This window comes from Dipodomys merriami, unplaced genomic scaffold, assembly GCF_024711535.1.
Source record: "Dipodomys merriami isolate MVZ:Mamm:240054 unplaced genomic scaffold, mDipMer1.0.p SCAF_3, whole genome shotgun sequence".
In the NCBI taxonomy this organism is placed as follows: Eukaryota; Metazoa; Chordata; class Mammalia; order Rodentia; family Heteromyidae; genus Dipodomys; species Dipodomys merriami.
In genome coordinates, this window is record NW_027204492.1 from 106081890 (window position 1) to 106226068 (window position 144179).

The 144179-nt window shown below is 41.2% G+C and overlaps 2 protein-coding genes and 1 non-coding gene across 4 annotated transcripts; 2 read left to right on the plus strand and 1 right to left on the minus strand.

The window, feature by feature from the left end:
- Positions 1-1173: 1173 nt before the first annotated feature.
- Positions 1174-1275, plus strand: LOC138840544 (U6 spliceosomal RNA). The gene has a single exon (XR_011376112.1). It is a non-coding gene; the product is annotated as a U6 spliceosomal RNA (small nuclear RNA).
- A 22786-nt stretch (positions 1276-24061) lies between these two features.
- Eif2s3 (eukaryotic translation initiation factor 2 subunit gamma) lies at positions 24062-44422 on the minus strand. Its single transcript, XM_070040703.1, has 12 exons — positions 44318-44422; positions 43715-43778; positions 41531-41658; positions 41315-41436; positions 40139-40233; positions 38436-38594; positions 37248-37382; positions 35935-36029; positions 35095-35239; positions 31310-31479; positions 28075-28247; positions 24062-26513 (listed from the first exon to the last, which is right to left on the minus strand). The coding sequence occupies exons 1-12, from the start codon at positions 44384-44386 to the stop codon at positions 26450-26452; spliced, it is 1419 nt and encodes a 472-aa protein (XP_069896804.1). The 5' UTR covers positions 44387-44422; the 3' UTR covers positions 24062-26449.
- A 12834-nt stretch (positions 44423-57256) lies between these two features.
- On the plus strand, positions 57257-114854 carry Klhl15 (kelch like family member 15). 2 transcript variants are annotated; one of them, XM_070040704.1, is made up of 5 exons: positions 57257-57423; positions 57512-57708; positions 88548-89259; positions 109658-110749; positions 111676-114854. In XM_070040704.1, the coding sequence occupies exons 3-5, from the start codon at positions 88555-88557 to the stop codon at positions 111730-111732; spliced, it is 1854 nt and encodes a 617-aa protein (XP_069896805.1). In that variant the 5' UTR covers positions 57257-57423; positions 57512-57708; positions 88548-88554; the 3' UTR covers positions 111733-114854. The 2 variants fall into 2 exon arrangements, with proteins under 2 accessions (XP_069896805.1, XP_069896807.1); XM_070040706.1 differs by having other exon boundaries at positions 109658-114854.
- Positions 114855-144179: the final 29325 nt, after the last annotated feature.

Consider the following 144179-nt stretch of genomic DNA (forward strand, 5'->3'; position numbering starts at 1 on the left):
GTCTTAATATCTAAAAAAAAAAGCTTGTCAACCTGATTGGAAAGTGAATAATAATTATGTGTTGAGCTCCATACTTAGGAGATAGCCTTTCTCAAATCTATGTCTCTGTTTCATGAGTGCTCACAAACAAAGCAAGCCTCATGATCAACAAGCCTCCAAGGCCTGCAGGGCCATGCTCAAGGGCCCAGGTGTACATGCTGTGGAGCCATGCACGACTGTACCCCAGGCTAGGAAGAGTGGCCTCAAGAAATTCAAATCATCTTTTTTAGCAAGCCTCCTCTTTGTCCCCAAAGGAGATATCACCTCATCTCTCACGGAAGCTCCTTGCAATGTAGCCCTGAGAACTATCCCAGGTAAACAGCAGTCAGAGCCTTGCATTCTTAGCATACCCCAATAGAACAAGCAGGGGACAAACACTTCTGGCCTTGGGACATTGTATCTCTCAACCATATTATTATGCCTTCAGAGAAAATCAGACATGTCTCCTTCCACATAAAGTAGACTTGAAACATTGCCTAAAGTTTTGCCCCTAGGAATATCTCTGTCTTCATCATTGCCTTTCAGAGGTTTAGAATGCTTTTTCAGATGGTATCAGGGAAACAGTGTGCAAAACAGGCCCTGACCCTTTTCTCTATTAAACAGTCAGTCATAAGGGAATTCTTCAGAAGGCCTTACACCTGGGTTAAAGGAGAAGGAAACCAATAGGGAACAACAGCAATGGAAACAGAAGCATCTCTTCATACATTTTCTCTTATACCCTCTGACCACATCGGATCCAAATCTACTCGTGGCATGGTTGACATCCAACCTAACTCCTCATGATCTTAGCACGTGGCCTAACTCCCCCTTCTTCTGTTGTCCTGATCTCCTGCCCATGCTTTGCACTGAGGAAACCATCCCAGAAGTGGAAGAGTAAGAAAATGTGTTGATACAGTTCCTTCCTGGCACAGCGCAGGGAAAGAAGGGTAGCGTGAGTGTGGAGAGGACCAATGAAAGATATCCCATACAACCCATAAATGGCATTGATGTCATTGGTGTGGTTTTCTAGACCATTAAGCCATTCTTGGAAAAGTTCCAAACAAAACATACACTCCTTTAAATTTACATAGTAGTTCCATTCCTGGAAAATTCCATGTCTATTAAAACCATACAAAAATACTTTTGAGTTAAGCTTGCTTCAGCAGCAATATACTAAAATTGGAATTATACAAAGAAGATAAGTGTGCGTTCTTCCCAAGAAGGACATTCAAATTTTCAAAAGCGTTTCACAGTTTTGAAAATAAGTTTTGAGCCAGGTGTTAGTGGCTCATGCCTATAATCCTAACTACTCAGGAGGCTGAGATCTGAGGATCACTGTTTGAAGCCAGCCCAAGTCTGAGACTCTTATCCCCAATTAATTACTCCCCCCCATAGAAAAAGCCTAAAGTACAGCTGTGGCTCTAATGGTAGAAGGCTTGTCTTGAGTAAAAAAAGCTCAGGGACAGCACCCAGGCCCTGAGTTCAAGCCCCAGAACCGGCACACTCACAAAAAAAGTTTTATAAAAAGGAAAACAAAAAAAGACTTTGAGTTTACATGTAAAACAAAGTTAAGTTTAAGCTCAGATAATTACTAATTGATTCTTCATACACACGAATATCTGGAAGATATTTGAAAAATTATTTAAGATGTGGTAAAAGTCTTCCTTACAGGAATGTCATTTGTTACTGGGTGCTGGTAGCTCACACTTCCGATCCTAGCTACTCAGGAGGCTGAAATCTGAGGCTCAGAGTTTGAAGCCAGCCCAGGAGACTTTTCTGCCCATCTTGAGGACTGACGTCAGGGCCTGGACTCTGTCCCTGAGCTTCTCTGTGCTCAAGGCTAGCATTCTACCACTTGAGCCACAGCACCACTTCTGGCTTTTGCTGTTTATGTGGTACTGAGGAATCGAACTCAGGGCTTCATGCATGCTAGGTAAGCACTCTACCACTAAGCCACATCTGCAGCCCCCAGCCCAGGAGATTCAACTCCAATTAACCAGCAATAAGAAAGCTAGAACTGGCTCAAGGGGTAGGGGGAGAAAGGGAAGACTGGGAGGCTCTGAGTTCAAGCCCCAGTACCACCTTCCTCCACCCCCACAAAGAATGTCTCATGTATAGAAGGACACACAACATTCTTGGTTCCTGTCTACTAAATGCTATGAGATCCACTAGAATGACTAAAATGTCCATGTTTGCCAGGCATACCCCTGGGGAGGTCCTGCCCCAGTGACACTCATTCACCTGATGTAAAGCATTCAAACTGTCAGAATTTGAGTATGCTACTTCATCTACTTAGTGTCTGGGACCATACCAAAAGGAAGAATCAACTTCTCCATTTCTCTGACCTTATCCAACTAAGTCTACAGACATCTCTGGCTAAAACCTTGCTACCATTTCTGGCACTGTGTAATTGTGAACTGAAAAATTTCTGATTTCCTATAAAGCAAAAGTAAGAAAATGGATGTGATACTTCACAATGAACTAGACAAAAGTTAATTAAACACCCACATTTCATGACACTGGAAATTAAATTAAGCTATAATGTTTTTCTATCATTAACTTTTACATTTTAGGTAATTCATGTGCGTTAGATAAAATGAGGAAATGTAAATGCAAAACTAAGGAGCACATTTTGTGGAGCCAAGGGACATGGCTCAAGTAATAGAATGCCTATCTAGCAAGTATAAGGCCTGAGTTCAAATCCCAGTACTGCCAAAAACAATATTTGTGGTAGAGAGAATAATGTTTGCCCCTAATGATGACTACAGTTTAATTTTTGGAACTTTTTGGGTAACAATAGGGATTTTGCAAACTGGACATCATGGTATATGCCTATAATAGCAGCAATCATAAGTCTGAGGCAGGAGAATCACAAGTTTTAGGTCAACCTGGGCAGCTTGGGTACCTAGTAAGACTCCTATATCAAAAAGAAAATGACAAAAAAAGGTATTGAGTGGGGATTCTGAGATCAGATTATCCTGGCTTATCCCGATTCCCTGAATACAATCACAAGAATCCTTACAAGAAGGAAACAAGCAGAAGAGTTAGAAGGCAGAAATGATGTGATAGAAACAGCAAAGAGAGTGATGCAGCCATCAGCCAAAGACTGCTGGCCACCTCTACAAGCTCCAAGAGTCAAGCAATGGACTTTCCTCTGGTGCCTTCTGAGATAGCCCCTTGATTTTAGCCCCAAAAGATTCATTTCAGACTTCTGACTTCCAGAACTCTAAGATAATCAGTTTATATGATTTATTACAGCAGTAACAGGGAACTAATACACATTCCCACAATCTAGAGTTTTACCATTATTAGCGTCTAATTACCTGTACTTCCAAATCTCCTCCTACACTATTGCGTGTACATGTAATTTTTCAAAAACAGATAACAATGTATGTACTATCTTTTTTTTGTCAGTTGTGGGGCTTGAACTCTGGTCCTGGGTGCTGTCCCTCAGTTCTTCAGCTCAAGGCGAGCACTCTAACGCTTGAGCCACAGCACCACTTCTGGTTTTCTGGTGGTTAATTGGAGATGAGTCTCATAGCTGGGTGCCGGTGGCTCACGCCTGTCATCCTAGCTACTCAGGAGGCTGAGATCTGAGGACCGCAGCTCAAAGCCAGCCCAGGGAGGAAAGTCCATGAGACTGTACAAAGTTCATTATGGCATTTCCATAAATGCATATGATATGCTTTGATCATTTTCACCTCTTCAATTACCTTCTCTTATATCCCCATGCCATCCCTCCTTTCCTCTTCCACATTCCTAAAAATCCCCCTTTCACATGAGAGAAGATACTTGTAATCACAGTTATCAGGGGGCTGTATAGACCGAAGGACTAAGGAATGTGAAAAAAAACCCTGAAAATAACCAGTCTGTTTCCTTTGTGTTGTCCCTTCTTCATCCTCTTAAAAGGAGAATGTTATTTTCATTCTCATTGGTCTCTTAGAGGTTTGCTCATTTCAGTAAACTATCTCTTCAAAAGCACTTCATCCAGCTGTGCTCCAGTGCCTAATACTAGCTACTGAGGAGGCTGAGATCTGAGGATTATGTTTCAAAGCCAGCCCAAGCAAGGAAGTCCATGAGACTTTTATCTCCAACTGAACACCAAAAAGCTGGAAGTAGAACTTTGGCTCAAGTGGTAGAGGACTAGTCTTGAGCACAAAAGCTCAGGGACAGTGCCTAGGACCAGCACAAAAAAGCACTTCATCCATGGGCAGTTTCTACTCAGGCTCCAAGGACCAAATAAAAGTGTTTTGTTAAAAAAAGATATCAATAGGCTATAACCACAAAAATGAGAATTATGTGGACTGTGGTTAGAACCTATATTTTAAATTTTCTGAATCCCTGTTATTTTGTGTATGAAAAAAAGAGATTAATCTGGTCTTTGAAATCACGAGAAACTGGAGAGCTACAATCTAGGTTTCATAATGCAGTGAGACTCTGGACAAAAATCAACCTCAGTCAAAAAGAAATAGTAGGAAGATATTCTTTTTTATTCAAGTGCTGTGGTTTGAACTCAGGGCCTGGGCACTGTCCCTGAGCTTCTTTTGCTCAGGGCTAGCACTCTACCACTTGAGCCACAATGCCACTTCCAGCTTTTTTGTGTGCATGTGGTACTGAGGAATCAAAATCAGGGTTTCATGCATGCTAGGCAAGCACTCTACCACTAAGCTACATTCCCAGCCCCTAGGAGGATTCTCTTAAGGGAGTAACACAAAGGCACAATGCCTATATACCTGTGATAATATAAAGTAATATTTATGCAAATGAACTCCAAGAAATAGAAATTAGTTTTTTTTAACTTTTTTGTTGTTTTTCTTTTCTTGTTATCTTGTTTGTCCGTTAATCTGTCTTCAGGAGGTAACCGGCACCACAGAAATGGAGGGAGAAGAGTAAACAAATGCAGCAGTAGCACTCAGTAGATGTTACTATGTTGAAAATGAACTATACAACTCATGGGTGGGAAAGGGAGAGAAAAATTGAGAGAGAGCAAGGGAAGGGGTGACATTCTTCAAAAGGAAATGTATGGGGCTGAGAATGTGGCTTTGTGGTAGAGTGCTTGCCTACCATGCATGAAGCCCTGGGTTCAAGTCCTCAGTACCACATACACAGAAAAAGCTGGAAGTGGCGCTGTGGCTCACTTGGTAGAGTGCTAGTCTTGAGCAAAAGAGGTTCAGGGATAGTGCCCAGGCCCTGAGTTCAAGCCGCAGGTCTGGCAAAAAATAAAAGAAATGTAGTCATTACCTGACTTATGAAATGGTAACCCTTCTGTGCATGGCCTTTACAAAAACAATAAAGAAATTCAAGTTAAAAAAGAAAAAGATAGTAATTGAGCTCTGAGGTGAAATCTCTGTACTCGGGAGGCAGTGGTAGGAAGATCAGGAGTTCCAGGCTAGTTTGGGCTACATAGCCAGAGCCTGACTCAAAAATAAATAAATAAATTTGAAAAGACATAGTTCATTGTCTGGAAAAGAAAGACAGAGATAGAAAGAAAGAGAGCAGACAGACAGAATTCTCTCAAAAGTTTTACGGGTTCACCAAGCATGATGTTTTCAGGGAGTGTTTCAAAAGTTTTCGGGTACTATTTGTGACCCAGTGGAGTGAAACTGGAAAACATTAACGATAAGGAGAATTTTCAAAAGCAAAAGAGAAGAAAAGTCCCTGTGGCTCATGCCTGTAATCCTAGCTATTAAGGAGGCTAAGATCTGAGTATTTCACTTGAAAGCCAGAACAGATAGGGAATTCCATGGGATTATCTTCAATTAACTGCCAAAACCTAGAAGTGGAGCTGTGGCTCAAGTGATAGAGTGCCAGCTTTTTTTTTTTTTTTTTGGGGGGGGTCTGGTCGTGGGGCCTGAACTCTGGGCCTGGGCACTGTCCCTCAGCTCTTCAGCTCAAGGCTAGTGCTCTACCACTTGAGCCACAGCGCCACTTCTGGCTTTTTTCATTTTGCTTATGTGGTGCTGAAGAATCGAACCCAGGGCCTCAGGCATGCAAGGCAAGCGCTCCACCACTGAGCCACCTTCCCAGCCCCTAGAGTTCCAGCTTTGAGTGAAAAAAGCTAAGGGACAGAGCTCAGGCCCTGAGTTCAACTGTTAATACCCACAAAACAAAAACAAAAATCCACAATAGACGAAAAGCATTACCACTATGAAATGCAAACTAAATTTCTACCAACTAATTGCTGATAGAAATTCAAGCTGATTGCTTGAAGGCAGTCAAGTATTATTTAATATAATTTTATTGCTATTACTAAGAATTTTTTTTTTTTTTTTTTTTTTTTTTTTTTTTTTTTTTTGTCGGCCGTGGGGCTTGAACTCTGGGCCTGGGCGCTGTCCCTCAGCTCTTCAGCTCAAGGCGAGCGCTCTACCACTTGAGCTATAGCGCCACTTCCGGTTTTCTGGTGGTTTATTGGAGATAGGAGTCTCACGGTCTCTCCTGCCCGGGCTGGCTTTGAACCACGATCCTCAGATCTCAGCCTCCTGAGTAGCTAGGATTACAGGCGTGAGCCACCAGCGCCCGGCACTAAGAATTTTTTTGCAGAGGGATTACCATTTCAAAAGTCAGGTAATGAGTACATTTCTTTTTGTGGGGGACAATATCACCCCCTTCCTTCACTTATCCCCAGGCTCTCCTTAGCAGTGGAGTATTTTTTTCTATTTATTGTCGTTTTAGAGGTGCTATGCAGTGGAGCTACAGTTGTATACATTGGGTAGTAAGTACATTTCCTTTCCCACAGTGTCATCTGCTCCCTCATTCTCTCCATTCCCTCCCTCCCATCTCCACCCACAAGTAGCCTAGTTTGCTTTCACCAATGTCCAGTGCGCTCCTTGCTGCACTTTTTTACCCTTTTTCCTCGGATTCCATGCCCTCCGCCCACCCTCCCTCAGATGTGCATGTGAGGACTCTGCATATAAGGTAAAGAATACAGTCATCAGAAAAAAAAATAAGAAAAAAATCCCTTTGCTTTCATATCTTTGGAGTTTGTTTCAGTATGTATATTTTATATACATATGAAGAGGCACTTGGGTAGTAAGCCTTCGTGATTCTCTCCTAAGACTATTCTCTTTTAGTCTCACTGTACATGAAGAGCTAGAATCCTCTGTAATTTGTCATATTACATTACGTTTTAGGTCTAACTTCGCATATCAGGGAGAACACGGGCTGGTTGTCTCGCTGATCTTGGCTTACCTCACTTAATATGATTTGTTCTACTTCCATTCATTTCCCCTGGCACTGGAATATTTTTCAGGGGAAAAGAAGAAAGTACTATCAATCCAGGATTTTACTCCTAGCAAAATAGAAACATTTATAGGCCAACAAAAAGTAGAGTTTACCACTCACAGACCCACCAAAAGAAATATTAGAGTCATACAGATTTCTGGCACCAGCCATCATGGAGTAAGTCCACTTTAGTCTATCTTTCTCCTACTTGTAACAACTAAAGTCTCTAGAGGAGGATGAAGAAAAAGCAATAGATGAGGTTAATCTGACTAAATTATAATATGTGCATGTGTGAAGTAGCAGGGTAAAACCCCTTTGTGTAATAAATATACAGAAAAAAATGAAAGAAAAGAATGACAAAAAAACTAAACATGTTCTGTTTTGGGCAGCATGGTGGGGAGAAGGAAGCAAATTACTAGCAAGAGGGTAGAAGGCAACGGAGAGAGTGAGACGAATTTGATCAAAATACTTTATGAGCATGAATGAAAGTAGAACAATGAAACATTAAAATTGTTTTAAGCCAGGCATCAGTGGCTCATGCCTGTAATCCTAGCTAGTCAGGAGGCTGATATTTGAGGATCAGGGTTCAAAACCAGCCTGGGAAGAAAAGATTCTGTGAGACTTTTATCTTCAACTAACTACTCATGAAACTGGAAGTGGCGTTGTGACTCAAAGTGCGAAAGCGCTAGCCTTGAGCAAATTAGCTCAGAGACAGCGCCTAGGCTCCTAGTTCAAGCCTCACAACCAACCAACAAAAAAGACGAAAGAAAGAAAGAAAGAAAGAAAGAAAGAAAGAAAGAAAGAAAGAAAGAAAGAAAGAAAGAAAGAAAGAAAGAAAGAGAAAAGAAATCGTTTTAAGGAGAAGGAAGGAATGAGGGAGAGCAATCGAGAGATGTATTTGGTTGAGGTGCATTATATATACTTGTGGAAATGTCACGATGAAACCTACTTTATACAACTGATATATGCTAAGAAACAAAAAGAACATCTTTGGAAAGACAACTTCCCAGGACTCTGAGAAGCAAGCAAACAGCACATGCATTGGGAAAGGAAGTGAAAACTTGAAGAAGTGACTCATGCAGGAGTGGATTCCCTGCATTTCCCTCGCTAGAAGTCTCCAGCAAAGCTGCTGTAGGCAGTACAGGGAGAACATAGAGGAATCCCATCTTTCTGGGCCTCTGAAATCCGAGTGAGGAGAGAATAACAAAAGACAGACCTAGACACAAATCCTGGGCTCATCCCTAAGCTGAACATGCCTGGGTCAAACTCAGAGCAACACAGCAAAGAGTTCTGAGGACTAAATCATGAGATAACACAGCACTTAAACTGACCCCTGAGACTAACAAAGCACTGTAAAGCTTTTGAAAAATGAAGTGACATGGAACAGCTTTACGCAAAAGGTAGGGTAGAATATACAGTGACAGCCAAACCAGACTGACTGCCTGCCTGTTAAAGAAAATCCCATTCCCCAGAATTTCAGTAGGACCAGCCTCTTACAACACAATAGTCAAAATGTCCAGTGGAGGACTGGGAATGTGGCTTAGTGGTAAAATGTTTGCCTAGTGTGCACAATGCCCTGAGTTCAATTTCTTGTTACAACATAAACAATAAACAAATAAATAACAATAATCGGAAGACAACTTAAAAAAACAAAAGTAGGGTTCTTACTCTAAAAGTGTCTAGTACAGTCAGGTTCTGGTGGTTCATGCCTATAATGCTAGCTACACAAGGAGGCTGAGATTTGAAGACTTTGCTTTGAAGCCAGCCTGGGTAGAAAAGTCTGTGAGTCTCTTCTCTCCAATTAACCAGCAAACCTCTGGAGGTGAAGCTGTGGATTAAGTGGTAGAGCACCAGCTTTGGATGAAAAAGCCAAGAGAGAGCTTAAAACACTAATTTCAAGCCCCAATCCTAGAACACACACACACACACACACACACACACACACACACACACACACACACACACACACACACACACTGCCTAGGATACAAGTCAAAATTACTTGGCATGCAAAACAACAACAACAATCAAAACAAGAAAATGTGGGGCTGGGAAGGTGGCTCAGTGGTAGAGCGCTTGCCTTGCATGCCTGAGGCCCTGGGTTTGATTCCTCAGCACCACATAAGCACAAAGAAAAAAGCCGGAAGTGGTGCTGTGGCTCAAGTGGTAGAGCGCTAGCCTTGATCTGAAGAGCTGAGGGACAGCGCCCAGGCCCAGAGTTCAGGCCCCACGACCAGACCCAAAAAAAAAAAACAACAAAAAAAAAACCCCAAGAAAATGTTACTAAGAGAATCCATAAAGAACTATTACCAACTCAATAATAAAAAGAAAATGTTATGTAAAAAAACAATAGGGGGACTGGGAAATATGGCTTAGTGGTAGAGTGCTTGCCTAGCATGCATGAAGCCCTGGGTTCAATTCCTCTACTGAGAAATAAACACATAAACAAAAAAAGCTGGAAGTGGCACTGTGGCTCAAGTGGTAGAGCGCTAGCCTTGAGCACAGAGAGGCTCAGGGATAGCACCCCTGAGTTCAAGCCCCAGGACAGGGAAAGAAAAAAATAGCAACAATAGGGCTAGAGTCCAGGCATAGGAAATCCACCTATCAAGTACAAGGCTCTAAATTCAAACCTCAGGACTTCCAAATAAAAAAAAAAACAAACAAACAAACAAAAAAGGCTGGACACTGGTGGCTCACACCTGTAATCCTAGCTATTCAGGAGGCTGAAATGTGGGATCATAGTTCAAAGCCAGCCTGGGCAGGAAAGTCAGTGAGACTCTTATCTCCAAGAAAACTGGGAGTGGGAAGGGAAAAAATAAATCGTGTAAATAGGGATACAGGTGGACCCATTGCAACAATGAGATGTACAAGACGTTATGTCGAAAACGAACTTTACAACTTTGGTGGCGGGGGGGTGGGGAGGAGGATTGGGGGGACAGGGGGGATGATGGGAAGGAATGGGAAGGGGAAAACAAAGGATGAGGCCACAATGCTTGATAAGAAATGTACTCATTATCTTGCCCATGTAATTGTAACCCCTCTGATTAGTATTTTCACAATAAAAAGAAAAAGAAAACTGTGAGTGGCGCTGTGGCTCAAGTGGTAGAGAGCTTGCCTTGAGCTGAAGAGCTCAGGGACAGCACCCAGGCCCAGAGTTCAAGCCCCATTACCAAAAAATAAATAAACAAAAAAGAACAAAGGATCTAAATACACTGCAGCTATATTTCACTTTTTTTTTTTGAGTCCAGTCGTGGGGCCTGAACTCTGGGCCTGGGCACTGTCCCTCAGCTCTTCAGCTCAAGGCTAGCGCTCTACCACTTGAGCCACAGCACCACTTCCGGCTTTTTTTCATTCTGCTTATGTGGTGCTGAGGAATCGAACCCAGGGTCTCATGCATGCAAGGCAAGCGCTCTACCACTGAGCCACCTTCCTAGCCCCTGCAGCTATATTTCTCTAATAAATATACAAACAGCCATTGACACATGAAACATGTTCAACATTAGTATTTGCCATTAAGGGATTGCAAATATAAATGACAATAACATGACATTTAATACATAGTAGGCTGTTAACTCAAAAATCAGGAAGGAAGGAAGGAAAAAGGAGCGAGATAGAACAAGAGAGAAAGAAAGGAACTCTCATTTATTGTGGGTGAAAATTTGAAATGATCTAGCCACTTTGGAAGACAGTTTGGCAATTCCTGACAAAATTAAACAGACTCTTACCATACGATCCAGCAATCACGCTCCCTATTTACTCAAAAGAATCGAAAACTTATGTCCACATATAAACTTCCACATGAGTGTTTATAGCAGTGTTCTTCATAATTGGCAAAATGTGGAATCAACCAAGATGTCCTAAGATTGGTGAATGGATAAATAAACAGTGATACATTTGTCCACTGGATTGTTAGTGATAAAAAGAAAGAAGCTAGGGAGCCAGAAAAAAAAATCTAAAAAGACATGAAGTAACTTTAAATGTACATTGCAAACTAAAAGCTACCAACCTGAAAAAGCTACAGACTGCTAGATTCCAACTATATGACATTCTGGAAAAGATAAAATGATCAAGACAGTAAAATCCCAAACACAATGGTTGTCAGGGACTTGAAGAGGATGGATGAGTGGCTAGAATGCAGTAGGTTTGTATATGCCAGTACAGGAGCTTGAACTCAGGGCCTGGGTACTGTCCCTAAGCTTTTTACTCAAGGCTGACAGTCTACCGCTTTGGGCCACAGCTCCACTTTCAGGTTTTGGTGGCTAATTGGAGATAAGTGTCTCATGGACTTTCCTGCCTGGTTTGGCTTTGAACCATGATCCGCAGATGTCAGCCTCCTGACTAGCTAGGATTACAAATGTGAGACACTGGTGCCCAGCTACACCAGGGATTTTTAGGATAGTGAATCTATTCTACATGATAGTATGCTGGTGGATACATAGCCTTATATTCTTGTCAAAAGCCCTGGAATAGCCAGGTACCAGTGTACCTGTAATCCAAGCTACTCAGGAGGCTAAGATCTGAGAACCATGATTCAAAGCCAGCCCAGGCAGGAAAGCCTATGAGAAACTTTTCTCCAATTAACCACCAAAAAGCTAGAAGTCGAACTGTGGCTCAAGAGTGCTACTCTTGAGCAAAAACCTCAAGCTCTAGGACTGGTATACACACACACACACAACACACACACACACAACACATGTGCACACGCGCACACATGCTATGCAATATACATCAGGAAGACTGAATGCTAATGTAAGTGATGGACTTCAAAGAGAAAATCTTGCTGAATAGTAAAGAACAGAAAGTGAAAAGAAGCCAGAGACTTGTGTTAGAGGGACTGGGGAAAAATGGAGGCCCTCGCACACGGGTGGTGGGAATGCTAACCAGAGCAGCTGCTCTGGAACAGTCTGGCAGTCCTTCAAGTGGCTAAATATAGAATAACCGCACAACCCAGCAATTCTACTCTTAGCAATATACTGAAGAGAAATGAAAATGTGTATTGACACCAAAACACTTGTTCACAAATGTTCAGAGGAGCAGATTCATAATAGTGAAGAAGATGGAAACCACCCAACATGGAAGGATGAATGAATGAACAAAATGTGATAGAGCCATACAAGGGAATACTATTTGGCTGTAAGAAAGAATACACTCTAAAACACGGATGAATGTTGAAATCATTATGCTTGAGTGGTAAAAGAAGCCACTCAAGAAGAATCACATAGCAAATATATATATATATATATATATGTATACATACATACATATATACTTTTAAATAGATGAAAACCTAGAATATGGATATGGAAATATATAGAGACAGAAAGTAGACTAGTTAGTGACTAGTTGTACTAAATTTTACTGTGCTGATGGTTGCACGACTGGATGAATATAATAAAAAATGAATTGAATTGTATACTGTTTTGATTTGTGAGACAGGGTCTCACTATGTAGGCCAGGCTGAACTGGAACTTTCTGTCCTCCTGTCCCAGCATCCTGAGTACTGGGATTACAAGCATGAGCCCCAGGGGCCTGGCTACATTTTTTTTCTGCTGTGGGTACTTAGTGCTTGAACTTGGCCTGGGTCCTATCCTTGAGCTTTTCCACTCAAGGCTGGTGCTCTACCACTTGAGCCACAGCTTCACTTTCAGGTTTTTGCTAGTTAATTGGAAATAAGAGTCTCTCAACTTTTCCACTTGGGCTGCCTTGGAATTCTGATCCTCTAGGTCTCAACTTCCTAAGTAGCTAGGATCAAAGGCGTGAACCACTAGCACCTGGTCCTAGTTATTTTTGGTCAGTCACGGGGTTTGAACCCAGGGCTTGAGTGCTTCCCCTGAACTTTTCTGTCCAAGACTAGCAATTTATCACTTTGAGCCTCAGTTCCACTTCTGGTTTTCTGGTGGTTAAGTGGAGATAAGAGTCTCATGGACTTTCCTGCCTGGGTTGGCTTTGAACCACAATCCTCAGATCTCAGCCTCCTGAGTAGCTAGGTTTACAGGCATGAGCCACCAGTGTCTGGCTATGGCTACGTTTTTTTTTTTTTTTTTTGGGGGGGGGTCCGGTCGTGGGCCTGAACTCTGAGCCTGGGCACTGTCCCTCAGCTCTTCAGCTCAAGGCTAGCGCTCTACCACTTGAGCCACAATGCCACTTCTGGCTTTTTTTTCTGCTTATGTGGTGCTGAGGAATGGAACCTAGGGCCTCATGCATGCAAGGCAAGCGCTCTACCACTGAGCCACCTTCCCAGCCCCAATGGCTACATTTTTAATGTAGTATGTTAACCATTTTTACTTACTAATAAACATGTAAAATTTCTAAATAAAATAAAAACAAATTTGTGTTTTAAAAAGTCACGTGATATGAAAAATTAGACTCTTTTTACAAATGTATTATGGAAGATTCAGCATTAAAAATCTACTAATATTTATAGATTGATGGAAAAACATAAATATCTAGTGAAATACATAAGAGACTACAAACATTTACTCACTATTTAAAACAAAAGAAACTGTAATGGAATTCTAAACACCGAGCTGGAATTCTGGTGGCTCACACCTATAAGCCCAGATACTCAGAAGGCTGAGAACTGAGGGTTGAGGTTCAAAGTCAGCTCAGACAGAAAAATCTGTGAGAATCCACCTTCAATTAATTAGCAAAATGCTGGACTGGAGGTGTGGCTTAAGTGGTAGAATGCCAGCCTCAAGGAAGAGCAAGGCCCTTAGTTCTAGCTCTAATAGCAGTAGCATCAGAGAGAGAAAGAGAGAGAGAGAAGAGAGAGAGAGAAAGAGAGAGAGAGAGGAGAGAGAGAGAGAAACAGACACACAGATACACAGAGATAAACACTAGAAGAAAATAAAAGGAACAAAAGAATCAGGAATATACAGGGGGTGTTACCACATACACCTCCAAAACCTTACTTTTGTGGTGCTGAGGATCAAACCTAGGGTCTCACAAATACTGAGCAACCCTCACAGAGCTACACCTCCAGCAGAAAATGATTTTTATCTGTGGGCCAGGGCCTCAGGCTCTCCCTCCTTCCTTCCCTTCTTCTCTCCCTCTCTCTCTTTCTCTCCCTCTCCCCTCTCTCTTTCTCTTTCTCTTTCTTTCTTTTGCCAGGCCTGGGGTTTGAACTCAGGGCCTGAGTACTGCCCTTGAGGATTTTTGCTCAAGGCTAGCACTGGACCATTTGAACCACAGCAACACTTCCAGCTTTTTGGTGGTTAAGTGGAAGATAATATCATGAATACTGGGCACTGGTAGCTCACATCTGTAATCCTAGCTACTCAGGAGGCTAAGATTTGAGTATTGCAATTCAAAGCCAGCCCATGCAGGAAAGCTCTGAGACTCTTATCTCTAGTTAATCACTGAAAAAGTCAGAAGTGGTGGTGTAGCTCAAGTGGTAGAGCACTAGCCTTGAGCAAAAGGAGCTTAGGGACAGAACCCAGGCCTAGAATTCAAGTCCCAGGACTAGCAGGAAAAAAAAATAATCTCACAAACTTTCCTTCCTGAGCTGGATTTGAATCATGATCCTCAGATCTCAGCCTCTTGAATAGCTAGGATTACAGATGTGAGCCACTGACACCCAGCTTCAGAAATGGAATTCATTACCTTGAAATTCCCTTATAAAATGATGCCTCTACTTTGGAAAATAGTTTGGCACTTTCCCAAAAAGTTAAAACATATAATTACTCTGACCTGACCATTCTACTTCTAGGTATAGACCTAAAAGAATTGAACGCAGGTGTTCAAACAAAAATGTGTACATAAATGTTCATTGCACCACTATTCTCAATAGTCAAAATGTGGCAACAACCCAACTGTCCATCAACAACTGAATAGATAAACAAAATATGGCATATTATTCAGTTACAAAAAGGAATGAAGAACTGACACATGATGCGACATGAGTGAACTTTGAAAACATTTTGCTAAGTGAAAGAAAGCAGACACATAAGACCACATAGTATATGACTCCATTTATAGGAATTATCCAGGGTTGGCAAATCCATATAAACAGAAAGTATGTTAGTTGTTGCCAGAGACTGGGAGGAATGGGAATAAGGATTAACTGCTTAATGGATATAGGGTTTCATTTTGAAGTGTTGAAAATGTTCTGGAATCAGATAGCAGTAATGCTTGCACAACATCAGGAAAGGACTCAGGGTCAAATGTACACTTTTAAATGGCTAAAATGGGAAATCTATGCTATGTGTATTTTACAACAATTTTAATCATATTCAACAATCAACTGAGGTTAGTTCCACAGATGTAAATGTGGTTCAATAGTTAAAATTGTTGTCATCTACCATATTAATAATCTAAAGAAGAAAAATCATAAAATCATGTCAGTCGATGTAGAAAAAACACTTTAAACATTCAACTCTCCTCTCTTTCTTTCTTTCTTTCTTTCTTTCTTTCTTTCTTTCTTTCTTTCTTTCTTTCTTTCTTTCTTTTTCTTTTTCTTTTTTTGGTCACTTATGGTGCCTAGTGTCCCTGAGCTCTTTTGCTCAAGACTAGTAGTGCTCTACTACTCTGAGCCACAGCTCCATTTCTAGTGTTTAGGTGATTAATTGGAGACAAGAGTCTCACAGAGGCTTCTGCTCAGCTTCAACCCTCATTTCTGATAAAAATTCTCAGAGACACAAGGCACCAGTGGCTCATGCCTGTAATCTTAACTATTCAGGAAGCTGAGATCTGAGGGTATCAGTTCAAAGCAAGCTCAGGGAGAAAACTCTCAAGAGACATTTTCTTAAATTGGGGATTAACAAAACTGGGGTTTCTTTTCTTTCTTTCTTTTTTTTTTCTGGGAGACTTTTATCTCCAGTTAGGTACCAAAAAGTGGGAAGTGGCAGACCACTAGCTGGCCTTGAGCAAAAAAGCTCATGGAGGGCTGGGAATGTGGCTTGATGGTAGAGTGTTTGCCTAGCACGCATGAAGCCCTGGGTTCAATTCCTCAGTACCACATAAACAGAATAGGGTGGAAGTGGTGCTGTGGTTCAAGTGGTAGAATGCTAGCCTTGAGGAAAAGAAGCTCAGGGACCGTGCCCAAGCCCTGAGTTCAAGCCCCAATATTGGCACACAAAAAATGGAAACAAAGGCTGGGAATGTGGCTTAGTGGTAGAGTGTTTGCCTAGCACGCATGAAGCCCTGGGTTCAATTCCTCAGTACCACATAAGCAGAAAAAGCTGGAAGTGGCGCTGTGGTTCAAATGGTAGAGTGCTAGCCATGAGCAAAAGCAGCTCAGGGACAGTGCCCAGGCCCTGAGCTCAAGCCCTGGATTGGCAACAACAACAACAACAAAAAAGAAAACAAAACCAAAAAAACAACCCAACACCTTACAAGTAACATTACACTTATTTGTGAAAGACCAAAGGCTTTGTCCCTTTGAACAGGAACAAAGCAAAGATGTCCTCTTTTATCTCCTTATTCAACAGAATACTGGATGTTCTAGCCTGTGCAGCAAAGCAAAAAGAAAAAGAAGAACTTTAAAAAAAAAAAGAACTTAATTGACTGGAAAGAAGTAATACTCTATTTGCTGGTGGTTTCTATGTAGGAAATCTGTTAACTGGCCCCCTTTCCTGCAGCAGCCATGGCTCTATGCTAGCCCATGGCCTTTGGGGCCTCAATCAGGGCCATAAAGTGACCAAGGACATGAGTTAACCCAAGCCAGATGCTGCAGGCATCTCAGCAAGCACATACAAGGTTGCTGAGGGACGGCCCCATGGCCCCATGAAGCAAGCAGCCCACCACAGACATGCTAAAGGTGTCCAAGGACAAGTTCATCAAGCAGAGGGTGGGAGTGCACGTCCACCAAAGAGGAAGCCAGAGGAGTTGAGCAGTATGTTGGCTGCCACGAGGAAGAGGCTGCCGGCCAAGAACTGAGCACGTCCTTCAGTGAAAAATAAACCTCTACATTCAAAAAGACAGGGAGGGAGGGAGGGAGGGAGGGGGATAAGAGAGGGAGGGAGGAAAAGAAGGGAGAGAGAGTTAGGGGGAGAGATGGAAGAAAGGGGAGACAGGGAGGAAGAAAAAAGAAGAGAACAGAATAAAGAGATTTGTAACTGAATTTTGACAACCAGTGAGTTCAATAAGGCCATAGGATACAAAGTAAACATACAATAGCAATCATACAGCTGGCAAAGTGGTTTATGCCTATAACCCCAGCCCTTGGAGACTTAAGAGTTTTGTGATTTTGTGTGTGTGTGTGTGTGTGTGTGTGTGTGTGTGTGTGTAAAAAGAGTTTTGTGTGTGTGTGTGTGTGTGTGTGTGTGTGTGTGTGTGTGTGTGTGTGTGTGTGTGTGTGTGTGTGTGTGTGTGTGCGCCAGTCCTGAGGCTTGAACCCAAGTCCTGGGGACTGTCCCTGAATTTTTGTGCTCAATGTTAGCACTCTAGCCACTGTGCCACTTCTGGTGTTTGTGTGTGTGTGTGTGTGTGTGTGCTTAATTGAAGATAAGAGTCTCAAAGCCTTCGAATTGCAATCCTCAGATCTCAGCCTCCTGAGATCTGAGCCACCAGCGCCCAACCTGTGATTTTTTTTGTCAGTCCTGGGGCTTGGGTACTGTTTCTGAGCTTTTGCTTAAGGCTAACACTCTACCACTTGAACTACAGCTGAAGTTCCAGCTTTTATAATAGTTTATTGGAGAAAAGAGTCTCACAGTCTTACATGCTCTGGCTGGCTTCAAACTGTGATCCTCAGTCTGAGACTCTTGTGTAGGCTTAAAGGTGTGACCCTCCAAGTAGGAAAGTTTTGTGAATTTGAGACTAGACTGAGCTCCAAGGTGAGACCATGATTTAAAACACAAATAGGGACAATGAACACATGAATGTTCAAATTCAAATACAGAGTCACAATTTCACAGAAAAAAATACTTAGATATCAATCTGGCAAAAAAAAAACCATTTATAGGAGCTAGATGTTGAAAACAGCGATTAAAAATCAAAGCTATCCATAAACTAATAATATTTTGTATGTTCTTAGATAATGGGCAGAAAACCTGGAAACAGTTTCTAGACTTTGGCCCACCAGTTTGTCTGGTTTGGCTCGCCTCCTGAGAGCTGATTCACTCAAAACCTCCCACTGCTCTATGCCTTCAGGGCAATTCTACAGAGCAGACTACCAAGCACTTAGTTGGAGAGTGGGACAAGGGACAAGCTTCTGTGATTGTCCACAGCATTGGAGGTGGGATAGGGATTAACTACTATTTGATTTTTTTGTCAGTCATGGGGCTTGAACTCTGGGCTTGGATGCTGTCCCTGAGTTCTTCAATTCAAGGCTAGCACTCTACCACTTGAGCCACAGTGCCACTTCTGGCTTTCTGATGGTTAATTGGAGACAAGAGTCTCATGGACTTTGCTGCCCAGGCTGGCTTTGAACCACAATTCTCAGATTACAGCCTCCTAAGTATCTAGGAGTACAGGTGTGAGCCACTGGCACCGGGCTGGCATCTATTTTTTTTTTTACCATGATCTTTTCATTTCCTTTCTTTCTTCCTTCTTCTCTTAATTTCTTTCTTTTTTCTTTTTTCTTTTTTTTGGTCAGTCTTGGGGCTTGAACTCAGGGCTTGGGCGCTGTCACTGAACTCTTTTGTTCAAGGATAGCGCTCTACCACTTTGAGCCACAGTGCAACTTCCGGTTTTTTGGTGGTCAATTGGAGTTAAGAGTCTTATGAACTTTCCTGCCTGGGCTAGTTTTGAACTGTGACCCTCAGATCTCAGCCTCCTGAGTAGCTAGGATGACAGGCATGAGACGCCAGTGCCCAGCTTAATTTCTTAATTAAGAAGTCTATTAATTTCTTTCTGACATTCTTAATTTCTTTCTTTTCTTTTTTTTTGGTGCCAGTCTGGGGCCTGAACTTAGGACCTGGGCACTGTCCTTGAGTTTTTTGGTTATTTTTAAAGGTCTAAATAAATGGAGGGATGTTCTATGCTTATATATTGAATGAACCAACATAGATGTCATTTCTCTCCAAACTAACATTTAAGTTTAATATGATTCCTACTACTGGATGGGATTTTTTTTTTTATCAATACAAGCTTGTTCTAAAATCTTTGAGCTAAGTGCTGGTAGCTCACACCTGTAATCCTAGCTACTCAGGAGGTTTGAAATGTGAGGGCTGTGGTTTGAAGCCAGCTCACAAAGAAAAGTCAGAGTTTTTTTTTCCTGGTTCATCATGAGACTTGAACTCTGGGCCTGGGTGCTGTCCCTGAGCTCTTCAGCTCAATAATCTGAGTGCTCTACCACATGAGCCACAGTGCCACTTCCAGTTTTTTGGTGGTTAATTGGAGATAAGCATTTCATGGACTTTCCTGCCGGGGCTGGCTTTGAACTGTGACCCTCAGATCTCAGCCTCCTGAGTAGCTAGGATTACAGGCATGAGCCACCAGTGCCCGGCTGTGAGACTCTTATCTCCAGATAACCACCAAAATGGAAAAATAAAGCTGAAAGTAAAGCTGTGGTTCAAGTGGTAGAGCACTACCCTTAAGCAAGGACCCAGGCCCTGAATTCAAGCACTAGGATTGGCACAAAAAGCAAAGCAAAACAAAACAAAGCCCAACAAACATGTAACTATCACACAACCCCTAGGCATTTATTCTGAAGAAAGGAAAACTTAAATTCATACCAAGACCTGTGGGCTAGGGACATATCTAAGTGACAGAATGTGTTCTTTGTATGCATGAGGCCCTGAGTTCAATCCCCTGAGCCCCCTCCTCTCCCCAAACAACAACAGCAACAACAACAACAAACCAAACACAAAAGACCTGTTCATGAAGGTTTATAGCAGCTTTAGTTGTAACAGCAGTAACTGGAAAACAACTCGATATTCCCCAATGGGTGAAAATTAAACAGGTACCTACACATACATACCATGAAATACATCCTATAATAAAAAGGAGTGAACTATTGAACATGTATCAATTCAGATAATCTTCAAATTATACTAAGTGAAAAAAGCCAATTTCCAGAAGCATACACTGCCATTTCTACAACATTCTTGAAATAATAAAATTACTGAAATGGAGATGACATTCGTGGTTACCAAGGGTTCAGGATGGAGACAAGGAGAGTTGGGGTAAGAAAAGCAAATGTAGCTGCTAGAAGGTAAATGACGAAGGTAAATGCTGGAAAAGTCCAGTATTTTTACAGTATCGTGGTTATCATGTGCTAGTATAGTTTTATAAGATGTTACCATCGGGGGGCACTGTGAATTCACAATTATGTCATAGCACAAAGTTTAAGCTGGACAAGGTGGTTCACATCTGTAATCCTATCTATGAGGAAGGTGGGAAGGATTGTAGTTTGAGGCAGCCTGGGCAAAAAAGTTAGTGAAACCTTATCTTAAAGAACAAGCCAGGGCTGGGAATGTGGCTTAGTGAGTGGTAAAGTGCTCTCCTAGCATGCATGAAGCCCTGAGTTCGATTCCTTAATACCACATATACAGAAAAAGTGAGAAGTGGCACTGTGGCTCAAGTGGTAGAGTGAGTCGTAGCCTTGAGCAAAAACGAAGCTCAAGTGCAGAGCCCAGGCCCTGAGTTCAACCCCAGGAATGGCAAACAAACAAACAAAACCCGAGCCAGACATGAGTGCTCATGCCTATAATCCCAGCTATGTAAGAGGCAGGGGATGGAAGACTGCCAACTTGGCTGGTGTGGGCTCAAGCGAGAGATTGTGTCTGAAAAGCAATTAAAGCAAAAAGGATGGAGGTATGGCTCCAGTGGTACAGTGTTTGCTTAGCAGGCACTAGGTTCTGAGTTTAAATTCCAATATAAAAGTAAGAAGGGAGGCTGGGAATGTGGCTTAGTGGTGCTTGCCTAGCATGCATGAAGCCCTGGGTTCAATTCCTCAGTACCACATAAACAGCAAAAGCCAGAGGTGGTGCTGTGGTTCAAGTGGTAGAGTGCTAGCTTTGGGCAAAAGAAGCTCAGGGTGGGGGGGGGTGGAGATGAGAAGGGATGGGAAAGGGGAAACAAAGGAGGAGGCAACGATGCTTGATAAGAAATGTACTCATTACCTTGCTCATGTGATTGTAACCCCTCTGTACGGTATTTTCACAATAAAAAAAAATCAGGGGCTGGGAAGGTGGCTCAGTGGTAGAGCGCTTGCCTTGCATGCATGAGGCCCTGGGTTTGATTCCTCAGCACCACATAAGCAAAAAAGCCGGAAGTGGCGCTGTGGCTCAAGTGGTAGAGCGCTAGCCTTGAGCTGAAGAGCCGAGGGACAGCGCCCAGGCCCGGAGTTCAGGCTCCATGAGCGGAAAACAAAACAAAACAAAAATTGGTTTGTTTCATTTTGGAGTCGAAAAAGTTCTTCATATATTCTCCACGAGTCTTGTACTAGGTGGCATTTATCCTGGGAACCAAGGCTGATGTGACACTCAACAATTGCTGACAGCTACGATGTAGCTCATTGGTAGCTTACTCAGCATGCAAAAGGCCCAGAGTTCAATACTTGCTAGTGAAAGGTAAAACCTTTATTATATAAATATTGTTATTGTTTTTTATGTGGTTGTAGTTTGTCTCAATAATCTATCCCTAAATCAATTACACTTATATTGTGGGGTATATGTTTTGTGTTGTGGCAATACTGGAATCTGAACTTGGGGCCTTAGGTTTGTTGGTTCCTACTTTAGTCATTACCCCTCTCCCCTCAGCCCCTCACCATTTTGGGCTTTGGAGACAGGCTATCACTATGTATGCTGGCCTCAAACTACTGATCATTCTGCCTCTGTCTCTTGAATGCTGAGATTACAGGTGTGAGCTACCATGCCCAGTTTCACTTTTACAAAATGTTAAAAATTTCTACACCCAGTGGCTGTGGGATACTTGTGTTTCAAAGATTATTATTTTTTGTTTTTTGCTAGTCCTGGGGCTTGAACTGTGGGCCTGGTCACTGTCCCTGAGTTGTTTTTTATTTTTTTTAAGAATAATCTACTTTTTATTTATTGTTGTTGTTTTGTTGGACATGGGGCTTGAACTCTGGGCCTGGGCGCTGTCCCTCAGCTCTTCAGCTCAAGGCTAGCGCTCTACCTCTTGAGCCACAGCGTCACTTCTGGCTTTTTCTGTGTATTTGCTACTGAAGAATGAAACCCAGGGCTGCATGCATGCGAGGCAAGCACTCTACCACGGAGCCACCTTCCCAGCCCTCAATGAATAATCTGTTTCCTGGTGATACTGGTTTGAACCTGTGGTTTCCTGCTCACACAGGCACTCCACTGCCAAGCAACATTTTTCTTTTCTTTTTTTTTAAATTTTTGTCGGTCGTGGGGCTTGAACTCTGGGCCTGGGCGCTGTCCCTCGGCTCTTCAGCTCAAGGCGAGCGCTCTACCACTTGAGCTACAGCGCCACTTCTGGTTTTCTGGTGGTTTATTGGAGATAGGAGTCTCACGGTCTTTCCTGCCCGGGCTGGCTTTGAACCGCGATCCTCAGATCTCAGCCTCCTGAGTAGCTAGGATTACAGGCGTGAGCCACCAGCGCCCGGCAACATTTTTCTTTTGCACTGGTTATGTTTGAAATAGTGTCACTTCTGGCTCACACCAGTGATTCTCATTTTTACTCCCACTGTAGCCAGGATAACAGGTGAGCATCACCATGTCTAGCTTCTTCCATTGAGATGGAATCTCTTTTCTGCACTGGCAGCCTGGAACCATGATTCTTCCAGTACCAGCCGTCCACATAGCTAGGATAACTGGTGCATATGACACTCAGTCATTGGTTAAGATGGGATCACATTTGTATGGTTAGGGTAGCCTTGGCCCACAGTCCTCCTGATCTCAACCTCCCAAATAGCTAAGATTACAGATGTGCACCACCAGTGACTGTTTTCGTGTGTGTGTGTGTGTGTGTGTGTGTCATTGTAGGCAAGGTCAAGGGCAGGGTGTAACACTGAGCTGCACTCCACACCATTTCACTGTAAATGGTTTTGACAATTATTTGCTTAGGACACACAAGTTCAGTTTCCCTCTACATTTACCTGGGCTATTTTTAATTTTTGGTCAGTTATGAGACTTGAACTTGGGTTAGATGCTGTATCTAAGCTTTTTCATTCAAGGCTAATGCTCTACCACTTTGACCAGAGGTCTACTTCCAGTTTTCTGGTGGTTAATAGATGAGTCTGATGGACCTTTCTGCCCAGGATGGCTTTGAACCTCAATCCTCAGATCATAGCCTCCCAAGTAGCTATGATTATAGGTGTGAGCCACAGGCATTCAGCTCTCTCTCTCTGTCATGGGGCCTGAACGCTGTCCCTCAGCTCTTCAGCTCAAGGGTAGCACTTCACCACTTCCAGCAATCAAACCCAGGGCCTCATGCATGTGAGGCAAGCACTCTACCACTGAGCCAAATTCCCAGCCCTGCAATGTACCTTTATCAGTGGCTGAAATTCATGTGGATGTATGACATTAATTATAAGATATTTCTGATTTGGCTGACAAAAAATTAGCTGCAATAAGCTAAGTCACTATTTTGAGTTGTATCCCAGAATTCTGGGTTAAAGGTACTTATAAAACACAAGGGGAGCTGTGGCTCAAATGGTAGAACACTAGCCTTGACCTGAAGAGCTGAGGGACAGTGTCCAGGCCCAGAGTTCAAGCCTCACAACAGACCAAAAAAAAAAAAAAAGGGTATTAAGCCGGGCGCTGGTGGCTCACGCCTGTAATCCTAGCTACTCAGGAGGCTGAGACCTGAGGATCGCAGTTCAAAGCCAGCCTGGGCAGGAGAGACCATGAGCCTCCTATCTCCAATAAACCACCAGAAAACCAGAAGTGGCGCTGTAGCTCAAGTGGTAGAGCGCTAAAAAAAACAAAAAAAAAAAAGGGACATTTCAGATATAATGTTTGATTTAGAATTTCATTTTATTTAAATGTGTTCTTCATGCTACAATGCAACCCTTTAAAATCAATCAAATACATAACATTAAAATGCTTTCTCAAAACTTATCAATTTAAATGACAACCCACAACCACAGCTTCTAAACTTCAAAAAGGCGGCTTCAATATCCAGAAGAACACCTTATCCTAACTGGAATGAAATCCTGTCTCAATGCAAATTTAAGAAAAGAAAACAAAATATTATCAGAATACCAAAATTTATTCGGATACTATTATTTAATATGTCTACTTCTTAACTCTAAACTTGTTCCCAAGCACTGGGAAGGTTGGTTTCTCTGATACCTGGGTTAAAACTCAGGGCCACCTGATTACTTGGCTGGTACTCTACCACTTGATCTATGCTTCCATCTTGGCTTTTTGCTGGTTATTTGGGAGATGAGTCTCAAAGACTTCCCTGTCCAGACTGGCTTTGAACCTCAATTTTCTAGACCTCAGACTCCTGAGTATCTAGGATTACAGGTATGAGCAACCTGTGCCCAGGCAAGATTAGTTTAAAAACAAAATATAGCATCTAAGCCAGGGGTTAGGTGGCTCAAGCCTGTAATCCTAACTACTCAGGAGGCTGAGATCTGAAGATCATGGTTTGAAGCCAGCCCAGGCAGGAAAGTTCCCATGAGACTCTTGTCTCCAATTAACCACTCAAAACTGAAGTGGCATTGTGGTTCAAGTGGTAGAGGGCCAGCCTTGAGCAAAAGGAAGCTCAGGGACAGAGTCCAGGCCCTGAGTTCAAGCCTCACAACTGACCAAAAAAAAAAAAATTAGCATCTAGGCCCTGCCCCAAGTCAATTAGATCAGAATTTCTAGGGATTATTTTGGGGGAAGCCCTGGTCCTGGAGCTTGAACTCAGGGCCTGGGCAGTGTCCCTGAGCCTCTCTGTGCTCAAGGCTAGCACTCTACCACTTGAGCCACAGTGCCACGCCTGGCCTTTTCTGTTTATGTGGTACTGAGGAATCGAACCCAGGGCTTAGAGCATGCTAGACAAGCACTCTACCACTAAGCCACATTCTCAATCCTTGGGATTTTTTTTTTTTAAACCTTCCTCAGCAATTCTGTCAACTAAAGTTGAGAATCAGAACTCCCACAAAATCTTTTATTTTTTTGGTTCTGGTACTAGGGCTTGAACTCTGGGTTTGGGTGCTGCCCTCGAGCTTTAAACACAAAATCATTTCATAAAGCAAAGACATAAATAAAAAGTATAAAAAAGAACAACCCAGGAAAAGTAGAGGGAGGGACACAGAGGTTAAAAAAATCAGACTCATTATCTGTTTTCAAATAATTTCTACCTCTTGCTAGGCCCCCAAAATACTATTAGAATCTATGTCATGATCAATGAAACAGCTAAGAAAAACAGGCCAAGGTGTAGCTCAGTGATAGCATATGTGCATAGCACAGGGGGGCCCTGAGCTCAATTCCCAGCTCCCCAAAAACAAAATAGAAAATATAGCCTAAAAGGCTCTCTTACTAGTTATCTAGTATCACTTAGGGCATTTGGATATTTCTATCATTGAGGGCCATACAAAATGATCAATTCAGGTACAGGGCCTCTGGCAGCCATCACAAAGCATACAAAAAGCTCATGTACGTGTCCCATCCCCTACCAAATGAATTCATGATTGCAAGGGTTTTGTATGGCCTGCTGTTCCTCACCTCTGCATATACTATTTGCCAACAGAGGAAGACTGTCAGATTACAGGTAACCAAGGAAGGAATAACCTCATGGCAATGGAAGAAGTTGTTCAGAACTTCTGGCTCTGATTTCCTCCATTTCGTTCTAGGAAGAGTTAAGGGAGAACGTTTGTCTATGGAGTTAGGTACTCAAACTCTAATGGTCAATTTCAATTGACCCTACTCATTTTCTTTTCACTTAAAATTTCAAAGAAAAAGCAATATAAAATAATGGGCCAAAGGGAAGCTGGTCTTTGAGAATTTATCTTCCAGCTTTTACTGGTACAACAGTCCTTCAGCCTGGAGCTACTCAAGAAGCATGAAAAAGAAAGAAAAATTGTTTAGCTCAGACAAATTCATTGGTATATGAGCTACAATGAAGGCTGGTGGCAAAATTTTTTTAAACCTGCATTGATCTAGATACTTGGGAATGTTCTGCTAAAATGTAGTTTCAATCCAGCAATAGGAGATTTTGACATTTGTTGTATACCCCATATTGTTAGTACTAGAGATTAAATTTTTGATGCCAAAAGATGAGAAAAACCTTACAGTTACCTACAAAGGTAATGAGCTGTGAAATTAATTCCCTAGTATTGCTTTGAAAATATACCCTACATTGTTAAGACAAATTTCAACTCTGTTCAAATGACGTAGTTAGTTGGGATTCTTCAGTCATCATCCACAGTTGGCTTGATTGTCACTCCTCTTCTTATCTGACCCCAACCAATTAAACTGCAGAATGAAAATAAAAGACATCATGAGTTTCACATCTAGTTCATTAGTATCAAAATATAATCACGTGACGTAATTGGTTTTACCTGCCCATGTATTTGTTTTAGTTTTTGCCTGTACAATCTTGAGATTTGAACTAAGGGTCTAGAAACTGTCCCTGAGCAATTTTTTGGCTTAAAGCTAGTGCTCTATTACTTGAGCCACAGCTCCAATTCTGGCTTTTTGGTGGTTAATCAGAGGTAAGAGGTTCACAGGCTTGTCTGTGAAGACAGGTTTCAAATTGTGATCCTCGGATCTCAGCCTCCTAAAGAGCTAGGCCTTGCCCTTTTTTTCCCCCATCTGTCATGGGACTTGAACTCTGGGCCTGGGCACTGTCCCTCAGCTTTTCAGCTCAAGGCTAGCGCCACTTGAGCCACGGTGCCACTTCCGGTTTTCTGATGGTTTATTAGAGATAAGAGTCTCCAATAAACTTCCTGCCTCAGATTTCAGCCTCCTGAGTAGCTAGGATTACAGGTGTGAGCCACCAGCGCCTGGCTATTGCCCATCTTCTAAGTTCAAATGTTCCCTAAGTCTGCTCCTCCAGAGAGAAAGCTCACAGTAATTCTTACCACGAACATACGTGCCTTCATTCTAACAAAATATACCTACCCCTCAGATCCACTAAAGTCTTGCTAGTCAACCTAAGAACTATGCCCCAAACACACACCACTTCAACTAAATTTTGTTTAAAGCTCATTCTCTATCATTTCTTCCCTGAGAAATGCATTCCTCTTACTCACAACACCTCAACAGATTGCAATGCATTAGCCTGACCTCAGCGGTTAAAGGAAAAAGAACTAGAGGAACACATCATGTATCAGCTGCACCTATCAGCTGATTACGGAAGAGCTCATTCAAAACATTCCTAAAACACTTTCATAGTGACTAAGTTCTTCTGTGACAAAGGATGAGGCAAACTAGAAGCCTTTTGCACCATATATTAAGTATGAAATGACAGTGGTATAGATATGTTACAAGGAATAGAAAGGAATGGGAAGACTCTGTAAATAACAGGAAACATGAGTGAGGACCCAAATATATGTATTTCGTAGTTTTAGTCATTTATAGGGAACTAGAAGCAACATCACCCTACAGCAATGAGCATGAATGCTAATCACAGTTTGAACTCAGGGCCTTGTACTTGCTTGGCTTACATGCTCACAAACAGGTATACCACTGAAGCCACACCTGGCTCATTATTTTCACAAAATCTCACAAACTTTTCTGTCTGGGCTGGCTTCAAACTAAGATCCTCTGGATCTTAGCCTCTTGAGTACCTAGGATTACAGGCATAAGCCACTAATACTCAGACAATTAATTAGTTTTTTCATAGATTGTGAGAAGCCAACTGCAGTACTTGGGACTATAAATCAAGGCTGCTTAAATGTAGTTTTCAATAAGATCCAGACAGTAAAAACAATACAGACTTTTGTGTTCAAGCAAGAGTATGTACACCTGAATGTATACCAAGAACTTAAGGAAACTGACTCTACTAAACAGTGGCAAAGCCTAATCAACTTACCGCCAGTGTTTCTCAACTCTTCGACTAAGGGCAATTTTTTCTCCTACTTCTGTGCACACAGGATTAGTCAAAACGATTTTACCCAGATCAGCCTTGACAGCACTAACTCTCCCTCCTGTCGACAGGGATCCTATGTTGACCATAAGCACTTCATTCTTCGACAGCTTTTGTACCTAGGGAGAGAAATTGGGCGAAAACACCCCAAAATCAAGACCATTTACAGTAAAAGTAGCAAACAGAATGTTGATTTGGGGCCCAGTGACTTCATACAAAATCTGCCTTGAAGAAATAAATTAAGTAACCACTGTATGAAACCACTCTTAAAAAATTTTAAGTTAGCTGGGCGCCAGTGGCTCACACCTGTAATCCTAGCTACTCAAAAGGCTGAGATCTGAGGATCATGGTTCAAGCCAGCCCAGCCCAGCCCAGGCAGGAAAGTTCATGAGACTCTTATCTCCAATAAACTACCAGAAAACTGGAAGTGGCGCTGTGGCTCAAGTGGTATAGCACTCGCCTTAAGCTGAAGAACTCAGGGTCAGCACCCAGGCCCAGAGTTCAAGTCCCACGACCCACCAAAACAAACAAACAAAAAAAGCTTCAAGTTAAACACTAGTTGAGTATTCTTTATTGGGAATGCTTAGAAATGTAAACATTCCAAGTATCTCAGGATTTTATAATACTTATGTATATATATATATATATATATATGTGGTGTCTTGGGGGATAAACACTGAAGTCACTTAAGTTTTGCTTTATGAACAGTCTTGTTATGCAGCATAGGTTGGCCTGGAACTGCTAAATCTCCTGCCTCTTGATATTATAATAGTGAGCAACTACGCCGTGTGTGTGTGTGTGTGTGTGTGTGTGTGTGTGTGTGTGTGTGTGTGTGTGTGTGTGTGTGTGTGTGTGTGTGTGTGTGTGTGTGTGTGTGTGTGTGTGTGTGTGTGTGTGTGTGTGTGTGTGTGTGTGTGTGTGTGTGTGTGTGTGTGTGTGTGTGTGTGTGTGTGTGTGTCCGTCCTGAGTTGCTCAAGGCTAGTATTCTACCATTGGAGTCACAGCTTCATTTACAACTTTTTAAAAAAATTTAATGTAAAGATAATGTACACTTAGATAAGGTAATGAGTACATTTCTTTTTGAACAGTGTTACCCCCTTCCTTCATTTTCTCCTACTTCCTCCCCCCCACCCAACTCTCCTTTCTGGCTTTTTAAAAGTAGCTTATTGAAGAGAAGTCTTACAACTTTCCTGTTCAGGCTGACTTCCAACCATAATCCTCAAATCTCAGCCTTCTGAGTAACTAGGATTATAAGCATGAGCGACCCGAGCCTGGTTGACTTATGTTTTATGTACACCTTATAGCAATAACCTGAAGCAATTTTACAATTTTCCACATTTAGTGCAGTTGCATTTGTCTATGACTCATCATGTCAGTAAAAAAAAACAAAAAACCTTTAGATTGTAAAGCATTTAGATTTTAGATTTTTAAGTTATAGATCTTCAGCCTACAGTAGAAATAAGGTACAAAATTTCCTTTGTGTATGTATGGGTAGAAAAATAGGAAATGGCTTTATGAGGGTCAGTAAGGTGATTTTGGAGGTCCAATTCTATACTTGTACCTAAACCAGTTACTAGAATTCTCTGAGTCTCTATTTAATTGGCTGGCGCCATCTGTACAAGGAACAGTAAGTAAATTATTAGCCAAATGCCCCAAATCAGTTCACCGTTTTAATGGTTTCATTATTTGGTAAGTCAGATGAGACAAAAATAGTCAAGTTGGTATAAAAAGAATTCTAGGAGCTGGGAAGGTGGGTCAGTGGTAGAGTGTCTGCCTCACATGTACGAGGCTCTGGGTTCTATTCCTCAGTACCACAAAAGCAGAAAAAGCCAGAAATAGCACTGTAGCTCAAATGGTAGAGTGTTAGCCTTGAGCTGAAGAGCTGAGGGACAGCGCCCAGGCCCAGAGTTCAAACCCCATGATCAAAGGAAAAAAAAAACAAGAATTCTAAAACGCATGACAAGCCAGTTGCCAGTAGCTCACGCTAGCTACTATGGAGGCTGAGATCTGAGGGTTGCAGTTCAGAGCCAGTTCTGGCAACAAAGTAAGTGAGACTCTTATTTCCAATTAGCCCCCAGAAAATCACAAGTAAAGCAGTGGTTCAAAGTGGTAAAGCACTGTTTGATATGTGTGTGGAAAAGAGTCAACATTATTTTTTTGGTTATTTCTCATGAAAATTACTTTTTCATGTTATTTCACTTATACTACATGAGTTTTTAACCAAGAGACTCAAAAGGTTCAATGTTTAACAAAGAGATAATTCTATAATTCTTTTATAACTTGTGTCTCCTAATTTATTTTTGAACTCTATCTAGTATATAGTAGTGTGTGTGTGTGTGTGTGTGTGTGTGTGTGTGTGTGTGTGTGTGTGTGTGTGTGTGTGTGTGTGTGTGTGTGTGTGTGTGTGTGTGTGTGTGTGTGTGTGTGTGTGTGTGTGTGTGTTGTGTTCATCCTGGGCTTGAGCTCAGGGCCTGGTGCTGTCCCCCAAATTTTTTGCTCAAAGGAGCTACCATTTGAGCCACAGCTCCACTTCAGGCTTTTTGGTGGTTTGGAGATGAGAGTCTCAAGGGTTTGCCTGCCAGAGTTGGCTTCAAACTGTGATCCTCAGATCTCAGCCTTCTGAGTAGGAAGTATTACAAGCATGAGCCACTGGCACCTGGCTATCTAAATGTATATAGTTTTCAAAGTAACACAATTTCACTCTGAACTGAATCTCCTAATAATTATTATGCTATTCTTTTTAAATGCCCTAGAGAAAAGTACCAGGGCAGGGTTTAGGCACACCTAAAAAAATTTAAAATATCAACATTAAGTGTCAACTATTTCCCCATCTCTGCCAACGTAGTATTAGTAAAAGATTAATTTTAAAAAAGGAGCTGGGAATGTAATTTACTGGTAGAGTGCTTGCCTAGCATGCATGAAGCCCTGGGTTCGATTCTTCAGTACAACATAAAATAAGAAATGCTGGAAGTGGCATTGTAGCTAAAGTTGTGGAGTGCTAGCCTTGAGCAAAAGAAGCTCAGAGACGGTGCCCAGGCCCTGAGTTTAAGCCCCAGGACTGGTAAAGAAAAAAATCAAACTGATTTATTTTAATTCCATGTTGGGCACAGAAGAATACAACTCAAAACTGGATTCACATAACTGTTACTTTTTCTGAAACAGGATTATAAAAAGCACTTACTTTTGCTGCTTTCTTATCTCCTTCAGTGCGGACACCTAGGAGCCGTCTAAGTAGGAAATAGGATATTTCCAACTCTGTGAATATCTCAGGTAAAGCCCCAACTGCACCAAGAACCTGCCCCACCATTCTGTCAGCTCGGCACAAAGTGGGATCGATCTTTGTTCCAACTCCTAATGAAAAAGAAAATGTACACAACCCAACTTTTATTTTCTAAAACATTTATAAAGATAATTATTTCTTCAAAAGTCTAGTCAAGTAAGCACAGTATGAATCTTCCTATACACTTTAATACCTACTTCTGTAGATATATAGACATAACTTGTTTAATCTGGAGAAACAAAATTATAAATTCATAGGTTCCTAAGACAACTGAGAATATAGATTCTATTGATTTATATTCTAAACAATAGCAACTATCAGTAATAACAATTCAAAATGAGTCTGAATATCTCTAACGAAGGGTGACAAGATATAAAATTCACTGTGTGTAGCATGTACAATATTTGCATGCTATTTACTTTTAGATTAGCTCAAAGTGGATGTGCCTATAATCCTAGACCTCTTGAGGGAAGGATCTAGTACTTAAGGCTACTCAAGGGTGCTACCTGTATCCCGTGGTACACAGCAAGGGCCTCTCTAAAGAAAGAGAAGGGAGAGGAAGGATGGAGGGAGGATAGGTAGGCAGGCAACCAAGCCTTAAAGTCTGGATCTACTTTTAAAATATATTAGCTGTGCTTTGAGTGGTTGGGAAAGAAAACATACAGATGGAACAAGATTAAGTAAGGGCTCAGTAAGGATTATAGGGAGGTTTTTAACGGAAGTCTATTTTCTGATGTTAAGTTTGAAGTTAAACTCTTAAGTATTTCCAGAATTTCCTTTCAAATAAAAAGATAAGTTGGGTGCCAGTGGCCCATGCCTATAATTTCAGGAGACTGAGTTCTGAGCAAAAATGCTTTGAGCAAGAAATCTGAGTAAGAGTATAAGGTCCTAAGTTCAAGCCCTAGTACTAGCCCCCCCCCTCCCCACTGTATATATAAGATGATAAAGGCAAACCATCTGGGGGAAATCAGCAGGAGGGGGAAAGGAAAGGATACTGAAAGTCAAAGAGGACCAAAGTACATTTTACCTACTTACTTACACGCACACAGAATGAAACCCACCAAAAGTGGGGAAAAGACACTATTGAGTATATAAGGGAGAAGTCAACTTGTTCCAAGTACATTGTATGAATTTATGGAATTATCACAACAAAACCTCCTCATTTAACTCATGTACACTGATTCAAAAATAAAATTAGAATAATTCAATGGATTGGAGGCATGGCTCATTTGGTAGGGTGCTAGCCAATTAGCTAATAATGAGATAAAGTATCAGATACCAAGTTGACTACCAATCTCAGACCAAAAAAAAAAAACACTACTTGGGAGACTGATGTGGGAAAACAGCTTGAGCTGTGTAGTTGAAGGCTAGTCTAAGTAATAGCGAGACTCTGTCTCAAAACAAGAAAACTAGTATGTATGTGTATGTGTATATGTGTGTGTTATATTTTAAATTTTAGGCCATAAAACTTATTTTGTTATTACTAAAAAGGAAGTTCTAGCTGCACCCAAGTGGCTCATGCCTATAATCATAGCTACTCAGGAGACTGAGATCTGTGGATCACAGATCGAAGACAGCCAGGACAGGAAAGTCCATGAGACTCATCTCCAATGAACTACTCAGAAAAAGCTGGAAGTAGCACTGGGGCTAGCCTTGAGCACAAAGAGGCTCAGGATGGGGCTGGGAAGGTGGCTCAGTGGTAGAGCGCTTGCCTTACATGCAAGTGTTCAATTCCTCAGCGCCACATAAGCAAAAAGAAAAAAAAAGCCGGAAGTGGTGCTGTGGCTCAAGTGGTAGAGCAATAGCCTTGAGCTGAAGAGCTGAGGGGCAGTGCCCGGGCCCAGAGTTCAGGCCCCACGACCAGACCCAAAAAAAGAGGCTCAGGAACAGCACACAGACCTGAGGACAAGCCTCAGGACCAGGGGAAAAAACAGGAATTTTTAACCAAAATCTATTCTTTATGTTTATAAATGATTTTTCAGCTGGTGGCTCAAGCCTATAATCCTAGCTACTCAAGAGGCTGAGATCTGAGGTTCAAGGTTCAAAGCCAGCTCAGGCAGCAAAGTCCTTAAGTCCATAAGACTCTTATCTCTTATTAGCCACCAGAAAATGGGAAGTGGTGCTGTGGCTCAAGTGTTAGAGCCTGACCTTGAGCTGAAGAGCTCAGGGACAGTGCCCAGGCCCAGAATTCACAACCGACCAAAAAAAAAAAAAAGAATGTTTTTTCAAACATATGAAACTAACTTAGAAATTACAATCAACAGCTTAAAATCCAAATGGCCTCCTATTCCATTTAATCAATACATATGAATTCAAAATCTGAAAAAAAGCCTTGGATGTGGGCTGGGAAGGTGGCTCAGTGGTAGAGCTGAAGAGCTGAGGGACAGCGCCCAGGCCCAGAGTTCAGGCCCCATGACTGACAAAAAAAAAAAGGAGGGGAAGAAAGAAGAGAGGGGCTGAGCTGGGAAGATGGCTCAGTGGTAGAGCGCTTACCTTGCATTCATGAGGCCCTGGGTTCGATTCCCCAGCACCACATACACACACACACAAAAAAAGCTGGAAGTAGCGCTGTGGCTCAAATGGTAGAGCGCTAGCCTTGAGCTGAAGAGCTGAGGGGCAGTGCCCAGGCCCAGAGTTTAAGCCCCATGACTGGATCCCCCCAAAAAAAAGAAAGAGAGGGGAGTAGAGGGGAACAGAGAATAAGAAGAGGGAAAAAACTATTTTATTATATATTTCAAGTGCAATACTTCGTCTATTTTTTTTTTTTTTTTTTTTTTTTTTGTCATTCGTGGGGCTTGAACTCTGGGCCTGGGCGCTGTCCCTCAGCTCTTCAGCTCAAAGCGAGCGCTCTACCACTTGAGCTACAGCACCACTTCCGGTTTTCTGGTGGTTTTATTGGAGATAGGAGTCTCACGGTCTCTCCTGCCCGGGCTGGCTTTGAACCTCGATCCTCAGATCTCAGCCTCCTGAGTAGCTAGGATTACAGGCATGAGCCACCAGCGCCCGGCTATACTTCGTCTATTTTTTTTTTAATTTACAAGTTGTATTTGGGCACTGGTGGCTCATGTCTGCAACCCTAGCTACTCAGGAGGGAAAGATCTGAAGATCATGGTTCAAAGCCAGCCACAGCAGAAAAGTCATGAAATTATTTATTTCTCACTAAACACCAAAGAAAGTCCCCAAACCAAGTTGGAAGTAGCTCTGGCTCAAGTGGTAGAGTGATAGCCTTGAGTAAAACTGCTCAGGGACAGCACATAAAAAGGAAAACAAAAATAAGGAGCTAGGCATTGGTGTCTCATGCCTACAATCCTAGCTACTCAAGGGGCTGAGATCTGAGGATCATGGTTCAAAGTCAGCCCAGGTAGGAAAATCCAAGACTCCTATCCCCAATTAACCACCAGAAAACCAGAAGCGTGGCTTAAATGATAGAGCTCTAGCCTTGAGCACAAAAGCTCAGGGACAATGCCCAGGCCCTGAATTCAAGCCCTGTGATTCACCAAAAGGAAAAAAAGAAGAAATCCTGGGATAGCTCAGTGGCAGAGACTTGCCATGTACATGGTGAAGCCCAAGTTTAATCACTAGCACCCCAAAAAAAGTCTACAACATATCTTTTTTGAGTAACTCATTTCCCATGGAAAGTACCACAAATACCTTTAAACTAAAATCGTTAAGAAGGAAATCCTTACCTATAAGACCCCCTGGGGCGGCATACTGAAGATCATTATGTTCTGCAAAAAGTGATACAATTTTGGAAAAGATGGGTTTACACATGAGTTTTCCTTCACTATCTTTGGAAACAATACCAGGTCTCACTTCTATCTCCTGGCCCACCTGTAAACAAATAATTGGTAATGAGAATTACTATAAAACAACCCAATTATCTTTTACCTATGAAGAATTACACCAGGAGGACCACAAAACTGAAAAAGTACTCCTTCCTCTATTAAAAAAGAGATAGCTGGGAATCTATCTTAGTGGTAAGTGGCAGAGTGCTTGCCTAGCATGCATGAAGCCCTGGGTTCGATTCCTCAGTACCATATAAACAGAAAAAGTCCGAAGTGGTGCTTGGCTCAAGTGGTAGAGTGTTAGTTAGCCTTGAGCAAAAGAAGCTCAGGGACAGTACCCAGGCCCTGAGCTCAAGCCCCAGGACTGATTAAAAAAAAAGTCTCATGTAATTGTAACCCCTCTGTACAGTATTTTCACAATAAAAAAACCTTATTAACAATTTAAAAAAATAGAAAGGTAAAAAGATCACTATATTAAATAATAAGAAATCAATTGTTTAAAAAACAAACCGTGAAATCAGAGTCACTCAATATTTGCTAACTACCTTATCAGGTAGATAAGCCTACATATTCTATGAGATTTAAAGGGCAGACATTCCAAAGGCATAAAAGCAAATAAACCTATATTGAATACCAAACAGTGAAAAAATCCTTATTAGACTATGCATACTGGTCCAACCCAACTCCCAATCAAGACAAGAACAAAACTAAAACCAAAATCCTTACAGAAACTCAATTTACCTTTAATACTCCTTTTAGAATACTACCACCAGCAACACCTCCCTTAAGATCATCAACTTCACAGCCAGGTTTGTTGACATCAAATGATCTAATAACTAAAAGAAAATAAAACCACTTCTGTTAATTTTAACTTAAGAAGAAATATTCTTTTCTGAGTTGACGTTTTAAAATAATCGAGTATTACTGTAATAGTCACTATAGTCTTACATAAATATAACGGGGAAAAAATGGAAACAACTTATAAGTAAGTTCATTAACAGATGGCATATTATGGCATAGCTACACTGTGGATTATCCATACTGTCATGTAGCTGTTAAAAAACCGAATCACCTGGAAGAATGACCTTAATATATAATATACTGTTAAGGGGAAAAAATGCAGTTATAAAAATAATTCATGGTGGCGGGAATGTGGCTTAGTGGTAGATTGCTTGCCTAGCATGGATTAAGTCCTGGGTTCGATTCCTCAGTACCACATAAATAGAAAAAGCCGTAAGTGGCACCGTGGCTCAAGTGGTAGAGTGCAAAAGCAGCTCAGGACAATGTACAGGCCTTGAGTTCAAGCCTTAGGACTGGCATAATAATAATAATGTTATTATTATTCATGGCAAGTGCTGGTGGCTCACACTTATAATCCTAGCTACTCAGGAGGCTGAGATCTGAAGATAATGGCTCAAAGCCAGCCCAGGCAGGAAAATCCATGATACTCTTCCTTCTAATTAAACACTCCTACAAAGCCAGAAGTGAGCTGTGGTTCAAATGGTAGAGTGCTAGCCTTGAGCACAAAAGTTCAAGGAAAGCATCCAGGCCCTGAGTTCAAGACGAGCACAAAACAACAACAACAAATAAATATAGGAGGGTAGGAGTATACCAGTGGCCCACTGGCGAAGGTACTGTTCTAAAATAAAAACATAAACACAAGGACTGTATGGTTCAAGTGACAAAAAATAGGGGGCCCAGGATTCAATTTCCAAGACTCAAAAGAAAAACAAAAATGCAGTGCTGAGCCTTACTAGACAGTACAGTGACATCATTTACATGGAAATCTTTCAACATCCTAAAATGTTATAATTCCATAGAGAACACTATTATAACATATTGCTCACACAGGTGTAAAGTAAATGAGCACACAATGATTAGGTTTCCACTTCATTCAAGACTTGTCTCTCGTCTAGCAATACAATCTCAGAGTGAATCAAGTTTGAAAAACTTACCCATTTATCACTTCTACAGAAAAAGATACTAATAAATAACCTTAAAGGAGAATCACCAATGTAGAAAAGACTAGCAAAACATTAACTTCAATCACTTACCAATAAGTCGGGGTTCTGAAGTAAAGTCTCTTGGGGGTACTGGTATTTTCTTTACTATGTACTCACAGACAACTTCAATATTGTATTTAAGCTGAGCAGAAATGGGAATAATGGGAGCGCCTTCTGCCACAGTGCCTACGTGACAAAATTCAGAGACATCAGAATTCAGATTTGTACAACTTGTTCTACATTACATAAAATTAAAATTACAAAAAAAGAGAAGGCCTAACATCCCACGCAAATGCCAGCAAAAAGTACAAAGTGATTTTTCTATTTAGAATGAAGACAACTTTCCACCTCTGTTTTAACTCCAGAAAATGAATTTTATTCCTTTTAAGGGGAAAAAATGTTCAAATTATATTGGCATACTTAATGTAGCAAAAACAATAAACCTGATTAAAGGAATAAAACACTAACATTCTTGGGAACAAGCGCTTTACTAGTTAAAAAGATTTCTAACATGTAATTAAGCTCCTAATAAATGTCCAAGATAAAATTATAGACTCTTTGCTCATCAAAGACTGCTAGCACACATAATATTTGTTCCTTATTAATTACATGTCACAAGGATAGTCAAAGAAATAGACCAAACATAATTAGATTTTAATCAAAATGACTTATTCTCTACCACATGACAGAACTGGGTTCAGAGGAACTTAACCTTTCTAAGAAGCAAAACAAAGCTAAGAGAATCGTAAGTCAACAATATGATCTTGTCTTTCTAAAATGAAAAGCAATAGAGGTGACATTATCAAGATTAAAAATTTTTTTTTCAGCTAATTTTACTATCACTGAGGTTTTTTGCTTTTCTTTTCCAAGGTAGGTGGTTTGTGCTGAGGATTGAACTCAGGACTCCATACATGCTAGGCAAGCACTGTACAACTGAGCTATGCTCCACCCTGAGGATTTTTAATCTTATCGGTAAGTTGAACTGAAGCGCTTGCCTGACAAGTACAAAGTCAAGTTCATTCTTTAGTACTACAAAAGGGGGAAAATATGTTTCAATGTATAAAATTCAGAAACACATATCACTAGTTGTAGCAGGTTGCTTACAAGTAGTTGGTAGAGAAGTAAGGCTTCAGACATCCCAGTTTACTTTGCTTTGGATAGAATACTATATATCTGGAATAAATACCTCTTGAAGTGTTTCAGAGTAGATATTAGTGATTGGTTATTATGGCATTTTACCTTGTACAAATGCAAGAATCTGTTCATACTGTTCTTTAGCCTGACTTTCTTTCACCAAATCAATTTTATTCTGTAAGATCAAAATATGCTTCAGCTTCATGATTTCTATGGCTGCCAGATGTTCCGAAGTCTGCGGCTGAGGGCAAGATTCATTACCAGCTAGTTGACAAAAAAATTTAAAAGATGTGTAAGAACAGTTAGAAATAACTAGGCCATGCAAATTCACAAAGACAAAAAGCAGATTATTGATTGCTAGGAACTAGAACTTATTAGTGGTGATGCTTACACTGTACAAAACTACAAACACACTTAATGCCACTGAATCCAATATTGTAAATAGCTTAAATGTAAGTTTTATGCTATGTATATTATCTTAATTTTCACCATCACCAAAAAAAGGTACTACCATCTGGTAAAGGAAACTTCAGTAGCCTTACTAAGGCAAAAGTCCTGCATATCATTGCCAAATTTCTATCTTTTAGCCCTGTTCCATTCTGTTCCTCCAACCACTACCACCTCCCACTCCACGTCCTAAGCAAGAAACTTGCAGCCAAGGCAGGAATTTTGGCTTTGTCTGTCTTGAGCTTTTCTTCAGGCATAAGGGATAGCCCCTTGGCTCTGTCTAGTCTTAGAGATATTTTGGCCCAGTCAAGCTCCTGAGGGGCAGAGGATACCCCTTTTGAATGGAAGAACCCTAACTGAGAAGATAACAATATGTTACAAAGAAACAAGTAGCACATTAACAATCATCCTTTCTCTAGGTGTGATGCTGATATATCCTACATCTCCTTGAAATCTTGTGTGTGTGCACACGCGCGCACACACACGCACACACACACGCACGCGCACACACACACACACACACATTGGCGCCACAGTTTGAACTCAGGGCCTCCAGCTGGCATGGCTGCTGCTCTACCACTTAAATCATGCTTCCTCTCTGGCCTTTTTCTTTTTTTGGTCATCGATTCTCCAACTTGAACTCTGGGCCTGAGCCCTGTCCTTGAGCTTCTTTTGCTCAAGGTGGGCACTCTACCACTTGAACTACAGTGACACTTCCAGCTTTTTTGAGTAGTTTATTGGAGATAAAGAGTCTCATGGAGTCTGCCCTTGGCTGGCTTCAAACCACAATCCTCAGAACTCAGCCTCCTGAGTAGTTAGGATTATAGGCGTGAGGCTCACTCTGGCCTTTTACTGCTAATTTTTATCAATGGAGTCTCTCTCTGCCTTGGTTGGATTAGAACCTTGATCTTTAGATCTTAGCTTCCGGAGTAGCTAAGATTAAAGGTGTGAGCCACCAGTGCCCAGGCTTCTTGTAAGCTCAAAAGAATTGTATCTTCAGCCATTATTAAGAATGAGATTTGCATCTAAATCAAACTATAAGCAGAATGCAGAGGGGAAAAACCCTGACAACACATATGCATTTATTTTCACACAAAAGTAAACACCTCATATGCCTTAGATGAAGAAAATGTAGTACTAACTTTGTTCTTTGGATACTGTCCTAGGAATTCTCGGAAACTATCAGCTCCAGTGTTTTGTGTGTGGTACCTTACAAGAAATGTCATCCTGGATGGCAATTTAGTTCTTATTTCTGTACCCTAAGGTAATGGATAAAACCTCAAAAGGCTTTAGTTCCCCTTTATAAACTCCACTTGCACTTGTTCCACACTGATTTTTCAAAACCATTTTGATGCTTTTACCTATTAACAGAAGAGCTGCATCCATCACTGCTGCACCGTTCAGCATAGTGGCCATCAAAATATCATGGCCTGGACAGTCAACAAAGGAGACATGTCTAACAACGGAGAAATAACAATCAACTTTAATTTCTTAAATTACATAGAAAATTACTTCTGAAAATGGTCATACAACTCAAGTGTTTATAGACTTTAAAAGGATGATTATTATTAGCTAGATGAAAATAAAATCACTACAGATTACAAAGCAAATGCAAGTAGCTATATATAAAAATCTGAAAAGCCCACAATCCAATCTATGAATACATATGGTACAGGATGGTAGAGTATATGCTCAGAATTTTTGAAAGCTACAATCTAATGATATAAAGAAACTATATTAACAGAATGAGAAGTCATTTGAAACAATTTAGAGCAAATACCTCAACTACCTTGAAATGTACCTGGAATTGTATATTTGAAATGTGAGGACATTATTTTCATAAAGCTATGGTACTTAGACTTTCATGGGGCTTGAACTCTGGGCCTGGACGCTGGCCCTCAAGCTCTTCAGTTCAAGGCTAGCACTCTACCACTTGAGCCACCGCTCTATTTCCAGTTCTCTGGTAGTTACTTGGAGGTAAGAGTCTCACAGACTTTCTGGGCCAGGCTAGCTTTGAATCTCAAGCCTCAGATCTCAACCTCCTGATTAGCTAGGATTACAGGCATGAGCCACCAGCTCCTGGCAGAATTACTTAGTAATTAGAGACAACAGTCTCTACTTTTCTGCCCAGGCTAGATTCAAACTGAACCTCAGATCTCAGCCGCCTGATTTTTTTTTTGATTGGTTGTGGGGCCTGTACTCTGGGCCTGGGCACTGTCCCTCAGCTCTTCAGCTCAACACTACTGTTCTACCATTTGAGCTACAGCACTACTTCCGTTTTTTTTCTGCTTATGTGGGGGCTGAGGAATCAAACCCAGGACCTCATGCATGCAAGGCAAGCACTCTACCACTGAGCCACCTTCCCAGCCCTCTTATAAGTATTTTAATTTTAAAAGAAATGACTTCTTGATTATAATTTCAGGCAATTAAATCCAAACAGGAAAACTATTCAGCAATTAAGATTAATGTTCAATATCTTGAGTAGTATAAAGCCAGGACAATAAAGTATAAATTATTTTTAGCCCCCCCAAAATCACCTGACTAATTTGAAGTTCCCTTTAGTCCCTGGAATGTCTGTAGGAAACTCATCAGGTGTACCACTTCCACATGACTTGTAACATTCTGGCCGAGGACAACTTGGGTCATCAAGTTTATAAATCTAAAAGTTTCAATAAGAAAAAAAAAGAAGGCTTAGATTTGTTATCTGCACAACCTAAGTTACATAGCTACAAGTTGCACAGGAGACAGCTCACCTTAGCATTAGCATATCCAAGCTTGATTGTAATGTTTCTTTCTAGTTCATTTTTGAACCTGACTGTGTGAACACCAGAAATGGCTTTTACAACCGTGGACTTCCCATGAGCTACATGACCAATTGTACCTATAAAAAAAGTACCAAAAAATTAACTCATGTGTATTTAATTGCATCAAATAGTTTGCAAATAGTGTTAAGAATAGGAAAAAACTATCTCACTTAAATATCAATTTAAAACCAGCAAAGACTTCCACATTATTGCTTACTAAAAACTTGTTCTATTATAGGACTGGATTTTCCTTCTTTCTTTCATTTTTCCCTCAATTCCTTCCTTTGCAGCCAGTTTTGACCTTGAGATACTCCTGTCTCAGTCTCCAGAGTGCTAGGCTTTAGGCATGTTCCACAATGCCCTCTTGGAAGCACTTTCTATGTGATAATGTTATTTAAAAACCACATTCATCAAGTCTGATGGCACATGCCTCCAATACCAGCTATCTAGGAGACCAAAGCAGAAGGATCACAATTTTGAGACAAGCCTGGACTACAGGAGACGCTATCTTAAAATAGAAGTTTATTTTAAAGGGCTGAGCATGAAGCTCAGTGATAGAGCACTCACCTAGCATGCCCTGGTTTCAATCCCCAGTACTAGTACTATCTGTTTCTCTCAAAACAAAACAAAACACAGGGCTGGGAAGGTGGCTCAGTGGTAGAGCGCTTGCCTTGCATGCATGAGGCCCTGAGTTCCATTCCTCAGCACCACATAAGCAGAAAGTAAAAAAGCCGGAAGCGGTGCTATGGCTCAAGTGGTAGAGCGCTAGCCTTGAGCTGAAGAGCTGAGGGACAGCGCCCAGGCCCTGAGTTCAGGCCCCACGACAGGGCCCAAAAACAAAACAAAACACACAAAAAACAACCACCTCAGCATAAGAAAAGCTATTTATCTTGGTACTTAGTGGTATTTTTTGCTTTTCGTGGTACTGGGGTTTGTACTCAGGGTCCTGGCTCACTCCGCTTGCTTGCTTAGCTGATGTGCTACCACTTGAGCAATGCCTTCAGCACTACTTTTTGCTGGTTATTTTTGGAGGTGACACTACATGAATTTTTCTGCCTGAGCTGACTTTGAACTCAACTCTCAGCCTCCTGAGGAGATAGGATTAGGATTACTGGCATGAGTCACCAGTGCCTGCTGACTTGTTTATTTTAATCACAAGATTGCCCCCATTTAACTTATTGGTAAAGTGCTGGTCCTGGGGCTTGAACTCAGGGTCTGGGTGCTATCTCTGAGCTTTCTTTGCTCAAGGCTAGCAACACTACCAGTTGAGCCACAGCTCCATTTCTGACTTCCCACATTTAAATTGAATAAAAAATACTAACAATCTTACATGCTAAGAAACATTTTAGTATATCTAGAGTGAAATAAATAGGTATAAGCCCTGACATTAAAAAAAGGAATTCATGGAAAGAAAACCTAAATTTGATTACAGTAATGCTGACTTTAAATGACACCACATGACTTATACCTTTCTCATACGCTTAGAGTCTTACTTTTAACTAGTTTGTTCTGTTTGTACCAACTCTCAAAATGTCCAAAATTTACCAACAGTTACTTTAACTTGACAAATCTAAAGTTCCCTTTGGTCTCTGGAATGTCTGTAGGAAACTCAGCAATTAACACAACTTCTCAAAAGTTCTGGTACCAATTAAGACAAAAAAACACACACCTTAATCATAGGTTATATCTCAAATAAAACTTTCATAAACGCTGCCCTTGAAACCCAGTATAGCAAGAAGAGCTGCATTTTCACCTCTTCCTTAAACTTCTGCTACAGGTTATTACACACTGCTGCATGCTATTAAACTTTACATATGTATTTTTTTCTCATGTAGTCTGTAAATTGGACATAGGTGATACTTCTCTTTCCACTCCAAATATAGCAGATATTTTGCTCACAGGAGCTCACTAGCTATCTTTTTTTTTTCTTTTGGAGACAAACTCACTAGTGATTAGGCTGGTCTAGAACTTTAATCAAGCTTAAGAGGTCCATCCTCCTACCTCAGTCTCCCTAGCAGCTCAGACTACAGGCACACAGTATCACTGATAACCTTCAACACTTGCTCAGGCAATTACATAAAAGGATAGATTGAAAATTACACATAGGTCAGGTCTGTGGTACTCTTATCTTACCTATATTAATTGTGGCTTGTCTGCTGATAACTTCATGTGAAAGTGGTGTTAATTTTGTAACATCCTGCAATGAAAAAAAGGACATTTAAAACATCTTGCAAGAGAAAAATTACAACTTTTCCCGATTACCTTTGTTACGAACTGTTAAACTGTCATCTGTATAGATTTCTCTACTTCTCGGCGCTTTTCCTGTGTCCAAAAAAAAAAAAAGGTTCTAATGGCTGGGAACCTCGATAAGCCCTTCTTCGTTACACAAGACACCTGTACTCACTAACGGGGAGTCTGGAGCCTTAGCAAGTCTATAAAGTATAGAGACTCCATTGTCACACCTTGGAAGGTTGGAACTTTAATAACCAACCAGGACTGCGTCGAATCCCTCAGGAGCTTTAAGGTCCCACCATCGCACATGCTCACGCCCAGCTCGCGGACTGGACGAGGCGCAGCCGCTGTGTAAGCGCTGCTTCGGGCGCCTGGCTTTGGGGTGCCCCACGCTATTGCACGCTGCCGTCGGCCCTGTTACTGCTTCGTCCCAAGGCCTTCCTGGGAGGAGAGTCCATCCTCCCTCCCCAGCTCACTCAGCATCCCCTCAAAGCCAAACCTCACCAAGGTGGCGAGATCCTGGCGAGAAAGGTGCGGCTGCCCCAGAGTCACTCCGGCCTCGCCACCCGCCATCTTGCCCAGAGAGGAAGGAAGTTGCTGTGGGTGCCGCCTTGACAGTACGTAGGCCCCTTGGCCAGGGCGTGGAAGTGGAGGCGGGGAAAGTCGACTAGGCCATGGGTCGAGAAACAGGCATTCTAGGGACAGAAGCGCTTCCTGGACTCGGTTTATTCCTGTTTGAATTTGCAGGGGGCCTACGATCGGGCTAATATTTTGTTAAAGAAAGAGAGGATACACACTTTGGGGATTTATTCGCTGCAGACATGTTAGATATTTGTACAGGCCACGCTGAGGGCAGCCCCAGAGAAGGACCCCCAGCGAGGCGGGTAATACCGTGCGACTGGCGCGCTGGCAAGTGTTAAGTCATTTCCGTTTCCTGTCTGGTTCATTGAAAGTGTCCCAGAGCCTGTGAGTCTTAACCAGGCTGGGAGATCAGAATGACGAAATGTCCCTTTGTAAAATAGATTTTACACATTCCTATTATTTAATAAGTCAGGATGTCTCGGCGTCGTCTCCCGTCTGGGATGGGGCTGTAGGTCGAGGGGAGTCCGCATGCGGAGCTGGCCCGGCTCTTGTAGCCGCGCGGTGTGCGGCGGGCGTGAGGGAGAGCGCCCTCTGGTGTGGATTTGGTTAAAAAGCGTAGCGGCGCAGGCCTTGGGAAAAGCAAAATCCCTCCCTTGTTCCCAGGGAGTGGTTTCTAGTGCCAAAGAGTAAGTCCGTGATGACGCTAGACAGTGCGTGCCGAGCGACGTGCGACGTTAGCGTAGGTTGGAAGGTAGGTGTCGTGAGAGCGGCTAAAGTTAGCTTGCTTTTTAAAGTGGCAAGGACTACTTTTTTTAATTTTTTTTTTAAAATTAAGAGACTAGTACTAATCTGCATTTTAATGGCTTGGGGGTGTATTTTTTAAGGTTTTTTGTGAAGCTGTTTTGCAATTCGTGTTTTAAAAAAAGGATGTTTTTTTAAAAAAATTGTAAATGTGGAATGGTAACAATAAAATGGTCCTCTGTATGACGAATGTAAGCTAATTAAAAATATCCTCAAAAAATGATTTTCGCCGGGTGCAGTGGAAAGAGGTGGGTTACCTACTAAGACCTTGGCTCCAAAGACAAAACAAAAACTTTTTTTAAAAAAGGATTTTGAAGCCAGCCTGGCAGCCCTTAACATTCTTATCTCCAATTAACTACCAAAAAGGAATTTATTTAAAGCCAGAAGTGGACGTGTGCCTTAAGTGATAGGAACGCCAGCCTTGAGCAAAAGAAAAAGCCAATCCAGAGCACAAGATCCCTCGTTCAAGCCCCAGTACCAGCAAAAAAAAAAAAAAAAAAAAAAAATTCAAGGTATAGAACCCCTGTGTATAATCCCCAGAATTCCCAGGGAAAAAAGCAAATTTTATTTTTTTTTCTCTTTGCATATCTATACAATTTTAAATTCCAAACAGCTGTTTCTTTCCTTTTTCTTTTCCTGGCTTAGGCTGTCCTCTTAATTTGACCCTACTGCTTCAGGCCCCCAAATTCAGGGATTACAGGCTTGGGCCACCAGCTATTTATTTCTAACCAGAAAAAAAATGTAAGGAGAGGTAAATAAGAATTTAGTTGTCTGAGTGCAGATAAATGAATACCTAAGTAGATTTAAAATAAGCATATGTTTTATATTACAAATGTCAAGGCTCCAGTGGCTCCTGCCTTGTAATTCTAGCCTCTAAAGAGGCTGAGATCTGAGGATTGAGGTTCAAAGCCAGCCTAAGCTGGAAAGTCCATTGAGACTATTATCTCCATTTAACCGCCAAAAAGCTGGAAGACACACAGGCACACAAACATACACACAGTGATAGCAATTTACCTAAAATAAGTTACGTTTCAGTAAGTATATTCATTGGTTAAGTAATGATAAAACTACTGCATAATGGTCTTGGGTGGAGATGTTTATTTGGCTTTATCTTCTGAACAGACAATTAAAACCCATGGTCCCAGGCTTGGTGCACAGGCTTGTAATTCCAACAATTTGAGAGACAGAGGAAGGAGCATCAGGAGTTCAAGACCAGTCTGGGCTACCTAAGAAGACCCTGTTTCCAAAAAAGAAATGAAAAAAACCCATCGAGCCTGGTGGGCTGATGCATGCCTATAATCTTAGTACTCAGGAGACTGAGGCAGGAGAATCACAAATTCGAGGATTTCATTGCCAGGCCGAAGTGGGAAACCTAGTGAGAACCTGTTTCAAATGTGTATATATTGCCTCCAACTAAAGATATTTTAGGTTTATTTAATCCTCACAACAAATCCAAAGGCAAATCTTTCAAGTGAGGAAATTGAGTTCTAGAAAGATCTAAATACCAAAGATCCTACAATTAGTAAGTAGCAGAGTTAAGATTCAGAACCAAATATGAATATACTATTATGTTTTGGTGTGCCAATACTGGGGACTTGAACTCAGGACCCTGCATGGTTACTTGGTGTTTTCCTTCAAGGATGGCACTCTACCACTTGAACCATATCTCCACCTCCAGCTTTTTGCTGGTTACTTCAAGATAATAATCTTACAGACTTTTCTGCCTGAGCTGGCTTTGATGATTGAAAGATCTCAGCCTCCTGAGTACTAGGCATGAACCACTAGTGTTCATTTTTGGTACTAAGAATTGAACTCAGGAACTTGTACTTGCTCAGCTGACACTCTACCACTTGAGCCAAGCCTCCATCCCACCTTTTTGTTGATTATCTTTGAGATAAGAGTCTTCAGGACTTTCTTCAATGGCTGGCCTCAACCCAAAATCTTCTAGACCTCAGTTTTCTCAGTAGTTAGGATTACAGGCTTGAGCTACTGGCATTTGACTGTCTTATTATAGCCATGTTAGTAGGTGTGTTTTTAAGGCATTTTCCTAATGATCAATGGGTATTGAGCATCTTTTCTTTTTTTAATGGTTCTAGGTATGAACCCAGAGCTTTGTATATATTAAGCAAACACTAGTTAAACCCTCAGCCCCAGAATATTTTCATGGACTAACTAATTACCATTTATAGCTTTCCTTTGGTAAGTATCTATTCAGACCTTTTGGGAAGTGGAGGTATGTCTCAAGTGGTAGAGCTCCAGCACTGAAAAAAAAAAAACCCAAGGGCTATAGAGCCTGAGTTCAAGCCCCAACACCAACACACACACACACACACACACACACACACACACACACACACACACACACACACACACTCAAACATTTATTTATTTATTTATTTAGTCTGTCATCAGGCTTGAACTCTGGGCCTGAGCGCTGTCCCTCAGCTCTTCAGCTCAAGGCTAGCACCCTGTCACCTGAGCTACAGCGCCACTTCCAGTTTTCTGGTGTGGTTTATTGGAGATAAGAGTTTCATGAACTTTCCTGCCTGGGCTGGCTTTGAACTGTGATCCTCAGATCTCAGCCTCCTGAGTAGCTAGGAGTACAGGCGTGAGCCACCAGTGCCCAGCAACAAAATCAAACTTTTAAAACCATTTAATATTTATTGTTTTTTCTGGTGCTAGGAGTTGAAAGCAGAATCTCTCCTATGCTGAGCACAGTCAACCACTGAGCTATACCCCTAGCTCTTGTTTACTTTTTATGGAGTTACAAGAGTTCTCATGTATTTTGGGTACAAGGACTAACTACTCTGTATATCACCTTTATAATAACAAAAAATTTGAAAGGTACTTTATCAGATACTATTTGCAAATAATTTCTTTTTTTGGTCCTGGGGCTTGAACCCAGGGCCTGTGTGCTGTCCCTGAGCCTCTTTGTGCTCAAGGTTAGTGCTCTATCACTTGAGCCACACAACCACTTTTGGCTTTTTCTGAGTAGTTTATTGGGGATGAGAGTCGCATAGACTTTCCTATCGGAGCTGGCTTCAAACCATGATCCTCAGATCTCAGCCTCCTGAGTAGTAAGGATCACAGGAGTGGGCCACTGGCACCTGACATCATTTGCAGATCTTTTCTGACAGCCCATAGTTCATCTTTTCATTTTATCATGGGTCTGTTTGAACATCAAAAGTTTTTAATTTTGATAAATTCATTTTATGAATTCTCTGCTTTATGAATCATGCTTTACTGTCTTATGTCAGAACACTTTGCCTACTCCAAGAATGCAAAGATTTACCACTGATTTCTTCTCAAAGGTTTTTATTTCTGCTCTTCCATTTAGTCCACGAGACTCCAATTAACCACCAGAAAACTGGAAGTAGAGCTGTAGCTCAGGTGGTAGAGCACTAGCCTTAAGCAAAAAAGCTAAGTGACTAACCTGCAGGAGCAGTACAATAAAAAAAAAAAGCTGGACTGGGGGGCCTGGTTCCAGTAGCAGAGCAAACATGATGCGCAGGAAAAACAGCTAGAGACCTGGAGAGGCCCTGAGTTCAAGTCCTGGTATTTGTAATAAAAAATAGAATTGATAAGCCCAGCACTAGTGCAATTCTAGCTACTCAGGAGACTGAATTTTTTTACATTTTTTTTGCACCAGGCCTAGGGCTTGAATTCAGGGCCTGGGCACTGACTCTCAGTTTTTCAGGTCAAGGTTAGCACTCTATCACTTGAGCCACAGCGCCACTTCCGGTTTTCTGGTGGGTAATTGGAGATAAGAGTCATGGATTTTCCTGCCTGGGCTGGCTTTGAACCTCGATCCTCAGATCTCAGCCTCCTGAGTAGCTAGGATTACAGGCATGAGCCACCAGTGCCTGGCTCAATCTCTATTTTTGAGAACTTAGGCATGATGGTTCAATCTAATTCCAGTACTTGGAGGTAGAGGCATTAGGATTATGAATTCCAAGCCAATAAATGTACATAGACTCTTTCTCAAGATTAAAGTACATTGAACACATCTGTGGAACTATCACAATGAAACTACTTTGTACAATTAATGTATGCTAATAAAAGGTGAGACTCTTTAGTTTTAGAACAAATAAATAACCCCAGAGCCCACGTTAAGACAATTCTCCATTCTTAACCAGTCTCCAAACTCTAAAGTGCTGAGGGCACCAGCAATGCCTGCAGGCCTTTGCACTTCTTTCTTCATACAACGTCTTCTGCTTATGACTCACTTCAGCTCCAACACTCAGACTTAAGATATATGTGGGGGAAGTGTGGCTCAAATGGCAAAGAATTAGCCTTAAGCAAAAGAAGCTCACCCCAAGCCCTGAGTTCAAACCTCAGGTTTCACACACTTGAAAAAGATGTGTGTGTGTGTGTGTGTGTGTGTGTGTGTGTGTTTGCGTGTTTGCTTCCACATCTGAGATGAGTGCTCATGAACAGATGACTTGTATCTGCTTCTGAAGTATAGCCTTGCACCAGATGCTGGTGGCTTATGCCTGTAATCCTAGCTATTTAGGAGGCTTAGTTCTGAGGACAGTGGTTTGAAGCCAGACTGGACAGGAAAGTCCATGAGACTCTGATCTCCAATTAATCACCCAAAAGCCAGAAACAGGGCTGTGATTCAAGTGTTAGAGTGATTAGAGCACCAGCCTTGAGCACAAGAAACTCAGTGACAGACTCCAGACCCTGAATTCAAGCCCCAGGGTACTGGCCCCAAAATAAACAAAATAAAAATACAGCTTTACTTTGCATTATTACTTCTTTAAGAGTTTGAAGATGATTAACTTTTTTTGTTGGTCCTGGGTCTTGAACTCTGGGCCTGGGTGCTGTCCCTAAGCTTCAGCTACCTCTTGAGCCACAACACGACTTCCAGATTTCTGGTGGTTAATTGGAGATAAAAGTGTCACGGATGTTCCTGCCCAGGCTGGCTTTGAACTGTGATCTTCAGATTTCGGCCTCCTAAGTAGCTAGAATTACAGTTATAAGCTACCCATGCCAGCAATCATTAGCTTTTGAAGGGCCATTCTTTTCTTTAAACATCTTATTGCAATTCATTTATTTGTGCACAAAAGTATAAACCTATCATCAGCTTTTCTCCTTTTTTACTTAAAAAGCTTCACTAAAACTCACCAGATGAAACCTACCTTTAAGAAAACCTTGCCTTTAAGAAAAATATTTGTAAGATGCTTTTCATGTATTTTTTAAGGAGCTGTTTTTTTCTCACATTTTTGCTTACAAGTGAGCATTGTCTAGAGTGTTTTTCAAAGTAAATACATTCGGCTAAAATGATCACATTCATTCCATTTTTCACTGATAGTGGATGCTGCATAGCAACTACTGTTGTTCACAGCACACTCTTTGTCTGCCTCTTATCTCACTGGCTACTTCTCAGCCTCCTTGACATTCCCAAAGGAATCCCTACCTTGGTGGGCCCTGCGGCCCAGTCTTTGCTCCATTTATACTCAGCCCCTTGAAATCTTGCGAAGATATGACTCAAATTTTGAGGCATTTGAAGCATAGTGTTATTTTATATTGGTTCATAAGAAGTACAAAATGCTTATTTTTTAAAAAAAATTATTTCCTGAAAATATTTCATTTACTAATCCTAGCTACTCAGGAGGCTAAGGTCTGAGGGTCATGGTTCAAAGCCAACCTGGGGGAAGAAAATTTTGTGAGACTTGTCTCCAATTAACCAGCATAAAAGCTAGAAGGAGGCTGTGGCCCAAGTGGTTGAGCACTAGCCTTGCCTGAAAAGGCTAAAGAAGAGCGTGAGAACCTGAGTTGAAGCCCCAGCACCAGCACAAAAAAAGGGAAAGAAAATAAAATATGTCATTTTCAAAGGGACATTATATGCTTTTTCAAGCAACATTATTGTTAAAATGGTTATATTTGTTGTATCTCTTGCTGATACATGGATGGCTAATGGCTTACAGTATCTTTCTTGGTGGCTTGTAGCATATCATGTTCCCTCTGACCTTCTAGACCAGTTCTTGTGTCCTCTACAAGGCTTCCCATCCTCAGCATGCCCCTGAACCCAGTCGTAGCACATCCTCCTTCAATCCCATCCAGCCTTGTCTTGAAGTCTTCCAAACCTTAGGCTCTATCCCCAGAACTCATTCCCTCCCACTTCTATATTTGACCATGTAAATTATATTTTTTACACAGTGATGTCATCTTCCAGTCGTTTCCACTATCTCAAAGGCTAAGGATTTTACAACAGCCTTCAAATCAGAAGGTTCAAATGATACCTTTAATCCTGATCATCCCAATTGAAATGGAATGCCTAGCCTGTTCCATTATTTCCCATGGCACTTAGTACATTCTGACAGATTACAGAGTTTGCTTTTTTCTGTTATTACTAACTGGATTATAAGAGGATAAGGACTTTCTTTTTTTTTTTTGTCAGCCGTGGGGCTTGAACTCTGGGCCTGGGCGCTGTCCCTCAGCTCTTCAGCTCAAGGCGAGCGCTCTACCACTTGAGCTACAGCGCCGCTTCCGGTTTTCTGGTGGTTTATTGGAGATAGGAGTCTCACGGTCTCTCCTGCCCGGGCTGGCTTTGAACCGCGATCCTCAGATCTCAGCCTCCTGAGTAGCTAGGATTACAGGCGTGAGCCACCAGCGCCCGGCAGGACTTTCTTGTTTTAGATAGATAGATGGATAGATAGATAGACAGATAATCCCCAGCTCACAGGACTTTTTACGCAGTAGGTACTCAGTATTTCTGGAAAAAGTAAGTTAATATAATATATTACAAGCTTAAATATATAGAATTAGGAATAAAAATGAAAAAAATATGGCCAGGCTCCATAGCTTACTGCTGTAATCCTAGCTATTTGGGAGAGGGAGATTGGGAAGATTTTTCCTGGCTAGCCAGACAAAAAGTTAGGAAAACTTGCTGGGCACCAGAAGCTCACATCTACAACCTTAGCCAGGTTGAGATCTGAGGATCAAGGTTTGAAGCCAGTCCAGGCAGGAAACTGCAAAACTCTTATCTCCAACAAACTACTCAGAAAAAGCAGGAAGTGGTGTTGTGACTCAAGTGGTAGAGGACTAGCCTTGAGCAAAAGGAGTTTAGGGACAGCGCCCAGGCCCAGATTTCAAGCCCCAGGACTGGCACACACACAAAAAAGGAAAACTCTGGTCTCTATTAAATAGCTGGGTATGGTGGCAGTCGCCTGTCATTCCAGCTATGCAGAAGGTATGGGTAGGAGAATTGCTGTCTAGGACAGCCCAGGAAAAAAAGTGTAAGACCCTACCTGAAAAACAAGTGGTAGAATGCCTGACCAGCAAGTAAGAGGTTCTGAACTCAAACCCTAGTACCATCACCTGAAAAAGAGCGACCGATTAATGTGGTCATCAGTATAATCACACAGTACAATGGAAAAGGCCTAGGTCAAGAGGCAGTGCAGGTGGTGGGAGGCCCTGCTGCTGTCAGAGGCCTGTCTGTCCTTTTGCTTCTTTCCCCTCTCCTGGATGAAATCAATTGGTCAATTAATTATTTTTGTGATGTTGGGGGGAGGTTGTAGAACTGAACCCATGACCTCAAGTCAGGGCAGCTCTCTAACACTAAGCTACAGTCCCAGTCGTTTGGCCTATACTGGAATCCTGCTAAGTTATCAGCACTTTTCCAAGGCCTAGGAGACACTGCTCTGTCGATGTTTTCTTACTCGATTTTTTGGGAGTAATTTACAAGTTCCCAAGTCTTAGAAGCCTTTCTTGACTCTTCCATACGTGGCTTAAGTCATAATACCACATGTTGCCTAAATCTATCATAATGTATGTGGGGAGCTTTAAGGGAAAAAGGGAAAAATTAGTGTTTGGTTGATGAAAACCTTGCATTTTCCTGGCTATGTAGATACAAATCAAGTTGTTAACTTGTTTTCCTTGGGTGGCTCACAGCTCTGTTGAAATGATACAAATGTACCTACTCCAGGCACCTTGTGTTCCAAAAACAATATGCAAAAGTTTTTTTTAAAGCAATCTGGAAAGTTCTTGTTTGTTTCATCTTTGCGTTCATGCCCTTTTGGATGTTGAAGGACTTTGTGTTCTCCCAGCAGGTCAAAGGAATGGATTTGGGCCTCATGAGACAGGAGAAAAGAGATGGGAGAAATGATTAATATGTTAGAGTTCTTCCCAAATGACTAAATCCAGATTTTCTCACTGGAGAATATCCCTGTGTAGGGATTTCTAAAGCTATAACTGTTTAAAGAGATTGAAGTTGGGTGTGATTCCTTTAGGTTTTCTCTCTGCCTAAAGAAGTGGAAGGCGCTCATGAATTAAGAAGTAGATGGAGAAAGTAGAAATGTGGGTCAAGAGGCACAGCACCATCCTTAAGTGAAAAAGCTAAGGAACAGCCCCTTCCCGAATTCACCCCCCCAGTACTGGCCAAAACAAAAAAAAGTAGTTATGCACCTACAGATGTTTGTAGCAGAGTAGCTAGCAGAGCAGCTAGCTCAGTGCACAGGCCTGCACAGGTCCTTCAGGAGTGAAATGATACAAATGTATATACTTCAGGTATTTTTCTTGTTCCAAAAGCCACCTGCAAGGTTATTTTTGGAACAAACATTGAAAGTTATTTTTCTTTTCTTTTCTTTTTTTTTTGTGCCAGTCCCGGGGCTTGCACTTAAGGTCTAGACATTGTTCCTGAGCTCTGTTGCTCAAGACTAGCCACTTGAGGGCTAGCATTTGAGCCACAGCTCCACTTTCAGCTTTTTTGGTGCTTAATTGGAGATAAGAGTCTCAAGGACTTTCTTGCCTGGGATGGCCTCAAACCACAAGCCTCAGATCTTAGCCTCCTGAGTAGCTAGCTACCATGAGCCACTGACACCCAGCACGTTGTTTTCCCTTTGAGATAAAATGCTTAGGAATTTGGAATTCCCCTAGCTGGCTCTGCATGATTGACAGGGATCTCAAAAGACTGAAGGAAGCTGAAAAAAATTCCTCTGGCCTAGTGACATGGCAGTCATCCTAATGTCGTAATGCAACACATTCCTCATGTCTGTGATGATTCTGGTGCAAATAAACTTCCTGTGTTGCCAGTAAGATAAAAGGACAGGCCATACAATGGTGTACAGTACGTAGTTGATAATGGTAGTAAAGTTCTATAATGCTGGTTTATGTACTTATTATATCATAAGCTTTATCATTATTTCAAACTGGACTCCCATTAAAAGAAGTTTATTCTGCCATGGTCCCCAGTAGCTAGCTGCCTTGTACAACCATTTCTCTCATCTCTTGATTGTATCAAGAGCCCAAGTCCAGTGATGGCCCAAACCATCTAGGTTTCTGTAAGGACCCTCTAGGATGTTTGTATAACAATGGAATTGCCTGTCAGTGCATTTCTTTTTACAGGCTTGAGCTACCTGCCCAGGTCATCTTTTTTTTTTCTTTGTGGTTGTTTAGTGGAGATAAGAGTCTTACAGATTTTCCTGCATCAGCTGGCTTCGAACTGCAATCCTCAAATGTAAGCCCCTAGGATTATAGGCTTGGCTATTAAAGATAATTTTGAGGGAGTGTTCTACATATTAAGCATCTAGATCACTGGAAGTATATTGTCCAATTTCAGAAACAAGATTTTTTTTTTAGGGGGGGGAGGTGCAGGTCATAGGGCTTGAACTCTGGGCTGTCCCTGAGCTGTTCAGCTCAAAGCTAGTGCTCTACTACTTGAGTCACAGCACCACTTCCGGTTTTCTGGTGGTTAATTGGGGATAAGAGTATCACAGACTTTCCTGCCGGAGCTGGCTTTGAACCGTGATCTTTAGATCTCAGCCTCCTGATTAGCTAGGATTACAGGCATGAGCCACCAGCACCCGGCAACATTTTATCAGCAAATTTTGAACACAAAATTCCATACAATCTCATGTAAGGCCATAAAAAGGTGTGGGTGCGCTGAGCACAAGACCTCATGACATCACTCCTTGTACAAATACATTTTACACAGGACACACATTTAAGTTCGTGCTTCAGTCAATAATAAAAGCTTATAGCCAGGTCAATGCCACATAGTAATGGATAGTACAAAATGTGGCTATGGAAAAATTAAAATTCAAAGCTTATAAATGGTGCCCAGGAATAATGTATTAACATTATTCAGAGGTTGAATATGTCCATACTTTTATGGTTTATCTTTTAAAATTGGTTGTTGGAATGTGACACATTTTGGAGAAGTTTGGAGGAGTAATTTGCCATGTAGTAATGATGGCAAATACAGTAAGCAAACATTCTGAAGTAATGAACATTGAATATATTAAAGGAGCTACTGGGAGAGATTCAAAGAATCTGTTTATAATTTGGAAATTTCAGTATAGTTTGTTAAAAAGCTTGTTTCATAGTTTAAGTCAGAAAAGGGAAGCTTATTTCCCTACATCCAAAAGATTAAGCTGCGTATTTTTCTTCACCAGAACAGTACACTGTGTGCTATTTTGGCCCCTTGAGAAACATGACATGTCCAACTTTGCTAGAAAGAGATAATGATCGCTTTTAGTCACATCTCACAGAAAGATCATCTGGATGTTAGTCTAGAGAGAAAATGGCAGTTGGGGTTAGGAGAAGAAATACTTCAGTTTAAGATCAGAAATGGGCTGGGAAGGTGGCTCAGTGGTAGAGCGCTTGCCTTGCATGCTCGAGGCCCTGGGTTCGATTCCTCAGCACCACATAAGCAAAAAGAAAAAAGCCAGAAGTGGCGCTGTGGCTCAAGCGCTAGAGCGCTAGCCTTGAGCTGAAGAGCTGAGGGACAACGCCCAGGCCCAGAGTTCAGGCCCCACTACTGGACCCAAAAAAATAAAAGTAAAAAAATAAATTAAAAAAAAAAGAATCTTAAGATCAGAAATGGGCAATGGATGAGTTATGGAACTGGTGGACTCCAAGAGTATTTCCTCTACATTTCCCACACTGTTTACAACACAGCCCTCCAGTGTGGTTTTACATTCTTAGATCAATTAAAGGTGTTACTTAGAGAGCACTAGATAGAAGTGCATAGCTGGTTGTTAAAAAATAAATCACTGCCCTCTTAATGTTAGTTCTTGCTTACTTTGATGCAATAAGCAACTGGACTGCTTTTTGAGAACCTGGCATTTTTCCAGGTGGAGAAACCATTCCATTTTCTATGATTTTTCCCCCCATCTCTGGGCAATTTTATTTCTGATAACGTGAAATTGTTTTGCAATAAGCCAGGTGAAACTGCGACGCAATGATCTACTGCAAATTGCTTTACCAAAAAGTAATGTCATTTGGTATACATCGAATCGCTTTTATAACAGGTAAAGCTCGCTCTGCGTTTTCTTCCAGCTCCCTCCATTCCCGCCCCCCATCGTATGCACTATGTAAAAAGATTTTTCCCCCCCGGGCCTTTCAACCCTCAACTTGTGAATGGTAGGTGAATCGCAGTGGCTCGGGGCCCACGCACTCGCAGAAGGCAAGATTGAAGTGAGGGACGTGCACTGTCAAGCGTCCCTAGCCCCGACGGCGGCTTGACGACAGAAGCCCCATGACAGCAGCCCCATCTGGCCTGGGCTGTGACCGCAAAGCCTGCCTATCGCTTTTCCTTGGTGTGGCTGGCCTACGGGGGCGGACCAGCGGCAGGGACGCGACGTGCCGGGGGCGCCGGACACTTCCCCCCCACCCCCTGGTTCCCACACCCGCTCCCGCTCCCGTGGCGCCGGAAGTGACGCGCGCTGGGCTGAAATATGGCGGCGTTGGCGCTCGACCAGGGGGAAGGTAAACACCCGCCAGGCCCCGCGTTAGCCCCCCACAGGGCGCTTGCGAGGGCCGAGGGGGCCTCCAGAGCCTGCTCTCCAAACCCGGTGCTCCGTCCCCTCTCCCGCAAGCCTAGCCAACTAGAGAGACCAGCCTCTGCGTTCCAAAGTCAGCGCCCTGGGCCCCCTGCTGGCCTGCCCCGCCTCTCTGGGCGGGCCCCGGGCGGCTCCCGCGGTCCGCAGGGGGCGCGAGGCCTGGAGCGGCCCCTGGCTCCTGGCCCCGTAAGCCCCGCCCCTTTCCACGCCCCTTTCCCGCCTTCCTCCACCCCCGGCGTGGGTGATCCTGAGGCTCCGCGCGCTTCAGGGCAGAAGCCCGGAGACGCCGTCGTTGACGTCGCCTCTGCCGGTGCTTCTCACTGCTGCCTCGCGGCTCTTCGGCTCCTCAGCTCTTCCCTTCCCTGCTCAGTGGCCCCTAGTCGGCTCTCCAGCCGAGCCCCGTCGGCGCTGCAAAGCACTCCCCCCACCCTTTAACCGTTGGTAAGGCCGGCTCGGGCCCCGACGCCGCGTCGCCTCCCGCCTAGCGCGACTATCGGGACTCCCGACTCAGTGCTGTCTTCTTTCCCAGGACTGGTTGTGAGGGGGCCGCCGGAGCGCAGACTCGCCCCGCGCCGGAGCGATCCGGCCTGGCCGGAGAGCGGCATCTTGTAGACTACCTTTCTGCCGAGGTCCGTCTCGGAGACCGTTAGCCTACCGTTCGGCCCATTGGCCCGCTTCTTCCTGATGCAGACTGCCGTCCACTAGAGGCTGGACCGGACCCCCGAGGTGAGTAGCCGCCCCTGCCCACCGGCCTGCAGAGCCCGGGCCGCTTCCGCGGCCCCGTGCAAGGCACGAATTCCGTGGCCCTCTGCACCGATCCGAGTCTTAACATTTGGTAGACGCCGGGACCTAATTTGTCTCTGAGTTTACTTAAATTGTTTGAAATCTTAATTTTTTTCCCCCCTTAGGAGGAAGAGAGAGAGGGAGCAGGGGGGGAAAAAGGGAAGAAGCATAATTCAGCCATTTTTTGCAGCACAGAGCTGCAGGTACCATGATTATTTCCCCCCTAACCCGTACCTTCCCTTTAAAAATGCTATTTGTGACGAAATAGAACTATGCAAAATTCAAGGCATTTAACATGGAATCCGAAGGTGTGTGTGGGATCCGCTGATGATTCGAGAGATTCACGGACAAGAGGACAAGAACCTCAGTGTCTTGTCTATGAAATTCAGTAATACCCACATCATAAGGTGCTGAGGACTATATGAGGTCATATATGTGAAAATAATCTATAGCTATAAAGTACTGTAAGAAAAAAAAAAAACGGAAAGACGATTTGTAAGTAACCATTGCCAGAGTGCTTAACGTTGGAGTGGCTAACTGTTGCTGCTGCTTTATTTCTATATTATAAGTAAATAAGTACAGAATAGTAAAGCAGTGCTGTGAATCGATAGATATAGAATAGTCACGTTTCTTGGCCTTCTTGTTACAAAATGTTAACTGCTTATTTAAATAACGTTGTTCTTTAATTCAAATTTTAATGTCACTGAAGGGTTTTGCTTTTCATCTTTCTAGATTGCCTTGGCCCCCTTTCTTACTTAGACTGTTTGTGTAGCCCCTTATATTTGGTTAGTCTTAGATATTTTCGCAGTTCCTCTTCCTTTGTTAATCTGATTAAATTGTAATCTAGAAAATGTTTTTCAGCTCTGTATATGCTCTAATTTCAATGTGTTTTTTCCTATCTAGGGAGCAGGATGCCTGAGTATCTCTACTCATTTGAAAATTGTTTTTGAAGAGTTTATAAAATGTATTAATGTTTCTGTAATACTTAATAGAATGAGCAATATATAGAAAAATGTCAACTCTTTGGGGACTTGCTGTAATATTTATATAATTTTCATACTTTAAGCAGCACAGTCCTTGGCACTTGGAGTCATACTTGATCTGTGATAAAGGATGTTAATTTGCAGTCTTCTGAAAAATTTTTGGGGGAACATAGGATAGTAAATATTTCTGATTTGAACATTGAATTTATTTGCTAGAATTTGTGGGTATAACATCAGTATAGAATTATACCTGGCATATCAAAATTATATATTGTGGTTTAAAAATTGTCCACAAAAATGAAAGATATTTTTGAGAATATTTTTAGTTTACAAAGGGTTATTTGTGACGCTTTTTAGTGTATTTATAATTCTCTAGTCCAATACTACTTGTCTTTCAAAAATATGCTTTTGTGTTTTGTAAAAAGAATAATGCAGGGGAGGCAGGATTAAAATTGCAAAATGAAGAGCCTAAAGTGGTAGGTTCTATATGACATATATTTTGTTCTGAAGATGAAATATTGTAAGATATTGCTTTCTTGGAAGTTTCAATGGTTGACCTTTCCATCTTTATTTGGGTTGTCTGGGACTAGATTCTTGGAACCAGTGTTGGCTTGGCTTCATGGATGTTCTGAAGGGCTCCACACTTGGTTTAAGTATGTGCATGAAAAACTGGTATTAAATGACAACAAGTGAGTGTAAAATGAATGCTAATAATTTATATTTTAATTTTTCTTCACTTAGAGCAACATTTATCAGCAAATATGGTAAAAACACACCCTGACAAGTCAAGAGACATGGAAGAAGGAAAATAAAAGCTTTGTATTTTAGTACCTTTAACATTTTTTTCTAGCGTTTTGAACAAGACCCTCCCCCCCCATGAAGTTGCTGACCCTTGACAAGTATGGATTTTGCCATTGCAAATTTTTGGAGTGAATAATGTTAACTGTGAGGAATATGATTCTTTTGCTTGCAGAGGAGTTGTAGATTAATTAGTTAACATATATTTCCTCTGGGAATGCGTCATTGTATAATGTATAATTGTAAAATATAATATAATTGGGAAGGCCCTGAAATCAGACATACCCCCGTTCCATGACTTATTCATAATCATGGGCTTAGAAAAGTTACTTATAGTCTGAGGTTTTATTTTATTTTTTTGTGCCAGTCTTGGAGCTTGAACTCAGGGCTTATGGGCTGACCCTGAGCTTTTGTGCTGAAGGCTAGTGTTCTAACACTTGAGCCACAGCTTCACTTTGATTTTGTAGTAGTTAATTGGAGATAAGAGTCTAGGGGACTTTCTTGCCTGGGTTGGCTTTGAACTGTGATCCTCAGATCTTAGCTTCCTGAGTAGCTAGGACTACAAGTATGAACCATCGGTGCCTGCCTTTTTTAAATTATATTTTTAATGAAGAATGGCTGCAGAATACAAAGAATTGTGAGGTTTAAATTTGTACTTCTAGGCACTTATTTATTGTGTGCCAGGCACTGTTGTAGGCGTTGCCAAGATTCAACAGTCAGTGGAGCCGGGCACTGGTGGCTCACACCTGTAATCCTAGCTACTATGGAGATTGAGATCTGAGGATCGAGGCTCAAAGCCAGCCCAGGCAGAAAAGTCTGTGCGACTCTTATCTTCAATAAATCACCAGAAAATCAGAAGTGGCGCTGTGGCTCAAGTGGTAGAGCACTAGCCTTAAGCTGAAGAGCTGAGGGACAGCGCCCAGGCCGAGTCCAAGCTCCACAACTGACAAAAAACAGCCAATGAACAAAAAATATTTTGAAGCAAAATGTTAGTAAATAACACAGATAAACTACTTCCTTAATATACAGAGAAAAAGGAAAAAAACATGGCCAATTTTCTGTTGAATGGAGCAAAAGGTTCTTTTAAAAAATTTTAAGAATGTTTGGGGAAGGGTTCAGTTGAAGTCTTGAGGTTGGAAATAGTTAGGGAGTCATAGCTAACTGGATAGATTAATGTAGTTGGAGAGACAGCAAGTAGAGAGGCCTTAAGTTGGAGTGAGGCTGGCTTTCAAGGAATGGCAGTAATAAAGGGGAGAGTAAAGCAGAGCTGCTTGTTATTATTATTGCCATTTTATAAATCATTGGAAAGGCTTTCAGGTCACTCCCACTGTAGGTGTTTTTTGAATTGCTGTTGGTACTGAAGTGGAGAATCTTTTAAGTTTTTTTTTTTTTTTTCTGGGCCTTGGGCTTGCACTCAGGTCCTGGGCACTGTCCCTGAGCTTTTGTGTCCAAGGCTAGTGGTTTTTTAATTTGGGTGCTTAATTGGAGAAAAGAGTCCCATGGACTTTCCTTGCCTGGGCTGGCTTCAAGCTATGATCTTGAGATCTCAGCTTTCTGAGTAGCTAGGATTACAGGTGTGAGCCACATGCACATAGCGAAGTTTTGTTTTTTAAGTTTTTTAAAAAATTAAAACTTATTAAGGGAAGAATTCTTTTTTAAGTTATCACTCAAAAGTCATAAATCAAAACAAATGAAGAGATTGTATTACTTTTAGCATTTAATTTTACCATCACATAAAGTAGCTTAAATACATAGCTATTTTTTTATGCCCATACTGTGACTTGAACTCAGGGTCTGAGTGTTGTCCCTCCGCTTTTTCACTGAAGGGTGGTGCTCTTTTACTTGAGCCACAGTTCCACTTCTGGTTTTTGCTGGTTAATTGGAGATGAAAATCTCACTCAAACTTGGTCAGAATTAGAAGTTGTTTTTTTAAATCCCTGCTCTTCTCCCCTACCCCTGTTTTTTGTGGCACTGGAGCAAAAGGGTTGGGTGAGGTAGGGAAAACCAAGGGTCTTACCACATGCTAGGCAAGTAAGCTACGTTTGTGAGCCCAGAAATTTTTGCTGGAGAAACTAGGAAAGGTGAAAAACATTCTCAGTTTTCTTGTTTTTAATGTAAAATCTTTAGAGCTCATCTGGCTGGAGCTGGGAGTGTATTTCATTGGTACGCAGCTCTTGCCTATCATGTATGAGGCCCCGGCTTCATTCCCAGAATTGCAAAAGAAAATCTAACTGGATCACTGAAGCAGATAAGAACAGATAGAAAAATTAGCCAGTGTCCTAGTTAATATCTTTGAGTTTACTTAATGATTCTGCATCATGTATTTTCAGAGATTTGCAAGAAATAAATATCTTCTAAGAGATCTAGTTTAGTTGTGTAATTCTTAGGGAGAACTAAGAACTAACAGTACAGGATTTGTGATTTCATGTTAAAATGTAACTTAGAAGATTATTCCACAGGCTGGGAATGTGGCTTAGTGGTAGAGTGCTTGCATGCATGAAGCCCTGTGTTCCATTCCTCAGTACCACATAAATAAGAAAAGCTGGGAGTGGCGCTGTGGCTCAAGTGGTAGAGTGCTAACTTTGAGCAAAAGAAGCTCAGGGACAGTGCCCAGGCCCTGAGTTCAAGCCTCAGGACTGGCAAAAAAATATTATTCCATGGTAGAGGCTTTCTCTAGAATTCTCACTGGATCCAATCTCTAAAGAAAGACTAAGGAAGGTATTTTCTATGACATCACTCTTGGACTACTACTTGTGAGGAATAAGCAGAGGAGCATTAAATTGAAATAGGTTTTTCCCTCCCTTCCTCTCTCTCTCCCTTCCGTTCCCTCCCTCCCCCTCCCCCCTCTCTTTCTTTCTTTCTCTTTCTTTCTTTCTTTCTTTTCATTGTGGGGCTTGAACTCTGGGCCTGGACACTGTCCCTAAGCACTCTACCACTTGAGCCATAGCACCACTTCCAGTTTTCTGGTGGTTAATTGTAGTAAGAGTCTCATAGACTTTCCTGCCAAGGCTTGCTTTGAACCCTGATCCTTAGGTCTGAGTCTCCTGAGTAGCTAGGATTACAGGCGTGAGCCACCAGTGCCGGCTCAGGTTTTTTTCTTTTAAAAATTTTATTGTGTGGGGGAGGGAAGGGATAGTGGGAGAACAACAAAGGAGGGGATAACAATGCTTGACAAGAAATGTACTCATGACCTTACTCATGTAACTAACCCCTCTGTACAGCATCTTTTCAATAAAAGAAAATAAAAAATTTGTTATAAAGGTGATATACAGAGGGATTACAGTTTCGTAAGTCAGGTAAAGAGTACATTTCTTTCTGGACAGTGTCACCCCTTCCCTTACTCTCTCCCAGTTTTTCTCTCCCATCCCACCATGAGCTGTATAGTCCATTTACAACATAGTGTATAGTTAGTACTACTGCTACATTTGTTTACCCTTAGTCCCTCCCAGGTTTTATTTTTTCACATTATTGTTTGCCAGTCCTGGGGCTTGAACGCAGGGCCTGGGCACTATCCCTGAGCTTTTGCTCAAGACTAGCATTCTACCACTTGAGTCACAGCACCACTTCTGGCTTTTTCTGTTTATGTGGAACTGAGGACTCAAACCCAGAACTTCATGCATGCTGGGTGAGCACTCTACCGCTAAGCCACATTCCCAGCCTACATTATTTTCAAGTAGTTGTACAAAGGAATTTCAATTCAGCATGTAAGTTTTCTTCTATTATGGGATGACCAAATGCTAAACATACCTGTACACTAAAGTAAATTACATAATAGGTGCCAAAGGAGATTGGAGGAACCAGAGCCTTACTAATAGTTAAGTTAAATTGTCCTTTGCAGTTTTGTACTGAATTATGAAAATATTTTAATGACAAGAGTTTCCAGTATTAAATTTATCTTTTGACGTCTGTCTCATATTAACCTGAGTTATTTCTCAATTTGAGTAGTGTAGCTGGGGATAATAAAATGACTTGACAGCTTTATAGAAAAAAAGATTGTTTAAAAAAAGTTGGGTTTTTTTTTGTCAGTTGTAGGGCTTGAACTCAGGGCCTGGGCACAATCCTTGAGAGTTTTTGCTCAAGGCTAGCACCCTACCACTTGAGCTACAATCCACTTTCACCCTTTTGGTAGTTATTGGAGATAAAAGTTTGATGGATTTTCCTGCCTGGGCTGATTTTCCTGCCTAACTGAGATCCTCAGATCTCAGCCTCCTGAGTAGGATTACAGACATGAGCCCCTGTCACCCAGCTAGAAATTTTATTTTTATACATAGCCTTGCATTTTCTCTTTAATATGCAAGAATGGCATTTTCTGCATTGGCATGATTTTTTTTTTTTGGTAGAACAATTTGAAGGCAAAGATAGCTTGAAATCATTTAAATGTTTCATTGAGAATAAGTACATTAACCTCTGAGAATCTAGCTATTGTACGGAATAACTTGAGGAGTTTTATATGAATTTTCAGGCAGCTGTAGGAAGAATGTGAAAGCAATAAATGATTGCTTATGGCATAAACACGGAGGTTAGTTAATTTTGGCACATCTTCTGTTTAGTTGTCTAGAATTTTGCCTTCAAATCAGGCTGTTAGCCTACTAGCTTAAAGGAAGCATTTAATTTCTTTGCCTTTAATTTCCTGTTCAGTCTTAGCCCCACCAACCTTCTTTCTTTACTGGTCATTAGAGAATTTGAACTGTTATAAATTTCTTTTTTTTTTTTTAAACTAGGGCTGAGAACCGAACCCAGGGCCTTGGGCACGCCAGGCGGGCGCCCTTCCGCTGGGCTAAACCCCCAGCCCCACTGTTATAAATTTCTGTGATATAAATAGCAGTAATGATCTTCCAGGGCAGAAGTAGAAATTGTGTGTGTGTGTGTGTGTTTGTGTGATGTTGTGATGTTATTCAGCCTTCAGTGGTATTTGGGGGTCCTAGGACTTCTTTACAATCTTAAAAATTGAAATACTAAAAAATTTTGGTTTATGTGGATTGTACAGATTTATATAGAGATTGAAACTAACAAATTTAAAAATACTTATTTCTAATTCATTTTGATATAATCCCACCAAATGGTTATTTAAATCATTTTTTAAATGAAAAATTACTTCCCAAGACAATTAGGAACTTCAGGAAAGGAGTGTGGCACTGCCACAGGCTTGTAAATCTTCATGTTTAGCTTAATAAAAGACAATGGAGCCAGGCGCTGTTGGCTCATGCTTGTGATCCTAGCTACTCCAAAGGCTGGGATCTGGGGATCAAGGTTCAAAATCAGCCTGGCCAGGACAGTCCATGAGACACTTAACTCCTGTAAACTACTCAGGGAAGTCGGAAGTGGCACTGTGGCTCAAGTGGTAGAGTGCTTGCCTTGAGCAAAAGAAGCTCAGGGACATTGCCAGGCCCATAGTTCAAATCCCAGCACCAGCAAAAAAAAAAGCAATGGAGCTGGCGTGGTCTGCTCATGCCTGTAATCCTACTTACTGAGGAGGTTGAGATCTGAGGATCACAGATCAAAGCCAGCTCCAGCAGGGAAGCCTGTGAGACAATTTTTGTGCCAGTTCAGAGGCTTGAACTCAGGCCCTAGGTGCTGTTCCTTAACTCTTTTTGCTCAAGACTAGCACTCTACCACTTGAGCCACCAATCCACTTTGGTTTTGTGTGTCGGGGGGTGCTTAATTGGAGATGAGTCTCCTTCCTGTTTTCCGTCCTCCCTTCCTTCTTGTGCTGGTCCTGGGGCTGGACCTCTGGGCCTAGGTGCTATCCATGAGCTTTTGTTTGCTTTTTTTTTTTTTTTCCAGTTCTGGGGCTTGAACTCAGGGCTTGGGCACTGTCCCTGAGCTTCTTTTGCTCAAGGCTAGCACTCTACCACTTGAGCCACAGCACCACTTCTGTTTATCTGAGGAATTGAACCCAGGGCTTCATGCATGCTAGGCAAACATTCTACCACTAAGCCACATTCCAAGCCCTGAGCTTTTGTTTTTTTTGTTTTGTTTTGGTCGGGTGTGGGGTCTGAACTCTGGGCCTGGGCGCTGTCGCTCAGCTCTTCAGCTCAAGGCTAGCGCTCTACCACTTGAGCCACAGCGCCACTTCCGGCTTTTTCTGCTTATGTGGTGTTGAGGAATGGAAGCCAGCCCCTCATGTATGCAAGGCAAGCGCTCTATCACTGAGCCACCTTCCCAGCACCTGAGCTTTTGTTTTCAAGGCTAGTATTTTACCACTTGAGTCATAGCTCTACTTCTAGCTTTTTGATAGCTAATTGGAGATAAATAGTCTCACAGATTTTCTTGTCCCTACTGGCTTTGGTCTGTGATGTTCAGATCTCAGTCTCTTAAGTAGGATTACAGACGTGAACCACTGAGGTCTGAATTTTTTTTAATTTTCCTTTTTGGCGCAATTTTGGGAGCCCAGACTTTGGGGTCTTGATTGCTCACATTTAGTTTTTCAAAGAATTTCAAATTGTTACTATAAAGGTGACGTACATAGAGGGGTTACAGTTACATAAGTCAGGTAAAGAGTACATTTTCTTACTTTTTTCTCCTCAAGGCTGATAATGTACCACTTCAGCCATGCTGTCACTTCCAGCTTTTTTGTTTCCATTTATTATTTTTCTTCATTTTAGCAAGTAAAATCACAGGCATGTGTGCTGATGGCTCATACCTCTAATTCTAGCTAATCAGGAGGCTGAGATCTGAGGATCAGGGTTCAAAGCCAGCCCAGGCAAACAAATATTAGAGACCCTAATCTCCAATTAACCAGCAAAAAGCTACTTCCAGATTTTTCTGGTTAATTGGAGATGAGTCATTGATTTGTTGGCCTGGGGTTGGCTTCAAATGGAGATCCTCAGATGTCAGTCCCGTCCCTCCCCAGAGTACCTAGCATAGCAGGCACGAACTACTGATATCCAGCTATACTAATGATTATGTGTCTGTGCTTGCGCTGGAACTCCCGGAACTCAGGGCCTGCGTGCTGTTCCTGAGCTTTTGTGCTCAGGATCCTCAAATTTCAGCCATGAGTAGATGGGATTACAGGCATGAGGCACTGATGCCTTGTGATTTAGTCCAGTTTAGGTACATTCCTTGTTTGAATACTAAGAGCTAAGTATAGAATCTGTACACATTTGGGATTATAAACAATTTTTCTTAATCTGATAACCCATTTTGAGAAGGTACAGAATTTTAAAAAATATTGTTGTTGTTAAGGTATTGTACAGGATGCAGAATTTTTGAGCTTTAAGCATTTGGTACATCAAAGCCTTTGAATGGATTTTTTCCATTCATAATTGACTTAACAGTTGTTTGAATTTCATATTGGTTTTATGATTATTCTTTAATAGTTTCTTAAAGTTGGTATAATTCTGTATTTAGAGAATCTTTATTAATAATCTTAAAAGAGTTTATATAATTTTTATGTTTTTATGCTTTCTAGTTATTTTTTAAATTTATATTTGTTTTTATGTTATAGTTGCTTTTGGTCTGTTTGAATTTATACCTCTCTCCTTCTAAGTCTTCCTTTTCCTCATAGTGTCTAAGGTATGGATTGTGAACAAGTTGGTTTTAGTTTAGTGTTATTTTAAATTTGGTTGTTACATATCTTTTGTGTCCTATAGAATATAATACTAGCTACAGAAGAGATACTGATTTTTTTTCAGTCACAGCATTTTTGTTAAATAGGTAAGATATTAATGTTTTTTTTTTTTTGGTCGGTCGTGGGGCTTGAACTCTGGGCCTGGGCGCTGTCCCTCAGCTCTTCAGCTCAAGGTGAGCGCACTACCACTTGAGCTACAGCACCACTTCCGGTTTTCTGGTGGTTTATTGGAGATAGGAGTCTCACGGTCTCTCCTGCCCTGGCTGGCTTTGAACCGCAATCCTCAGATCTCAGCCTCCTGAGTAGCTAGGATTACAGGCGTGAGCCACCAGCGCCCGGCAGATATTAATGTTTTTTTAACTTAGTATATCCAAATTATTATCTCAGCATATAATTGATATAAAATTCATATGAGATAGTTTTCCATTCTTCTGTGCCATGTCTTCAAATCTTTTCATCATTTTTATATTTGAAGCACATTGTAATTTGTACTACGTTATCTCAAGTGATCCATAGTCCTATGGCTTCTTAAATAGCATAGATATGAATGTATATTAACTGGTTAGGGCAGAACAGCCTAAGCATCCTCTTAGTAAAGCTGAAAAATTACACTTGCATAATGAGAAATAATGGAGAACAATGCTGTTGCAAAATGAGATCCAAGTATTTTTGATTACCAGTACATTGTGTGATTGCTTACAGGTCTGCATTATGGTAAGCCCTTGGGAGATAGAACATATTTTCAGAAGAGATTGAAGGGTCCTGATTCCCACCATTCTTGTGGGTGATGATGAGCCTTAAAGGTGGTATGGCTCAGATGGTAGTACAAGACAATGTGCTCAAACATCAGATACTGAGTTTGAGTCCTGGTCGAGGACAAAAAAGAGCCTTAGGCATGAGTTAGGGGAAAGCCAGCATTAGCTCGAGACTAGATATTAAATTTACTTATTTTATTTTAAGGGGGACAGTCCTGGGGCTTGAACTCAGGGCCTGGGTGCTGTTCCTGAGCTTTTTTACTCATGGCTAGTGCTTTACCACTTAGGCTCAATTTCTGGCTTTTTGGTGGTTAATTGGAGATAGTCTCGGGGCTGGCTTTGAACCATGATCCTCATATCTCAGCTTTTTGAGTAGCTAGGCTATTACAAGTACCTGGCTTGTTTTTTAATTTTTAATTATCTTTATTATAGATTAAATATTGTATAAAATATGAATTGTAGATCATTTGTAATTCAAATACATCATTTGGCTTTGAAACTTTTTATTTTTTATTATTATTATAAAGGTTATGTACACAGGGGTTACAGTTACCTAAACTAGATAATGAGTACATTTCTTCTTTTTTTTCTTTTTTTTCTTTTTTTTCTTTTTTTTTTTTGTCAGTCGTGGGGCTTGAACTCTGGGCCTGGGAGCTCTTCAGCTCAAGGGAAGCGCTCTACCACTTGAGCCACAGCGCTACCACCGGTTTTCCTGTGGTTACTTGGAGATATGAGTCCCATGGAGTTTCCTGTCTGGGCTGGCTTTGAACCTCAATCCTCAGATCTCAGCCTCCTGAATAGCTAGGATTACAGGCATGAGCCACTGGTGCCTGGCATGAGTACATTTCTTTTTGAACAGTGTCACATTTTTCTTCACAGTTATCTTACTTATTCTTGATGGTGCTAGGTACTAGGGATTGAACTCAGGGTCTTTTGCTTTCTACCACTTTAGGCATGCCTCCAGCCCTTAAAGTTAGGTTGTTAATGTATTTAATTACCACCCCAACTCAAAAGGATTGATTCTAGTATTCCTAACATATAGACAGGAAAACAAAATCAGGAAGTTAGCAACTTCTCTGGGTCATATAAGTGGTATTAGTGGATATTATCTTAATGTCAAAGTTTTTGCTCTTTCCATCCACATGCAATTTTATTTTGTACAAAATTAAAATAAGGGCTGGGAAGGTGGCTCAGTGGTAGAGCGCTTGCCTTGCATGCCTGAGGCCCTGGGTTCGATTCCTCAGCACCACATAAGCAAAAAAAACCAAAAAAAAAAAAACAAAAAACAAAATTAAAATAAGTAAAATTACAATGTGTCTGCCTTTAGATTATCTCCTTCCCTTTCCCTTCCCTCTACTGCTTTCCTCCCCCTTCCCACCCTTTCCCAGCTCATTCTCTTTCACTGGGAATTAAGTCCAGGGTCTTGAACATACCAGAATGTTAGCCTTTTACCTCTAACTATTTGTATGACCTTGAATTAAGTAAGTTCACCTTTTAACCTTAGTAACTGCCTGACTAACATGATATTAGTAGTGAGTTAGAGTACAGGTCTAGAGTCTCATATCCAAGGGATTAAATCCTGTTTTCTCATATTAGTGATATGACTTTAGTGCAAAATACTTAGCCTCTCTGTGCTCTATAATGTCCTTGTCTGTAAAATGAGGGTACTAATAGTGATAGTATCTATCTCTTAGGCTAGATCATAATTAAATGAGTTAATGTATATAAAAGCATTTAGCATGGGGCATAGCTCCTACAAGTACTCTGTGGTTTTTGTTTTTGTTTTTGTTTTTTGTTTTTTTTGGGGGGGGGTCCAGTCGTGGGGCCTGAACTCTGGGCCGCTGTCCCTCAGCTCTTCAGCTCAAGGCTAGCGCTCTACCACTTGAGCCACAGCACCACTTCCTGCTTTTTTTCTTTTTGCTTATGTGGTGCTGGGGAATGGAACCCAGGGCCTCAGGCATGCAAGGCAAGCACTCTACCACTGAGCCACCTTCCCAGCCCCCAAGTACTCTGTTAGTGCTTACTATTAAGCCCTTTCACATACTTTTGTAGTAAGCCTTACCCTTTAACTTGGGAGATAGCTTGCTTTCTTCCCTAGAAAAGGCACTTTTCACCACAACCCTCTTTAAGACCAAACTCATTTTTAACTAGCTATCACAAGGTAGTTTCAGAAGTTGCTGTAGATCAAATAAGCTTCACAAATGCATTGATGAAACTTTAAAAGTAGTTAGAGTTTATTTGCTTTGCGTATCTATAAGGCATATTGTATATCATCTGCAAGATACAAAGTGGAAGGGAATAAATGAGAATTTTATGACTCAACATAATGAACAGTACTCTTTTACAGATGCAGAGAGAAGGCCAAAAAGGTTTACAGAATTGTAAGGTACTTCTCTTCTAAAACTATCAGGTAGGATTCTTGGTTATAACACATGGATTTCTCTCGCAGCCCAAGAGCATCCATAGGGCTGTGTCTGGTGACCAGGAAAGAAAGTCCAAAGGATCATTCCTTGTCCTCTTTGTCTTGGCTTTCTGTCTCAGTTCTCTTTCTTTTATACTTAGCCCACATGCAGACACATGCTGTGGATGTCCACATCTGCGTCTTTACCTGTCCATTCAGTGTACACCTCCTTTTCTTTCCCTTTCTTTTCTCCCTTTTTCTAAATTCCTCACAAAAAGATGTTCATCTTGATTTATATTTCCCACTTGAGTTTGAACTCAGGGCCTTGTTTTCTCTCTTGGATTTCTTTCTCATGGCTGGCACTCTTGGCACTTGAGCCATGACTCCAGTAGGGCATTTTTTTGCTAATTAATTGGAAAGAAGTCAACTTTGCTGCCTGGGCTGGCTTTGAACTCTGATCCTTGAGGTCTTAGCATCCTAAGTAGCTAGGATTACAGATATGAGCCACTGGTGCTCAGCTACTTTGGGGGTTGTTTTGACTCAAAATTTACTCACCCCATTGTTGCACTTCATTGCCTTGTTATATTTCTACCATAGTAAGTATCTGGAACCTGGTTTTGGGTTTTTGAGTAAATACACCTTCTCATGCAGAAGGATCTCAAGTTCTATGTGAGTTTGTCAGAAAAGTATAGTATCTCCTTTTTGTTTATTTTTTTTTTGTATTCAGGATTGAACCCTGTACCTTGTACATGCTAAACATATATTCTACCACTGAACCACACTTCCAGCACTTGTGTCCTTTTTAAATTTTCTTTGAGGTATAGTATTTTTCAGAAAGATGAATATTAGCTGTTGGAGACTTTACCCAGACAGTGGTAACTGTTGAATAGAGATCACTTTGATATGAAGTACAAGATAAGGAATTTTAAGCCAGGCACTGGTGTCTCATGCCTATCATCCTTTTTAAGCCAGGCACTGGTGTCTCATGCCTATCATCCTAGCTACTCAGGAGGCTGAGATCTGAGGATCATGGTTCAAAGCCAGTCCAGGCAGGAAACTCCATGAGACACATCCCCAATAACCTACTCAAAGTGGTGCTGTGGCTCAAGTGGTAGAGCACTCACCATAAGCGAAAGAAACTCAGGGACAGTGCCCAGACCTAGCGTTCAAGTCCCAGGACTGGAAAAGCACAAACTCAGAAGTGGAGCTGTGGCCCAAATGGTAGAGTGCTGATCTTGAGCACAAAAGTCAGGGACAGTGCCCAGGCCCTGAGTTCAAGCCCCAGTACTGGCACCAAAAGAAAAAAAAAGATATGTTAGGCATTGTGAAACTAATATCAAAGCCAAAGCAGTCTATCTCAAGTATATAAATGCTATGTCCAGCCTTCTGTATTAATTCTTCATTAGATGAGACATATATTTGCAAGCCAGGGTGATAATTGGTAACTATGACTCTTAAGAAAGTAGTGGAATAAAATTTTCATCCAGTTTGTTTTCTTTAACATATAGTTTTATTGTTATTATTAAGGTTGTTGTATAGAAGGGTTACCATTTCATAAGTTGGGTAATGAGTACATTTTTTTTGACATTGTCCAATCATGCCCCCAAATTACATGGGCATTTTCCCAGTTTTTCATTTTATTCTAAATTATTTTGAAGCAGGATACCCATGACTCATGCTTGTAATCCTAGCTTCTCAGGGGAAGATCTGAGGATCATGGTTCAAGGTCAGCCTCACTCTTTTTTTTGTTGGTTATGGGGCTGGAACTCTGGGCCTGGGGGCTGTCCCTGAGCTCTTTAGCTCAAGGCAAGCACTCTACCACTTGAGCAACAGCGCCACTACCGGTTTTCCGGTGGTTAATTGGACATAAGTGTCTCATAGACTTTCTTACCTGGGTTGGCTTTGAACTACAATCCTCAGATCTCAGTCTCCTGAGCAGCTAGGATTACAGGCATGAGCCACCAGTGTCCAGTCAACCTCACTTTTTTTTTGTTTGTTTGGTTGTGGGGCCTGAACTCTGGGCCTGGGTGCTGTCCCTCAGCTCTTCAGCTCAAGGTTAGCATTCTGCTACTTGAGCCACAGTGCCACTTCTGGCATTTTCTGCTTATGTGGTGCTAAGGAATTGAACCCAGGGCCTCATGCATGCAAGGCAAGCACTCTACCACAGAGCCACCTTCCCAGCCCCAGCCTCACTCTTAATCTTCAGTTGATCACCAAAAAAGCCAGAGGTAGAGCTGTGTCCCAAGTGATAGAGTGCTAGCCTTGAGCACAAAAGCTCAGGGACAGCACCCAGGCCCCAAGTTCAAGCCATAGAACTGGCACAAATTTTTTGAAAAGTAGTGGTTATTATCATATTGGTAGTCTTTTACTAACTAGAATGTTTAGTTATTCAAGGCAAGACTTGCATGAGGTTCCTTTTGTTTTTGGCATTTTTTTTTTGTTGGTCTGGGGGCTTGAAGTCTTGGCTTGGGCACTGTCCCTCAGCTCTTCAGCTCAAGGCGAGCCCTTTAGCGCTTGAGCCACAGTGCCACTTCCAGTTTTCTAGTGGTTTATTGGAGATAAGAGTCTCACGGACTTCCCTGCCCGGGCTGGCTTTGAACCGCAATCCTCAGATCTCAGCCTCCTGAGTAGCTAGGATTACAGGCATGAGCCACCGGCACCCGGCTTTGGCATATATTTTTGCGCATGTATCTTATTTCACTTGGAAACTTCTAAGCTCATTGATTTTACTCCTCTGAAAGAAATTCAGATACACAAAATTAATAGCTTCTTCTTCTCGTCCCTCTCCTCTTTTCCTTTTCCCTCCTCCTCTTCCTCTTCTTAGAACAATTTCAAAGAGTTTCCTAGTTCAGTTTTCATAGGTGCAAACAATCTATTTCAAATTTATACTCTCAAAAAGTTTTGTTTTTTAAAAAATATGCAGCCTTGCTTTGTCACTGAAGTTGACCCCAAACTCTTGAAATTGAGTGAGCTTCCCGACTTAGTTTCCCAAGTAGCTGGAACTACAGGTGCATAGCATCACACTTTGCTGATAATATAGTTTTTTTCCTTTTATGTGTGCCAGTTGCGGGGCTTCAACTTGGTGCCTCGGTACTTCCCTCAGCTTTTGTTCTCAAGGCTAGCACTGTACTAGTTGAGTCACAGCTCCACTTCCTGCTTTTTGGTTGGAGATAAGAGTCTCACAGACATTTTTGCCTGGACTGGCTTTGAACTGTCAGCCCCAGATCTCAGCCTCCCAAATAGTATTACAGATGTGAGCTTCCTTTTGTAGTACTGGGGCTTGAATTCAGGGTCTTGATTTTGTTAGGCATATACTCTGCTCTTGAGTCATGCCCTAAATCCACAATTACATAGTTTTTGCCTAATGGAGTACTAACAGCAGTTTGATCTGAATTTCATCTTGTGAATATTTTGCTGTCTTTAATAAGTGAACATTTCATGTGGCAGACTTGGTACGACTGAAAAGTAGGTTAAGAGACAGGATAAGGAGGCACCTAGAATAGGTCTTGATGAGATGGAGAATACAAAAGAAAACTGATGAATGGGAGGTTAGAATTAAGATTTCTATTTAGATATGTTGACTTTCAGATCACAAAGTGTAATAATCCCAAGTAGGGCTTCTACAAAGACTTGTCTCCTGTTTATCACGTATAGGACTGTCTCAGGATAGAGATTTGGACCTATTATCTAGGCATTGATGAAAGTAGATCTTAGTAGAAACTATGAGGTAAGGTAAGATCATTTAGAGGGACAATGTTTAAATGAGAACAAGGGTAAAACCAGAATCATAGGTGATAGCAGTGTTAAATGAGGCCCTGAAATGAACAGCCTAGAGTAGGAAGAGAATCAGAGCGATGTCATCGAGTAGAGAAAGATGACCCAAGGGCAAGCTATGGCCTTAAGTCATGGCATAGAAAGATCCAAGGCAGCTAGGGCTTTTAAAGATTAACAAAAATTGTATGGCAGTACTAGGGTTTGAACCCAGGGCCTTGCACTTGTCAGGCCGAAGGTTTATTTACTTATTTTTCTGGTTGTAGGTCGTGAACTCAGGACCTGGGTGCTGTCTCTGAGCTCTTTTTGCTTAAGGCTAGCATTCTGCCACTTTGAGCCACAGCTCCATTTCTGGTTTTCTGGTGGCTTTTTGGTGATAAGAATATCACAGACTTTTCCTTCTCAGACTGGCTTTGAACCATGATCCTCATATCTCAGCCTCCTGAGTAGCTAGGATTATAGATGTGAGCCACCAGCCCCTGGCTGCTGTTTTCTTTTTTTGGTGTGCTGGTCTGGGAGCTTGAACTGAGGGCCTGAATGCTGTCCCTGGGCATTCTGTATGTGTGTGCGTGTGTGCATTCTCTGTGTGCGCATTCTGTGTGTGTGTTTGTGTGTGAGTGTGAGAGTGAGCAAGTCTTGGGACTTGAACTCAGGGCCTGTCCCTGAGCTTCTCTGCTCTACCACTTGAGCCATACCTCCACTTCTAGCTCTTTGGTAGTTAATTGGAGATAAGAGTCCCACAGATTTTCCTGCTTTGGCTGGCTTCAAACTGTGTTCCTCAGATCTCAGCCCCTTGAATAGTTAGGAATACAGGTATTAGCCATCGATACCTGGCTTGCTTTGGTTATTTTATTTTAATTAATTAATTAATTAATTCGTCGGTCATGGGGCCTGAACTCTGGGCCTGGGTGCTGTCCTTCAGCTCTTCACCTCAAGGCTAGCACTCTACCACTTGAGCTACAATGCCATTTCTAGATTTTTCTGCTTATGTGGTGCTGAGGAATCGAACCCAGGGCCTCATGCATGCCAGGCAAGCATGCTATTACTGAGGCACCTTCCTAGCCCTGTTTATTTTTGTGCCAGTCTTGGGGCTTGAACTTAGGGCCTGGGTGCTGTCCCTGAACTTTTTTGCTCAAGGCTAGCGCTCTGCCATTTGAGCTCCACTTCTGGCTTTTTTTTGGGGGGGGGTAGTTTAGTGGAGATAAGAGTCTTACAGACTTTCCTGCCTAGGCTAGCTTGGAACTGTGATAGTCAGACCTCAGCCTCTTGATAGGATTGCAGGCATGAGCCACTGGTGATCGTCTATGTTTATATTTTTGTTAGTCCTGGTTTGAACTTAGAGCCTCAAACTTGCCAGCTCTCATTCTCATTTTGATGGTTTTTTTTTCTCCTTTTTTTCCTTTTGCTGGTATTGGGGCTTGAACTCAGGCCCTCTAACCTTTTCTGCTTATGGCTGGTGCTCTAACACTTGAGCCATGTTTCCATTTCCAGCTTTTTGCTAGTTAGTTGGAGATAAAAGTTTTCGATTTGTCTGCCCAAGCTGGCTCCTAAATGTGATTCTAAGATGTTAGCCTCCTGAGTAGCTGAGATTACAGGTGTAAGCTATTGGCACCCAGGTTTGCTGGTTATTTATTTTTTTGTCCTGGTACTGGGCTTGAACTTGGTGCCTGGACACCGTCCCTGAGCTTTTTTGCTCAAGATTAGTAGTCTGCCACTTGAGCTACAGATCTACTTGGGCTTTATTTTTTTTTATCACTATAAAGGTGATGTATAGAGCAGTTACAGTTATGTATGTCAAGTAAAGAGCATCTTTTTTGTTGTTATTGTCAGCTGTGGGTTTGAACTCAGGGCCTGGGCACTGTCAGTGAGCTCTTTTTGCTCAAGGCTAGCACTCTACCACTTTGAGCCACAGTGCCACTTCTGGTTTTCTGGTAGGTAATTGGAGATAAGAGCCTCACAGACTTTTTTGCTGGCTTTGAACTGCGTTCCTCAGCTCTTAGCCTCCTCAGTATCTAGGATTACAAGCATGAGCCACCAGCATCTGGCAAGAGTATATTTCTTTTTGGACATTATTATTATTATTATTATTGTTGGTTGTGGGGCCTGAACTCTGGGCCTAGGCACTATACCCTCAGCTCTTCAGCTGAAGGCTAGTGCTCTACCACTTTGAGCCACAACACTACTTCCCGCTTTTTCTGTTTATGTGGTGCTGAGGAATTGAACCCAGGGCCTCATGCATGCAAGGCAAGCACTCTATCACTGAGCCATCTTTCCAGCCCTTTTTGGACATTATTACCCCTTCCCTTGCTCTCTCCCAGTTTTTCCCTCCCATACCCACTCACAGGTTGTATAGTTTATTTTCAACATAGTAGCTACATTTGTTCACCCCTTGTGCCTCCATTTCAGTGCCCCCTTACTTTCCCAAAGACTCCACTTCAGCTTTTTGTGGTTAATTGTAGATAAGTCTCTTGGACTTTTCCTGTCTGGCCTGGCTTCGCTGTGAGCCTCATATTTCAGCCTCCTGAGCTAGGATTACAAGCATTAGCCACCTTGCTGGTTAATTTTTGAGATAATCTCGATTCCTAAACAGGCATATGACTGGGTACAATCCATCTATTTTAGGCTACCCATCCTAGCAAGGATACCAGACATGTGCCACTATGTCATTCTCCATTAACAAAGGGTCTTGTTAACTTTTCTGCCCAGGCTGGCCTAGAACTGCAATCCTTAAACTTAAGAATCACAGATGTGTCAGCATCGCCTAACTACATTGGTTATTTTTCAGATACGGGTTCCCATTTGTGTCTGGGCTGGCCTGTGATCCTGCTATTTACGTTTTCCACGCAGCTGGTATGACAGATAATGTATGCCTGTCATCATATATACATTTCTGTCATATGCTGACACTATGCTTAGCTTTGTATTGGTTGAGAAGGAGTCTTGCAAACTTTCTGCCCAGGCTCGTTTTGTTATTTATTTGTTTATTTATTTATTTATTTATTGGTCAGTCGTGGGGCTTGAACTCTGGGCCTGGGTGCTGTCCCTCAGCTCTTCAGCTCAAGGGTAGCGCTCTACTACTGGAGCCACAGTGCCACTTCCAGCTCTTACTGTTTATCGAACCTAGGGCCTCATGCATGCAAGGCAAGCACTCTACCACTGAACTACCTTCCCAGCCCTGCCCAGGCTAGTTTTGATTAGGCCATGTACCTAATCTCTGCCTCCTGAGTAGCTAGAATTAAGGTATGAGCCACTGTGCCTGACTCTGAGCTGTTATTTTTAAAAGTCAGCAATACTTCTGGGTGTTGGTGGCTAATGCCTGTAATTCTAGCTATTCAAGAGACTGAGATCCGAGGATCGAGATTCTAAGCCAGTCCTCCGTGCAGGAAAGTCTTGAGATTCTAATCTCCAATTAACTACCAGAAAACTGGAAGTGGCGCTGTGGCTCAAGTGGTAGAGCACTCGCATTGAGCTGATGAGCTCAGGGACAGCCCCCCAGGCCCAGAGTTCAAGCCCCATGACCAACAAAAATAAAGTCAGCAGTACTTTAATTTTTTTACTGTTATTATTAAGGTGTGTACGGGGGGGGTTGCCATTTCATAAGCCAAGTAAATAAGCACTACTTTTTTGGACAATGTCATCCCTTCCTTCACTTTTGCCCAGTTTTCCCCTGCCATTTCTGCCTACAAATTGCATTAGTTCATTTTCCATAGTGTCTACTGAGTACCATGACTGCATTTGTTTACTCTTCCTCCCTCCATTTCTTTCTTTTTGTTGTTGTTGGTGGTGATGGGGCTTGAACTCTGGGCCTGGGTGCTGTCCCTGGGCTCTTCAGCTCAAGACTAGCACTCTACCTGTTGAGTCACAGTGCCACTACCATTTTTCTGGCAGCTAATTGGAGATGAGAGTCTCTCGGACATTCCTGCCTGGGCTGGCTTTGAACCGCAATCCTCAGATCTCAGCCTCCTGAGTAGCTAGGATTATAGGCGAGAGCCACCAGCGTCCAGCAAAAGCTGCTTTTTCCCTCTCAGTACCTGAGGTCCCAGCCATATTCAGTTTACATAATGGATTCCTGGTTGGCACGTATCTGCATACCTAATGTATTGCTTCACACACACAGGTTCACTTCCTTTTAGTAAAGAAAGAAGGAGGTATCGGTAATAAGAGGGATGAGATTGGCAGGGACAGCCTCCTGAAGGAGGTAGAGTAGGTGACAGGTCAATTGTGATGGCAGTTGTTTAACCAGAGAATTCCTTTTTTTAAAAGACAAAACATTTTATTGTCAAAATGCTGTATAGAGGGGTTACAGTTACATGAGTAAGGCAATGCGTACATTTCTTTTTATAAATAAGTTTTTAATTGTGACAATACTGTACAGAGGGGTTACAATCACATGAGCAAGGTAATGAGTACATTTCCTATCAAGCATTGTTGCCTCCTCCTCTGTTTTTCCCCTACCATCCCTTCCCTCCCATCTCCACAACTACACTCCCCACCCTTAATGAGTACATTCTTGTCGAATCTTGTTACCCCTTCTCTTTCTCACCTCCCTCTCCCCCCCTCCACCCGAAGTTGTAAAGTTCATTTCCAATATACTGTCCTGTGGATATCCTTTTCTCTCCCTGAATTAGAAAAATGTATATCCAAGATGCAGAGTACCAAAATCAAGTATAGTGACAAGAGGGGATATACCATAGGGGGAAGAACATACAAAGGAAACAAAAAAATGACATGGACATTAACAACAACAAAGAAAGACCTCGTGTCTGTATCGTGGGGTTCATTTCACTTAGCATCATCTTATATGGTCATGTACATAGCTTTTGAGCTTTTCTACTCATCTGATAAAATTATCCTAGATGTATACTAATTATTGCAAATGAGGGAAACCGTGAGACCTATATTTCTTTGGATCTGGCTTATTTAATATGATTTTACAAGGCCACACTAAAGCCACCAGTATGACCATGTTCATCGCAGCATTATTAGACAAGATGTGGAACCAACCCAGATGCCCCTCCATATATGAATGGATCAAGAAAATGTGGTACATATACACAATGGAATTCTATGCTTCCATCAGAAAGAATGGCATCACCCTAATTAGGAAATGGAAGGACTTGGGAAAAAAAGCGGAATTCTTAGTTCATCCAAATTAGGGGCAGAAAAGAATTTAGGAGCCGGGCACTGGTGGCTCATGCTTGTAATCCTAGCTACTCAGGAGGCTGAGATCTGAGGATTGAGGTTCAAAGTCAGCCCGGGCAGCAAAATCCATGAGACTCTTATCTCTAATTAACCATCAGAAAACCAGAAGTGGTGCTGTGGCTCAAGTGGTAGAGCACTTGCTTTAAGTTGAAGAGCTGAGAGACAGGGCCCAGGCCCAGAGTTCAATCCCCTCCACCGACCAAAAAAAAAAAAAAAAGGAAAATTTAGAAGATTGGGTCTCAGCATTGTCTGTAAATGTTGGCTGACACATCCTCCATATGTAGAGGAGGAAAGTTAAGTGGAAAGTGACAGTTGAGGTTTCAGGTGTGGACCAATTCTGGAACTGGCATGTTTTATGGATTTGGAAGTAGGGTTTGCAGTGGAGTAAGAGAAAGTTAGTCAATTGAGGTGTTCAGAGGGCTTTCGCTCTTGTTTTTGGAAAGATTATCTGTTAGGAATGTTAAATTGGTACAGATGATTTAACCAGTCAGCCAGCAAATGTTGGGGGAGTGATCAGGAGTTGTGTATATGTGAGAAAGGGATACAGAAGGGCTGGGAAGGTGGCTCAGTGATAGAGTGCTTGCCTTGCATGCATGAGGCCCTGGGTTCGATTCCTCGGCACCACATAAGCAAAAAGAAAAAAGCCGGAAGTGGGGCTGTGCCTCAAGTGGTAGAGCACTAGCCTTGAGCTGAAGAGCTGAGGGACAGCGCCCAGGCCCAGAGTTCAGGCCCCACAACCGGACCCCTCCCCCCCAAAAAAGGATACAGAAGATGGATTTTTTTTTTGGCAAATGCTTTACTAGTTGAGCTATATTGCCAGCACTGAAAATGTTTTTTTTCTTTTTTTTTTTTTAAATTTTAATTGTTATAAAAAGTAATGAACAGGGCTTAGTGGTAGAGTGCTTGCCTAGCATGCATGAAGCCCTGGGTTAGATTCCTCAGCATCACATAAACAGAAAAAGCCAGAAATTGTGCTGTGGTTCAAGTGGTAGAGCACTAGCCTTGAGCAAAAGAAGCTCTGGGACAGTGCACAGGCCCTAAGTTCAAGCCCCAGGATTGGCCAAAAAAAAGTGATGTACAGACGGCTTAAAGTTACATTAGTCAGGCAAAGAGTACTTTCTTTTTTTATCTGATCAAAAAGGCCAGGTTTTAGAGAATGGACAACAGAAAGCCAAGGCTTAGGAAATTAGGTCTGTAAGCTTCAAGGGTATGTTTTTTTGTTTTTTTTTTGTTTTTTTTTCCTGGAGTAGGCAGGATGAAGGATAGCGGTAGGAGGCAGGAAGGTTGGCAACTGACTGTGTCTTCATGAGGAGAGGGAGGGAACTTTGGAACCAACATGTACATGTAAGGGAGCTTGTGTATAGTGAAGCAAGGTTCCCAAGTCACAGATAGAGGAAAGGGTTGGCTAAATATTCAGAATTAAAGATGTCTTTGGGGAGGAAGCTGGAAACTGTGCTAATGTGGGTTAAAAACAAGATTGAAGCTGGGTGCCGGTGGCTCACGCCTGTAATCCTAGCTACTCAGGAGGCTGAGATCTGAGGATCTCGGTTCAAAGCCAGCCTGGGCAGTAAAGATCGTGAGACTCCTATCTGCAATAAACCACTAGAAAACCGGAAGTGGCGCTGTAGCTGAAGTGGTACAGCGCTCGCCTTGAGCTGAAGAGCTCAAGGACAGCGCCCAGGCCCAGAGTTCAAGCCCCATGACCGACAAAAACAACAACAACAACAAGATTGACAGCCTGGGGTGTGCATTGCTGTGGAAAGGAGAAAATTAGAAAATCTGCAGTAGACTGAATTGGTTTATTCTATCTTAGATCTAATTTTATTTACGTGTACGTAAATATATGTAACTATATACATATATTTGCTATATATAAATATTTTTGTAGATAGTTAGATAGATTTGCAATGCTGGAGATTAAAGCCTGGGCCTTATGTGTGCTAAGCATGTTCCATTAGCACTGAGTTACTTGCTCAGCTTTAGATCTAATTTTACTTCTGTAATCTTTTTAGATGTGATTTCTATATTTTTATTGCTATTGTAGAGTTGATATACAGAGGATATACAGTTACATGAATCAGGTACTGATTAAGGGGTACAATTCTTTTTGAACCATCTCTCCCCTTCTGTTGCTCTCTCCTGGTTATTCCCTCGCGTCCCCACCCACAGTTTGTTTGTATTGGGGGATCCGGTTGGCACATGAAGGGTAGAACAAGCATGAACAAACACAACAGGGATATTCACTAGACACTATGGAAAAGAATTCTGTAATCTTAATTTCATTTCCCTGCTATGTGGATATTGGTTTAATTTTCTTTGAAAAGCAACAGTGATTTACCACTTTTTATTTAAAAATTCTTGTTGTAAAGATGATTACAGAGGGGTACAGTTGCATAAGTCAGGTAATGAGTACATTGCTTTTTGGACAATGTCACTCCTTGCTGTTTTTTTTTAAAAATCTAATGCAGTAAGGCACATCTTCAGCTTCCCTTATCACATACAAAAGGAAAAGAAATTTCTTGGAATGTGATTACTTAGGGACATCACTTTGGTATCTTCTCCATTTGATTGTTTTCTCATTTAAAGAAATATGTTTGTGGGGGCTGGGAAGGTGGCTCAGTGGTAGAGCGCTTGCCTTGCATGCATGAGGCCCTGGGTTCGATTCCTTAGCACCACATAAACAAAAAGAAAAAAGCCGGAAGTGGCACTGTGGCTCAAGTGGTAGAGCGCTAGCCTTGAGCTGAAGAGCTGAGGGACAGCGCCCAGGCCCAGAAAAAAAGAAATATGTTTGTATTTTTAAAGATTTTTCTCAATATACTGTGACAATAAATATCCTTTGTCAGAATAGGTAGTTTGCTGCTACCATTTTTAATTTTTTTGTGTGAAACACTGGAACTTTAATTCAGAGCTTTTAATAACACTTGCAGCCTGACATGTTCCCTCCCTTCCCCTTCCTTCTTCTCTCCCCTTCCCCTTCTCATCCCTTTCCCTTTCCCCTTCCATTTCATTCCCCTTCTTTCCCCTACACTGCCCTTCCTCCTCTTCCTCTTCCCACTCCCTTTCCTTCCCTTTTCCTTTCTCTTTCGGTTCTTCTTCCCCTTCCCATTCTCCTCCCTCCCCTCCCCCTTTCCTTCCCCTTCTCCTCCTCCTCCCTGTTCCCTCCCCCTGCTTTCCTCCTTTTCCATGTTCCTTTCTCCTTTGCTTTGCCCTCTATCCATTTCCCATCCTGACTCTTCCACTTTCCATCCCCTTTTCCTCCCGTCCACTTCCCTTCCTCTTCCTCTCCCCCTTCCTCTCCTCCTTTCCCTCTCCTCCCTTCTGCTTCCATTTTCCTTTCCCTTTCTTTTCTCCTTTCCTTACTTACTCATTCCTCTTTCCCTTCCCTTTCATTCCCCTTTTTGTTTCCCCTTCTCTGTCTTTTCCCCTTCTTTTCCTCTTCCCTCTCCTCCTTCCCTTTCCATTCTCCTTCCTTTCCTTTTTCCCCTCCCCTTCTTTTTTCCTTCCCCTTCTTTTCTCCTCTCCCTTTCCTTCCTCTTGTTTGCCCTTCCCTTTCTATCCCTTTTCTTTTCCTTTCCTGTCCTCTTCTGTTTCCTCTTCCATTCCCCTACAGTTCCCATTTCTTATCCCCTTCTCCTTCCCCTCTCTGGCCTTCTCCCTTCCTCTTTTCTCCCCTTTCCTGCTCCCCCTTCTCTTTCCCTTCCTTTCCTCCTTCCTCCCTACCCTCCTTCCTCCTTTCCCTCCTTCCTCCTCTTCCATGTCCTGGTCTCTTCCTCTTCTACTTCATCTTCTTCCCCTTCCCTCTCTGTTCTCCTTTCCTTCCCTTTCCCTCCCCCTTCATCTGCCTTTTGCTCCCTTTCCCTTTCCTCCCTTTTCTCTCCCTTTCTCCTACCTTTTTTCCATTCCCCTTCCTTTTCCCTTCCCTTAACCTTCCCTTTCCCCCTTCTCTTCCCCTTCTATTTTCTTCCCTTTCCATTTTCTTCCCTTTCCATTTTCTTCCCTTTCCATTTCCCTTCCCGTTCCATTATCTTCTCTTTCTCTTCCTCTCCCATTTCCTTTCCCTCCCCTTCCCTTTCCTTCTCCTTCTCCTTTCCTTCTCCTTTCCCTTCCCCTTCCTCTTCCCCTTATCCTTCTGTTCTCCTTCCCTTCCCTTCCCCCTTCCCTTGCCTTTTGTTCTCCTTCCCCTTCCCTTCTACTTCCCTTTTCTTTCCCTCCCTCTTTCCCTTCTCTCCCATTTCTTTCTTTTCTTCCCTTTCCATTTCCTTCCCTTTCCTCCCTTCTCTTCCATTCTCCCTTCTCTTTCCTTTCTCTTCTTCCCCTTCCCTTCCATTTCTCTTCCATTTCCCCTTCCCCTTTTCTCCTTTCCTCTTCTTCCTTTTCCCTTCCTTTTCAGTTTCTCTTCCCATTTCCTTTCCCTTCCCCCTTTCCCATTACCTTTTCCTTTCTTTCCCTGTACTCCTTCCCACTCCCATTCCCATTCCCTCCCTTTCCCTTTCCCTTCCTCTTTGCTTGCGACTAGAACTCATGGCATTGTACTCTTGCTTGTCTTTTTTTTTTCATTCAGGGTTGGCCCTCTACCACTTGAGGCACAACCCTACTTTCAGCCTTTTGCTGGAGAAAAGTGGCTCTGATTTATCTGTCTAGATGGGTGTCAAACTTAATCCTCACATCTCAGCCTCCTGAGTAGCTAGGATTGCAGGTGTGAGCCACCAGCACCAGAACAGCCTAGCTTATTTATTTTAGAGTTGGAGTCTCTTGGACTTTTCTGTACAGACTGGCTTCAGATTGTGATCTTCCAGATCTCAGAGTCCTGAGTAGGCTGGGATTACAAGTGTAAGCCACCAGCAGTGGGCTTACCATTCTTTTTTTCTTTTTTTGGGGGGGAGGGTCCAGTTGTGGGCCTGAACTCCAGGCCTGGGCACTGTCCCTCAGCTCTTCAGCTCAAGGCTAGCGCTCTACCACTTGAGCCACCGCGCCACTTCCGGCTTTTTTTTCCTGCTTATGTGGTGCTGAGGATCGAACCCAGGGCCTCATGCATGCAAGGCAAGCGCTCTACCACTGAGCCACCTTCCCAGCCCGGGCTTACCATTCTTAATAGTCATAGCAATTAATTATAAGACTGAATCATATTTAATAATCTATTATTAGACTTGTGAATATTTTGATTTCTTTTTTTATTTGTTCTGGTTTTGGGGCTTGAACTCAAGGCCTGGGTGCTGTCCTTGAGCTTTTGTGCTCAAGGATAGCAGTCTACTATTTGAGCCACAATGCCAATTTTGGCTTTTTTGGTGATTAGTTGGAGATAAGAGTCTCATGGACTGGGCTGGCTATGAACCGCAATCCTCAGATCTCAGCTTCTCGAGTAGCTAGGATTACAGGCATGAGCCACTAGCACCTGGCTGAGCCGAAGCTTAATTTTTTTCTTATCTTGTCAGTCATGGGGCTTGAACTCTGGGCCTGGGCGCTGTCCCTGAGCTCTACAGCTCAAGGCTGCTGCTCTACCACTTGAGCCACAGTGCCACTTCCGGTTTTCTGAGTGGTTTATTGGAGAGAAGAGTCTTCTGGACTTTCGTGTCCAAGCTGGCTTTGAACCGCAATCCTCAGATCTCAGCCTCTAGAATAGCTAGGATTACAGGTGTGAGCCACAAGCCCCCGGCATAATTTTTTTTCTTAATATGAAGGTGATGTACAGAGGTGTTAACAGTTACACAAATCTGGTAACAAGTATGTTTCTTTTTTGGACAATGTCACCCTTTCTTTTGGTCTCAGTTTTTCCCTTCCATCCACACCCACAAGTTGTATAATTCATTTTTTGCCAGTCCTGGGGCTTGAACTCAAGGTCTGGGCACTGTCCCTGAACTTCTTTTGCTCAAGGCTAGCACTCTACCACTTCAGCCACAGCACCACTTCCAGCCTTTTCTGTTTATATGGTACCGGGGAATCAAACTCAGGGCTTCATGCATGCTAGGCAATTACTCTACCACTAAGCCACATTCCCAGCATGTAAAGTTCATTTTTAACATAGTGTCTAGTGAGTGCCGATGCTGCACTTGTTCACCCTTTGTCCCTCAATTTCTGTGTCCTCCCTTTACCCTCCCAAAGATAGGTAGATGAACAAGACAAAAAGAAAAACAGCAATGAGGAGAAATCCTCTTGTTTCCCTTTCTTGGAATTGATTTTGAAAACTATTTATTTGTTTCCAGTCCTGGGGTTTGAACTCAGGGCCTGGGCTCTGTCATTGAGCTATTTGTGCTCTACCATTTGGGCCACAGTGCTACTTCTGCTTTCTTTGAGTAGTTTATTGGAGATAAGAGTCTCATAAACGTTAATGCCTGTGCTGGCTTTGAACCACAACCCTCAGATCTCAGTCACCTGAGTACCTAGGATTATAGGTGTGAGCCACCAGTGCCTGGTGAAAAATACTATTTTATATGATGAGATGCACATAGGGATTGTGCCTTTGTGTTCTTCTAAGAGTATCTTCCTTTGGTTTCACTGTGTGTGAATGTCTAGAGTCCTGTATAATTTATTTAGATCTAGTTTCTGCATATGAGAGAAAACATGCTCTGAGATTGGCTTACCTCACTCAGCATGATTTGTTCTAGGTCTAGCCATTTACCTACAAATGATGTAATACTATTCTTTCTAATGGCTGTGTAAAATTTTATTGGGTATAAGTACCACATTTTTTGGATCCACTCATGAGCCACAGTTTTTTAGTAATTTATTGGAGATAATGTGTTACAGACCTTCCTTTGATCCTCAGATCTCAGCCTCCTGATTAGCTAGGATTATAGGCAAGAGCCACCAGTGTCCAGTGCTTGCTCTCATGCTTGCGCTTCCGCTCGCTCGTTCTCTTGTGCTCTCTCTCTCTCTCTGAAATTTAAGGAGTTGCCATTTAACAAAGCAGTTTATGAATACAGTGCATCTTTTCAACATTCTCAACCATCCCTCCCTTACGCCTTTCCTCATTCTTAGGGGTGTGTGTGTGTGTGTGTGTGTGTGTGTGTGTGTGTGTGTGTGTGTGTGTGTGTGTGTGTGTGTGTGTGTGTGTGTGTGTGTGTGTGTGTGTGTGTGTGTGTGTGTGTGTCTGTGTGTGTGTGTGTGTCTGTGTGTGTGTGTGTGTCTGTGTGTGTGTGTCTGTGTGTCTGTGTGTGTCTGTGTGTGTCTGTGTGTCTGTGTCTGTGTGTGTCTGTGTGTGTCTGTGTGTGTCTGTGTGTGTCTGTGTCTGTGTGTGTCTGTGTGTGTGTCTGTGTGTGTGTCTGTGTGTCTGTGTGTGTCTGTGTGTGTCTGTGTGTGTCTGTGTGTGTGTGTCTGTGTGTGTCTTTGTGTGTGTGTGTGTCTTTGTGTGTGTGTGTGTCTGTGTGTGTGTGTGTCTGTGTGTGTCTTTGTGTGTGTCTGTGTGTCTGTGTCTGTGTGTCTGTGTGTGCGCATTCTAATTTTTTTGGCTGGTTCTCGGGCTTAAACTCACAGTCTAGGCTCTATGCTCAATACTGATGCTCTACCACTTTGAGTCACAGCTCCATTTCCAGCTTTTTGATAGTTATTTGGACTTTTTTGTCAGCTGGCTTTGAATTTCCATTCTCAGATCTTAGCCTCCTGAGTAGTTTAGGATTATAGTCATGAGCCACCCACGCCAGGCCTGCATTGAATTCTTTTTTTTTTTTTTTTTGGCCAGTCCTGGAGCTTGAGGTCAGGGTCTGGGCACTGTCCCTGAGCTTCCTTTGCTCAAGGCTAGCACTCCACCACTTGAGTCACAGTACCATTTCTGACTTTTTCTGTGTATGTGGTACTGAGGAATTGAACCCAGGGCTTCATGCATGCTAGGCAGTCACTCTACCACTATGCCACATTCCCAGCCCCCTGCATTGAATTCTTGACTGTGTTCTCCCTCTTTCATTTGTCATCCTTTGACCCCACCCCAATCCTTTTAAGTACCCTTTCCTGGTGTTTATTTTGTTGAACTTTGCTTTTCTAAGAAATTACACTGAATTCTCCCTTGAATAGATTCATTTGTATACACTTCATACCACCCAACATGTTTACTTACAAGTTTATAAGCTAAATCTAGCTTTCACATATAAGGAAAAACATTAATCCATTTTCTCTCTGGGCCTGACTTGACTTAACAATTTTTTTCCAGATTTTTCCACTTCTTTACACATGGTACAATACCGGGGCTGGGAAGGTGGCTCAGTGGTAGAGCGCTTGCCTTGCATGCATGAGGCCCTGGGTTCAATTCCTCAGCACCACGTAAGCAGAAAAAAAGCCGGAAGTGGCGCTGTGGCTCAAGTGGTAGAGCACTAGCCTTCAGCTGAAGAGCTGAGGGACAGTGCCCAGGCCCAGAGTTTAGGCCCCACAACCGGACCCAAAAAAAACAAAAACAAAAACAAATAGTACAATATCATTCTTTTGAATGGATGAGTAAAATTCCACTGTGTATATATGCCACATTTTCTTGATCCATTCACTCATCAAGGGACATCTAGGCTGATTATATACCTTGGCTACGATGAAAGTCTTACTATGTTAAGCATTCTGGCTCCAAACTCTTGGGCTCAAACGGCCTTCCTGTCTCTGCCTCCTGAGTACTTGAAACTACTAGAGCTCACTACTGTGCCTAGACTTAAGTAATGGTAGAAAGAAAAATTTTTTATGTACAATTTGCTTTAAGTACCTATTTCCTTCAGGGAAATTTGTGGAAGTTTTCAAATGTACCTTTTGATGTAATTTCTTTTGTCTTTTTCCCCTAATTCAGTATTTGGTTGTACAATTCTTTTTTATTATTATTATGAAAGTGATATACAGAGAGTTTACAGTTTTGTAAGTTACTTAAGTAAGGTAATGAGTACATTTCTTTTTGGCCAATGTCACCCTTTCCCTTGCTCTCTCCCAGTTTTTCCTTCCCGTCCCACCCACAAGTTGTGTATTTCATTTTCAACATAGTGTCTAATGAGTACCACTGCTGCATTTGTTCACCCTTTGTATAGAAGTCTTTTTATCTTGCTAATTTTGGAACTTATTTAAATCTTTTATGTACAGTGTAAAATCAGTGGGATATGCTGCTGTTATTTGTAAGCTAGCATTTTACCATTGTTTGACAAATATATTTTTAATAGATTCTTTCTCCAAGGTAGGAAACAAATACTGTTACCCTCTGGAAACTTGTAAATTACCTTCTCTCAGATGGTTTGGACACTTAGGATGTAGGCACTAATGATTATGAAAAAATATTAAATCCCTTAACACTGTCTTTTGCATACATGGAAATGATTAACACCATTTTTTCATTACTTTCTTTCCAGGTGATTCATGGCAGGGGACGTGGAAGGTTTCTGTTCCTCCATCCATGACTCCAGTGTCTCTGCTGGGTTCAGAGCACTGTATGAGGAGGGCCTGCTTCTTGATGTTACTCTGGTTATTGAAGATCACCAGTTCCAGGCCCATAAAGCACTCCTTGCCACCCAGAGTGATTACTTCAGAATTATGTTTACTGCAGACATGAGGGAACGAGATCAGGACAAAATTCATTTGAAAGGTCTAACAGCTACTGGTTTCAGCCATGTCCTTCAATTTATGTACTATGGGACTATAGAACTCAGTATGAATACTGTTCATGAGATTCTTCAGGCCGCTATGTATGTCCAACTTATAGAAGTGGTGAAGTTCTGTTGCTCTTTTCTATTAGCAAAAATCTGCCTGGAAAACTGTGCAGAAATAATGAGGCTCTTAGATGATTTTGGTGTAAACATAGAGGGAGTCAGGGAGAAGCTGGATACTTTTCTCCTGGACAACTTTGTACCACTCATGTCCAGGCCTGACTTCTTGTCCTATTTGAGCTTTGAAAAGCTCATGTCTTATTTGGATAATGATCATCTGAGCAGGTTTCCTGAGATCGAGCTGTATGAAGCTGTGCAGTCTTGGCTGCGACATGATAGAAGGCGCTGGAGACATACTGATACCATCATTCAGAACATCAGATTTTGTTTGATGACCCCATCCAGTGTTTTTGAGAAGGTTAGTGCATTTTTAAACAAGTAAGACAATTAAGTTAATTGAGCTAAGGTAATATGTGGTTACAGTTAAGATTTTCAGATTTATTAAGGCGCAAAAAAGAATGGTTTATTCGAATAGTTGATATATATATAAGAAACCTAAGTTTATTGTGACTTGTGCATTTAAGTTTTAAAAATGTGTTCTGTGGGGGCTGGGAAGGTGGCTCAGTGGTAGAGCGCTTGCCTTGCATGCCTGAGGCCCTGGGTTCGATTCCTCAGCACCATATAAGCAAAAAGAAAAAAGCCGGAAGTGACACTGTGGCTCAGGTGGTAGAATGCTAGCCTTGAGCTGAAGAGCTGAGGGACAGCGCCCAGGCCCAGAGTTCAGGCTCCACGACCGTACCCCCCCCCAAAAAAAATGTGTTCTGTGGGTAAAATATGAACCAGGTAAGTGGATAGTAGAATGGTTGTATTTTAAAATTATTTTAAAAATGTTTATAAGTTTGCTTTTCTTTATATTCATAAAGAAATCTAAACTGGATCAGACTAATTCTTAAAAGGTAATTTAGGAAATACATGTTGGAAACAGGATGGTAGAGATTTATAGTTCTGCATAATATACATTACCATAGTTTCTTGTTCTTCCGAAATGTAGTAATGACACATGAAATAGCTCTGGAAAACGAATAGGCCTCAAGAATGTTTAATTCCTATATCCTGCATGGAGAGCCAGAAATGTTTCTCTCTTCTTGCTACTTTCTATTGTTTTTGAGACATCTAGGTTGGGTCTGACATTTGTCTCCCTATTAAATTCTTTACTTTGTCACTTAAGAAAAAAACAATAGGCTGTAGTAATTATTCTCTTCCCTACTCTCACTAGCTCTGTTCTTTCTGTTTTACTGTGACTGCTAACTAAATTTAACCATTCAAATATGTTATGTTACGTATCTGAAAACAACATTTTAGCATTGCTAAACAAATGGACCATAAATCCTCTATATTCACCAAACATCCCTGTACAACACTTTACCAGGGAAAAAGTCCCCCCACCCAGAATGGTGTTTTCCCAAAGCAGCTTTGGTCTTTTTGCATGTAAGCATTTTCATTTTTCATATCTGAGTTTTTCACTTGTAATCCATTTTTGCCCAGAGGAAAGAACCATTTCAGTAATTGCTTAACTTAATTGGTTTCTAATCACGTGGTTACCTCTGGGGCTATGTTTACCTCCTACATCTTTTCTTCTTTCTAGAAAGCACACAAAGCTTGGTTGGTACTCTTGATGTAAAATAGTTCTTCACCTTCACTTACTAGGCCTGGTGATAAAAATGTATGTGCAAATGAGAGTTCTTTATGCAATTTGAAAAATAAACAAATTTGTATTTTTTTTTTTTGCTTGTCCTGGAGCTTGAACTCTGGGCCTGGGTTCTGTCCCTGAGCTTCTTTGTTGCTCAAGGCTGTCACTCCACCACTTGAATCACAGTGCCACTTTTGGCTTTTTCTGAGTTGGTTTATTGGAGATAAGAGTCTCACAGACTTTTCTGCCTGGGTCAACCTCCTGAGTAGCTAGGATTATAGGCATGAGCCATCAGTGCCAGCTTGAGTTCGTATTTTAGAATGTCATTTAGAAGCTGGTTATGCCCCCCCCAATGTTATTATCTTATTCTTTAGAGAACTTAGTTTTATGGAATTTTATCTTTATTCTGAGATTATATTGATATGACAGAATTAGTTGAAACTAGATAACCTAACTTCTTTTTTGTCCAGTGAGAATCAGCCCCACATCAACTATGTAAATCATTTGTCTCTTAATATTTTGATTTTTTTCTTACAATTGTTTCTATTGTTCTTTTCCCTGGGGAATCCTGTTTTGTTCTCATATATGAAATACAAATGATTTCCTACTAAAACAGAAGCCCACTAAATTCAGTTTAGATGGAAATACTTGTGACATAGAAAATAAAATTTTCCCTATTGAAGGGCAGTATGACAGATAACTGATAACAGTAATTGACTTGTGAATGCTGAGCTTCTGAGCTTTTTTTTTTTTTTTTTAAAAAACATTCTAACAACTATCAGTTTAAGGTAGGCAGTGGTGGTGAAGGCTAAAAGTTAATACTAGTTGTAAAAGACATAAGTTAAACCTGTTGATGCCTTCCTTTGTCATTTGCAATATATAGAATACTTATTAACATTGACCAGGTATTTGGAGTTATCAGAAAAAAACTTACTAAGGCTTCCTTCTAAAATTAATTCCTTAGGAAAACTTAAAACCCAGCCACATCTGGGCAGTGGCTCATGCCTATAACCCTGACTACTCAGGAGGCTGAAATCTGCAGATTGTGTTTCAAAGCCCACCTTGGGCAAGAAAGTCTGTGAGACTCTTAAATTAACTACCTAAAAAGCTGGAAGTGGAACTGTGGCTCAAGTGGCAGAGTGCTATCCTTGAGCATAAAAGCTCAGGCACAGTGCCCAGGCCCTGAGTTTCATCCCTAGGACAGACAGACAGACACACACACACACAGACTTTTTTTGCTAATATAAATCTCACTTTTGCTTTAGTTACACTACTAAGTAGGAAGTAAGTAGTGACTTTTGCTTTACTGTGTGGCATTTAAGTTCATCAAAAGAATTTGTAATTTTCTAAAATGTTGAGAAACACCATTAGGCAGATTGGAGACCTCATCTCTAGAAATAAAACTAGAAATCAAACTAATATAGAAGTTTTGATTGGCAAAAGAATTTAGAGAATTTTACACCACAATAAATAATTGAAAATAGAATCCATCTTTTTTTTTTTTTTTTTTAAATACTGGGCATACTGAAAGTCTCAACCAGGCCTTTTTAGGATCCATATACATTCAGGGCGTAGAGAGGGGGCTTAGAAATGCAGACATGTCACTTCTCTGCTTCTCTTTTTTCAGTAAGAAAGTTATATGGGGAAAAGTGTAGACTGGATTGATTTTTCTTTAGTATTTTGGCGTTGTATATGTTTGTGTGTGTGCACTGGTAATGGGACTTGAACTCAGGGCCTTACACTTTTGCTTAGCTTTTTTTGCTTAAGGCTTTACTACTTGAGCCACATTTCATTTCCATTTTTGTTTTGTTTTTTCCTGTTTAATTGAAGATATGAGCATAAGATTTCTAAATTTTGTTGGAACTTAGTAAAATGGAATGTTGATGTCTACTTTTTATTTTTAGCCTAAACATGAATAAACTTTCTATTATGAGATTTTCTAAATACACAAAAAAGTCACAAGATTAATGGCGCACTCAAAAACATACTATGTTGTTTAATTAGTATTTAATATTTTGCCATATTTGCTAGATAGGTAGAGGCTACATAGACTTTCTATGTAAGGGTTTTTTTTTTTGTTTGTTTTGTTTTGTTTTTTTCTGGTCGGTTGTGGGGCTTGAACTCAAGGCGCTGTCCCTGAGTTTTTTCACTCAAAGCACTGTACCACTTTGAGCCACAGTGGCACTTTCAGTTTTCTGGTGGTTAGAAGAAGAGTCTCACAGGGGCCTGGCGCCAGTGGCTCACACCTGTAACCCTAGCTATTCAGGAGACTGAGATCTGATGATTATGGTTTGAAGACAACCCAGACAGGAAAGTCTGTGAGACTTTCACCTCCAATTCATCACAGAAAAAGCCAGAAATGGCACTGTAGCTCAACTAGTACTAGCCTTCAGGAACATAGGACCAGTGCTCAGACCCAGGGTTCAAACACCAGGACAGGCAAAAACAAAAAGTCTCAGTGTCTCACGGGCTCTTTGAACCATGATCCTCAGATCTCAGCATCCTGAGTAGCTAGGATTATAGGCATGAGCCACTGGTACCACTAGCATGATTCTTTTTAAGAATAAGGACTCTTTCCTACCTAAGTATAATACTGTTTTCCTGCCTAGGAACACTAACACTAAGACCCATTATCAAATAGCTAATCCATATTCAAGTTTTCAGTTAATCTCCATAATACACTGGATTCTAATCAAGGTTTATGTATTGCTTTTGGCTATCATGTCTGTGTGTTGGCATTAACTTAATTATTCTCTTTACTTTCTGTTAACACATCCTTGTTTTTTTTTTTCTCCCTGGGCTGGCTTTGAACTTCACTCCTCAGATCTGAGTCTTATAAGTAGCTAGGATTACAGGCATGAGCCACTGGCGCCTGGCTTGGATTATATTTTTATTGCATAACACTGTCTAAAGTTCAGGAAGTCGTTTATTAAAAACTCTCTGAATACACATATGGTAGACAGCCTTTTTCACATACTTAGCCCCCCCTTTCAGACTTCCAGCCTTTAGAAATGTTATGTGCAGGGGTTGGAGGTGTGTCTTGGTTGGTAGAGCGCCAGCCAATGAGTGAAAGCATCAGGTACAGAGATCAAGTTTTGGTCTCTGATCTAAAAAAAGAAAGAAAGAAAAGAAATGTGATGTGCAGTTAATGTTAAATATCTCACCACCGCACGATTCTTTGGAATGCTTGATGAAGGTAAGTGTTAATAAGCATAGCATGTTTTTGTCAGGATCTTTTCCTTGGCCTCTGGAAAACACAAAGCAAGTATTCAAAGCTTGAGGAAGGAATCTATGGAGATTTTAAATCTTTCTGTGGTAAACTATCAGATCTGAGCAGAGGCTTCATAAAGAGGGGAAAAGGGAATTCTGTGTCTCCCCACAGAAGAGCTCCGACTGATTCCAGGAACCTGAAACATGCCTTTTTCTAGTACCTAATCCTGTTGTCTTCTGAAATTTTTAGCCAGTTGCAAACATTGCCTTAACTTTATACTCATTACTCTGTGGGACCACCACTAAAGAATCCAAGGCTTCCAGATATAGATAGATAGATAGATAGATAGATAGATAGATAGATAGATAGATAGATAGATAGATAGATAGATAGATAGATAGATAGATAGATAGATCTCTATAGATCTATATCTATAGATCTATACAGATATAGATCTATATCTATATAGATCTCTATAGATCTCTATATAGATATAAATCTATATAATTTGATGTGTATGTATAAACAGATATATGCGTGTGTCTATATATATACATATATGTATATATATATATATATACATCATATATGTATATATATATACATATGTATGTATATATATACACACACACACCACATACACACTTAGGCTATATATTAGTAGGATCTAAATATTATCCTTATTTTATGAATTCCTGAATAAGTGCCAGTGTCCACACTAGAACTCAAGTCTGCTTGCTTCTCAGTTCAGGGATATCCTGTTACAGCTGCTAGACTAGAGAAAGGAAGGATTTTAAGATGCAAGAAGAATGCTGTTCACTTGTTGGGTTATTTAGAAGTTGTTGTAGAGTTATGACAATTCTAATGTGTTTGGATGAACAAAACAGCATAAGAAATTGAATGGCACTAAAAGAATATAAAATTAAAAGCTGGGTGCTAATGGTTCACACCTGTAATCCTAGCTACTCAGGAGGCTGAGACCTGGGGATCACCGTTCGAAGCCAGTGTAGGCAGAAAAGTCAGACTCTTATCTCCAATTAATCATCAGAGAAAAGGAAGTGGTACTATGGCTTAAAGTGGTAGAGTGCTAGCCTTTAACAAAAAAGTTCTGAAACAGCACCTAGGCCCTTATTAGTTCAAGCCCCATAACTGAAAATATATAAGATGTGAAAAGAAATTTTGGATTTTTCACTATATAATCAAGGAAATCTGAAAGTTTAAAACTTTTTTTTTTTTTTTGCTACTAGTTCTAGGGCTTGAATTCAGGGCCTGAGCACTCTCCCTGAGTTTTTTGCACAAGGCTAGTGCTCTACCACTTGAGCCACCTTTCCATTTCTGTCTACTTTTGGTAGTTAATTGGAGATAAGAGTACCATGAACTGTCCTTCCTGGGCTGGCAATGAACCGCAATCCTCAGATCTCAGCCTCGAGTAGCTAGGAGGATTACAGGTGTAAGCAGTTGGCGCCCTGCTTCAGATCTTGGCCTTTTGACATAGTTGGCATTCTAATGGTTTGTTTTTAGTGGTTTCCATCTTAAATCTAGACTATAATTTTAATTTTTATTTAAGCAAATATCTATGTGTTTTTATTAGTTCTGATGGTCTTTGTATCTGTTCATAGCAATAGAGCTCAAACCTGCTACTTGTCATTCTACATTTCAGTGAAGATTTAAGTGGTAAAAACTATATTTTCTTTGTTCTTTTAGCTTAAAACCACTGCTTTATTGAAAACATTTCATGAAGCAAATATAGTTTGCATAATCATGAAAAAGATGAGTTTTGGGGGGTGGTACTAGAGTTTGAACTTTGTTTCATACTTGCTAGGCAGGCACTCTACTGCTGAGCCATGTATGCTCTGACTCTGAAGTTCTGATTCTTAGCCAAATTGTTAAAATTATTGAGTAAAACACCCATTTGTTGATTTTTTTATTTAAGGGCCACTGGGATATTTATGATATTATTCACAGGCCATGGAAAATTATTGATACAAGCTGAATCTTACCTTATGCAATATTTATAACTCTAAAGATGCTCTAGATTCAAAAATGTTAGAATTACTGTATTAAAAAATCAATAAATGGGCCACATACCGGTGGCTCACACCTGTAATCCAACTATTCAGGAGGCTGAGATCAGACGATTGCAGTTCAAATTTAGCCTGGGCAGAAAAGTCCCCTTGAGACTCTTATCTCCAATTAACCACTCAAAATCCAGAAGTGGCACTGTGGCTCAAGAGCTACAGTACTAGCCTTGAGCACAAAGAGGCTCAGGGACAGTGCCCAGGCCCCAAGTTCAAGCCCTACAACCAACCAAAACAAAACACAAAAAACAAATGGCTACGTGCTGTTGGCTCACACCTGTAATCCTAGCTGTTCAGCAGGGTGACATATCTGAGTATTGCAGTTCAAAACCAGCCTTGGCAGGAAAGTCCGTAAAACTCTTACCTCCAATTAACTAGAAAAAAAGCTGAAGTGAAACTGTGTCTCAAGTGGTAGACTGCTAGCTTTGAGTGAAAAAATCTCAGGGACAGCACCCAGGCATTGGTGCACACGTGCCTGTGCACTCATGTCTGCACGCGCGCACACACACATACACATACACATATGCTCAGAGACAGTGCCCAGGTCCCACGTTCAAGTTCCAGGAGTGGAAAAAAATGGAGTTGTCATATTTAAGTTCTTCCAAAATCTCTTCTTTTAGGCACTGGAACATGCTTTGACTAATCTAGCAATTGCCTGATATAAAGATTTTATCCAACAACCAAATTGTTAACTGCACTGTTAGCATAGGTTAGCCAAAAACTTTTGTAAAGAATTTGTTTATGGGCTGGGAAGGTGGCTCAGTGGTAGAGCGCTTGCCTTGCATGCATGAGGCCCTGGGTTCGATTCCTCAGCACCACATAAGCAAAAAGAAAAAAGCCGGAAGTGGCGCTGTGGCTCAAGTGGTAGAGTGCTAGCCTTGAGCTGAAGAGCTGAGGGACAGCGCCCAGGCCCAGAGTTCAGGCCCCATGACCGGACCAAAAAAAAAAAAAGAATTTGTTTATATCTGATGTCTTGGAATATAGCCAGATAAATCAAGAGAATAAGTGGAAACTTCCCTCTATAACCCTCACAATTTTAGAAGCACATGGGAAATATAAATAGTGCTGTAGTAGACACTAAACATACTTTTTAAAAAGAAAATGTGAAAATTGACTAGATATCAAATCGTATTTATGCAGCTATAACTTGAAATTGCTTAAATTAACAATCAGTTCACTTGCCCCTTGGAGTGAAAGCACAGAGATGAGCAGGTTTTCTGTTGGAAACTAGGTCAATGGGCTAAGTGTACTTTCTCAGTTAGCTTAATGTCTTTCTCTGCATCATCTCCTTTTTGCCAGCTCCTCCTCCAAGACCCCATGGACCTAGATGATTGTAATTAACATGTGTGCAGTTCTTTACAAAATCACCTAAGATGTTTTTCTCCTCTGATATTGCCTGCCTTTTATGCACAGCTGTGGAGTGTTGCTCTTAAATTTTCTACTTTTTACTTGCATTCACTTGAGGCTAACAGATTTTGAAAGAGTGCTAGGAATCTAAGTGTTGACCATTGCTAGAGCCCTGGGAAAGACAGTATCTTAGGGAATGTTTTTAGCCAGGAACCTATTGAAAAAACACTTGCAGAATTCAGTCTTACTTGCTGGTTTTTTGAAAGTAAAACCCTAGGAGAATTGGAGATTGAAAATGGAAGGCACAGCATGGAGACAGCTATGTTGGCATGTAACAAACAGAGAACCTCTTTATTAATTAAGGAGGAAAGAAGAAAACAAGTGATAAGCAAAATATGAAGAGAAGACTGGAGGTGTAGAGTGCTTTCTTTGGCACATAGAAAGACTGAGGTTCATCTCAAGTAGAGGATCAGGGAAGTCTAGAAATGACAGGGGAAAAAGGAGCTGGCCTAATCTGGCCAGCCCCCTAGCTGCTTGAGAGGCTGAGAACAGAGGATTAAGGTTTGAGGTCAGCTGGTTGTACCCTCCAGACCTCTTATCAGTAGGTGGGCTCATTGGTAATCACTTGTCATCCCAGACACTCGGGAGGCTGAGATCAGGAGGATCACAGTATCCGGCCAGCCTTGGTACTAAAGAGTTTGTGAAACTCACATTTCAAAGAAAGAAGCTGGCTGCGAAGGCATGCACCTGTCATCTCAGCCATTATAGGAAGTTTAAATTGGCAGAAAGTGATGTAGGAGTGTGCCTGAGAAAAAAGGGTAGCCCCTATGAATTAGTGCAAAAAAGGTCTTCAGATACCAGTTTGGCTCAGCTCAGCAGTAGAGTGCCTGAATAGCAAATGCAAGGTCTTGAGTTCAAAACCCCATTACCACAAAAAAAAAAAAAAAAACCCTCAACAGGACAAAAGGAGTTTTTAGGGGTTTTTTTGGTTGTGTTTTAATTTTGCTGATTCTGGGGCCTAGCTTCTATCTGTGTGTGTGTGTGTGTGTGTGTGTGTGTGTGTGTGTGTGTGTGTGTGTGTGTGTGTGTGTGTGTGTGTGTGTGTGTGTGTGTGTGTGTGTGTGTGTGTGTGGTGTGTGTGTGTGTGTGTGTGTGTGTGTGTGTGTGTGTGTGTGAGATTCTGGGGCCTAGCTTCTATCCGTGAGTTTTTAGGGTTTTTTTTGGTTGTGTTTTAATTTTGCTGATTCTGGGGCCTAGCTTCTATCCGTGTGCGTGTGTGTGTGTGTGTGTGTGTGTGTGTGTGTGTGTGTGTGTGTGTGTGTGTGTGTGTGTGTGTGTGTGAGATTCTGGGGCCTAGCTTCTATCCGTGTGTGTGTGTGTGTGTGTGTGTGTGTGTGTGTGTGTGTGTGTGTGTGTGTGTGTGTGTGTGTGTCATTCCTGTAATTAGGATTATAGTTGTAAGCCATTGGAGCTAGGCAGCTTTTAAGTTTTAATTTTCAAATTTATTATCTAAAAACTGCCATGTGTCATAAGTAAGCGCTGCTCATTCAGAAGTTAGTTTTAGGTTTTAACCTTTTCTATGGCCTATTCTACCATATTTATAAATGAAATGTTTACATAGATTTTTTTCCATAGATAGGAAAAAACCTTCCTAAATTGTAAATCCTCAAACTTAGTTTATGCTCTCTAATTATTAGTAAAACCAGATAAAAAGCATGTTGTTGTTGTTTTTAATACACTATTTTAGCTGGGTGCTGGCGGCTCACTCCTGTAATCCTAGCTACTCAGGAGACTGAGAACATGAGGATCATGGTTCAAAGCCAGTCTGGGCAGGAAAGTCCATGAGACTCTTATCTCCAATTAACCACCAGAAAACCAGAAGTAGTGCTGTGGCTCCAGTGGTAGAGCACTAGCTTTGAGCTGAAGAGCTGAGGGACAGTGCCCAGGCTCAGAGTTCAAGCCCCATGACTGCCAAAAAACAAACAAACAAACAAAAAACAAAACCCAAAACAAAAAGTTCTTCAGAATGTTGCCTGTTTGAAAGATTATGGATAAATTCTTTATAATGTTTGTCTTTGCTTTGGACATCAGTGATGGTGACTCATGGCTTGTAATACTAGCTACTTAGGCTCAGCTGAGCCCAGGCAGAAAAGTCCAAGAGACTCTTATCTCCAATGAATCATCAAAGAAGTAAAAAATGAGCTGGAGATGTGGTTGAAATGGTAAGAGTGCCAACTGTGAGTGAAAAAGCCAAGTGAGAGTTCAAGACCCAGCACTAGCATAAAAAATTATCTAAGCCCTTTGGTATTTGACTTTATAGTCAGCCCTTCAATCTGTGGATTCTGCATCCACAAATTCAGCCAACCTTGGATTGAAAATATTTCCCTCCAATTATATCATTTTTCCCCCTAAACAATTATAGTGGAGCACTATTTAAATAACATTTACATTATGTTAAGCATTGCAAGCGAAATTAGAGATTGTTTAGCATATACAGGAATATGTGTGAAGGATAAATGCATATAATATTTTACAAAAAAGGGCCTAGAGCCATCCTCCTCACATACCAAGGGCTCATTAATGATAGCAACACTGAAAGGTTTTGTGCTTAGCATGTACTGATTTTTCATAGCTTTATCTTGGTCATTAACTAGATCTTTGAGGGAAAATGGATTAATTAAAGGTGTATTGAACCTAGCCACCCCTTTTTTTAAATAACGGAAACTCGAACTCAGGGCCTCGTGTTTGCTGAGCTAGGCAAGCATTCTACTATGTCCTTATTCCCTTTGCATAAAAATGTCATCTATTAGAGTAGTTTTACAATGCAGTGTATAAAGATTGCCCCCACAAAAGCAAGACTGTTCAAAAAGTAAAAGCAAAAAGTGTTGTAGGCTTGTATTACCTTATCGATAGACTAACTGCCTAGCAAGTACAAGGCCTGAGTTCAGACCCTAGGACTGCCCTCCTCCTCCAAATGACCTGAAAGTAGAAGAGCGGCTATTTAAGAACTGCAAAGGTAGTGATGGGAAGAGAAGGGTAGGTGAACATGATTAGTGCATGCTCTATTCATATGTGGAAATGTCAGTGTGAATCCCATTAATTTGAAATGTAACAAATATAAGAATGTGGAATATTTCAAAAAAGACTGCCCCACATTTTCCTGAAAATAAAACAATTTGTTAGGGCTGGGAATGTGGCTTAGTGGTAGAATGCTTGCCTAACATGCATGAAGCCCTGAGTTCGATTCCTCAGCACCTCATAAAACAAAAAATTGGAAAGTGACACTGTGGCTCAAGTGGTAGAATGCTAGCTTTGAGCAAAAGAAACTCAGGTACAGTGCCCAAGCCTTGAGTTTAAACCCCAGGACTGGCAAAAAAATTTTCATTAAATGTAGCAGTCGGTATCAAAGATAGAATTTGTTATAGCTAATGCTAAAGCCCTATGATAGTAACTGGTTTGTTTCTGGATATTTCTTCTGACAGTCAAGATCTAGTCTAGTCTTCTATGTGATATTTTCTTGTCATTCTGAGAATTAGGTTAGCTTTTTTTTTTGTGGTGGTGGTGGTGGTATTGGTATTGGTGGTATTGAAGCCTGAATTCAGAGTTTAAAGCTCTTGACTGGCTGTCTTGCTGGTTAACTGGAAATAAGAGTCTCACAGATTTGTCTACTAGGCTGGTTTTAAACTATGATCCTCAGTCAGATCTCAGCCTCTCTTGAGTAGGTAGGATTCCTGGCTCTTGGTATATGTTCCATTTTAATTCTCTCAATTAGGGTAGTATAGACAAATCTTTTTTTTTTTTGTCTGTTGTGGGGCTTGAACTCTGGGCCTGGGTGCTGTCCCTCAGCCCAAGATGAGTGCTCTACTACTTGAGCCACAGTGCCACTTCCGTTTTTCTGAGTGGTTTATTGGAGATAAGAGTCTCATGGACTTTCCCACCTGGGATGGCTTTGAACCATGATCCTCAGATCTCAGCCTCCTGAGCAGCTAGGATTACAGGTATGAGCCACTGATGCCAGGCTGGTTTTTAACATTTTGACAGTGAATGGAGGAACAGAATTTTTTTCTTTTTAATAAAATTTGGTGAGCCTTAATTTCAAATACATCATGAAAAATGTAAAAACAAGTCAAACTTAAACTAGAAATATCAATTCGTTTAGGAACTCAGAAATGATGTATCATGAGTAGCCGTATAGTTACGCTGTGTAAATTCTTCCTTTAATTCTCAGTGGCTTTTCTGTGCTTCTAAGACAAAAGCCCAGGCTATGGCAGCCCTATTTCTGCACAGTGAGCTAGTTATTCTATCTTTGTCTTTACAGGGACCACATTCAGAATTAGTCATTTTTCAAATTTCCTCTTTGCTCACCAAAAGCATGTGTTTGCACACAATTATGTTAAATTAGAAGAAGTTTGGAGGATGAAATAGCCGATTTAAAATTTTAGACTACTGTTTTAAAAGATGTAATGTGTACTTTTTAGCATTTTATTTTCAGAATAAGACAAAACACTTTTCACAAAACCATTTTTAAAGTATCAAAGCAAGAAAAGTGATAATCTTTCCTAGTTTTAAAACAAGACAGCCTTTTTATTCCTGTGAAAGAAGGAAAGTAATTTAGAACATGAAAGAAATGTCATTCTTTCCCTATCTTTCTTTTGAGAGCACCTGATATACACAGTTGAGCTGTTACATGAGGAATGAATGATGGGAAAATGCCTTTCCTGAGAAAAGATGAGCCATATGTTTCTTTTTGGATAGCTCCCTTCATTAACGCATTTTTTTTTTTTTTGATGCAACTGGAAGTTGAACCCAGGGCCTCATCCTTGCTAGGCAAACTACTACTTGAGCTACACCCCAGCCCCAGTAATACATTTTAGATTATTCCTTCCACATGGAAGGTTTCAGACTTATACTCTGTTTTAAAGCAGAGTATATGTGTAATTAATTAGGATTATCAGACAGGAATTCCATTTCTAGGCTTACATTAGGCTTACTGATACTGTGCAGTTTTAGAGGAAAATCACAGCAATAAATAGCTTCGGGAAAAAGACAAGGCAGATCTAGTACTAGCCATGGCAGAGAGAAATTGGAGCTAAATTTCTTTTTCTGGGAGATCTTTAAATCAGCTATCTCAAAAGGCACGACTTCTATTATCCAGTATTTAGAGGTGAAACAAATTGGCTAAAGATATGTAGCTTTGATTTGGACTTTTAAAATAGAGATGAAGTGACTCCTTTAAGCCTAGGTTTCAAAGAAATGCAATGAAATGAATGGAGAGAGTACAAAGAAACCAGAAGACTGGGTATGAAATGGAAGTCTAGAAAATGACTCCACAAGTAGTTAAGCTGGGCCAGTTCGATGTGATCTGCAAGCACAGGGTTCGAAAGTGGAAGGTCATGACCGGTCATCAAGCCTAGTCCTCTATAGGACACTGGGATCTTTCCATTGCTCTGAATAGGTGGCCACACGTGGACTGCCTCCAGTGGAATGAGGCTTATTGACTCCGGAGGTCAGTAATCCTTCACCTGGGGGAAATATGAACCCATAACCTTTTTACTGATTACAAAAGAGGATATGATCCCTATAAAAACCCCAAATACTGACCTGTATATACTCACTAAAGGACAAATTACCAGGAGCTCACCAGAAGCTGTGTGTAGTACACAGACTTTCCCCCTTCCCTATGAATATAATGTATTTTTCTGCTCCTTTTTTCTTGTTTAACATTTTGAACATCTGTGTCAGTGCATGTGGCTTAGCCTCATTCTTTTAAATGACTGCATATAGTAAGTATATGCCAGACTTTCAATTAATGTCTTATTGATAATTTTAGTTACTCCTGGTTTTGGTGCTCTTAAAAATAATAATGTAATGACCCCCCCCATTATCTTGACAGTACTAATTATAGAGCTTTTTCTTGGTCTAACTCTTCCCCCTAATTTGCAGTTACTGATATTGAAAACAGTTGCCATTTTTTTCTCCAGTCTTCTATTGGGTTGAAACCTTCTTCATCCTTGGGTCCCTTTCTGTTTTCTACATGTGGTTCACTTTGTCAGTGACTATTTTAAATTGTACTGATGGGACTGAACACTTAAGAGTTTTTTTTTCCTGAATGAGAAGACAAGAGTGTCTATTCTTTTAATTCAGTCCATAATTTTATTAGCTCCTAAGGCTGCCATATTATGTCCTTTGTTCATACTGAAGATGGAGTCAATTAAAGCTTTACAGTTGAAGTTTTAAGACCCCTTAGCATCTAATAAAAAGCGGATTTCCTGTCATCTCACTCCACCTTCCAAATGCATTAACACACAATTATTACTGCCACAATTCTTAGTGGCTCATGAGTCCCTGGTGTTTCTATACTCTTTATGATTAGATTTTGTTGATTACTGCTGACAGTTACAGGTTCTCTCATTCTCTACCAGTGCTGTTACATCAGAAAATAAGCAGGAAAGGAAGTCAGTATTGGCATTACCTGCTGCCTCCTAATGTATATCACTTTCCTTTTCCCCTTTCTTTCTTTTTTTCCTTCCTTCCTTCCTTTCTTTCTTCTCTTCTTCCTTCCTTCCTTCCTTCCTTTCTTTCTTCCTTTTTCTTCCTTTCTTTCATGCTGGTCCTGGGTTCTGAACTCAGGGCCTGGGTGCTGTCCCTTAACTTTTTGCTCAAAGCTAATGCTCTACCACTTGAGCCCCATAGCTCCACTTCCAACTTTTTGGTGATTAATTGGAGGTAAGAATTTCACAGACATTCCTGCCTGGGCTGGCTTTGAACCACCATCCTTAGATTTTAGCCTCCTGAGTAGCTAGAATTACAGGTGTGAGGCACCAGTGCCTGGCTTCACTTTTCTTATTTTTAAGTTCTTTTTTTGGGCAATCCAGGATTCACCTCAGGCTAACAAATCTGTTGTTGGAAAATCTGTCTGGCTTTTAGTGCTCTCCCCTTCACTGTGTTTCCATGCAGATTACAGAAGGCAATTACGTAGCCTTATCTATGATCCTTTCAGGATCTCAGGACATGATTTGTCAGATCAAATGATGTGAACTTGGTGAAAATAACTACCATCTTGGATTTAAATTTCTTCTCAGTTGTATTTGATCTTCAGATTGGGAAATATAGGACATTCTTAGGAATAGAAATAAAATAGGAGTAAGGCTATTTATTTTTCTTTGTTGTTTGTTCATATTACATGAGCCACTCCATGGGGGAAACTTCACTTTTTTTCTCTACTTTTTACTTTAACCTCTAAAACAACATTTACTGAGTATTTAGTATTTTATAAAGTCACAGTTTATCCTGAGGTGTTAGAGCTCCATTTTACTCTTTATAATACTTGTTTTATGCGGCAGGTTTTTTTTTAACCATCTGTTCTTAAAGTGGTTTTAAACATCTGAATTCCAGAAAGCTCTTTGCAGCACATCATATTTTAAAGACACTTTTCCCTTTTCTCCTCTCATCAGTGCATTTTGCAATTATACAATTAGCATTATGCTTTTGAGAGCCTCCAAGTCTTCTCAAGCTTCCTTACACAGTTTCTGATTTTGGAATTGATCCTAATTTTCCTTTGAAAAACTTGAAATCTGCCTATCCAATATGTGCATATTTCTCCTTCCTTTCTTGATCTCCAAACAACATGGCTGCTTTTTTTCCAAGGCTTCCTTCTATTTATACATTACCAATTATGTTTTAATAGTGAGGATTAGGTCCAAAGTAGTGCTTCCTCTCGTTTCATTTTTTAAAAGATTAACTGTTAATGCTTACCAAGAACATGTTATCAGATGCATTTAAACTGAGTGACATTTTTCACAGATGTCACAGTAATAAAAACTAGTAACAGTTAATGTTTATTTGCACACTGCAACATAATAGACACCAAACTAAATCTTCGCATATGAACTATATCACTTGTCCCCTATTATAGCATTTAGGAGATATAGATGCAATTGGTATTCAAGTGATACTAGAAGAGGAAATGAGTTTAAAAAAATGTTGAATTCTGTGTCCAAGATTACACAGCTTGTCAGTGCCAAAGTCGGAAATTTTCTTTTCTTTTTTTTTTTTTTTTTTGGTCCGGTCGTGGGGCCTGAACTCTGGGCCTGGGCGCTGTCCCTCAGCTCTTCAGCTCAAGGCTAGCGCTCTACCACTTGAGCCACAGCGCCACTTCCGGCTTTTTTCTTATGTGGTGCTGAGGAATCAAACCCAGGGCCTCAGGCATGCAAGGCAAGCACTCTACCACTGAGCCATCTTCCCAGCCCCCCAAAGTCCGAAATTTTCTAAATCAAATTCTTAATCACCGAATTGGATGGCTTCACATGATGCTTAATTACTAAGTTGGACAAGATGCTATTACTTGAAAACCTGTGTAGTTCCCAGACCACTGGCTGTGCACAGTAGGCACTTAAATATTTAATTCAAGGTTTATCATTCTTGTTGATTTTTATAGTATGGCCTTTTAGCTCCTAATTGTCAATAAGAAAAATATATTCCAGGCACTGGTGGCTTACACCTGTAAGCCTAGCTGCTCAGGAGGCTGAGATCTGAGAATTGCAGTTCAAAGCCAGCCTGGTTAGGAAAGTCCATGCGATCCTTATCTCCTATTAACCACCAAAATGCAGGAGGTGGAACGGTGGCTCAAGTGGTAGAATGCTAGCCTTGGGCAAATAAAAAATAAAAAGCCAATACCAGTACGTGTACGTGTGTGTGTGTGTGTGTGTGCGCGCGCGCGCGTGTGCGTGCACACGTACACACACAAACACAAGAAAAGGATAAGAAAGGTAATTGCAATACTACATCAAACAATTCATAGAAGAATGGGAAAAGAAAATATGAAAAGATTGTCATTAGTGAAATAGATTATTTTGAAATAGAGTTTTGATGCTTTAGATTTTTTTTTTTTTTTTTTTTGGTGCTAGGGATCATACCCAAGGCCCCCTGTAGGCAAGCACTATACCACTGACTAGCCCCTTGAAACCCAGTTTTAATTTTTCTTTTTTTGTGTGACAGTCCTGGGGCTTGAACTCAGGGTCTGGGTGCTGTCCCTGAGATTTTGTACTCAAGGCTAGCACTCTACCACTTGAGCTGTAGCTTGACTTCTGGCTTTTTTATAGTGTTTAAGTGGATATAAGAACCTTACAGAGTTTCCTGCTTGAGCTGGCTCTGAACTGCAATTCTCAGATCTCAGCCTTCTGAGTAGCTATGATTATAAGCTTGAGCAACCAGCACCCAGCTTTGAGACCCATTTTTAAGTGATAAGAAGTCTTTTTCTCTTTGTAAATGTGATATATGAAAAAGAATACAAAAATGTATGTGAAATTCCAGAGAGAATCACTAACGCAAGAAAGCATATATAAAATCTAATTGTAATATCAGAATACTATTGCACTTTGGAAACTGAAAATATTGTCACCATCATTTCATACTAATTATGATATTAGTAGCTATATATTATTCTTTTTTATTTTTTATTATCTTTAAGTGGTTGTACAAAGAAGTTCCCATTCTACAAAACAGTATATGAATACAAAGTGTCTGATAACATTGTCACCCACCGCTCCTAACCCACCCCGTCTCTCACTTTTCTTTAACTGATACTAGGTGATTACATAAATTTCCACAGTATTGTTGAATAGTGGTACTTAGTTAAAGTCAAAAACACATTTTAACCTTCACAAGGCAAATTGTCATTATCATGATCTATAAAGTTTGAATTCTATGAGCTTTGACTATACAATTATTTCTTTCCACATCAGGTGATATCTACATTTCTTTCCTTTTGCTTAGTGTAAGCTGTTTCCTCTTTCCCTCTCATCACTGTCTTTGAGTTGCTTAGTTCATTATAAACTATATCCAGTGCAGCTGATGGGCCCCTCTGTTTTATGATTTCCTGTTAGTTCTTTTTTTTATGAGAGATTGAAGCTCAGTTTCTTCCTTTAGTTTTCCATATTACTGTTTTTTCTCAAGTCTAGCATTCCAGCACTTGAGCCACAGGTCCATTTCTGTCTTTTTGGTGCTTAATTGAAGATAAGAGGCTCATAGACTTCACTGCCAGGTTGGCTTTGAACTGTGATTGTCAGACCTCAGTCTCCTACATAGCTAGGATTGCAGACATAAGTCACCAATGCCTGGCTCACTTTAACTTTTTAAATTAGTAGTAAAGGGTAAAACCTAAGATCTTTTTCATAGTTTCCTTTATTATTTGTTTTATTGAACTTGTTATAACTTTTTTGGCTGGTTTCTTTCACAGTTGTTAGGCAGAACTGAGCTGGGTGCTCAATCACTGTGACCCATATGATTGATTTCTTTTGTTATAGAGGAGGAGTCATTAGGCTCTTTCATTGGGCATGTTAAGTAGTTTAGTAATTGAGTATGTTATTTACGGATTTTTTATAAAGAATAATGGATCTGGGTAAGGTGGCAAAGTACATGTAATCCCAGTACTCAGGAGTTTGAGGTAAGAGGATCTGGAGTCCATAGTAAGACCCTGTCTCAGAAAACAACAACCAAAAGAATAATGGAAGCTGTATTTTCATAGACTGGGAGTTGGCATGGGTTTGCTGTAAAACCTTTGCTCAAGGTTCAAACCCAGACCTATGAAGTTTTTGTTTTAAGACAGAGTCTTACTGTATAGTCCAGGCTGATATCTCACTCTCTCTTACTCCTCTCCTCTTCCCTCCTCTCCCCTTCCCTCTCTTCCCCTCCTCTCCTCTCCTCTTCCTCCCTCCTCTCTCTTCCCCCCTCCTTTCTCCTCTCTCTGCTTTTCCCTCCCATCTCCCCTCCCTTTTCTCTTTCCCTTTTTCCCCTCTCCCTGCTCTCTTTTCTCTCTCCTCTCTCTTCTCTCTCTTCTCTCCTCTCTGCCAGTCATGGGGCTTTTGAACTCAAGGCCTGAGTACTGTCTCTGAGCTTTGTTGTGTTCAAAGCTATTGCTCTATGCCTTTATCACTTGAGCCATAGCTCTACTTATGAGTGTTTTGGTAGTTCATTGGAAAGTTAATTGGAGATAAGAGTCTCATTGCTATCCTGCTATGGCTGGCTTTGAGCCCTGATCCTCAGATCTCAGCTTTCTTAGAAGCTAGGATTATAGGTGTTAGCCACTGGCGCCCAGCTCGGGCTGGTCTCTTAGCTGGCAATCCTCCTGCTTTGGTCTCAGACTGCTAAGATTACAGGCTTGCACTGTCATGTCTTGTTGTCCTATCAGTCTTAGTTTATGAGGTAGTTTGAGCAAGTCACTTAGCCATTTTCCTATGAGAAAATCAGGGGTTATTATTGTTCTCAGGAGGAATAGTTTACCATGTGAGGCACATGTAAAGCATCCAGTGCAGTAACAGTGTTCGTTTTTTCTTTTCCATAGTTGGGCAAGGGGTTTTCTCCTTTTCTGTGTTGTTTACTCCTTTGCTAGTCTGGAGAAAATCATGGACCCTTCACAAAATAATAATTTCAGAGGCTTAAAAGATAGTGCCTGGGATTACAAAGAAACTAGTTATTGAATACAGCTACCAGATATTTCATGCTGCTATCTCAAATACTTGTTTGGACTTAGATGAGGGATTAAAGATAAACATAAGATTAATTAAAGATAAACATAAGAAGGAAAACGAGGAGAGAAAGCTTATAGGTACATATCCGTGGTTTTCAAATTATGAGGTGGGATTTCTCTGCTAATCTCCAACTTCCCCTCCTTTCTTGAAATATTTGAGTGTTCAGGGTCAGTTTGATAAGATATATACGTACAATGCTGCAACACTCAAATGTACAGTACAGCTGCCTCAATATTCTGATAAATCTGTTTGTGTTTTCATTTCTTCTAATACATACTTAAGTTCTTTGAGGAAATGGATCATATCTTATTGTTATTTTAATATTTTCCCACAGTGCTTAGCACAACACTTTTATCATGCTTCATAAGATCTTGATAGTCATCATCGTTACATAGTTCCAGCACCAAAAAACAAAGTTTGACCTATTGTCTACTGAATTATTTCCTGTAGGAATTGTTGCTATCAGACTAAAACTAAAAACCTACTGGATTTTTGCATATATTTCAAATTTTCACTAACTCATTTATTTTTTACTAACTCCCCAAATTATTCATTCATGGTGGTTTTGTGGTATTAATAGTGGTTAAGAAAACTACAGAATGGCTTCCTGAACTTTGAAGCCCTGAATTTGACCTCCTGTTCCCCACTTGTATTGTAGGGCCTGACATATATAACAGGTGATCAGTATATTTTCTTCTGTTTGGAAATACACTTGTACCTGAAAAAAATTGCTTGCTTATTTATGAAACCTTAGAAATGTACTTAGATGATTATAAATAAAAATTATAAAAACAAATACAATTAAGCTTGGTAGCAAATAGAACATAGGTTATTTTATGAAGGAAAGCAGCTTTAGTAAAGGGTCCTAAAATAGTGTTATTAATTATTATATTGAGGTTTGATATTTTGTTTGCTATTGGTGTTTTTTCCTTCTGATTAAATTCTTCTACTCATATTCTTAGGTTAAAACATCAGAATTTTATCGATACTCCCGACAGCTGCGCTACGAAGTTGACCAGGCACTGAATTACTTTCAGAACATTCACCAGCAGCCCCTATTGGACATAAAATCAAGCCGCATTCGTTCTGCCAAACCTCAAACTACAGTATTCCGGGGCATGATTGGACATAGCATGGTAAACAGTAAGATACTCCTACTGAAGAAGCCACGAGTCTGGTGGGAGCTGGAGGGCCCACAAGTACCTCTACGGCCAGACTGTCTTGCCATCGTCAATAACTTTGTGTTCCTGTTAGGTGGGGAAGAACTGGGCCCTGATGGTGAATTCCATGCTTCTTCCAAAGTGTTCAGGTATGACCCAAGACAAAACTCTTGGCTGCGGATGGCAGATATGTCTGTACCACGTTCAGAATTTGCAGTTGGTGTTATTGGGAAGTTCATTTATGCTGTAGCTGGCCGAACCAGAGATGAGACTTTCTATTCAACTGAGAGATATGACATTACCAATGATAAGTGGGAATTTGTGGATCCCTATCCAGTTAACAAATACGGACATGAGGGGACTGTGCTAAACAACAAGTTATTTATCACTGGCGGAATCACCTCATCTTCAACTTCTAAACAAGTATGTGTGTTTGACCCCAGCAAAGAAGGAACCATAGAACAGCGAACCAGGAGAACTCAAGTAGTTACCAATTGCTGGGAGAACAAGAGCAAGATGAATTATGCCAGATGCTTTCACAAGATGATTTCTTACAATGGCAAGCTTTATGTCTTCGGTGGCGTCTGTGTGATTTTGAGGGCCTCTTTTGAATCTCAGGGCTGTCCATCCACAGAAGTATACAACCCAGAGACTGATCAGTGGACCATCTTGGCATCCATGCCAATTGGTAGAAGTGGCCATGGCGTGACTGTGCTAGATAAACAAATAATGGTTCTTGGAGGCCTTTGCTATAACGGTCATTACAGCGATTCCATTCTTACTTTTGATCCGGATGAAAACAAGTGGAAGGAAGATGAGTACCCTAGGATGCCCTGCAAACTAGACGGTTTACAAGTGTGCAACCTACATTTCCCGGACTATGTACTGGATGAGGTCAGGCGTTGCAACTAATGATGTCCATCTCCCTAGAAGCAAAAGTCAAACGAAGCATTTGTTTGTGATACAGTAGTTACTTAAAAACGTATAAAGAAAAAAAAAAACCTCACCAGTTTTACTATTAAAGCCATTGGTCTAATGTAAGAAGTTTTCATTCTGTGCTAGCATATTTTTTTTAAGTTTTCAGTGGCCTCAGACTCATGCAATAAGTTAATTCTAAGCGCTAGCTCTTGAAACTACTTCCAGAAGCAGTTTAATAGAATGCTCCACTTATCTAGGAAGTTGATTTTCTGCTTTAAACATTTTTTTCATATGTTAGTGTAGGAATCTTCTAAGAGAAGACCCAATAAGTGTACTGGATGTGATTTCAGTCCCTATCTGAAACCTTTTTGGACAGTACTTTCAGTGTATTTCAGTCTGTTACATGTTTTGGTTTTATTATTTAAAAGTTTAAAACTCTTGACTTTTTTGCATGGCTTTTTGCTGAAAATGCAAAAATATAAATTTTCTACAAAATGACCTTTTATATTCAGAACACTATTTCTAAGCTGCCTTCTCTTACCTGCATTGTGTTAGTGAAAGCATATCCATACTCGCATCCATCCTATAAATATATAAGGTGTGGTTAGGATTCTATATTTTTAAGCTTGTGTACTTGCACTCCGTTTGCCATCCTTGTCGAATTTTTGTATGTAATGTCTTTTCATGTATTAACGTTTTTTAGAAAGGTAAATTAACTGGAGTCCTCATTTGGTATCAAAGTAGCCTGTCTTCAAGTCCATATTGATTCAGTAATATTTGGACTCCTTATATTCCTGAAATGTATGGATTTACAAAAACTAACATTTTATTTTCTAAAGTTAAATGTTAATGTTCTTTGTGGATGTATGTCTTTTTTTTCTGAAAATGTTTTCTCTTTGCAGTCTGTTTATTGTTGCCCTGTTTTAGTGAGAAATGGCGTGGTTTATGACAAGCTCTGACCCTGCAGCGTGCAAGCACTTTTAAAGAGAAGTAGGTAATACCACACTCCTAAATAAAGGCCCCTTAAAAGTAAGTGCAACTCCCTTTTTTTTTTTTTTTTTTTACGTCCAGTCAGGCTGCTGCATTTGTTATTGAATGGAAGGTGGCAACTCTCAGAAAGTTTGAGCTCAGTTTTGACTTAGAGGTAAGAAACTTAACTACAATGTTAATGATTATATCTACTTGTTTATTTTGTACAAAGTAGTGGCACTAGGGATGTCAGCTCTCAGCTTTCGTTTAATTTTCTGGAAGCTACTGGCATGAAGGTCGATAGTAATCACAGAGTTCCTGATGGATCAACATAGCTGTTGAAAAGCATTTATAAATGTTTTAGGATTAGCTGCACCTTTCAACTCTTTAAATGCAAAAGAAGAAGTGTAGTTGACAAAATTAAGCAAGAATGACTTGGGAGTGGATGATTTAAATTGATTCCACTTTCTCATGAGAGGTCTATCCCTGATACAGACTAGATCTACCCTGGCAAATTTTGCCAGATCTTAGAATTTTGGTGCAATATTGCAATGCCTTCTATATGGCTGCTGTTGTATAAATGTTGTACTTTCACTTTTTTTTCTGCTGCCACCACTGAACATAAAATGGAAGCGTGAAGTTGTGGAAATGTGAAGATTTTGTCAGTTCAGTTAGATATAGTAGGACACAAAACCTGATTTCAAATCTCCAAAACTGAGGCATTTAAGTTTAAGAAACAGCCAGGTTACACAAGTAACTTTTTTGGGTCTAGAATCCAAGAGCCCAAATTGCTATTATACAGTTGGCATTGGTTTCAGGAATTAAGTTAATATTAGTGGGGCCTACATTTTTCATTTAGCGATCTTTCATTCACTTAAAATTTATAAAAATGGATCAATATCTTGTCTTTTTTATGTTTTCAAAATAATAATCTTTTGAACAGAGAATTAAAGTTAGCCACGTAATTCTTTTCAAATATATCAGTTCACTTGGGATCTTATATGTGTGCTCTATTGTTGTAAAGAAAATAATGTCTTCATTATTTTCCTTGTTGATGTCTTTTGTGGGAAAAGTCCAGGAAAGAGCTATCAGCCACAGTTACTGCATCAAAGGCTTTACACTCCAGTCGTGGTTCTCTTTAATTGCTTAGATATAAAAATCTAGCCCTAGTTAGGGTAACATCTGAGCAAATAATTGGATGTTCTTGGTCTCTTGGTCTTCCATTTTAAAGATACAAGGCCAAGGTCAGAGTTCATGTTTCATAAAATTCATGGAATATTAACTTGAACTAACTAGGTTCAGCTTCACGTAAGTCATGTCTGACCTGATGTTAGCTGTAATTACTTTTGAGCTTTAAGAATAGTTGCTGTTTGCTTTGGTTCTGAATGTATGAAAAAAACTCTTCAGTTTATGTGTAGTCATAATTTAGTTTATAAATCCATGATTAACTTACATTCCCTTTTAAAAGTATAGTTTTAATTGCTTCAAGAGATTTATTTTTGTTATACTAAACTATGGAATTTTTTTCCTAGATTTTTTTCAAGCGTGCTTTTTGTGTACTTTATTTTAAATTGTTTTTTTGTTTGTTGTGTGTGCTCAAAATAGTATTTTTTTTTAAAAACTCAGTATGAGATTTGAAAACTCCAGTGTAACTGTTGTGATCTTTCTCTGTTGCTTTCACTTTACATTTTAAATGCCAGACTACATAAAAATAGCTGATGTTCATTAATTGCTTCTTAGTACCGTTTGTTCTCTTCCATGTCTTTGACCTTCTAAGTTTTGATTTAAAAAAAAATCATCCTTGCACAGCTGTTTTATAAAATGCAAGATTGTCCCAGTGAAGGTCTTGTATCGGAAGAAATGCTACTGGTGTTTCCAAAACCAAGCTTAATTGATAGGCAGATTAGCTGTTGTGTGTCCTCTTTGCTGTGCCCTGTATGAGTGTTAACTCCAGTTGTGAAATACTGACTGAGCCCGTCACTTACCTTTTGTAAAGCAGCACTTTTGGACACCTCATTTTGGAAGCCTGCTCAAGTCATAGTAAAGGACACACATTTGTGTGGGGAAAAGTGGTCAAATGGAGAGTTTTGTCTTAATTACATGAAACTAAGCTTTAAAATATTTTGTAACAAATTATTTGAGCTGCATATTCTAAACATGTCAAACGTTCAGTGGACTATTTTTATATATGTATATGTGGGTGTAGGTCATAACATTTCAGTTTATAATATAAATTGTTATTTCAGTTTATAAGCTATCTCTCAGAAGAGACTAGCTCTTTTGAGAATACATAATTTAAAAGTTTTAGACTAAAGTAAAACAGCATAGATAATAGTGTATATTAGATATAATTGAGGGCTATATGGCAGTGAAACTGCTAGTGCCAGTTTTCTTGTTTGCCTACTATATGTTTTTGATTTTTTTTTGTATTCTGAACATTTTTAGAGATCATACATTTATTCAATCACATTTAGAGTCGGTTTGGGAATAAATATCTTCTAAAAAGAGATTTATCTTAAAAATTAAAGTCCTGAAATATTAGTTTATTGAGAGTTTATAAAGTCAAATATCCAATAGGCATAGACAAGAATAGATGAATTCCCGGAAATCCTTTCAGTATACCAATATAACTTCAATATTACTCAAGTAACATTGAGAAAATGCTATTAGCTTTGTTCCCTCTTCAGTTTTTTGGATTTTTTTGTTTTACATCTTTGGGAACAACTGCATCCAAAAATTTAATCAGTATACCAGTAAGAATTAGGTATTGCTTTCCAAAAGAATGTTCCTAAGAGGTGATTGGAGAGGTTATTTTCTACCTAACTTGTATGTGCCCTGTACCTCTTGGGCATACTTTGTCTATAGAAAAATATTTTGACCTTTAGGTATATTTTGGCCCAGTACTCAAATAACCGTAGGGCCAATATAAAAACAAATCTTAGAATAATTTAATGTTTGCCTTTTATACCTGTTTTGAAAGCCTTTACATTTTTTGTCAGGTGATTTTTTTTCCCAAGCCGTGGATATAATCTATTCAAACATGTTTATGCTATCCATTCTGTTTTTAAATTGAAAAAAAAATGTTAAAAGTGTTTATGAAGAAAAGTTTAAATAAAATATTTTTAATCTTTAAAATATATGTCTTTATTATCATTTACTGTCTTTTTTTTTTGTCGGCCATAGGACTTGAACTTAGGGCCTGGGTACTATCGCTGAGCTTTTTCATAAAGGCTAGATCGGCTACTTTGAGCCACAGTGCTACTTCCGGTTTTTTGGTGATTAATTGGTGATGAGTCTCATGGATTTTTCTGCCTTGGTTGGCTTCAAAACAGTAATCCTCATATCTCAGTCTCTTGAGTAACCTAGCAGGATTCCCAAGCGCCAGGCTAGCTTTCTAAGCCTTTCTCCCCTCACTTCCAATACCTATGTTCTGTTGTGATCTTTCAGTGGGTTCATCTCCAGCTTCATTTCTTTCCCTTTCCCTGCCCATCAGACTCCATTTATTTTTACAAAGCCCAACTAGAATGCCCCCCTTCTCTCCTCTCCCATTTCTGTTCCTTGAATTAGCTTGTTTCTTCTACACTCAACATATTGTAACTCTTACTTATTTTGCATAACAGTTGAGTATAAGTCTCCCTGGCTAGATCATAGAGCTTTCCTTGAGTGAGGGGACCTTTACTCTGTCTATTCCAGCTAGTCTGGTCCTTGGTTTACAGTGGAACCTGAGCTAAATATTGATTGCAGCATATGATCAATACTATGTAAGTTACAGACAAGGCCTGTAGGGGTTCAGGTGAGGGGGAGGGAGCAGTTGTCTAGGGTGTTTGGTTTTGCTTTCTTCTCCATCTATACACTTCCCACCCAATCTCATCCACACCTACAGCTTCACCTATAATTTTATTCAAATACCTGTCAAACCTACATTTCTTTACCTATTTCCATCCAGAGAACTCATATTTGGTTATGTTGGAATGTCAAACCGAACAAGTAAAAGCCTGAATACACAAATTACTTCTTTCTCCCAATCCTGTTGCTTGGTACAAGGCTCTATCATTGCCTTTGATTGTTCAAATCAGGAATCTTGTACTGCTGGTCTGTCTTTTACCCTCAACATCTGAGGTCACCCAGCTCTGTCACTTTTAATTTTTAGCTGCCCTCTCCTTTACAGTCATACCTCCCTAGTTTAGGCCCTCCTCATTCTTGCTCGACTCCAGGAGCTTTCAGATCTGCCTACATGATCATTTTCTACACAGCTGCCAGAGAGAGCTTTTGATAGGTAAATCTGATACTGAGAGTCAGCAGTCTTTAATAATTTGCCTTTACCCTCAGAGTAAGATCCCAAATCCCTAACATGCTACACATAGCCCTTCATTTTTTGTTCCCTTTGTACCCATTTTCCCCCTCCTCTGTGCTCTCCCCCCTTTCTTCTGTTAGTGTTTCTGCCTCTATTTTTTCTTTCTTTTTTGCCAGTATTGGGGCTTGAACTCAGCCTGGGCACTGTCCCTGAGCTTCTTTTCTAGACTTGAACCACAGCACACTTCTGGCTTTTCCTGTTTATATGGTGCTGAGGAATTGAACACAGGGCTTTTTGCATGCTAGGCAATCACTTTACCACTAGGCCACATCTCTACTAGAGATGGAACCCAGGGCCTTACACTTGTTACACAAGTGTTCGACCAGAGAGCAACATACCAAAGCACTGTTCAGTCTCATGCCTATACTCAGGCAATGCAAGTTTGGTATGGTTCTCAATAGGCCATGTTCTGTCAGGGCTCGCTGCCTCTTTTTCCTCTCCTGGCTTACCCTTTCTTGGCCATCAAGAACCAGTCAAGTCTTTAATCCTTCCTCTTGGTCTTACATTAGTCCTTCATGGATGCCTAGATGCCCATCTCCTCTGACACCTGATTATGTGTCTTCTCCATTCTACCCTTAACTTTGCTTTCTTATTACCTTCCAAGAATCTTACTTAATGTCTGGTATGTGGTAAATTGTCCTTAACAAAAACAATCCTGGAACTGAGATACCAACAAAAATTTTTTATTCGTTCAATTGCCAAAATGGACTTCCTTCTCACTACTCATTTCCACACATGCTGCTCCCCATGTATGGAAGGCTGATGCATTTGGCTCTCACTTTGTCAGCAAATTCTTCCCTTAACCTCTCAGTAATTTTGATCCAAGCTGGAAATACCAAGTAAAACAGTCCAAAAGGTGTTTGCAGAACATTAATCCCATGTTATCCCATTAATCCCATGTGTTGGTAGGGGGGACTGAGGAAAATATTCAGTGGTCACAATAACCTTGGGGAACACTGCATACTATTTTCTTACAGAATCTCAACAAACTGGCATATTCAAGGCTCTAAAAAGTTCTGTTGACTTATTTTGCTTGTGCTTACTTTATTGTAAACCAAAGTTAAACACAGAGCTCGTTTTCCCCCCTCTGGAAAATGGGTGGTCTTTGAACTCTCTTGGCTAAGGAATAACTAAAAACAAACAAGCTCAGAGGACCACTAATCCACTCTGGTCTACAAATGGGACTTCGTCCTGCAAATCCAGTTAGATTCCAGGTTGAAGTCTTTTTTTGTCAAGGTGACATTACCTTGGGGATTTCACACCACAAGGAAGGTCCCACTTCTCCCCCTAGGAGTAAGATACATTTAAATAGTGCATTTATAAAACCTTGTGTGGGTGAGGGAACAGGACTTCCAGAATGACTGAACAAGGAGCTCAGCCGATCCTCTCCCTACAAAGCAATTATAAACTGCTTTGTCCAAAAAAAAGACATTTTGAAAATTGATCAAAGGTGTGCAACAAAGTGAGATTTGTTCAGGGAATATGAATATCAACGAGAAGCATGGAAATCACATGTTTGAGTCTGAGGCTGCTCCCTTTCCAAGTTCTCTCATCCCTATCTCTACCTCAGAAATTCTACCAGGGCCACAAGTAGACTTTTATCTGTGTGTCTAACAGTACAGCTAGCCTGAGATCTCAGTAGGGATTGGAGCTAATCATAACCTTCAGACAAAGCAACTAGCAACTGAACAGGAGAGATGGCCACAGAGGCGGGCCTTGGTAAGATCCAGTGTTACTCAGGGAAGTCTGGGATGCTGTGCTCATGTGCAGGAAGAATGGAAGGGAAAACTGGAAAGTCCTAGCAAGCTACTTGTCCCTGCCTGGCTGGATAAGACTTGAAAACAAAAAGCTAGAATGGATTTGGGAACTGCTCAAGCTTATAAGCGCATGCATTCTCCAGGCTCAAGGTGTTTAACCACAACTTTTTACCAATCATTGGCTGATCACTACGGATGCCAGTTTAGGGCTGATGTCTAGGAATCTAGGCTTCAAAATAAAGAAGAGCTAGTTATGTATGGTAGAGTGTAACTTGTAAACCTGGCCACTTGGGAGGCTGAGGCAAGAGAACTTCATGAGCTCAGGAATGCCAGGCTAGATGGGCAACATACTAAGACTCATCTCAAAAAACAAATGAAAACAATTTTAAAAACAGGACAGAGACATCAGTGGTTGCATACAGTAGAGAGGGAAGGGAACAGATACTACAGAATGTGCAGGCAAGTCTCAAGAATCTACGGGGAGAATTGAGAATCCAGAACTACTAGAAGGAGCAGGAAAGTGACCCCTAGACAGGAAAATAAACTCAATGGAAACTGGCTCCGAGGAATCAGTGTTGCTGAAGTAAGTGTAGTTAGTTTTGTATCCTCTGTCTTCACATAAAAGTTGATTCGAATGTCATTAATATTTCTTTGAAATTAGTGTTTTTAGTGATTACTTTGTGTTCCATAATATGGTTATACCATAATTTTTACATGCCCCTAATTGTGAAACGCACTACATTTCTTCAGTGTATAATACATATACATTGCTATATAATTGGTAGTAAATGTGTATAACTATATATCTGCTGGAACTGGGGCGCAAAACTCAGGGCCTCTTAATGGACCAATTGCATTCTCATGGTCTGAATGGTGAATGCTAAACAGATACAGGTAGATAGTGTCTGCTATATTTGTTATCAACTAGAAATGATCAGGACAATCATATCTCGACAAAATTTAGGCCCACAAAGTTTGCAACCTTAACAAACCTGTAGAAATCATGACGGGAACCGTACCTTCTAAGATGTTAAAATATTTAAAAAATTCATTGGGACACCACAGTCATGTGGTCAAGCCTGGGTTCCCAGCTGATGGTGGGGGTGGGGTGGGGGGTAGAAATGGAAGGAGCGGGGGTGCCTAGTTAGAGGAAGTAGATAACCCGGTCTTGTGTTTTGGGCGACTGTATCATATCCTGGGCCCTTCTCATTGTTTTCTCCGCTTGCTGTTTGTCATGAGGTGAAGAAGTTCCTTCACCACAGGCCCTGTTGCATTGAAGTTCTGTCCAAGTGTATGGGGACCGAGGAACCATGGACTGAACTCTGAAACCATGACCCAAAATACTGTGAACCAAAGAAATGATTGCTCCTTTAAAAAATTCATTAGGGCCAGGCGTTGGTGGCTCATGCCATCATTGAGATTCAAAACTAGCCTGGGCAGGCAAGTCTGTGAGCATCTTATCTCCAATTAATCATCAAAAAGCCAGAAATGGAACCGTGGCTCAAGTGGTAGAGCACTAGATTTGAGCAAAAAAGCTCAAGGTCAGTTCCCCAGGACTGGCCAAAAAAAATTCTTAGGACAAAAATTTTCAACAATCATTGTGGTAATATGTGAATCAGAATTCTCAAGATGAAAATAACTTGGATAAAGCAATAGACACACTAGTAAATAAATGATGATTAACCCGCAAAATAATTTTTATTTAGTTATTTATTTATTTTTGTCGGTTGTTAGGCCTGAACTCTGGGCCTGGGCGCTGTCCCTCAGCTCTTCAGCTCAAGGCTAGCGCTCTACCACTTGAGCCACAGTGCCACTTCCAGCTTTTTCTGCTTATGTGGTGCTGAGGAATCCAACCCAGAGCCTCATGTATGCAAGACAAGCACTCTACCACTGAGCCACCTTCCCAGCCCCCACAATAAATTTTAAAAAGCAAAAAAGACATGAAAGCAATACTAAGAATAGTTTATCTTCATTATGTAGAACATTGATATTATGAAAAGTGGATTTGAGTTTGCTCAGAAATTCATTTTTCACAAAATATCCCTATTGGAGCTGGGTGTGGTGTTGCATGCCTGTAATCCTAGCAGACGAGAGGCTGAGGCCAGAGACACTCAAGTTCAAGGTTAGCCTGGCTCCCTATCAAAACTCTTGTCTCAAAACATTTTTTTCATCCATGTTGGTATAATTCAGATTAAAATGTTTATACTCACAAAAATGAAGTCAGTGTCCTCAGGCTCAAAACAAAGGGGTGGTTGAAACATCCTGTTCTTGACTTGCTAGAGGCCAAAAATGAAGAGGAATTGTGCCAGGGGAAATTTCATGGGTAAATGCGGAGTGGAAAAGCATATGGAATGCTTTGGGAATGATAAATTCCTCACTGACAGAGCTATGGGAGCAGATGTCAGGGAAAAAGAAACATATTCATGAATATTCTGTGGATCTGCTTTGTTAAAAGAGGATAAGAGAAAATGGATTTTACAGTCTCCTGGTGAAATGTCTCACAACTTCTCACTAAAATATCCCATGACCTTATAGGAAAAGAATAAAACCCCATTAAGATAGTGAGAGATTGACAGCATGATGTAAAATTGTGAGCACCCTTGAAAGTAATGGAAGGTAAACGGAGTTAGGCTGAGTCAAACAGATTCATTCCTCACCTTGTAGAATGTTTCAGGAAAGAGAACTGGAGGATGAGTTTTGTGTTTGTTTGTTTGTTTTAAATAAATGTGTTGTTCGTGTTAACCAAATATGTTCTTTAACCCTTTAGTAGCCCAAGGATGGGACATTCACCTCCCAGCAGCAGTAGCTACACTGGAAAGCGGGCAGCTTCGTTACTGAGTTTTGTCCATTTCTGTCCTCTCCATGTCACTGACCTTTTTTTTTTTTTTTGGTCAGTCGTGGGGCCTGAACTCTGGGCCTGGATGCTGTCCCTCAGCTCTTCAGCTCAAGGCTAGCGCTCTACCACTTGAGCCATAGCGCCACTTCTGGTTTTCTGGTGGTTAATTGGAGATAATCTCACAGACTTTCCTGCCTAGGCTGTCTTTGAACTGCGATCCTCTGATCTCAGCCTCCTGAGTAGCTAGGATTGCAGGCATGAGCCATTGGCACCCACCCCCCCACACACTTTTTTTTTAAGTACGTGGGATTTGAACTTGGAGTTTTGCACTTGCTAGGCTGGTGTTCTATTGCTGAGCCATGCCTCCAGCCCTGTTTGCTGCTGCTGCTGCTGCTGCTGCTGCTGCTGCTGCTGATGCTCATGATAATATTTTTGCTGGTACCATGGCTTCAACTCTGGCCCTCAAATTCCCACTCTGTTTGCTTTCTTGGAGGGTGTTCTACCATGCCTCCAGTTCAACTTTTTGTTGTTTATGTTTTTTGAAGATTGCATGTTGTGGAGTTACTGCTCAGATTGACTTTGAACCTGGATCCTCCAGATCTCAGTCTCCCAAGTAGCTAGCATTACAGGTGTTGGTCACCTGCACCTTGGCCTTGTTGTTGTTTTTGTTTGTTTTTGCTAGAGGCCTGGGGCTTGAACTCAGTGCCTGGGCACTGCCCCTGATCTTCTTTGTGCTAAAGGCTAGTGCCCTACCACTTGACACAGTACAACTTCCAGCTTTTTTTGAGTAGTTAATTGGAGATATGAGTCTCATGAACTTTACTGCCTGGGCTGGCTTTAAACTGTGATGCTCAGATCTCAGCCTCCTGAGTAGGTAAGATTACAGGTGTGAGCCATTGGAGCTCACCAGTCATGGGGCCTGAATTCTGGGTCTGGGCGCTGTCCCTCAGCTCTTCAGCTCAAGGCTAGCGCTCTACCACTTGAGCCACAGCGCCACTTCCGGCTTTTTTCTTTTTGCTTATGTGGTGCTGAGGAATCGAACCCAGGGCCTCATGCATGCAAGGCAAGCGCTCTACCACTGAGCCACCTTCCCAGCCCAGAGCCTGGCATATTTTTAAGATAGAATTTCACTTCCTACCCACATAGACTCCTGAAGTCCATCCACCTACTTGAGGCTTCTGGCAGTTGCTGAGATCAAAGGCATGCACCACTGTGTCCAGCTACTTTCCTTAGATGTGGAGTCTTGAGGACTATTCTGCCTGAGCTGGTCTCAGACTGTAATCTTCCTCATCTCAGATGACCAAATAGCTACAATTACAGATGTGAGCCACCATTGCCTCACCACTGTGTTTTTACAGTGAGAGTGAGCGAACAATCCTAGAAATTTCTGGGTGGAGGCAAGGTAACACTGGTACTGGTTGCTATGTCCTCCCACTGATCATTAAGGTGATTACAGAGATAAGGCGAACCATTCCATTGATGAACTCTAGCTACCAGTACCAAAGAGGAGAGGAAGAAGATAAAATGAGATGGCAAAGTTCAGTACACAAAGCTGATTATAAGCTCAAATGGGGACTAGAAGTGCCTGTCAATGTGTAACAACTCAGAAGACAGGAATATTGAAAATATACCTGAACATTATTTACTTTCAGAGCCAGAAGAAAAAGCCAAACTAGGGGCTGGAGGCTTAGCTCAGTGGTAGAGTACCTGCTTACCAAGCATGAGGCCCTGAGTTCAAACCCCAGTACCACCAACCAAACCAACCAAATGAAAAAAAAAAAGGAAAGGAAAAGCCAAATTATTAGATGTCTTCAAAAGATTGCTAATGGATGGAGGTATGGGATAATGGCAGGGTACCTCCCTAACCACCATGAGGCCCTGAGTTCTAACCTGAGTAACTCTGAAAAGGAAATAATCCAAAAAGGCTGATAATCATAACCTCTATGTATGAGAAGCAAAAGACAAATGAGAAAACAAAAGCAAAATGGTAGAGAACTCAGACTGTAAGAAAATTTCAAGGGCTGGGAAGGTGGCTTAGTGGTAGAGTACTTGCCTAGCATGCACGAAGCCCTGCGTTCACTTCCTCAGTACCACATACACAGAACAAGCTGGAAGTAGCGTTGTAGCTCAAGTGGTAAAGTGCTAGCCTTGAGCACAGAGAGGCTCAGGGACACAACCCACGTCACATTTCATGGCAGAGCTGGGGGGGGGGAGTGCGAAGAAAAGAAAATTTCAAGCAAGGTATGGTGGCTTACACCTGTAACCCAAGCTACTCAGAAGGCTGAGATTTCAGAACCAGAACCAGCCTGGGCAGACATCTTTGAGGGTCTTATCTCTAACCAGCAATAAAAAAGCTGGAATTGGAGACATGGCTCAAATGGTCTATAGTCTTGAGCAGAAATAAATTGGAATAAGAGCATGAAAACTTGAGTTCAAGTTCAGTACTAGCACCAAAAATAAACAAATATCCAAGGGCAAAGCAGAGCCAAAACCCATATTTCAGTCTGTAAAGAACAGGAAGGATACTACAGAAAATTCAACTGATTGACATTTTGACTCACCTGAGCAGGAAAGTGCATGAAATTTTTTTTTTTTTTTTTTTTTGGGTCCGGTCGTGGGGCCTGAACTCTGGGCCTGGGCGCTGTCCCTCAGCTCTTCAGCTCAAGGCTAGCGCTCTACCACTTGAGCCACAGTGCCACTTCTGGCTTTTTTCTTTTTGCTTATGTGGTGCTAAGGAATCAAACCCAAGGCCTCAGGCATGCAAGGCAAGCACTCTACCACTGAGCCACCTTCCCAGCCCCGTGCATGAAATTCTTATGCCCAATTCACCACCAACAAGCTGCAAGAGGAGGTGTGGCTGAAGCAGTAGAGCATCGACCTTCTGTGGAAAACCAAGGGACAGTGCCCATGTCTAAGTTCAAGTCTTAGTAGCAAAAAAAGAAAAATAAGGGAAAAAAACGAGAGACATTCTTGAGATTCTTTCCCAGAACACAGATAAGTGACGAGGAAATTCAGTTCTTTATCGGGTGCTATTGAACACCAACTGTGGACAGGGTATAAAGAATGTAGAAGCAGGGTATAAAGGCTGTCACATCGTCAATTCAGAGTGGGCAAACAGCCATTAAACCCTTAAACACATAATATGTAATTGCAAATTGTGATGGCCACCACAGATGGAAACTAGAACTCTAAAAGATAGACCAGGAGAAGTCAGTTCTATTAGGTGCTTAGGGAAGGTCTCTGTAAAGAAAAATTAAACCGAGCCTGCACTCTGAGCATGGCTTCTCACCTTTGGATGTGTGGATGAAGTCCTGGAGGGAGAGGGGAGTACTGTAAAATGCCAATCCCAATCCAGCGTCCAGGATGGGGCCTGAGAGTCTGCGTTGCCAGCAAGCTCTCCCATGATGCCCTTGGCCCCCTGGTTTGAGATCCCAGCTGCAGCGGGTTCTGAGATCCCTCAGAACTTCGCTCCACACAGAGTGACACACACTGGTGTGTGACACGTTGCATACACCAGACCATGGGGGCCTGGGAATAGCCGAGCGCTCTCCATCAATCAGGTGGTCTGGAGAGAGGGGCCGGGCTTCTGGCCATCGGTGTCTTTGATTCCTCCCTCAATTGAGCCTTATCAAGCTCAGGAAGGTTGGGCGCAGCACAAGGCTGTTAACTACTCGTGTGGGTAGGAGAATTCGGCCAGGGCCAAGTCCTGAGGCCCTCCAACACTCAGGGGTGGGAGAGAATGCCCGGAGACGTGAGAGATGGGGACCAGAGAACGCACCAGCACAGAACAGGACTTGCGGTTCTAGCCAAGCGAGGCAACAGTGACAGATATTCTAGGGGGAAAAAAAATGACTTTTCTAAGCTTGAGAAAGATGCGTATCTTCAGAAGGGAAGAACTTGTCACATCTGGGGGAGAGTAAACTCTCTACACATAGACACGCTTGGCAACAATTCTTTACTACAAGGGGGGAAAAATCCGGCAAGCAGCAAGACAGGAGATAATTCTCCTTTTTTGGGCCCTGCATTGAACTTTGTGCTTGTCGTTGCTTCGTGAAAATTCTCTTACCCATACCTCACAGAAATCCAACAAAGTGCCAGCTTTGAAGTTTTCTGGTGTCAGGAGCTCAATTTGTGGTGCTGGTGGTGTATGGACGCATTTGCTCTCCGGACACAGCCTGCTTCATTCCACATGACAGCCCCACTCTCAAGCAGCCGACAGGCTCTCCCCATACACACACAGGCGGCTCCGAGCTTGTAATTGTAGCCCTGCAGCTTCAGAAGAGAAGAAATGCTCTCCCTTCTGGTTCTTCCATAGAAGAAGCTGCTAACAGCAAAAGAGACCAGAGTTAGGTTGTCAGTGAAGTCTCCTAGGTACTCTAGCGTTCTTTATTGAACTATCATAGAAGGGTTCGTCTGTTTTCTCAACACTTAGGCCCCACACAGTGGCCCAGAAAGTAGCCACTCTCACATACTCGGGAGGCAGAAGTTATGAGGATCATGATTTAAGGCCAGCCTAGGCAAAAGAAGTTAGTGAAATCCTCACTAATAGACTGAGTGTGGTTGTAAAAGCCTATGATCTCAGCGACATGGAAGGCATAGATGAAGAATCACAGTCTGAGATGGGCCCCAGGCAGCAAGGCGCAGCAGGACCCTATCTGAAAATAACTTTTTTCTTTTTTGTTTGTTGTGGGGCTTGAACTCTGGGCTTGGGTGCTGTCCCTGAGCGCTTCAGCTCAAGGCTAGTGCTCTACCACTTGAGCCACAGCGCCACTTCCGGTTTTCTGCTGGTGTATTGGAGATAAGAGTCTCATGGACTGGCTTTGAACTGTGGTACTCAGTTCTCAGCCTCCTGAGTTGCTAGGATTACAGGCATGAGCCACTGGCACCCAGAACTTGATCAATAACTTTTGAAGCATAAAAAGGATTGGGGCAGGTCTCAAGTGGTAGAGCACCTGCCTAGCAAGTATGAAACTCTTGAGTTGAAACTCCAGTACCACCCCTTCCCAGGGTGGAAGGAGAGACAAAGAGAGCCAGACAGACAGAGACAGAGTGACAGACTCAGAGAAGAGTAAGACAGTTGGCTAAGGATGAGGCTACTATGATTGGAAATCAAAAGGTTGGAGAAATAAAAAGAAGGGCCCATAGTTTAGTCAACAAATGCTAAGGACAGGGAAGGCCCATGAGTCCCGCAGTTACACAGATAATGGCAGTCAAGGTCAGAGCAGTCAAATGACTTGCAGATCAAATCTAGCAAATGGGGAGCTAGCATCCTAACCAGACGCACTCCGGAGTTCTTAACTGCTCTGCTCCAAGGAAACACAGCCAAACTTCACTGTTGCACTAGCTTTCAGATGGAAGATGGAGATAGATGAAAAAAATAGCTAGACTTTTTGGAGAAAAAGATTGATAACTGATGATCTATTGATCAAAGTGTCTTTCATCTCTTGCCTAGCACCTGTGGCTCACACCTGTAATCCTAGCTACTCAGGAGGCTGAGATCTGAGGTTCGCGGTCCAAAGCTAGTCTAGGCAAGAAAGTCTAAGAGACACTTATCTCCAATTAACCACCAGAAAATTAGAAGTGGAGCTATGGCACAAAGTGCTAGAGTGCTAGCCTTGAGCGAGAGAGCTCAGGGACAGAGCCCAGGCCCTGAGTTCAAGCCCCACAATCGATAAAAAAAAAGGGTCTTCTATAATTCTGCAGTAGCTAACCAGTATCATCCACACACAGACCAACATCATTCTATGTGATTTATTTGTATGTATACAGAGTCATACACCCTACTAACATCCCTAACAGGAATTCTTTTTTTTTTTTTTTTTTTCCGGTTGTGGGGCTTGAACTCTGGGCCTGGGCGATGTCCCTATGCTCTTCACCTCAAGGTGACCTCTCTACCACTTGAGCCACAGCACCACTTCTGGTTTTCTAGTGGTTTATTGGAGATAAGAGTCTTATGGATTTTCCTGCCCCGGCTGGCTCTAAACCATGATCCTCAGATCTCAGCCTCCTGAATAGCTAGGATTACAGGCGTGAGCCACGGGTGCCCAGCTAGGAATTCTTATTAGCAATTTACAAATAAGAACACTGAAGCCTAGGAAGGTTAGGTAACTTATCTAAGGGCCATGATGGAGTTTGGGCAGTCTGACCTCTTGAGCTCCTGCTGTGAGCTAGGGTGAAAAGATATAACATGATGTGCATGTCTTGAAAAAGGATCTGGTTAAACTATACACAAAAGCTCAAGTGTGGTGGCTCAAGTCTGGTTTTACGGAAGCCCAGGCAGGAAAGGCGGTACAGATCCCGAGACTGCAGTTCAAGGCAAGTTGATGAGATTCTTTCTCAACCAAATGGCCAGGCACAGTGGTGTACACCTGTCATCAACACAAGAAAGCACAAATAGGAAGATCACAGTATACACTATATATAGGATCTAGAGTAAGAGCTTATCTTGAAGATCACCAAGAAAAACAGGTACTGGTTGAGTGGATCAAGTGATAGAATGCATGCTTAGCAAATGCAAGGCCCAAACAATTCACATGTAGAAAACTCATGTGAAAACTACAAAGGCAATTTTTAAAAGCCTACATAGTTCATCTCTATCCACATCTAAGACTTGGATAACAAAGAGGGAAGAAAATAAATCTGAGCTCAATTTGGCTGAATCACAAAGAACTTAAGGTTACTATTTCATGTTTAACATTCTGACAAGCAATTCAGGCCACAGAATGCTTTTTATAAATGATTGTTGTCCTAAGACTGGGGGCGAGGCTCTGTGGTGGAGTCTGTGCTTAGCATATGAGAGCTAAGCACATGGCTTCAATTGCCAGCACCCAAAATATTGTTGCTGTTCTGCTTAAATATTTTATTTAACAGCTTTCCAAATAGTTTGTATGGATAACCTCTCCAAAGGAAAACAAAAAGTTTTTTTTTTAAGGTAAACAATAAAGGATCCTTTTTTGGTAATGCTATGAACTCACACATTCAATCTTCACTTTTTGGTCAGTCGTGGGGCTTGAACTCAGGGCCTGGGCATGGTCTCTGAGCTTTTCTGCTCAAGGCTAGCACTCTACCACTTAGAGCCAGAGCTCTACTTCCGATTTTTTGATAAGAGTCTCATGGACTTTCATGCTCAGGTTGGCTTTGAATCATGATCCTCAGATATCAGCCTCCTGAGTAGCTAGGATTACAGGTGTGAGCCACCAGTACCCAGCCCTGCAATCTTCTTTATTGTTTCTCAGTCCACTGCAATTATCTATAAAGTAGATGTTCATGTTGTCTCAACTGTAGCCAGTGGGAACTTAATTTTGTTTGGCTCCTGAGTTGTTTTGCTATTATCTAGTCGTTTTTGATAGCTTTCTTGCTATCAAAACACCTTGTATGGGCTGAGAATGTGGCTCAGTGGTAGAGTGCTTGCCTAACATGCATGAAGCCCTGGGTTCGATTCCTCAGTACCACATACACAGAAAAAGCTGGAAGTGGCGCTGCGGCTCAAGTGTAGAGTGCAAGCCTTGAGCAAAGAAACTCAGGGACAGTGCCCAGGCCCTGAGTTCAAGACCCAGGACTGGGAAAAAAAACCCACCTTGTATGAGCCTGGTGAATCATGTTTGTAATCTTAGCTACTTGGGTGGCTGAATAGAAAAGTTTGCAAGATCCCTTCTTATCTAAGAGCTGGGTGGGTGATGCATGACGGTCATGTCAAACTAGGATGGGAAATTTAACATAGGTATATTGCCACCAGGCATGTGTCTAGGCAGGAAACAAGGCCCTATCAAAAGCCATTATGTAACCAGCAAAAACAGTGCTGCAGATGTGGCTCAGTGGTAGAGCACCTGCCTAGCCAGGTGCTTGAGGCCTTGAGTTCAAATCCTGGTGCTATCAAAAAGGACCCAAGTTGTATGTATTCTTCACCAGACCCAGAATGTTTAAAGATCATACTAGATCAAAAGGAAGTATATATAGCCTCCAAAGCAGTGAAGAATTAAGAATTAAGCAAAGAAAATACTCCTAATAGAAAATATTCATGAGATAAAAAGGCAAAGCTAAAGATGAAATAAACTAAATGTAGTAGTGATGATAAATACAAATGAGCTATTCTCCCACATTTAAATTCAGAAATTCCCAGATTAGATTAGAAATCAATTTTATGTTATTTAAAAATAAGAACTTACGGGACTGGGAAGGTGGCTCAGTGGTAGAGCGCTTGCCTTGCATGCATGAGGCCCTGGGTTCGATTCCTCTGCACCACATAAGCAGAAAAAGCCGGAAGTGGCACTGTGGCTCAAGTGGTAGAGCGCTAGCCTTGAGCTGAAGAGCTGAGGGACAGCGCCCAGGCCCAGAGTTCAGGCCCCATGACAGACCAAAAATAAAAAAAGAATTTAAAAGCTGAACTATGTAACTTGAGCGATGGGTAGAGCTGGGACAGATGGGGGAGGTTGATGGAAGGGGCGACAGTGCTCAAGACGCATCGTACTTATAATCTGACTTGTTGAACTAAAACACCTTTGTACAGCCACTTATAATCAAAGTTTTAATTAAAAAGAAAAATAATAATTAGACAATGGCATATGATTGTCAGTGTCAGAGAATGGGGAAAAGAGACACTGGTGGCTCACACCTATAATTGTAGCAACTCACAAGACTGAGATGTGAGGACTTAGGTTCGAAGCCAGCCCAGGTAGAGAAACCCAAAGGACTCTTGTCTCTAATTAATCAGTAAAATGACATGAGTGGAGGTGTGGATCAGATGAAAGAAAATAATACAAAATAAAAAGGCAAACATGCACAGAGGTTCTAAGTGCTTATGGACAGTGCCCAGGCCTTGAGTTCAAGATCCAGGACTAGCACCAAAAGAAAACAAACAAACAAACTGATTTTCCCAGACCTTGGTAACTCACACCTGTAATCCAAACTACTCAGCAGCTTGAGATCTGAGGATTACAGTTCGAAGCCAGCCCAAACAGGAAAGTCTGTGAGACTTTCATCTCCAATTAACCACCAGAAAACTAGAAGTGGTACTGTGGCTCAAAGTGGTAGAGCATTAGCCTTGAGCACAAAAGCTAAGGAACAGTGCCCAGGCCCTGAATTCAAGCCCTATGCCCTCCCCCCCCCAAAAAAAAAAGTTGATTCTAATGCTGTACTAACAATGACAAAGAGGATGAAGGTGAAGGGCGAGGCTCAGTGGCTCTGTGTGTGTGTGTGTGTGTGTGTGTGTGGTGTGTGTGTGTGTGTGTGTGTGTACATTTAGCATGCACAAGACACTAGGCCCAGTCCCCCAGCACCAGAAAATAAAGCACTCTTCCCTCAAAAGAAAAACTAACGGAGGTCAAGTGCTAAAGAAGATTCCTAAGAACTGACGTGGATGTTTCATTGCAGAGAAGGAACACTGTGCAGCAAGAGCATGAAGGTCAGGCTACGCTTCACAGCAGATGACTCCCAGTGAGAGGTTTGCACACCCTAGGTGCAGGTCTCTGCCATCTCCTTTATCTATAAGAACCAGGTCCTGTGTCTCTTGGATCAGGAGCTGCTAATATGGGCAGAAAACACTTTGGGACTGGAAAGGTTGACATAAAGTCTTCGTTAAAGTTGTTTGGGGGTTGCTGGGTGCCAGGGCATATCTCTGCCCCATAGCATTGGATCTCCAGGGAGGAGGGGGAGATGGATGGGGAGAGGTAGCACAGAAATTCTGGATTCAACACTTCAATCTCACCATGCTGACAGGCTGGGTCAAACTGGGCTGAAACTCTTCAGGGTCGTGGTTAATAAGAGACAGTATTAATCAATATGCTTCAGGCTTTGACCAGGAGTTACTGTCAAGAAGACTGCTAAACAAACAGCTTAGGTTAACTATAGACCTGCTGTGATTAACCCTTCCATCCCAAGAGCCCAAACCCTGCACCTTGATAATTTCCAAAAGGCCAACACTGTGTAAACTCCAGTTTGGGGCCAAAACTCAAAAATGAATGAATATACCAGCTGCTATGCCTGAAATCCCTGCTACTTAGGCTGAGATCTGAGGATCAAGGTTCAAAGCCAGCCTAAGCAGGAAAGGCCATGAGACTCTTATCTAAATTAACTACTAAAATCTATGACTCAAGTGGTAGAGTGCTAGCCTTGAGCAAAAAAGCTCAGAGCACTGGGTGCTGGTGTATCATGCCTGTAATCCTAGCTACTCAGGAGGCTGAGATCTGAGGATCACAGTTCAAAGCCAGCCCAGGCAGGAAAGTCCCTGAGACTCTTATCTCCAATAAACCACCAGAAAACTGGAAGTGGTGCTGTGGCTCAAGTGGAAGAGCACTAGCCTTGAGCTGAAGAGGTGAGGGACAGTGCCCAGGCCCAGAGTTCAAGCCCCACAACTGACACAAATACAAAAAAGCTCAGAGACAACATTCAGGCCCTGAATTGAAGCCCCCAAACTGTGTGCACGTGCGGGCACTCGTGCGTGTACACACACACACACACATACACGCATAAATGAATGATTACAATGAATCAAAATAAGAAAAATGCAAATTAAAACGTGGTGTATGTGTGTGTGTGTGTATGTGTGTTGTTTAGTCTGGAACTTGAACTCAGGGCTTCCCATTTGCTTGGTTTACTTGCTTGGCTGGCACTTGACCGTTTGAGTGACACCTTCAACCTGGCTTGTTCTGGCTACTTTGAAGCTGGAGTATAGTTGATTTTTCTGCCCAGACAGGCTTTGAACCATGATCCTCTAGATCTCAACCTCCTGAGTAGCTACAATTATAGGTATGAGTCACCATACCTGGAGGTATTTTTTGAAATGTTTTTATTGTTATTATATCGGTGATGTACATATGGGTGACAGTTATGTAACTGTCAGGTAATGAGGACATTTCTTTTTGGACATTGTCACCCCTTCCCTCAGTCTCTCCTAGTTTTTCCTTCCTAACCCCACCCACAATTACTGCTGCATTTGTTCACCCTTTTTACCTCCATTTCTGTGTCTCCCCTTACACTCCCGAAGACATATAAATGAATAAACAGAGCCAAAAGAGCAAAACAGGGGAAAAAAAGCTCTTGTTTCCATTTCCTAGAGTTTATTTTGGTAAATATTACTTTATATGATCAGATGCACAGAAGCATTGCGCTTTTTCTCCTGAGTAGCGTCCCTCCGTTTCACTATCTCTGAATGCCTAGAAACCCATATAATTCATTATATCTTGGTATATTTTAGGTCTAGCTTCCTCATATGAGAGAAAGCATAAGCCATTTATCTCTCTGAGCTTGGCTTACCAAAATCATGATTTGTTCTAAGTCGATTCTAGGTTCCATCCATTTCCCTGCAAATGACATAATATTATTCTTTTTTTTTGCCAGTACTGGGGCTTGAACTCAGGGCCTGGGCACTGTCCCTGAGCTCCTTTTGCTCAAGGCTAGTGCGCTACCACTTGAGCCATAGCACCACTTCCGGCTTTTTCTGTTGATGTGGTATTTCAGGACTTCACATACATTAGGCAAGCACTCTACCACTAAGCCACATCCCCAACCTCATAATATTATTATTTCTAATGGCTGTGTAAAATTCTATTGTGTATGTGTACCACATTTTTTTCGATTCACTCAGCTATTGAAGGGAAGGGCATCTGTGCTGTTTCTACAACGTGGCTATTGTGAATAGTGCAGCAGTAAACATGGGTGTGCCAGTGTCTTTATGGTATTCTGGCTTGTGATGTTCAGGGTAGATGCCCAGGAGTGGTATTGCTGGGTTGTAGGGAAGATCTTAGTTCAGGTTTTTTGTTTTCTTTGGAGGGGTCCGGTCGTGGGGCCTGAACTCTGGGCCTGGGCGCTGTCCCTCAGCTCTTCAGCTCAAGGCTAGCGCTCTACCACTTGAGCCACAATGCCGGCTTTTTTTCTTTTTGCTTATGTGGTGCTGGGGAATTGAACCCAGGGCCTCATGCATGCAAGGCAAGCACTCTACCACTAAGCCATCTTCCCAGCCCTTAGTTTAGGTTTTTTAGGAACCTCCAGACTGCTGTCCAGAGTGGTTGGACATCCCCACCAACAGTGAAGTAGCTTCTTTTTCCCCCCAATTCCCACCAACATTTGTTGTTTGAATTCCAATGTTGGCCAATCTAACTTGGGTGAGATGGAATCTCATATTTGTTTTGATATGCATTTATTTTATGGCCAGGGATATTGAGCATTTCCTCATGTGTTTCTTTGCCATGCTTACCTTATGTTCTGAGAAGTCTCTTGGAGGTATTTTTAAAATATTGTAACAATATAAGTTTAATGCAAATATGTAAGAAAGTTAATATCCACTTTCAGTAAGAATATGGGGGCAGTAGGATGCTAAATTTTCTGCTCTTGAGAACAAAGCCCAAAGAACTTAGGTGTATCTTGATGTCTATCAAAATTACTGCTAAGAAATGACATATTTGGCATTTCATTCTGAAGAAATAGCTAGAAATATGAGCTGACCAAATTGTTTATTGAAGCACAGTGGCTAATAGTGTAGAGTAGAAAACAATCAAAATGAATAGTAATACTTGGACTATTTCAGTAAATCTACCCATATGCAGTTATTCAAAATAATTTTGTAGAGGCCTATTTCACAGTAAGTTCTAATAGTTGTGTATCGCATATCCTTTCCCCTTTGCTGACAGAATCCAGATACTGGTCAGAGCAGTACCCAATGTCCATTGCTCCATGAACAAAATTATAACAATTCTGATCCTATTCTACCAGCTTCCTTTGCAGGTAAGAATGTCTACAAGATCTAGTAAAACAAGTTTAGTGAGATCAACTAGCTAGAGGCCTTGAGTATCCTGGTTTAGGCTACACACACACACACACACACACACACACACACACACACACACACACACACACACACACACACACACACACACACACACACACACACACACTTTCATCAGAGAAGTATTTAGGTTTGGGGGAAGCTGGCAAGCTCACAGTAGTAAAAAAAAAAACAATTTCAAGATTCTAACTTTTCTCTTGCAAGCACAAATTTTGTCATTTGCAAAAATATAGTAAGTGATCTTCCTTGAAGCAATCGATGCACTCATTTTGTTCATTTTCAAGAAAGATGTCCGTTGAATACCTCAGTCTGAAAATCTATGATTTGCATGTACTTCTTTCAAATAAACATGGTGCTCCCCCAAACTGTAGCTAATTCAAAATTCAATTAAAAAACATCAACCAAATGCTTCTCTTGGTAAGCAAGGATAGGTTGGGTTTTCTATTATCAGAAGCCCACGGTGTTCCCAACTGTGATGGATTCTGTGATGTGCTACCAGGTCCCCCTCCAGGCGCCAGCTAGGTACTCACACTCACAAGCTGCACATCCAGCATTTGTGGTTAACTGGAGATAAGACTGTCATGGACTTCCCTGCGTAAGCTGGCTTTGAACGGTGATCCTCAGATCTCAGCCTCCTGGGTAGCTAGGATTACATGCATGAGCCACTGCAATCGTTTTAATTGGATTCCTATATCCAGCTACAGAGCTCACATAATACCTAAGGGAGATGAAACAGGTCTTTCTTTGTCTAATACATAAAGGCAGGAGAGCCAAAGAGCAATACCACCAGGAAGTTCAACTGGAAAACAGCCTATCCTGTAGATGGAGCTGGTAGAAGTAAATTGTACTGCCCAAGGAATGCTGAGCTGGTGTGGCCAGATTAAACCTCAAAGTCTGTGGCCCAAAATAACCTTAATGCCAGAAATAGAGTTCAAAGTGGTCCTTGGTCTTTTTACGCCTACAGATAACTGCCAGAAATAAACAACTAATTTTTTTCCTTTGAAGATACACACTCATTTTACTCTCTTTTGGAGATAATACATTTGACAGACTTCAAAGAGCTACTATAAAGTTAGACATTCACAATTAGAAAAGTCAGAAAACCTATGAGGAAGCAGGCCATTGTTAATAAGAGTCAGCAGAAATATCAAACTTCAGGAACAGGCATACACACACAAATGATAGGCAGTGGGATTTTCAGATATAGAACATACAATAAGGATGTTTATTGTACAGAAAGAAAGATGACATTGCTAGAATGAGGAGCCAGGAGACTGTCAAAACTGACCAGGAGTGCAATATCCAGAATATAAGAGCAACTTAAATAATTCAATAGCAAAAAAACCCTATTAAAAGCGAACAGTAGACCTAAATGCACAGTTCTCAGAAAAAAATACACAAATGTCTAATAAATATGTGAAAAATGTATCACTAATCATCAGAGAAATGCAAATCAAAACTATAATGAAAATGGCAACTGTAAAAAAGAAAAATACTTGTAAGAATGTGGAGAAAAGGGAGGCTTCACACACTGTTGGTAAGGCTGAAAATGAGTACAACCATTATGGACAGCAAGATGGAAGTTCCCGAAAAAATTAATACATGGTCCAGCAATTCTAATTTGAGTCTCTATCCAAAGAAAATGAAATCAATATGTCAAAAACACAACTTCACAACCATGTTTATTGCAGTATTATTCACCATAGCCAAGAAATGGAAAGAACCTAAATGCTGATGAATGGATAGAGGAAATACGGTACGCATGTGCAATGGAATAGTATTCAGCTACCCAAACAATGAAATCCTGTCATCTGCAACAACACAGATGGACCTGAAGGCTTTTGTGTTAAGTGAAATAAGCCAGGCACAAAAAGAGAAACACTGTACATTTGGAATCTAAACTAGTTAATCATATAGAAGAGTACAGTGGTGGTTTCCAGGGAGAATGGGGCGGGGCGGGGGGTGGGGAGAAAGGAGAAAAGGGCTTAATCAATAGGTATTCATTTTTTACTTGTGGAATCCAGCATTTGGCTTAAGACTGGAGCATTTTATTCCAGGCAGGAAGGAAATAAATGAAAGATTTTAAAAAACCCATAACATTTAATTTAAAATTTCTATCACACTGCTTTGATCATTATCATTGTTGGTCTCTCATCTCAGTCTGAACAAAACACCATGAAGTATTATTAGTTTCACTAGTGTAACTGATGGAAAAATGGAGTTGTGTCAAAAAGAAATATATATAGTATACATATATATTATGTTTAGTTATATATTATATTGATTTATATATAATATAAATATATTTTTATTATATATAAATAATTCAGGCCTCATTTTACCTATTCTTCTTATTCAGAAAGACACATTTCCTGACATTTTAGCAGTCATGTCCCTTTCTGAAAAGCTAACTAGAAGCAAAAATAATGCTATATATAATAATCATCAGAATGAGAATCAATGTCAATAAATCCAACCAAACAACAGTCAAATATCTATCATTTTTAAAAATACAATTGAAGCAAAAAGCAATTTTTTAAAATGGGTACAATATAAAAGTTGGAACCCAGACTATCTGAACAAAATATTTGATATAGAAGTAGAGCTGAAGTATAGTAAATGTCTTGGTGGGCATAGGAGTAGATGTAAATAAGTTTTCAATTGTTCATAGTTATAAATATGGAAATAAAAATTAGAAATTAAACAAATTAAGGAAAATAATAGTGGGTAAAAATGGGATACAAACCTGACAAGCGACTACAGAAATAAACATGGAGATGAAGCCAGGCTTGGTGCTTCACCCCTGCAATCCTATCTATTCTGAAGGTGGAGATTTGGATGATGGAAGTTTGAGACTCACCTGGGGAAAAGGTTAGCAAGACCTCATATCAATCAATAAAAAGATAAGTGTGGTGGTGTGTGCCTGCCATCCTATGTACATTGGAAGTATAAAAAGGAAGATCATGGTCCAGGCTGGCCCAGGCATAAAAGTGAGACTCCATTAGAAAAATACTGAAAGCCAAGTAGAACCGGGGTATGACTCAGCTGATATATCAGCTGCCTAGTCTAGCGAACGGCCTGGAGTTTAAACCACGGTACTACCATCAAAAAGGGGGGGGGGGGGATAATAGAAATGAGTACTGGGTTCTCTTAGCAAAAAATCAAACAGGTAAAGGTGAATAAACCAAGAACCCATAGGAAGCAGAGAACATGCAACAAAATAATATGAATAAGATCAAGGGTAAGTTGGCACAAGAAGTATAATGGGTTGGAAGTGGCGCTGTGGCTCAAGTGGTAGAGCGCTAGCCTTGAGCTGAAGAGCTGAGGGACAGCGCCCAGGCCCAGAGTTCAAGTCCCATGACTGACCAAAAACAGTAAGTATAATGGGTTCAATTTCTTCTTTTCCTCTTACTTCTTCTCCTCCTTTTGAAACGGAAGCTTGCCTGGAACTCGATATGTATAGCCCAGGAATGCATGATCCTCCTTGGTGATACCACTTCAGTGGGGGAGATTACAGGTATATACCACCATGCCCGGCTCAAGTTTCTTTCTTTTCCTGAACTCAGGAGTTCGAACTCAGGACCTTCCATTTACTAGGAAAGCAAGCCCTCCACCACTGAGCCATACCCCCAGCTCTTAAATTGATTCTTTAAAAGAGAAAAGACCTTGATGTTAGGCAAAAAAAATATAATACAGCTACAGTTCATTTATCAGACACATACAACGACAAGCAAAGGTTAAAAATAAATTTGGAGCAAGCTCTATTGAGCAAATTCTGTCCCCCTAAAAAAGCCTTGTGGAAATTTTAATAAGAGACAAAGTGGAATTCAAGACAGCAAACATTTAATAAGATAAAGAGGGATCTTTGGCTGCTATATAATGTAAAATTCATGAACCTTTATATATTTTCATCGGTAGCAAAACAGACAGAAGATCAGACAGAAACACAAGGGAGAGCAAAGGAAGAAACAGAAAGGTCCGGTCCTGTGATAGTCTTTCCACCCCAATGGGCAGAACAAACTCTTTTTGTTCTTTCTGCTTCAAGGTCCTTCTATTATGAATTTCATCATGATGGGTAATTTCCATTTTGCCAGAAATGATTTCTACATACCAATGTGTTTACTGAGCTATTTTTGTGTGTATATGTATATATGTATGTGTATAAACAATATATCATGCTAGCCTTACAAATGCTAGGAAAGTGCTCTACCATTGAGCTAAGTATCCATGCCACAAAGTTTGTGTGCTCTAGTGCTGGACTGGAGCTTGAACTTAGGGCCTTATACTTTCAGTTGGCATTTTTGCTCATGGATGGCATTCTGCTACTTGAGTCACATCTCTACCTCCTACTGTTTTTGCTAGTTAGAAATCTCACGTCTCATGGATTTGTCTGCCCTGGATGCTTTTGAACCTTGACCCTTAGATCTCAGCCTCCTGAGTAGCTAGGACTACAGGAGTAAGCTACCATCACCCAGTAAGAATATATATATATATATATATATATATATATATGCATATATATAATTTATTTTTTTTTACTTGGCCATAGGGCTTGAACTCAGGGCAAGGGCACTGTCCCTGAGCTCTTTTTGCTCAAGGCTCGCACTCTATCAGTTTGAGACACAGCTCCAATTCCAATTTCCTGGTATTTAACTGGAGATAAGAATCGGATGGACTTTCTGCCCGGGCGGGCTTTGAATCGTGATCCTCAGATCTCAGCCTCCTGAGTAGCTAGGATTACAAGCGTGAGCTACCTGCACCTGGCTACAGAAGTTTTGTGTTTTAAAGTATTTATATCATTTGTGTATGTGGGAGGGGGGCTCATGGGGCATGAACTCAGGGCCTGAGCACTGTCCTTGAACTTTTATTGCTCTAAGCTAGCGCTCTACCACTTTGGGCCACAGTGTCACTTCCACTTTTCTGGTGGTTAATTGGAGATAAGAGCCTCACAGACTTTCCTGCGTGGGTTGGCTTCCAACTGCAATCCTCAGATCTCAGCCTTCTGAATTGGTAGGATTACAAGTGTGAGCTGCTGGCACCTGGCTTTACTTATCTCATTTCTATTTTTTTTTTTTTTTTGGGTCCGGTCGTGGGGCTTGATCTTTGGGCCTGGGCACTGTCCTTCAGCTCTTCAGCTCAAGGATAGCGCTCCACCACTTGAGCCACAGCGCCACTTCCGGCTTTTTTCTTTTTTTTTGCTTATGTGGTGCTGAGGAATCGAACCCAGGGCCTCATGCATTGCAAGGCAAGCGCTCTACCACTGAGCCACCTTCCCAGCCCTTATCTCATTTCTAAATGTGGCTTAAAGATTCTTTGATGAATGAGCTTTTCCCAGGTTAGCAAATTGTGGGAAAGGCCAAGCAAGGACTCTGCTTGTCCTGCAAATACACCTACATCAGTCATATTAGTGTGCCCAGTGAGGTGAGACCAAAAAGGTTAGCAAAGTACATGGGCCAGGTCCATTCCCTTCCCAGCCCACGCCCATTCCTTAGCAGCAAGAATAATGAGGCATTGCGCTGTGAAATGGGCTTTCCCAGTAAAAGGAACTATTCTAACTCCACTCAGGCCTTAAGTTCTTTTCTACCAGCCTACGCTTTTATTACCTGGAACATTGTCCTCTCTGTCTCTGCCTTTCCACCCCCGCCCCCTTACTTAAGTCAGTTTGTTCTGCCATTGTAGATCAGATCTGTTGCTTTTGCCCAGGCCAGCCTTGGGCGATGATCCTCCTATTTCTATCTCCCACCTTCCAAGTAGCTGGGATTAAAGGCAGGCCCTACCATGCCCCAATTTTGTTGTTTTTTTTTTTTTCATCACTGGATTTTGTATTCAGGGCCTTGGGCTTGCTAAGCTGGTGCTTTACCACATAAGCCCACACCTCCATCCCTGATTGGTTCCCTGGTTAACTTTTTAGATAGGGTCTCAAAAACTTTTGTGCCCAGGCTGGCCTTAAATCTCAGTCCTGTTCTCAGCCGCCTAAGTAGCTAGGATTACCCGTGTAAGCCATTGGTGCACAGCCCAGCTTGTTTTTGAGATAGGTGGTCACTATATTTTGGTGCGGGGTGGGGGGTGTCAGGGCTGATATTGAAGCACAAGGCTCTATCTTCTCCCAAGTAGCTAAGATTACAGACACAAACCACCATATACCTAGCCTCTTATCCTTTTCTTCTTCATACCACATAAACTCCTAGAATTAAAACAAATTAAAGCAAGTGGCAAAATAGTAATACGTGTCTCACATGCTCTTTCCCTCGCTTCCTCTAGGGTGATATTGTATATAGTAAAAATAAAGTATCAAACCCAAGCAATTGACACTGGCACATTGTTATTAACTATATTACAGACAGCCAGTTTTCAACATTTTTCTGTGTTGGTTTTGGGGCTTGAACTCAAGGCCTGAACACTGTCCCTGAGCTTTTTTGCTCAAGGTTAAAATTTTACCAGCAGAGCCACACCTCCACTTTCAGCATTTTTTGGGGGGTTCATTGGAGATAAGAGTCTCACTGATTTTCTTGCCCAGGCTAGCTTCGAACCACGATCCTCAGATCTCATCCTCCTTTAGTAGCTGGGATTACAGATGTGAGCCACTGGCACCCACCTATTCACCATGTTCATTTGTGTGGGACCATATGTGGTATACATTTTATCTCAGGTGTAGATTTCTGTACAGAGCACCATGGTCACAATACAAACTGACAGGAGAAGAAATGTACTCATTATCTGACTTAGCTAACTGTAACCCCGCTATACATCACCTTTATAATAACAATACAAAATAAGACTCTTTTTTTTTTAAAGATACAGAACTGTTCCATTGCCACGAAGGGACATTCTCTCACTACTTGTATTTGCATGAAGTCCCTATCCGATCCTTCTGTTCTTGTTGCCTAGCAACCACTAATTTGTTCTCCACCTCTACAGTTTTGTTATTTCAAGCATATTATATAGAAGGAATCAAACAGCATATAACCTTTTGAGGATGACTTTGTTTTTGCTGACGATAATGCTCTTGAGGTCCATGCAAATTGTTGGAAGTATTAATATTTCATTTCTTTTTGTTCTTAAATTGTATTTTTTGTTTTGTTTTGTTTTGTTTTGTTTTTGGTTGGTCAAGGGCTTTAACTCAGGTCTAGGCACTATCCCTGAAATTTTTTGCTCAAAGCTAGCATTCTACCATTTTGAACCACAGCTCCACTTCTGTTTTCTAGGTGGTTAATTGGAGACAAAAGTCTCACAGCATTTCCTGCCTGGGTTGGCTTTGAACCATGATCCTCAGTTCTCACCCTCCAGAGTAGTTGGATTACAGGTATGAGTCACCAGTGCCTGACCTTAAATTGTATATCTAGGTATATACCAAAGTTGGTTCAACCATTGTCCACTGAAGTACATTTGGGTTGTGCCTAGTGTTTTGCTATTACAAATGAAACTGCTATGAACATTCGTACACAAGTTTTTTTCTGGACATAAATTTTCTTCTATGAGTGATCTAGTTCCTTTACAGCCTCACCAACATTTGGTATTATTATCATTTTTTATTTTAGCCATTCTGGTTGATGGTGATATTTCATTGTGGTTTTAATTTGGCTAATGATACTGAACATCTTTTCCTTTGCTCTGTACTGGGCCTTAGCCTTGTTTGACATGCATGCTAAGGGCTGGCACTCTACCACTTTTTATTTAACTGGATATGGAGACTTGAGGTCAGAGGCAGGACTGGCTTCACACTATGATCTTCCAGGTCTCAGTCTCCTATATAGCTAGGATTATATGAATGAGCCACTGGTACCTGGCTGAACATCTTTTTTTTTTTTTTTAAGTCCGTCATGGGGCTTGAACTCTGGGCCTAGGGACTGTCCCTTAGCTCTTCAGCTCAAGGCTAGCACTCTATCAATTGAGCAACAGTGCCATTTCTAGCTTTTTCTGTTTGTGTGGTGCTGAGGAATCGAACCCAGAGCCTCATGCATACCAGGCAAGAACTCTACCACTGAGCCATCTTCCCAGCCCTTGTGCATCTTCTTATGTGTTTATTTACACATAAATAAATTTCACTCCAGTAAAATTTCTGAAATTTCTCTTTCCTTTCCTTTCTTATTTTCCTATCCTTCCTTCTTTTTCTGTCTTTCCCTTCCACCCTCCTTCCCTTTGTCCTTCTTTCTCCTTTCTTTCTTTCCTTCTTCCTTTCTTTTTTCCTTTCTTTCCTTCTTCCTTTCTTTCTTCCTTTCTTTCTTTCCTTTCTTTCTTTCCTTCTTCCTTTCTTTCTTCCTTCCTTTCTTTCTTCTTTCTCCTTTCTTCCTTCCTTTCTTTCTTTCTTTCTTTCTTTCTTTCTTTCTTTCTTTCTTTCTTTCTTTCTTTCTTTCTTTCTCTCTCTCTCTTTCTTTCTTTCTTTCTCTCTCTCTTTCTTTCTTTCTTTCTTTCTTTCTTTCTTTCTTTCTTTCTTTCTTTCTTTCTTTCTTTCTTTCTTTCTTTCTTTCTTTCTTTCTTTCTCCTCCCCCTCCTCTCTCTTTCTTCCATTGCCAGTACTGGGACTTGAACTCAAGGCCTAGATGCTGTCCTTGAGCTTTTTGTTCCAGGCTAGTGTTCTAGCACTTGAGCCACAACTGCACTTCTGGCTTTTTGGTAGTTAATTGGAGAAAACGGTCTCATGGATTTTCCTTCCCTGGCTAGCTTCAAACCACGTTCCTCAGATCACAGTTTCTGGAGTAGCTTGGATTATAAGCATGAGCCACCAGTGCCTAGCTTCTGTGTTTGCACGTTTTGTTTGTTTGTTTTGTCCATCCTGGAGCTTGTTCTCAGGGCCTATGCGGTGTCCCCAAGCTCTTTTGCTCAAGCCGAGCGCTCTACAACTTTGAGCCACAGCACCACTTCCAGTTTTCTGGTGGTTAATTGGAGATAAGAGTCTCACATGTTTTCCTGCCCTGGCTGGCTTTGAACCACAAACCTCAGATCTCAGCATCCTGGAATAGCTAGGATTACAGGTGTGAGCCCCCAGCACCTGGCCTTTTGTACATTTTAAAATTTTAAATTCGTTACTGTTGAGCTTTGAGAGTTTTTTTTAAATTCAGGATACAATTACTTCCTTGGGCATGTTGTTTCATGTATTTTCTCCTAGTATGTGGCTTGTATTTTTATCCTCTTAACAGGGGCTTTTATAGCGGAAAAGCCAATTTTCCTAAAGTTCAATTTAACTTTTATGGATTATCCTTTTGCTATCATGTTAAAGAACTTTGCATAGATCTAGTTCCCAGATTTTCAATTATGCTTTCTTCTGCAAGTTTTAATTTTATGCTTTACACTAAAATCCGTGATCTATTGTGAGTGTGTGTGTGTGTGTGTGTGTGTGATTGAACTCAGAGTGTGTGTGTGTGTGTGTGTGTGTGTGTGTGTGATTGAACTCAGGGCCTGGGAGCTATCCCTGAGGGTTTTATTTTTTAATTTTTTATTGTGAAAATACCATACAGAGGGCTAACAATTACATGGGCAAGATGAGTACATTTCTTATCAAGCATTGTAGCCTCCTCCTTTGTTTCCCCTTCCCATCCCTTCCCATTCCCCCCCCCCACCCAAAGTTGTAAAGTTCCCCTGAGGTTTTTTTACTCAAGGCTAGCAATCTACCACTTACTTGAACCCATAGCTCCACTTCTGGCTTTTTTTCTTTTTCTTATTTTTTTGTTTTTTGATGGTTAAATAGAGATGAGTCTCAAAGACTTTCCTACCTGAACTGGCTTCGAATCACTATTCTCAGATCTCAGCCTTTTGAGTAGCCTAGGACCTTCTGATCTATTTTTAATTACTTTTTTTGCTCTGTTTAGTTTCATTTTTCAGTGTTTAGGGTGCTTGTTTGTGTTTGCCTGTGGCTGTCTCCTGGGCCAAATGCCATTTGTTCTTTATAGAATTGCCTTTGCACCTTTGTAAAACAAAATCCATTTAGAGTATTTGTTTTGGTCCATTTCTCAGTTCTATTGAAATTGTGTCTGCTCTTCCACCAATACCATGGCACATTGATTACTGTTGTTCGAGTATGCTAATGGCAGGTAGAGTATTCTTATTTCATTCCTTTTTCAAAATTGTCTTAGTTATTCTAGTGCCTTTGTCTACATCTTCACAAAAGTCCTGCTGGGATTCTGATAGGAATTGTGTTAAATCTGTATGTCAGCGTTACTGTTCAGAGTGTGCCAAATTGTGAATGTAGAATGTCTTTCAATTTATTTAAATCTCAATTCCTTTCAACAGCATTTAAAACCGTTCAGCAAACAGATCCTAGACATGTTTTGTTCAATTTATACAAAGGTTTTTTTGCAATATTATTTTTAAATTATTCAAATGTTACATAGATTTTCAGGATTACAAATTACTTCTTTTTATTATTTATTTATTGTTATTATAAAGGTGATGAACAGAGGGGCTACAGTTATGTAAGTCAGGTAAAGAGTATATTTCTTTTTGGACCATGTCACCCTACATAGGAATTGTTTTATCCAGTCCTGGGGCTTAGGTGCTGTCCCTGAGCATTTGTGCTCAGGGCTAGCGCTCTCCCACTTGAGCCACAGCTCCACATCGGGCTTTTTAGCAGTTTACTGGAGATTTGAGTCTCATGAAGTTTGCTGCTTGGGCTGGCCTTCGATCTGTGATCCTCAGATCTCAGCCTCCTGAGTAGTTAGGATTACAGGCTACTGGCGCCTAGCTTACACATAGTTATTTGAAAGTAGTGATTTTTA

Bases quoted from the DNA above. Each gene is read 5' to 3' on its own strand.
- Eif2s3 (XM_070040703.1), bottom strand. From the start codon at position 44,386: ATGGCGGGTGGCGAGGCCGGAGTGACTCTGGGGCAGCCGCACCTTTCT. The intron at 31,480-35,094 runs GTAAGGATTTCC...CTTTTTCATTAG, and splicing joins CGCCCCAGGGGGTCTTATAG to GAGTTGGAACAAAGATCGAT. The intron at 28,248-31,309 runs GTAAGTGCTTTT...TTCTCTCCCTAG, and splicing joins GAGATAAGAAAGCAGCAAAA to GTACAAAAGCTGTCGAAGAA.
- Klhl15 (XM_070040704.1), top strand. From the start codon at position 88,555: ATGGCAGGGGACGTGGAAGGTTTCTGTTCCTCCATCCATGACTCCAGT. The intron at 89,260-109,657 runs GTTAGTGCATTT...TCATATTCTTAG, and splicing joins CATCCAGTGTTTTTGAGAAG to GTTAAAACATCAGAATTTTA. The intron at 110,750-111,675 runs GTCAGGCGTTGC...TTCTCTTTGCAG, and splicing joins CGGACTATGTACTGGATGAG to TCTGTTTATTGTTGCCCTGT.